General features: G+C 28.6%; 13 protein-coding genes and 1 long non-coding RNA gene across 35 annotated transcripts in view; 7 read left to right on the top strand and 7 right to left on the bottom strand.

Moving 5' to 3' along the window:
• Positions 1-9,435, top strand: part of Mgtor (nuclear basket protein megator) — an 11,494-nt gene extending 2,059 nt beyond the window's left edge. The window contains exons 4-12 of the mRNA XM_089073379.1: positions 504-1,063; positions 1,231-1,622; positions 2,843-4,600; positions 4,748-7,186; positions 7,321-7,725; positions 7,825-8,184; positions 8,300-8,471; positions 8,567-8,890; positions 9,204-9,435. Coding sequence (XP_088929505.1) covers positions 504-1,063; positions 1,231-1,622; positions 2,843-4,600; positions 4,748-7,186; positions 7,321-7,725; positions 7,825-8,184; positions 8,300-8,471; positions 8,567-8,890; positions 9,204-9,319 — 6,526 coding nt within the window. The 3' untranslated portion in view covers positions 9,320-9,435. The remainder of the gene's footprint in view (positions 1-503; positions 1,064-1,230; positions 1,623-2,842; positions 4,601-4,747; positions 7,187-7,320; positions 7,726-7,824; positions 8,185-8,299; positions 8,472-8,566; positions 8,891-9,203) is intronic.
• A 2,620-nt stretch (positions 9,436-12,055) lies between these two features.
• LOC105425446 (uncharacterized) lies at positions 12,056-15,231 on the bottom strand. Its single transcript, XM_089073380.1, has one exon. The coding sequence runs from the start codon at positions 14,617-14,619 to the stop codon at positions 14,122-14,124; it is 498 nt and encodes a 165-aa protein (XP_088929506.1). The 5' UTR covers positions 14,620-15,231; the 3' UTR covers positions 12,056-14,121.
• A 6,523-nt stretch (positions 15,232-21,754) lies between these two features.
• On the top strand, positions 21,755-23,558 carry LOC105425447 (uncharacterized). 3 transcript variants are annotated; one of them, XM_089073480.1, is made up of 3 exons: positions 21,755-22,115; positions 22,256-22,544; positions 22,804-23,558. In XM_089073480.1, the coding sequence occupies exons 2-3, from the start codon at positions 22,477-22,479 to the stop codon at positions 23,168-23,170; spliced, it is 435 nt and encodes a 144-aa protein (XP_088929606.1). In that variant the 5' UTR covers positions 21,755-22,115; positions 22,256-22,476; the 3' UTR covers positions 23,171-23,558. The 3 variants fall into 3 exon arrangements, 2 of the variants coding, with proteins under 2 accessions (XP_088929606.1, XP_011634525.2); XR_003096648.2 differs by having other exon boundaries at positions 21,755-22,544; positions 22,784-22,946; XM_011636223.3 differs by having other exon boundaries at positions 21,755-22,544.
• Positions 23,559-24,398: 840 nt separating this feature from the next.
• On the bottom strand, positions 24,399-29,646 carry LOC105425485 (uncharacterized; the record flags this gene model as incomplete). The annotated part of the gene is made up of 6 exons (XM_025217853.2): positions 24,399-24,725; positions 26,393-26,546; positions 26,628-26,728; positions 27,696-28,419; positions 28,814-29,012; positions 29,364-29,646. Coding segments are annotated over 6 exons (1,668 nt in total), but the record flags the coding sequence as incomplete, so codon positions are not given.
• Positions 29,647-30,534: 888 nt separating this feature from the next.
• Spn (protein phosphatase 1 regulatory subunit spinophilin) lies at positions 30,535-55,928 on the bottom strand. Of its 8 annotated transcripts, none has more exons than XM_089073333.1 (20): positions 55,716-55,927; positions 55,301-55,671; positions 52,565-52,670; positions 52,171-52,435; positions 48,564-50,374; positions 46,075-47,167; positions 45,669-45,689; positions 44,282-44,506; positions 43,702-43,885; positions 42,634-42,897; positions 41,938-42,296; positions 40,576-40,825; positions 40,173-40,226; positions 38,140-38,445; positions 37,695-38,081; positions 37,270-37,531; positions 36,711-36,917; positions 36,446-36,598; positions 35,885-35,991; positions 30,535-35,628 (listed from the first exon to the last, which is right to left on the bottom strand). In XM_089073333.1, exons 4-20 carry the CDS (start codon positions 52,431-52,433, stop codon positions 35,377-35,379), a joined length of 6,198 nt encoding a protein of 2,065 aa, XP_088929459.1. In that variant the 5' UTR covers positions 52,434-52,435; positions 52,565-52,670; positions 55,301-55,671; positions 55,716-55,927; the 3' UTR covers positions 30,535-35,376. The 8 variants fall into 8 exon arrangements, with proteins under 8 accessions (XP_088929459.1, XP_088929458.1, XP_088929464.1 ...); XM_089073332.1 differs by having other exon boundaries at positions 55,301-55,651; XM_089073338.1 differs by having other exon boundaries at positions 37,842-38,081; positions 55,301-55,928.
• A 2,057-nt stretch (positions 55,929-57,985) lies between these two features.
• LOC105425449 (uncharacterized) lies at positions 57,986-59,454 on the bottom strand. The gene is made up of 5 exons (XM_011636225.3): positions 59,297-59,454; positions 59,060-59,157; positions 58,709-58,837; positions 58,459-58,592; positions 57,986-58,373 (listed from the first exon to the last, which is right to left on the bottom strand). Exons 1-5 carry the CDS (start codon positions 59,388-59,390, stop codon positions 58,157-58,159), a joined length of 672 nt encoding a protein of 223 aa, XP_011634527.2. The 5' UTR covers positions 59,391-59,454; the 3' UTR covers positions 57,986-58,156.
• A 1,379-nt stretch (positions 59,455-60,833) lies between these two features.
• Nse4 (SMC5-SMC6 complex kleisin component Non-SMC element 1) lies at positions 60,834-63,928 on the top strand. Its single transcript, XM_011636227.3, has 7 exons — positions 60,834-61,177; positions 61,249-61,341; positions 61,843-61,973; positions 62,206-62,308; positions 62,455-62,760; positions 62,834-62,949; positions 63,269-63,928. Exons 1-7 carry the CDS (start codon positions 61,066-61,068, stop codon positions 63,329-63,331), a joined length of 924 nt encoding a protein of 307 aa, XP_011634529.2. The 5' UTR covers positions 60,834-61,065; the 3' UTR covers positions 63,332-63,928.
• ATPsynbeta (ATP synthase, beta subunit) lies at positions 63,472-69,527 on the bottom strand. Its single transcript, XM_011636226.3, has 7 exons — positions 69,339-69,527; positions 67,478-67,690; positions 67,039-67,302; positions 65,935-66,278; positions 65,023-65,248; positions 64,722-64,951; positions 63,472-64,124 (listed from the first exon to the last, which is right to left on the bottom strand). Exons 1-7 carry the CDS (start codon positions 69,445-69,447, stop codon positions 63,951-63,953), a joined length of 1,560 nt encoding a protein of 519 aa, XP_011634528.1. The 5' UTR covers positions 69,448-69,527; the 3' UTR covers positions 63,472-63,950.
• Positions 69,528-70,042: 515 nt separating this feature from the next.
• Positions 70,043-77,576, top strand: lt (vacuolar protein sorting-associated protein light). 5 transcript variants are annotated; one of them, XM_011636229.3, is made up of 13 exons: positions 70,043-70,542; positions 70,889-71,029; positions 71,147-71,426; positions 72,027-72,225; positions 72,468-72,622; positions 73,544-73,784; positions 74,039-74,303; positions 74,499-74,990; positions 75,213-75,549; positions 76,202-76,438; positions 76,775-76,812; positions 76,906-76,979; positions 77,058-77,576. In XM_011636229.3, exons 1-12 carry the CDS (start codon positions 70,522-70,524, stop codon positions 76,975-76,977), a joined length of 2,478 nt encoding a protein of 825 aa, XP_011634531.2. In that variant the 5' UTR covers positions 70,043-70,521; the 3' UTR covers positions 76,978-76,979; positions 77,058-77,576. The 5 variants fall into 5 exon arrangements, with proteins under 5 accessions (XP_011634531.2, XP_011634534.2, XP_088929493.1 ...); XM_011636228.3 differs by having other exon boundaries at positions 70,044-70,542; positions 76,775-76,819; XM_011636232.3 differs by lacking the exon at positions 77,058-77,576 and having other exon boundaries at positions 76,761-76,819.
• Positions 77,577-79,683: 2,107 nt separating this feature from the next.
• Positions 79,684-98,736, top strand: LOC105425454 (uncharacterized). Of its 3 annotated transcripts, XM_089073343.1 has the most exons (9): positions 79,684-80,021; positions 81,371-81,526; positions 81,759-82,219; positions 82,810-83,056; positions 84,320-84,532; positions 84,623-84,872; positions 85,444-85,640; positions 85,847-86,003; positions 86,081-98,736. In XM_089073343.1, exons 1-8 carry the CDS (start codon positions 79,887-79,889, stop codon positions 85,976-85,978), a joined length of 1,791 nt encoding a protein of 596 aa, XP_088929469.1. In that variant the 5' UTR covers positions 79,684-79,886; the 3' UTR covers positions 85,979-86,003; positions 86,081-98,736. The 3 variants fall into 3 exon arrangements, with proteins under 3 accessions (XP_088929469.1, XP_011634536.1, XP_088929470.1); XM_011636234.3 differs by having other exon boundaries at positions 85,847-98,736; XM_089073344.1 differs by lacking the exon at positions 79,684-80,021 and adding an exon at positions 80,246-80,659 and having other exon boundaries at positions 85,847-98,736.
• A 2,426-nt stretch (positions 98,737-101,162) lies between these two features.
• On the bottom strand, positions 101,163-119,102 carry sas (stranded at second). 5 transcript variants are annotated; one of them, XM_089073341.1, is made up of 14 exons: positions 118,411-119,102; positions 115,758-115,990; positions 115,095-115,631; positions 113,903-114,187; positions 113,239-113,431; positions 112,341-112,555; positions 111,622-111,977; positions 110,843-111,104; positions 107,172-108,455; positions 105,860-106,058; positions 103,240-103,738; positions 102,651-103,011; positions 102,138-102,331; positions 101,163-101,873 (listed from the first exon to the last, which is right to left on the bottom strand). In XM_089073341.1, exons 3-14 carry the CDS (start codon positions 115,498-115,500, stop codon positions 101,775-101,777), a joined length of 4,353 nt encoding a protein of 1,450 aa, XP_088929467.1. In that variant the 5' UTR covers positions 115,501-115,631; positions 115,758-115,990; positions 118,411-119,102; the 3' UTR covers positions 101,163-101,774. The 5 variants fall into 5 exon arrangements, with proteins under 5 accessions (XP_088929467.1, XP_088929468.1, XP_088929465.1 ...); XM_089073342.1 differs by lacking the exon at positions 115,758-115,990 and having other exon boundaries at positions 107,172-107,538; positions 108,073-108,455; positions 118,411-119,095; XM_089073339.1 differs by lacking the exon at positions 115,758-115,990 and having other exon boundaries at positions 113,239-113,419.
• A 1,452-nt stretch (positions 119,103-120,554) lies between these two features.
• Positions 120,555-128,822, top strand: Argl (Argininosuccinate lyase). Of its 3 annotated transcripts, XM_089073766.1 has the most exons (11): positions 120,555-120,655; positions 122,548-122,658; positions 123,336-123,422; positions 123,670-123,753; positions 123,996-124,127; positions 125,044-125,144; positions 125,614-125,807; positions 126,344-126,543; positions 127,122-127,346; positions 128,191-128,297; positions 128,371-128,822. In XM_089073766.1, exons 1-11 carry the CDS (start codon positions 120,635-120,637, stop codon positions 128,519-128,521), a joined length of 1,413 nt encoding a protein of 470 aa, XP_088929892.1. In that variant the 5' UTR covers positions 120,555-120,634; the 3' UTR covers positions 128,522-128,822. The 3 variants fall into 3 exon arrangements, with proteins under 3 accessions (XP_088929892.1, XP_088929893.1, XP_088929894.1); XM_089073767.1 differs by lacking the exon at positions 123,336-123,422; XM_089073768.1 differs by lacking the exon at positions 123,996-124,127.
• A 508-nt stretch (positions 128,823-129,330) lies between these two features.
• Positions 129,331-135,510, top strand: LOC148937221 (uncharacterized). The gene is made up of 2 exons (XR_016138580.1): positions 129,331-129,618; positions 134,090-135,510. It is a non-coding gene; the product is annotated as an uncharacterized LOC148937221 (long non-coding RNA).
• LOC105425456 (uncharacterized) overlaps positions 133,439-144,179 on the bottom strand; it is an 11,247-nt gene continuing 506 nt past the window's right edge. Inside the window, exons 1-7 of the mRNA XM_011636236.2 lie at positions 143,759-144,179; positions 141,742-141,996; positions 141,284-141,476; positions 140,246-140,459; positions 140,029-140,168; positions 137,192-138,613; positions 133,439-135,220 (exon numbers count right to left, since the gene is read on the bottom strand). The exon at positions 143,759-144,179 is cut by the window's right edge and continues 506 nt beyond it. Coding sequence (XP_011634538.2) covers positions 134,105-135,220; positions 137,192-138,613; positions 140,029-140,168; positions 140,246-140,459; positions 141,284-141,476; positions 141,742-141,996; positions 143,759-144,179 — 3,761 coding nt within the window. The 3' untranslated portion in view covers positions 133,439-134,104. The remainder of the gene's footprint in view (positions 135,221-137,191; positions 138,614-140,028; positions 140,169-140,245; positions 140,460-141,283; positions 141,477-141,741; positions 141,997-143,758) is intronic.

Here is a 144,179-nt window from a genome sequence, read left to right as displayed (position 1 = left end):
ACATTATAAATATAAAAATATATTTAGTGAAAATATCAGATGCAACAGAAAGTTAGTGTCTGCTTGAACATAATTCGAGTTAGCTTCTTCCACTTGACGATATATCATGTCTATACTTATATGTAAACGTTCCATTGTGTCTAAGATATTTTCATTATTAAATAAAATTCTATATTTTCTATCTAAATCACAGTATATTATTGATTCATGGCAACCTGTCTTTTGAATGACTAGGATGCCGCATGTTTTGCTATTTAACTTCAATTTTTGTGTTATGTAGTTTTAACTAGTACCATTCATTTCTCGTTAGAAAAACTAAAATAAATAATGTTTGTTTTAATTTCCTTATGCACAGTAAAAACAGGTCTTTTTGTAACATCGTTCTTTATTTGAACATATAAATTGTTATTTAGATTTATTAGTATATTCTACATGATTTGTAACAGTGAATAAATTATTAATTTTAATAATACTTATTTTTAATTTAAATCACATATGCATAGAGAGAAACGATTAGAGCAAGAGCGAGTGCTTCTTTCTCAACAAATGGCGAGCCTTGAAGAAGAATTGGCCAAGAGGACCTCTGAACTTCAGACGGCAAGATCCGAAGCCTCTGCCAGAGCTCTTTTAATTGACACCAAGTTATCACAACGTGAAGAAGAACTGAGAATAGCTAATGAAACCAATTCTCAATTACGAGAATCTATTTCTTCTCTTCAAAAACAATGTGATGAACTAGCTCAGAAAGTGGAACAACAGAGAACCCATGAAATTGCTATAAATGATTCTTATCAAAAAGAAATTAATGCACAAAAGAATCTAACTAATTTATATGAATCGATGAAGGATGATGCTAATGCCAAGGCTGAGGAAATTTCTAATGCAGCGAGCGAGCTACAAAAACTTGTAGACAGCACCGCAGAAGAATATGGCACTTTAGAGACAAAGTACAATCAACTATTACTTCAGCACAAGCAAGATATTGATAACAAGGAACAAAGTATCCAGGAATTGACGAAAGAGTTGGAACATGCTAATGAATTACTAAAGAATATTCAACAAGGTAGAATGCATATTTGTATGTCGTATTAGTCCGTTAATGTATAGCATATATCTGATCCCTTAAGTTGTGTCATTATGTTACATTTTTAAATTATTTCTCTTATTTTTCTATATATATTTACGATAATATTAATTTATAATGATAATAACATTTATAAACTTATGCAGAGAAATTGAACCAAGCTGTAGAACAGTTGGCACCTACAGCAGCTATAACCAGTCGAGTGTTACGAAGAGGTTTAAGTCTCACGCAAATTTATACTCAACTAGTTGAAGTCACTAATGAATTGACTTTGGAAAGAGAAGAAAATGAACGTTTGAAATCTCAAATGGATGTAATTCTTCATGAGTTGGAGCAGAAAGCGCCGTTAGTACAACAACAACGTCAAGATTATGAAGTGGCTATGGCGAATATCGCAACGCTGACAAGCAGATTGGACGAACTTCTCGTAGAGAATCAACGACTTCACGAAAATTCTGACGAAACTAACCATCTTATCAAGCATCATAGTACAGAAAATCAAAGGCTGAAAACTGAATTGGCTGACTTGGCTAGACAAGTGAGTTAAATCTTATATACAGAATACCTCATTTTAATTAAAACAGTTAATTTCTGGATATCACAACAGAAAATCACGAGATTTTAGAAAAAAATATTACAAAAGTTTTATGACTTCAAAGGGAACATAAAATGCTATTGGTTTGACTTTGGATTGTTTTTTTTTTTTCTCTTTTCCTCCGGTTGGAGGATGTCGGATTAATTCCGACTATGTGTCTTCAACCCTAGGGTTATATAACACAGGTTTATCTAAATCCTTTATAAGTTTCTCTGTATTCTGTGATATTCTAGTTCAACTTTCTCTTTATCCACGTTTAGCTTTCTCTTTATCCTTAACAAATTGCATGACGCAACACAAAAATTCATGTGAGGACAAAAGACGTCCCACTCACTCGATGGCTAAAGACCAACTTTTCTCTTTGGATTGTTTGTCACTTGAAGGTTATGTGGAAGATCATCTTTAATTTTTTAAATAGAACTTCTATTTTTTATTGCATATTTTTGTCACTTAGCTGGAGACCTTTTCACTACATTTAAGCATTTTTTCATTATGTATTTTCTAAATTATGAATTATTCTAATACTTTCATGCACATAATAATGAGATGAGTCAATTAATGTAAAAAAAATACTACTGTTAAAAAAAAAATGGAGAATTGCAGTTTGCAATAATGTATCTTTTTTTAAAAAAACAACTATGTATTTTTCTTACTATTTTTTACTATTTTACTAATTCATCTCACTCTAATTCTATGCATAAAAGTATTAAAATATAATTGCCAAAAAATAAATAGTTTACAAGATATTTTATGTGCTTTATATCAAATATATCATATGCCAATTCAAGTCTCATAACTCAGAAAATATTTCATGAAAAAATACTTTATTATAGTATGTAATATTATTGTATGTAATGAGTTACAATAATATGTAATAAAAAATGGAAGTTTCTATAACAACCTTCATATGATGGCAAATACACTCAAGATTAAATTAATGGCATCATCTTATGTTTTTCTTGAAGTCATAAAAAACTTTTGTAAGAAACTTTTTTTTTTCTAAAATCTCGTGATTTCTAAAAATTGGCTGTTTTAATTAAAATTGGACATTTTGTATATTTTGTATATTTTTTACACACTATAATAGAGTAAGAATGTAAAAATAATATAGATCCATTGTTATATATATATATGATTATGAAATTTTTTTTATGTTCTTGTAGGTCTGTTATTTGCTTAAAGAAGTTCAAGAAAGTCGTACTGGTATTCGTGTAGAAACCAGAGATTTATCTTCTTCTATAGACACTGATGACATTTTGTCATCGCAGATTATCAGCAAGAAATTAGTGACTTTTAAAGACATTGAGGAATTGCAGGAGAACAATCAAAAACTCTTAGCAGTTGTTCGCGCATTGTCATCCAAACAAGAGGAAATTGAACGAGCTACTGATGAAATAAATTCAGGCGAAATGAAAGAGAAGCTTGATCGTTATATGGAACAGTTGACAGAAATGCAAGCTGCGCAAGAAAGACAATCAAAGATGTTGGATGGTCTTTTGAAGCAGAGAGACATGTACAAGAATATGTATCAACAAATAAAAAATTCCAATGAAAAGAGAAAGGAGGAAATAGGAAAGGATATCGAAGCGTCCAAACTAGAAGAGGAATCCAAAATAGTGAAAAATGATGATGAAAAGCAAGATTTATCCAAAAAGTTAAAAGAGACTGAGGATAAATGTAAACATATTTCAGATGAATATGAAATATATCGAAAAGAACGAACCGCGCATGAAAAGATGTTGAGTGAAGAAGTTGAAAGACTCAGGAAAGAGGCAGAAGCAAATTCAGCGAGATGTTGTAGATTGAGAGCGCAGTTGGATTCGGCAAACGAAAGATTCACGCTTTTACAAGGAAATGTTGCTTCTTACAAGTCCCAAATCAAAACACTTGAAGAGAAATGCACTAATTACAGTGTCACCATTAGCAAACATGAACAAAGTATTATGATTTTAAAAGATGAAACACTTGCAGCTCAAACTCGTTTATCACGAGCGGAAGTTCAACTAGAGAACCTTCGTCAAGAACGCCAACTTCTGCGAGATTCTGAGGGACGTCTTCTAAAAGAACGAGAGATTTATCAAAGAGAAAGACAAACTCAAGCTTTACTTAAAGCAGATATGGAGTCTATTAAGGCTAGTTTAGAGCGAGTCCAGGCTGAAGGACAACTAAGAGCCGAGCACAGACTCGATGACGCCAATAGAGAGTGTGCGGCTCTTCGACGCCGTCTTCAGGAAGAACAAGATCGTTTCAGAGAATTGGCAGGTCATTTAGAGAGACAGTTAGCAACCGTTCAGGAGAGATTAAAAGAGGAACGTGAGTTGAATGAAAGATTAAAAACGGAGCTGGATCAAGCAAGAGAAATTGAAGCTCAAAGCAGTCAAAAAATTGATCAATTAAACAATAAACTGAGACAAGTAGCCGCCCATTCCATTGCTAAGCCCTTGACGGGTGATGAAGGTCTCGTGAAGAAAGTAAAGGAATTGGAGATGCAACTGAGCGCCTCTGAAGTCGAAGCAAAGTCACTCTCCGAACAATTAAAGGCAGCTAGACAACAGAGTCAACAGTATTGCGACATTGCTGAAAGCGCTGAAACACAACTAAGAGAATTAACAGCCGAATATAACAAGTGTAAAGAAGAACTAGAGAACGCCCTGAAAGAATCGCGAGTAGAGGTTATTTCATTACAGAAAAGGGTGAAGGAACTGGGTGATGATTTGGCGAAGATGTCAAATGGTAAACAAGAAACCGATTCAGAATTAAGAGATAGATTGGCTGAGGCCAATAGAAAGCTCGAAGAATTGGATGAATTAAAAGTTGAATTGGAATTGTTGAGAAACGATCTAAAATCTGTCTCTGTCACGGCCAAAGAAGCAGAAGACAAATATACTAAAGAAATGATGCAACATTCATCTGATTTACAGGTAAATTTAGTGATAAAAAAAGGATATATTTATTAATTTTTATAATTAATATTAACTGATTATTATTTATTTATTAATTTTATAATTATTTATAATTAATAGTTATTATAAATTTATAATCTATTTTTTACATAAATATTTTTGTAGATTTTGGCAAAACTGAAAGAAGAAGCTCAGCAAGTTCAACAGCGACTTGACATTCTGACTCAAGAACGAAATGCAGCAGTAGAAGCTCTCGAAATTGAGAAATCAGCCTCGAAACAAAGAGAACAGAAATTCATGAACGAGCTCAATGAAGCCCAAACAAGAATCACAGATCTGGATACTCAAAATGTACTTTTACACAATCAGATTCAGGAATTGGGTGATCGAATAGCCATCATGCAGAGTCAACAAACCAAGATAAGTGGAAGAGATAGTCCTGATACGAGTCTGGAAATTCTAAATAAGAGTTTCTCTTCTTTGGAAGAAAATTCTAATTCAATTGAACAGTTGTTGAAAGTTATGAAGTATTTAAGAAGAGAGAAGGACTTAGCTTTAGCCAAATCTGATGTTCTTCGAGCTGAAAATCTTAGATTGAAATCACAAATCGAAGTAATGGGGAAACGGTTAAAAGAAACCGAAATTTTGCTCAATTCTGAGCGAGAGAAAGCTGAGATTGATATAAGGACTACATCCAAGCATGCAGAATTATTGCGCAAAGTAGAGACCTTAAATGCCATCACAGATTCTAATCGAATTCTCAGAGAAGAAAGAGATAATCTGAGTATGAAAGTTAACGAACTAACAGCTAAAGTAAATGCTTTATCAGAAGAAGTAATACCTCTTCGAGACATATCCAGAGATTTAACAGCTAAAACTGAAGCTTTAACAGAAGAAAACAATAGTTTGAAAGGCGAGGCAACCAGATGGAGACAAAGAGCGAATACATTACTGGAACGAGCGAATAAAGCCAGTCCTGAAGACTGGCGACGACTTCAAACTGAAAGAGAAAACCTGAGCAAGTTATTAACATCCGAAAGAGAAACTTATGCAAAAAAAATTGAAGAATTTAATCAGATGAAAACAGAGAAAGTAAAACTCGAGGAACAGCTGACGCAATTACAAAAACAGATACAAACCCAAGATGAACAAATGTCACGAGCATCAGAAGAAGCTCGCAAATTAGGTCAAGATCTTAATGAGGCATTAGCTGATTCTTCTTCAAAGGCAAAGGATTTGATATCCCTTAAAAAGGAACTTGGTGAAAAAGAGGTCATTCTTAATGATATTAGAAATAAGGAAATTCAGATACGCAAAATAGCTAAGAAATATAAAACACAATTTGAGGAACTTGCGAGAACCGTCGAGGAAGAAAAAAATCGCAGTGAAGAAACTAGAAACGAGGGCACTTCTGGTATAACAACGCAGGAACGAGAAGATCAATTGCGAGAAGAAGGTCGCCAAGAGCTCCGTCAAGCGAATACAGAACTCATAACGAAAATAGATGACTTAACTCGTCAAATGACAGCGGCTCAAAGTGAGACCGATAATTTGAGAAAGGAAATTGAGGCTATGAACCGTAATAGTGTAGAGAAGGAGGAGAGGGCAAAACAAGTTCTTAAGGGAGCCAGAACGAAAATTATGCAGCTGACCGAATCGAAGAAAGTATGCGAAAAAGAATTATTAGATTTAAAATCCAGAATAGAGTCCGTAGGAAGCAATACAGGAGTTCAAGGAGATTCTGATACTGAACATGACGCGCGATTAGTAGCACTGAAATCACAGATGGAAGGTCGTATTTCTAGATTGGAACATGAGAAATCAGAGATACAGGCTGAGAAAGAAGCGCTTTTGCTGCGAGTTACTCAACTCCAGAGGCAATTGTCAGGAGTGAGTGCTATAAGCGCGACTACGGAACCACCGACAGCAAATATTAAACCGATGTCAGCCAGGGCAGAAACACCACTGGCCAGTATCAGACCAATGAGCGTGGTAGTTCAATCACGAACGGCTGCCGTTTTACCGACTACAGCTGGTGCACCAGTTATGGTTGCTCCACATCAAATGCAGCAACAGGTAGTGCATACTACAGAGACGAGTTCACCGACTAGCAGTCTTACCGACTTCCAACCGGCTAGTACTAGTAGTTCTTCGCAAAGTGCACAAACTAGCAGTCTACGCCAGTTGGTGGTACAACCTCAACTAAGTGAATCAGCGGAATCGACGCAGAGAGAAGATCCAGAAAGTGCGGAAACACTTAATTTGCAGCCGCAACAGCAACAATGTCAGCAACAACAACAACAGCAGCAACAGACTGTTGCATTAGTAAGCCCAAGAGTGGAACAGCAACAACAACAGCAACAGATCACTATCAGTGATCAACAGCAGACTGTAGCAAGCAGCTCTACACAATCAGTCAGTACTTCTCAAGCTTCCACAGGACTTAAAAGATCCCGAGGCTTAGACTCAACTGCTTCCGGCTCGGGAATAATTGAAGGATTGGATCACGGACGTCAGGAGCAAGCGCAGAGTCCAAAAACTAAAAGAAGTAGACAGGACATTAGTGCAACCGCAAGTGCCAGCGCTTCGGAAGTGGAGTATCAAGTAAGAATGATAAAAAGAAAAAAAAAAGAATGAATTATTTATAATTTTCTGTTTTTTATCTAATTTTATTTAATTTTCTGTTTTCATATAATTTCAAGAGTAGTGTTTTAACTCCAATATTAATAATGGCTCAGGTACCCACATCAAGTCAGAGAGATCAAGATGAAGAAGTAGAAGAAGGTTGTGTAGTAGTAGTAGACTGTGATGAGGGTGAAGGTGGAGGCAATCATCAAACCCAGGAAGAAGAAGAATTTGACAATGATCCGTACGAAGAAATGGAGGAAGAAGAAGAAATGCCCTATGAAGTGGAAGTTGAAGTTGAACGAGACAACAACGAGGTAGAAATTATCATGGAGGAGGATTCTACCAGTGTTGAAATCCCTAGACAAGGTCAAGCCACTATTCCTGCCAATCAGCAACAATCTGAAGCCATTAGCAGCGCTGGACCAACAGGCGAGCCTCCCACGTCTTTTACAGCAAGATCATCTAGAGGCATTGCACCTATGCCTAGACAACAGCAACAGCAACATCTTCTTTTGGTTGATATTTAAAACATTTATGACACATATTTTATTTATCAAACTTTATGAAATTTATATCATAATGTAACTTATCGTTATTTTTTTTTTTTTCAAAAGCCACAACAAGGTTACGAGGATGGTGGCGACGATTGCATCGTACCAAGCACACCTACTCTCTTCGTTCCTCGTCGCGACGGTTTTGGTGAAGCTGTTAGCTCTCCGCAGGTGCCACAAGGTCGTTTCACTTTTGGAGATTCTTCGACACCTACAACCGCTTCTTCAACGCCATCCTTGACAACACCTACAGGCTGTACTACTAGAATCTTTGGTTCAACTGCTTCTGCCGTGGTTCAGGTTGTCCAAGAAAGCCTAGAGGACAACAGAATTGATTTGACACAACTGGAAGATGGTGGAACTGGTCGTAGTGTTCCTACCACGCCGCTTCAAGTTTCTCCAGCTGCAGATTTGCCTCCTTCGGTAAAAAGGAAAATTTCTATTCTTTACTATAATTCCTATAAAAACTTAATATTATTATTTAATTATGTTATTATTTGATGTTCTACAATTTTTTTTCTAATTCTCATTGTAACAGACCAGTAGCCAATCTGAAGAACAAGAGACAACTGTGACACCTGTTGCTGTAACAGCCACTTCCGGAGATAATTCCGAAGAAACTAACATTCCCAGTATTCGCATTGTCGGTGCAGATGACCAACAACATGGTCATCTAACTGAAGCCACAGAATCTACAACTCCAAGCGAAGGTCTTATTAAATCTAATTAAATTTATCAAAAAAGTTTAGTTTATAAGAAAATAAGTACGAATAAAAATCTTATCGTTTTTTTTTTCTTTTTATAGGTGTGAGTTTGGAAAGTGAGAAACGAGGGGAAGAATCGGTTGCTTTGGCATCCGGGGAAGATGACACCGTAGACACGGTAGAAGCGACAGAAGAAGCAGGAAGCGAACTTGCTGAAGACGAAGTTGAAGAGGAAAACCGCGAAGCAGAGGCCTCGCCATCCAGTAATACTCGTCAAAGAACAATGGCAGCGAGTCTAGCAGCCGCAGGCGATTCTAATAGTGCCAGAGGAGTAACAGTGAGAAGATCACCGAGGTCACCCTTCAGGGCGGCAAGAGGCGCGAGGCCTACTCCAATTGTGTGGGGAGAAACCCAGTCGGGTAGAGGTAGACATAACAATAGCGTGATTAAATAAGTTTTAATTTATTTCGACAACGAAATAAGTCTTGTCTCAGTTTTGTTGTCACTTGTGTGTTCGTTTTAGAGATAAATGATTTATTCTTAGTAACTTTCAACATATTACAACTTATTCAACATAAGTGTAACATACGATTAATATATTTCATCACTTTCATATAAATGAAATATGTATCTACTATGTATCTACTTTCTCTATCAATGTTTTCTGTATAAATAATAAATATATATTTAATATATAAATATTATATATGTATGCGTATATGCTATCTCTGTTTGCAGGACAACCTGTGATGCGAGGACATGCAACTAGAGGGTCTACCAATGAAGGGGGACGAGGACGAGGGGCGCGAGGCCGACGAATGCGCTCGAAATACCCTTATGCTCGATATTCGTAATGTTGGACATCATCTTCTGTGTTTTGTGTATGTTTTTTATTCGTCAAATAGATTGTAATGTCGATTTATGTTAAACAAGAATAAAAGAAATTCTAATAAACTTATTTAATCATTTATGTCATATATGAATATTTTTTGATGTTTCTAATCATTTTTTTTAAAAAATGTGCAGAAATGTTTCAAAGTAGAGATGTTTATACTATTTTTTTATTTTTTTTCGAATAAATCTAGTTAAAAAAGATTGAAAATTTGATATTTTTGTAAAAAAGGATCGAAACGTTTCATTTTTTTTTTAAATCTTATAAAGAATTAATTAAATTTTATTTAAATTTTAGATTTTTAAGAAAATAAAGTTTTATATATATAATTTATTTATATATATATATATATATTATTATATATATTATTTATATATATATATATATATATATATAATTTTCCGTAAAAGATTTTAAGGAAATATATTTCCTTCTTGAATTTAATTGTTCATTTGAAAAACATTTTAACCGATAATCTCAAAGTCTTTTACGGACATATAAAAAGTTAAATACAACAACTATATAATTTAAATGGAATTTGATCTTTCATTTAGCATACGAACTAGCAACATTTTTTTGTGAGACTGATTTTGCAAAAAAGGTGTCCATGAGCATCGGCATTGACATAACAATAGTGTAATAACTTTCGTTTGGGCATCAGTCCAATTCTTCTCACATGTTTGCGTGTTAATTCGAAAATTTATATTGTTTTACTATTTCCGTCTTTTATATGTGTGTACGCATGCACGCGCGCGCGCGCGCGCGTGTGTGTGTGTGTGCATGATATGTAAAATATATATGTATGTATGTATGTATGTATGTGTATATATATATATATATATATATATATATATAGATTACGTTTCCAATTCACACTCATAGCGCTTATAGAATCATTTTATCCTTGTTGTTTGTAATATTAAACAAATATATAAAAAAATATTAAATAAGAACAAATGATGTTTACAAGCGCTGTAAGCGTGAATCAGAACGCAATCATAGAAAGAGAGAGAGAGAAAGAGAGAGAGAGAGAAATTAAAAAAAATTAACATTAATATTCTATAAAATTTTATTTGCCCTGATTATTAACAGCATTTAAGGTATTCTAAAGCTTGAAAGCTTTCATTATATACAAACAGCGCCTAGAGATGCCGAATAGCAGTGCCTTTAAGTATCTTAAATTAAGAAAATGATTCGAAGATGATGCGATTATCAAATTTTGGCATATATCATACACTTCGTTATTACATCATAGATAGATATGTCATGACTACTATTATTACTTATGTACCATATATAGCTTTTTATCTCTGAGTGGGTCTCTGTAAACAAAAGAGAATTAAATTTAAAATGGAAAATTTAAGACGGGATGCTAAAAAATTTAAGGTAATCATGGCTCAATTTATTTAAGCTCGTTTTAAGTTGGAATTTAAATGTTTGTAAGATTCCAAGTGATTAATAAAATGATTGTGTATCTGAAGATAATATTTAAGACAAGCTAAAATATAAAACCCGAATTTATGAATATGAATGCTATACTTACAATTAGTATTATAAGAATTATTTTTTTCTTTGTTGATAAGAGCTCTCAAATACGAGTAGCAATTATTATATAATATATTCATATTTCTTCTCTTTCTGATCGAAGAAAAAGAAAGCTGAATTTATAAATTTTTTTTAAGAAAAAGAATTCAATATTTCTTTGGCAAAAGTAAAGATCAGAGTAAGTCTGGCATAAGAGAAGACATGACAAAAGCGTGAACGAAACTTCCAAGAAGTATCAACTGAAATATCGAAATATGAAAGACACGGTTTACTTCTAAGACATTTCACATTTCGGTGTTTTATTATACGTCTTTTTATTATACGTCTTTTCTTTATTCACGTTTTTATCACTCTTCCTTTACACTTCAATCTTTTCAAGATTTTAATTTTTTGAATGTAATATTTTGTATTTTGTCTCAAATCTTTTACTTTTTCAAAAATATTAAATTTAAATATTGAATTAATATTATTCTTTAACAAAATAATTATAAATCTGAGAAAATTCAATAAAAATGATTAAAAATAAACAAATAATTTAATTGAAATTTTAAACGAGAATAGAATTAAACACAAAAAAGGATAAAATAAGCAAACAAATTTTACAAGTTATTATAAAAAATAGCCAAAGCAATTTATTTTTATATAAACAGTTTTGTTGTTTTACTTTATAAATTAAATATAAAATTAATTAAAATATAAAAAGTAAATAATATTTAAATTATTAGCTTCTAATTAAATACTACAGGAATACTGTTGAATCTTTACACAATACATTAGGTTATATTAATCACAATTTTCTTATTATTACTTATTCTTCTTATTTCTTATTAAAAAATTATTTAATAAATAAATTATAAATAAAATTACTAATAAAATAATTTTGTTTAAAATAGCATGAAATTTGAAATTAGTATCAAAATATTGTATTGTAAATTATAAAAAATTTGTTTTCGAAGCTAACACCAAATTATGCGCAATTTATAATTTGAGATTTATAATGCGTTATTCATATTCATTTCAGATTTGTAAATTCTGAATAGATGTCAAATTGATTAATTATTTATGTCAATTTTTCGATGAAATAGTTTTTATAACAATAATTATAGTATAATAATTTTTTAACGAAATCAAAGATCGCGAAACCATAAATAAATTTATAAGTTTAAATAATTCAATGTATATTATCCGTATTCTTTTTTATTTTATCATATGGATTTGTGTATAAAAATACATTATACAAATGATGAACCACAAATTGCAAATAATAATTTAGAAGATATATATTAACAATTTCTTCTTACTATATTTATTGCAAAAAGCAAATTATATATAATCTAGTGCTAGCTTTACATTGATCATGATACTCATCGAATTGTGGTTAACATTGAAATAAAAAAAATCATATTAAATAAATTATCATTATATATATATATATATATATATATATATATATATCTATATCATATTTATGTTATTAAATAAATTATCACAGATATAAATTATTTATATCTATGAAAGTTAATTCGTAAAAAATCGCTTACGACGCAAAGAAGTCTTTCTTTTATTTATAAGTTCTAAAGTATGCATCTCTATATCTAGTTGGCAGCTTCTATTTATCTACAAACGCAGCTATTTCCGCTGCTTCTAGACTTTGTTTAATATAAACTTTGCGTTCGACATACAAACAGTATATTGTATTTAGCAATCATATATTAAATATATTAAATATATTAAATCATATATTAATTATATTTAGCTGTTAGTTTCGTGGTATTATTAGTTTTATATATATATATATATATATATATATAAAGATCATGTTGAAAATCAAACGAATTCAATAGACTAAATGTACGAAGAGACTAGTTGACGTTATTTTACATACATTTTGTTTTGAAGCGTATTGTCATTATAAATTGACATAATCTTATCACAATGTCAGTTAAAAGTATCCTTAAGTTCCTTTAAAATATTCGCAGTCACATTTAATGAGGCAGATGAAATATAATAATTTTCACTAAATCTAGCTATAAATTATTTACAATAGAATATTTTGTACGTGTATACGATACACGTACAAAAAGAGGAGAAATATAATCTGTGTCATATTATAAGAGTGATAACGTCATATTTTTTTAGATACCCTGTGGGACATTTCTTTACATTTTTGTCTATAATATTAAAAAAGAACTTGGCACGATATAAAATCTACTAAATACATTGACATCAATAAAATCTACTAAATACATTGACATCAAAAAATATCTTCACATGAAATAAATATTCACAAAGATGTCTATGAAACGTTTCATATATATAAAACATATTTTTGTTGACTTAAAGATCAAAATTATATTTTTTTTAACCAAAAATGAGAATAGATTTCTAAAACATCACTAAATTTTTAAATAAATTTAATAATTATGTACTAAAAAAAAATTTGCTTCTATCTTTTATCAATTATCTAAGGATAATTTTTTATTTGCAAAGTATTCTTCATCTTTTATATCATAATCACAACTTAGTTATCGAACGTCTTTCCTTATGTCTTTGCTAATCATGTTTTCTAAATTGATTCTTCTTATAACTTTAGTTAAAATTTGTATAATATCAATAATATCAAAGTTTATATAATGTTTGCTAAATTTCACTTTATCACTACCTCTTTATCAAAATAATATTATTATAAATAAAGTAGATATATAATACACATCCGAATGAATATTAATTAAAATTTTAAGACTTTTTATTTTATTTAACTGAATTAAATCTATCTCAGTCTTAACTACAGTTAAATATCATTTATTAGTATTTTACGTCAATTTCTCTTATTAGATTGCATTAAAAATGTAAATATTAAAGTATTAAAAATGGTAAATAGATCAGTATTATTGGTATTGCATTCTTGTTCTTCATTCTTCTTCGATACGTGATTTTAAGAAGTCTTAAAAAAATTAAAATATAAATTAAAATTTTAATCTCAGTCTTGATTAATTAATTTTGGCACTTTGCATTCTCATTTCTTCATTTAACGTTATTTAGTGGAAAAATGCAAGTTGCTCAATCAATTGTCTAATGCACTTATAATGTATTGTTTCGATGCTGTGTGTGTGTGTGTGTGTGTGTGTGTGTGTGTGTGTGTGTGTGTGTGGTGTGTGTGAGAATGTGTGTGTGTGAAAGAGAAACTCAATGATCCAAAGATGATCCAAACTTCAGAAATCAAAGAAGTTGTATATTTGGTAGTTGATTGGCTTCTCTAAATCTCTCACTAGCACTACTAATTTCGCAGCTGCATCTGCCATGTTGCTCGATTCTAATCCATGTTCTCCTCGTGATATTCGTCCGCAAGCTCAAGACCTCAATCTCCATTTCCTCATAATAAATTGACGATTGCACCGGCGCACAACTGAGATCAGGACTGACGCAGCAGCCCGAATGACTGTCGCATCTTTTCAGTACAATGTATACCGGCTGATTCACATTTTCGCTAGACTGCAGATTTTGCATCACATCTCTGACATTATAAGCCCTTGATTGGGGTTCTCTGCAAAGAAACTTCTTAGTAGCTTCCATCGCGCGCGGCAAATTAATCCTTCTCGAAACTCGGTGATGATGACCATCGTGACGAGCCATCAAAACTACCGTAGTTTGATCCATCGTCGTTAAAATTAGAATTAAGAGCCTTAAGCATGATCCGCTCAGTCTGCTTTTCATCATTTTATTATTTTTTTTAGGCGGAAAGTGAAATCACATTGATTGAAAACTTGGATTTTCGAAAGTTCAACCGCACTTTGAACTTCGTTAATTTCTGGCTGACGATCAATCGTTATTGATCGTTATTTGATCTCTAAATTTACAAGAAACTTACAAGAACTTGATTTCATTGAATTTCTCAACAATTATCTTATCTTAGATCACTGGCTTAGAGATATAAAAATGCAGAAAAAAATAAAAAGAAATTCTTCCCGTTGCACCTTCGATGAGTTTTGGTCTTTTTGAAATGCACTATGTGTATTTTCGTGTATGTCACCACCCGTTCAAAAAAGATGAAAGATTTGTTCTTTTCTTTTTCTTCTTCTACTTGGATTTTTTCATTTTTCACACAACTGTATCTTCGTGCCACGTTTAAAAAGTCGAACCGCAATGAACCTGACGGATTTCCTTCGAGAGGAAGTTCTCTCTTCTTTTTTTTCTATTTTTGAAGCTTCACTTCTGTCCAGAGGCAATATGACAAAATCACGTGGTAAACTTCAGGTTTTTGGATAGAGATAGCTCGACAACGAGTTACAGGCTCTAAGTATCGGTCGACTGAGATTTTCCCGCTGACACACGAGTATTTATATATGGAAGAGCTTATACGCATGCCTCACGCCAGAACATACGTAAAGTCCAGATTGCACGAACCTTCCGCGATAATTCCGGTTTATTGTGCAATCGTTTTTCACTTATGTACTATTTAACCCTTTACGCTTGAAAGAATAATTTTCATTATCAGCAATTAAATAAAATTAAGTATCAATATTTATATTATTAATTTTATTTCTACCTAAGTCTTATTTCGCTCCTAATATGATGTAAAACCAAATTTAAATCGGTGAAAATCTGTCCAGCTAAGCTCAATCCACTCTTATTTCAACTCACGGACTTATTCCTATTTCGATCGAGGTAAAAAAATGTAGAAATAGGTAATTTTCTTTCTCTCTCCAATCTCTATTCTTTATTATTTATAAAAATTATTGCTTATTAGTTCTTGAAAAATAAACGTGATATATCAATTAATATTCATTTTATTTTTATTCAACTGAGCTGTACTTTTCAAAGATTATTTATTTATATCCGATTTATATCCAATTATATTTGTATACATTTTACAAATGAAAATTTTAAGGGACTTTTTTAAAGTATTACTAATTTTGATACATTTTGCCATAATTTTTTTTATTTTTAATCTACTTTGAGTGGAAACATTAAATTCGATCTGCACTGAAGTAAACTGAAGGCTTTGATAGATTCTAGATATTATTGACATATGAAGTAATAGAACAATAAAATAATAACAAATGTCAATATCTAGAAATAATATTTTTATATCAGTATGCCTTACATTATATTATTATAATTAATTTATTTCGAAACCATCAACATTTTTATTCAAGATTTTTCAGTTTAGAGTTGATTTGTCGTAAAAAATTTAGGAAAAATGCTAAAAATTACTTATTTATTCGATTTATATATATAATTATATTTTAAAAAGATAAAATCCGTTGTAAATTAGCTGAAAAATATGTTTCTCATTGATTCTTAAAATTCGGTTTGTGAATAAATCTTTGTTTTCAATCTTATATAATAGTATAACGTAAAAACGATATATTTCAACGATAATATTTCAGTATACTTGATAGAGTAAATTCTCTCTAAAAATTTCTTATTAAATAAATGAATATTTATTTATATTTATTTGAAGCATTATTTGTACGTGAGATTTCTCGTGATTTTTTAAAAACTAATTATACATTCTAAACTTGTTCTATGAGAAAGATATAAATTCTTAAGAAATTAATATATGAAGATATAACGATTACATGTATAAAATGAATTGAAAAATGAATTACAGAGAAATCAATATTAATCACATTATTTTCTCAGTAATGATGAAACTAATATGTATATCAACTATACGTGATACATTTGCATTTCCAAGGCTTTTTTACGCGAATCGCAGATGGCCATGTAGCTATCAATATGTACAATAAAATAGTTATTTGTGATACGGTTTTTATCCGCTAGATTCTGTCAAGGTTGCAATAGAGAAACAGTCTGAACTGCATTAATAAATAAATATTATACTTCTTACATAATATGTTTATATCACATAAGTTACATAAGTGACTACAATAAATCTTTTTAAATTGTTATTAAGTCTTATTTATATAGATATTTGCAACATACACAATTTAGTGAACAGTATAAGTTTTCTTTATAATATATTATATTATAAAATAAAGATTAATTTTCTTGTGTTTGTGCTAATATCTCTAATGTATTTCGAAATTTATATTAATATAAAATAAGGAACTTTTTTCTTCCTCTTCTTTTTCTTCGAAACGAATCTGAATAAATGAGTAAACAGAATAAATATTTTTTTAATATATCTCTAATATTTCTGTTTTTGTGTATTAAGTTATTTTTAGAATTTATATTGCTTGCTTAATTATATAGTTACATATATCATACATTTCTACATACATAATTATTATTATTAAATAAAATTCATCGAAAGTTTAAAAGAGACAATTTTTAAGAAAAGAGAAAAAAAGGAAAAACAAGGAAAAGAAGCGAAAAGAGGAGATAGATAACAATATAAATAATATTTTTAAATTGTTACATACAAATTGATAAATTTAATATAGTTGCAACACAAATTAATGGAATTTAATAATTAATTGAATTTTATGTTTAATTGAAAAATATATAATATCAGAAAAAATAGCACGCGCTTGCAATATCTAGTAATTATAAATTTTTATTATTAAAGTACATTATTATTTTCTGTATTTTCTGTATTTTATTTATTATAAAATTAGCATCTTCAATATTTAATTGATTATAAAATACTTCAAAGTAAATAATACATAATAAAATAATACAGTATAATAAAATATTTTCACAAAACTTATAATCTTCTTATCCGCGATGACAGTTATATACAACATGTATGTGATAGATACATAAATTATCAAAATGCATTATCTCTGCAAAGCCTCTCATAAAGTAATAAAGGAATTAACCAGCATAGAAAAACAATATCAATTTCAATACATTTGAATATCGATTTAATATATCCTTTTTAAAAGCGATGATTATTTATATCTTCTATTTATATCTTTATATCTTTTATTTATATCTTTTTATAAGTGAATGATATTAATTTTATAAATAATGATAATTACAAAATATTTTTAATAATGATTAAAAACATAATTAAAAACATTTTTTTATTTTAATATATATTTTATTTATTTATAGCTATAATGTGTGTTTTTAAATATATATTTCTGTAAATATTTTTAAAAACAACTAAATATTTTCTTTACATCTTATTATTTTCTACATATACTGAAATAAGATAATCGAAAAATTAATATTTTATGACATATTTAATATGTCAAAATATATCAGAATAAAATATAAAATAATTTTAAAAATTAAAAATTTTTTAATATAAATTTATAATAACTTTTTGTACAGAAAATAAAGCTGCATCAATTATACAGTTTTCCATTTTAATTTAGAATTTTTATAATGTATGTTTTTGCTTCTAACATTTTAATTTGATGTGATTTCATCATAAAAATTTCATGAAAGGTACTGAATAGCACTATAACAATAGTGTTTTTAATACTGAAAATAAGTAAGTTTTAGTATTATATTTCATATTATATTGGTCAGTATTAAGTTGAATTTGAAGAGTTAATTGAATTGTAGAGTTCTATAAAGATAATTTTAACTTGTGAATATAAAATTATATATTTATTCGTTCTCACGCACTAAAATAAAACATATATTTTAAATAAAATAATATAAAAGAATATTTCTTTCCTAAGAAATTTTTTTTAAATAAGTCACTAAGTGCAAATCAAAATAGTAAAATGGTTTTGCCAACTAATTTTCTATGTTATGAAAGATTTATTCGTTGTAAAGCTGATTCTCGTATTGTGACATAGATGAGATCAGCTAATTAAAGACATCTTTTTTCTTCGGGAGTTTCCTTACTATTGGGAGTTCCCTGTTACTATTATATTTTTTCGTCATTCATAACGTGTTATTATCTTGTACATCAATTTATTTGCTTATAAAAAGTAAGCACTTTTCTTTCAACTCATTTTTCAATATAGTAGAATATTAGAAACGCATATTGGTATTATATACTAAATATTAGAACAATTCTTTTTAATTACTTTTTACTAAGTTATTCATAAAGGTATCACAAGAATATGCTTAAAAAGCATCTTAATTCTTGAAACATTTTGTAAATGTTTTTACCGATAATCTATAAAATTGAATTTTGTGACTCTATTTTTGATTAGGCACAATTCATTTCTGCATATATAATTACTCATTACGTTAAAGGATATTTTTTACAAATTTGTCCTATTGATCATATATTAAGAAAAATAAAGTCATTTTATCAAAAAATATTTCTATTTTAATATATTTTGCAAGAAATTTTATCATGTATTTTCTCATTTCTAATGTCATCAATCTAGATATAGATATATACAGTGAGTTGGCAGAAACCACCTTAAGTCATTCATTCCTTCGTAAGAATGACGTAGTATAAACGTAATTACTCAAATATTTCGTCAGTATACTCTTCGCAGACGGAATTTCCTTTCTTATTCGAGCTTATGCAACTCATTGAAGTTCTTGTTTCAAAAATAAAATGTGATATCTACTTTATAAATATACATGATAAATGATTACACGAAACAATTTATGTTTCAATAAACCTGCACTGTAAAGTTCCTATTTTAATTTTTTATAGCATTAAAAATGGATTCGCGCAGATATATTAATTGAATAACTATCGTTAATAATAATCTATTCCTATATTATATTTATCGTCTGCGATTTAATTTCCAATTATATATTTAACGCAAATTATCAACTTGCATTAGCATTAATTTATATTTTTATTCGCAATTTTTGAATCATTAATACTTTTATCTTCTCTTAATTGTAACTTATAAATTACATGATTTAAAATATTTCGAAAAATTTTAAAATTATTGTTAGTTCCAATTCTTCTATAATGTTACGGATTAATCTCAGGAATCATTGGATAAAAGTGATTTTATAAAAAAATTTTTTGTTATAAAAGATCCTTTTAAATTACAAATGAATTTTAGCAATTCTTTCGAGGAGATGACAACTTTGAAATTTCAAATAATATTCTATAAAAAAATAATATAATTAGATTTTATATTAAAGATAAAACAATTTTTAATTAATAATATTTAATTATTTAATTAAGTAATAAAGATATTTTTTCTAACATTACAATATCAAAATTAAGAGTTATAAAATGTAAAGATCTATTGTATTAATTTATAAATTCAAAAATTAAATTTTCTTTTTCAAAATTATTTTATTAAATATTTAAAAAGATATTCATTACATTTTAAACAAATGCTAAACAAATGTCTTATTATTAACAAGAAAGCTTATTAGTAACAAGAATATCGCCATAAAAATCATCAATAATTTTTTTATTCAGATTTCTAAGATATTGAGTTTGTAACACTATTTAAACTATCCTGTATATTGTAAAGATATTATATATGAAACTAACACTATATGACTCACTCAATGATGACTCAATCTTTGAAACATAGGACCACCAAAGTAGTGCGGATTCCAACATGACTTCCGATGATCCAGTCATGCGAAATTTGCGTAAGGTATTTTTATTTGCTTCTTCAATCTGAGTATTATACATGGTGATAAATAACTTATCTCATTGATTTTGTTAAATTTATAAGTTTCATATTTTATACATACAAATTACATGTATTTTACATACGTATACAAAATACAAACAAACGATTAACATGCTAATTTATATATTTTTAGAATGAAATATGTGGAGTAATTGTAATAGTAGATATAACAATAGGCCTGCTCTTTTTAGTTGAACTTCTTGCATATATCATCTTTTTTTTCTAACACAGAAAGAAAAAGAGGAAAGATGAGTCGTGAAAAAAAATTTAACTGTGTAAAAGATTTAGTAAAAGAACGAACTTATTATCGCGATATATTTAAATAAAACATAAAATTCTAATTATTTTTATCAAACATAATTTATACAAAATCTATAAATTAAGATCTACAATTAACTTTCAATCTGAAAACATAATTTCTTGGATTTATTTCATTATTCTTTTCAAATTTTTGTATTTAAAACTAGATAAGTAAATAAAAAAAAAAAAAGAAAAAGGAAGAAGAAAATACTTAGAAGATGAAGGAAGTGAAGCGGAAAGAAAAGATGAGCAAAGAAGCAACATCATATTCTGACGCTCCTAATAATTATGGTTATTTCGAAGAGTTTCTCAGAATAGTTAGATCGATCCCTTCTCAAATCTCTTTCTTTTACCGAGAATTCGAAGAAAGATCTGTAAAGAGGAATCGAAGAGCAAGTAATAATAAGAAAAAAGAAATTGGAAGATGAAGAAAGGTGAAGGAAAGCCTGGACACAATTATGTGAGCGCGCATGTGTGTATACACAGTGAGTTTCAAGAGCCTCTTTTATATCTAGAATAACTGGAGGAATTCACATTATGTAACAAAAAAATATATGATTTCATTAAAAAAAATGGTGATAATAAAATATCATGTGACAGTGACTTCCTCGAAACAACTTTTGTCCGAAACGTTTTTCTGTATCTTCCATATTTTTCAAAATCTTTACTTGGAATAATTAAAATGGAACACACTGTGTGTATATGTACACAGCATATCCAATAATAATCATATTATTCTCGTGAATAAATAAAGCAAGTTATATCGAATGGAAAAGTTTTTATTTTGCGATTTTTGCACTAATTAAAAAGTTATTAATTGATACAGATTCACAAATGAGGGAGCATTCACGCGAAGGGATAGCTCAGTTACGCACGTTTATGATTACTAAACGCGCAAGATATTTGAATATAATCTATAAATAATATCTACAAGATAATATCATATATAATATACAGTTTCCAACATTTTGCCGCGCACCCAACCCAAATAGGCATATATAATGCTATCTTTTTATGCAAATGTTCGCTTATTCGCAGATTTGTGATAAATATTAAATAACTCTTTAATTATCACGAGTAATAATTATCACAAAATGGTACAAGATTTTTCTACTCAATATAACTTGCTCTACTTGCCTACGAGAGACGTAATACAGTTATTATTGGACACCCAGTATATAGAATGAAAGAATTCTGATCGCAGAGCTTGGTCGTAGTCGCGGCAAGCATCTTCAGTGCGAACATCGCAAAGATCAAAGAAAGGATCGAGTGAAATTGACTTTTCGAAAAGTCGACTGGATACTAAATTTATCAGAATAAATAACTAAAATATTTCTGAAGAAAAGAAGTGTTATCTGTGAAAATGATACGTGAAGTTGAAAGTCAAAACCGATTGAAGAAATTGATGAAAATGTAATGTAATTTTCCGAGATTAATGTATTTGAAATTATCTGGAAGAAAAATTAAATGTCTTTAAGCTTAGTTTGAAAAAAACTTGAATTTTTTATTTTATTTTTTTTTTTGTTTAATTCTTCTTTCTCTTTAATTTAAAGTGAAAATTATTAATGAAACAAATTGAAACACATTCGGAAATTTCTATTCGAGAAACTGGATTTAATTTTCTTGATCAATACGGTTATTTAATTCAACAAAAGTGTGCTCTACTTTACAAATACATTACATAATCACTGGTCATTTTAGTGATTATTGCTATTATAAAATAATAGTGATATAACAATTTGTGACAGTATATCTCAAGAATTACATCTCGAAAATGAAGAAACTTTTACTTTTGGTAATCTGCATTCAATTTGCATTAATTGTTATCGGCAGACATCATAGGTGAGAAAACATAGTCAATTAATTTTCTGAATCGCTATTTCTTTTTCTGTTTTCTTTTTTTTTTAAGTTAGATTCTATATTAGACTCTTCTCTTTATTTTTTTATCTTTTTACATTGTATTTTTTCATTGTATGTTTGATTTCTTCTTCTTTCTTTGTTTTTCATTTCTCTATTTTTGTTAAATTGTTTTCATTGTTTTCATTTACTTTCCGTTTCTTCGTTTTTATAATTATCTGTAGATTATTTTTGTTTAATATAGGGATAGTGATTTTCTAAGCCACGTGCAATTGGTACATCAATTTCAATGTTTGTCGCCTCAACCAAGGGCAATCTCAGTAGAGGATCTCTTGACTGTGGGCCTCGGATCTGATGAAGTTTTTTATCCCGCCTTCACGGTATTAACACGCTGTGTTGGATCGGGATGTTGTCCTGATTCTAATCAGATCTGTGCTCCGATTGAAACTAGAAATGTCAGTCTTGTCTTCATGGTAAGGCATCGCATTGATCAACAACGAGATCGTCACCATGAAGTGATTCATGCTTTGGAGCATGTCAAGTGTGCCTGCATGAATAAAATCTACGAAGACTTGCAAGTTTCGGAAGAAAAAGGCTTGAAGAAACAATAACTATTCCTATATATAAATTACTTCCTAAGTAATCAAAGAATTAAAAATATATAATGATAATTTTATTTTAAAAAATTAAAATTTCATTTTTTTAAAGAATGTTCTTTTTCGACATTTTGAAAAAGAAATAATATTTTTATTTAATTCATTAAGTTTCAACAAAAATGTCAAAGAATAATAATATTTATAATAAGTTCAAATCTTCATTCTAAGTATATTAAATAATAAATATCATTTTGAGATATTGAATTTTAATCCTTCATTAATGTCTAATACTACACTTATGACACGCATAATTAAAATATTTTTTTTTATAAACAAATATAAACTATAATTTTCACTGATAGAATAGTATAATACTTTCTATTATTTAATAGAAAAACAGAAAGCATGAAAGAAAAAGTCAATGTATTAATAATATATTTATTTAAGTTAAAAAATAATAATTATAACATAGTTAAATATATCGATATGTAACATCGAAAAAATGAAGTATTACAGTACAAAATCTTAAAATGATTTACATATAATTGTTATCTTTTGATAATTTAATGTCATTAGTATTAATTATATTCGATGTTAATATGATGTGTATTTATTACCTAAATTGGAACGTATCAAAGAATTCGTTTTAAAAATTGAATTATTTTTTTTATCTTAAAAAATATATATATTTAAGATTAATTAAATTAGAGTAAATTATATTATAATATATTAGTAAATAAAACTAATATTGTACTAACTAACTATTGTTCACATTTGTGTATATATACGTTACATATTCATTCATTCAATATTAATGAAGAGAAATTTGGACTATAATAAAAACGAAGTAACAAATATATTCAAAAGAATTTATAAAATTATAATATTGAAAGCTTTGCGCCAATATATTTATCATTTTATATTTTATATTTTTAAGAAATAAACATGAAACAAATCTATTGCTTAGAATATAGTAGAAAATATTAACATGATAAAAAATAATACTTTTATATGAAGATCTTTAGAAAAGTACTTCTTATTATATTTTAATATACTTATATTTATACTTATATTTATTAAGATATGATAAATAAATGAAAATAAAATTGTTCTTAAGATATATATAAGATATATATATATATATATATATATATATATATATCTTAAGAACAATTTTAAATATAAATTTTCTAAACTTAAAATATATATATATATATATATATATATTAAGTTTAGAAAAATATCTGAGCTTAAGTTATTAAAATTTTTCTTAATAATAATAATAATAATAATAATAATAATAATAATTTGTTGTTGTTGTTAAGAGAAGTTTTAATAATTTAATCTCAGATATTTTTCTTTCTTATTCCTTTATATTAAAATATTGCTTAGTGGCATAAAGATCATATCTAATGCTATTGTTATTTGGATCTAACTTTAAGGCAGCTTCTAGTTCGGGAATTCCATGCTGTGGTGCCGATAATTTGCAAAGTGCAGCACCTCGACGAGCATGACACTTTGCTCGTGACATTCTGTTACTTTCACACTTTGGTTCCATCAACTCCAATACCTAGAAAAACAATTTCTTTCTTAATAATTGCAATTTTGCTGTTTTCTTACAGTACGAGTCAAAATATTTATAAAAAGACACATTTTTTATTTGATTCTCAAACAATTTCTTCCTTTTGCAAAAAAAAATTCATCTTGCAATATACAATTGTACTTTTTTAAGCAACTATATATTTTTTTTACATTTATGGATTTATCTCATTACTATATTTATGAAGTAAGCTAAAGTATATATTAAAATAAAATAAATAAAAAATATTTTACGAGATATTTATTATTATATCTTATGACAAAATGTGTCAGAATGAAATATAAAATAATTTCTAAACTAACAATTTCTAAGCATAACTTTATAATAGTTTTTTACAAAGGATTAAAAATTGCAATGATTAATGCAGTGAAAAAAAATTTTATTTATTATAATGTTTCGATTTCGGCTTTATTTTTACTGCATGATTTTTGTATGATTGGTTACAAGTACATATGAAATTATTTTTTTCATATTGCGCGAATTAATTTTCTTTGCAGAAAAAATTTCCGAATTCTGAAGAGATTGTTTCAAGCGAATCTAAAGAACATCAACAAAATTATTGAATCATTTTAAAACATCTTGGATTTCTATTGAAATGATTTTTTTTTTTTATAAAGATTTGCCCGTGCTTTTTGACTGTCATTTTTCTGTAAAACTCAGAGCAAAGACAGGATTTAGAGAATCATTTTCGAGAGACGATGAGTCCATGAAAGTTTCCCTTCATATGTCTACAGATTCAGCGGATTCAAAAAGATTCAGATATCTACAAAAAAAAAAGAGAGAAAAAAAACAACTTCCACCGTTATCATTAAGGAGAAAGAAAACTCAAGAATTTCGTCTGCTTGTCATCAAAGAAGGTAGAAGATCAAGAGATGTATAATAGGTATTCCAAAGAGAACTGGGGGATGTCTTGAAATCGACATTGGGGAAACTAACTATCCCCTTTGAAGAATGCTATTCTGTCCTGTAAAAACAATACCAAATTTTCCAATGAAAATAGATTAAATTCCAGAAAGGAACGGAGCCCGGTAATTGCGATAGCAACCTGAAGAACAACAAGAAATCATCTTGGTGCTCTGGAATCTATTCCGGAAGAAAAAAGAAAATCTTATTGGAGTATTGGTATTCCCCTGGATGGATTAACGAGACAACAATCTTGGAGAGGGAGAATAATGTTGCATCTTTGTCTTCTTATTTCAGAGTGTCAGCTGAATTATGATCATAACCGATCGTGTTGATAAGTAAAGGAGAATGTTTAACAATAAATGTTTTATTGACGAAGCAAAGATAACTATCACTGACAAAAGAGAGATTTATGGTTGGATTTTTCGTGAGCAAATAAAATGTTTTGAGCTCTTTACTAAAGAAAGTGTTACTCTCTTCCCTGCGTACTGTCATTTATTTTCTGTAATTAATTTATGTATATATAGAGTGTCTCATTTTAAATAACGATCTCAAATATATCTTGAATAGTGCGTTTTAAACAAAAATGTTTCGCAATGTTTGACAAATCTCTTTTTTGAAGTGTTGAGTGCAACAATATGTTTTTCTTTGTCCTTTTAATTTTTAAAAAAACATGGAAAATATTACTAAAAAGAATATTTTGTATATAAGAGTATTACTGTAATTTCTATTACCTTAGAACAATCATCAATGCATCTATAATAATTTCCAAGAGCATAATGAGCAGCAGATCTGTTCATATAAAGTGCCACCATTTTATCATTGATTTTTATTCCATATGTATATGCACTGATAGCAGCTAAATAATTTCCCACTTTAAAGAAATCACTATAATATAAAATAATTAAGATTCATAATTCATTTTAACAATTAGAAAATATGCGATAAAGCATGCTTTCCTCAACATACTCGCCCTTGTCTTTTAACCACTGAGGATCCTGTTCTTCAGGACGAAGATTTTCGACAACAAATCCTGTTTTTCTTCTAGTTTCCGCTTGTTTGGAAAGCCACTGAAGCAAACTGTATTTGAAACATAAACACACACGCACACACCACATGCAAAAAATTGGCCATATTTAGTACAATTTTGTAACATCTTTTAATAACAAAGAATCGTATCGAGAACGTAAATCAAACGTAATCAGAACGTAAATCAAATTAAAGCTTAAATATTTTTGTTGTTAATTAAAAGAATTAAAATTGAGGTAAAAAAATTTTATAAAATGACAATCGTAGACAAATCTTGAAAAATGGGAAAAAAATGGTACACTACTTAGCTATCAGAAATCACCAGATCACTAGATTTAGTCGTTTCTAATAGTTGAGCAGTGATCATTATTTCAAGAATTATTTTACACTTTTACGTGATTTATTGGACAGATATCTTACTTTTCAGTATTTTTTACAAGTTTTAAGAATACTAAAATATCATGTTTTTAAGAGAAAAGTACAAAATAAAGCTATACGATGCAAGAAACTTTTTACATGTCATTTCTTTGACGTCACACAACTCATGTCGCGCCCCGAAAGAACCGAACTTTAATGTTCGCCATTTTCTAAAATGTTTTATAATCCAATTTTGGTTTTTGTTGATTATCTAAAAGAATATTCAAATTTTAATTTCACCTCAATTTCAGCTTTGATTCATCTCAATACGATTTTTTTCTGAGTTATTGCTATTGAGAAATTATGTTAGAAAATTATGTTAAAAACTTATGTTAAAATTTGGTGGCTGATTTTTTGCAGATTAGTGTATATGTGCACGTACGCACACAATTTTTTTATCTTAAGACTTTGCTAATTGCATTTTATATAATTTTTTCTAAGAAAAAAATAGATAAAAAGATAAAAAGAAAAATAAATTCTCGCTGAAAAAAGGTTATTTTTATCAAACTTTTTGTGTCTTTCACAAAAACAAAAATTTTATAATTTTCTAAGAAAATATTTAGTCTACAATTTGCAATTAAAGATACATACTTCTTGTTCTTCAACGAAAGAACTTTCCCTAGCCGGAGTGGGAAAAGCCCGATCAGAAAAAATTACATTAATTATTCCACATTTTCTAGGGAGTGGAATTGTTTTCGCAGGATCATTGAATATTTCATTTATTTTTGAATATCGATTCTTGAATATTCTATTAATCAAGTTTTGGCTTGATTTGTGCTTATTCATTTTCATATTAAATTTTTGTGAAAGTTTCTGATACATTTCTTTATTCAAAGAATGCGTTGAAGATTTAAAAGATATAATTTCATTATTTAATTCGGAATCTTCAGAAGAGCTAGAATATTCTTCAAGATTAATATTCTTGCTCACAGATGTTACTGTTGTATTTATCTTTATATCTATTTCTTCTTTGGTATTCTTGTTGAGAATTGCGTTTCCTTTTAAATTTGTTTGATTGTTTATTTCTGTCTTTAAATTTTCTTTGATTCTTAATTCTTTCTCTAAATCTTTTTCAATATTTAATTTATTCTTTAGTTTTTCTTCAATCGCTAATTCTTTTCTTATTTCTCCCTCAACGATCGAATCGTTCTTATAATTCCTTTCAACAATATGTTTTTTCTTTATTTGTTCTGCAGCCATTAATTCATTTTGTTGCTTTTTTTCTATTTCAATTTCTTTAATCATTTCTTCTTTTTTGTCAGTTTCCAGAGATTGCATAATATCGAGATCATCCTTAAACCACTTAAGAGGATACCTTAGAAAAATTTTTAATTAAATATCCTTGTGTATGTACTCTTAATCAATATTACGATCTTTATGGAACATCCTGAGCGCGCACACACATACACACACATATATACACACACAAGATATCCCATGAAGACCGTAATATGTGTAAGGGTAGATTCTTCAGATTATTTTATATACATATATATATATATATATATATATATATATATATTAAAGTTTAATTATTACATATATTTTATATATATATATATATATATATATATATATAAAAACTTTTCTATAGAATTATATATTTTTCAATATTATTTTTTTATAACATTCTAAAAATATGTCTATCACTAAATATTCCTGATTATTATAACGTTTTGGGAAGCTAATGTTTTTTTTTTAAACAATACCTATATGTTTTCCTATTCTTTTGCACTTTGCCAGAAATGTCCTGAAATATCGGTATTTCTGTATTTGATCGCCATTCTTCAAAATCTTGCATCGCAATTTTTCGATGTGAATCTTTCAGTGCTTCTATTCTATTCAGCATATCGGTATCTAAATTAACTTGTATTTTTACCGCTTCTTTTTGCAAATGTTGAAAATTTTCTGTGGAATAGTGGCACGTATATAAACATAATGAATAATATTAATTTATAAATAATTTATTAATAATAAAACAATAAAATAAAAGATAAAGATATATTTTCTTTTTCCATGTTTTTAGAAATTCAACATATGTTTATTCAAAAACTATTTTTATTTCTCACTTTTATGTATCAACTTCATTTTTCAACCGAATTATTTTAAGAGGTTCAATTTCAATAGCTTTTTTTATAATGGTTTCAAACTATCATGTACGCATGTATATTTTATATTTTGTTATCAATTTTATCCATAATTTACAAATGGGATTTTTATGGGATTTTTTTATTTATTTGTATTATTAATAATTCTTACCTTTTCTAAATTTAATATGATGTACTAAAACAGTTTGCACTTTTTCTGAAATTCGATTTCTAATATGACGTTTTTGACTCTTGCTAATATCTTCCGCTTCAAGTCTTGGCCAATCAATGATTTTATTTGCTTTTTGCAAAGAGAAAATAATTTCAGTATCCGTTAAAGTACATTCACTTTCCTCTTCAAGCACATTTTCCCATAGAAATAATTCCAAAATAAAAGGTAGAAAACTAATCTTCAATAAAAGTTGATTGTTATTTCGAGTATTGTTTTGAAGTACTCATACAAAATATTTTAATTTATCACACTCAACTAAAAATTGTGTATTATTTTGAAAGTATTAAAATTGTTATTAATTTAACATTAATTTTTTTATATATACATGTATATATATATATATATATATATATATATATATGAGTGTATGTGTATGTGTAATACATATTCATAAAAAATTTTCTTCAGATATGTTAAAAATATTGTATTTTAAATATATTAAAATATAATAAAAAAAATAATTTAAAATTATATCTAAAGGAAAATCGATAACGAAAAGAAGGAAAATATATATCTAAATTCAAAAATATTCAAACAATATCTAATAAGTAGCATTATCCGACAAAAAAGATATTAGGTGCCTAATTTCGTTTTTGAAGATATATATATATATATATAAAATAATTGCTTATATTGCCAATCATGTTTTTAAATGTTTTTAACTTATTTTGTTATTTGGATATATTCTTATTACATTAATTTGTTTAAAGATATTATTTTAAATATTAGAAAATAAATACCTTTACGTAATTGTCCATAATAAGTAAATCCACATTTTTAGGGCGACTTTTTATAGGCACATAAACTATTATATTTTTCTTTGTTTGTCGCCATTGATAATTTTTTATAACTATTACCGGCATAATTCGAATTTAAGCTGTTTTAAATAAACGTTTGTTTGAGTCGATACAACTTTATTCTTGTTCGTTATTATGCTATATGTGGCACTATAAAGTATCGATCAAACAAATATATCTAAGCAACCACTAAAGAACATGTAAATTGACTTACTTTAATAACAGTAACGATATATCTTTAAGCAAAACAAAAATTGTTATATTATTTGTGTTATTCTTACATTAAATATTAAAAATAAAAAATAAAATTCATATAGTGTACGAATTACTTTTAATTAAAACGTTCAAGAGTATTTGTTTGACAATACTTTTCGTACATATTAAAAAGCTGCCGTTTCGCATGTATACCTCCATTATCATCTTCATTTATATCATTTCAATATTTCAATATTTCTTCCTCGTGAATCAACAATCACTAATCAATGAGAACATGTACATGATTCAATGGAAACATGTTCATGACTCAAATCACACACAATCTGACAAAAAAAGAAAAGATGCATAATAACATTTCTGGAAAAAAATATTATCTTTTTATCTTTTAAAACTCTTGTTTTAATCGGTGTGTGTGTGTGTGTGTGTGTGTGTACACACACACACACACACACACACACACACATACATACATACATGTACATTCTTGTATATAAAATCATAAAGACTTGCCATTTCTAACTAATTATGCTAATTGTGTTTATTGCTAGCAAAATATGTAAATTTAAATACATTTCTCAAAATGGAATCACATAATGGCATAGCAAATTTAATAAAATACAAATTTATATATCCATACAAAAATTGTCGTAAAGAATATGTAAAGAAACATTTTAAAATTTATAATCTTAATTTCTCAAATCCAAGTTTTTTCGTTAGCGATAATTTGGTTTTGAATAGCTATTTTGACAATAAAATTGACAGTAAAAGATCTTTCGACAAGAAAATCTCAACCTTAAAATTATAGATGAAGTTGAAAAAAACTATTTTGTAACTTTTTTGCAAACTTTTTGTACAATTAAAAAATCTCCTGAAGATTTATTTTCTAGAAATTGATTTATAATCTTCTTTTATCTTTTAAGTTATTGCTACTCGAAATAATTAGTGCATTTTTAATTATTATAATATAATTACATAGAATTAATGCTGTCAATATTAATAATATTTAAGATAATTTAAAAAAAAATTGTATTATACTTAAATTTTTTTATGAAGCATTATTCTTCTGCAAAATATTATTTTTTTGATTTTTCAATTGCTAAAAACTGTCGAATATAAGGCCAGTTTTTAAAAATTTTTACTAAATTTTAGTCAGATCGTGTGTGAAGCGCTTCTCGTAGATACATAGTTAAGTGATTTGTTGAAAATTATATAACTTATATAACTTATGATTCAGTCCGTTTTGTGAAAGGTCTTTAAGGAACAAAAACATTTAAAACTTGAGGATTCAAAAAAAAAAACAAAAAGCAAAAGAATGTAACGATTTGATATAACATACTTAAAGAATTAACTGATCTAATAAATTAAGAATTGAATAGTAATTAATTAATCGCTTAATTAAAACATTCAGATATTTAAAAATCCTAAAAATAAAAGAATTCAAGAGTCTAGATGTTTCAAGGTAAAATATTTCGTTTTAAAGTTATAAATAAAATATAAATTTATAATTTTTAGAGTTTTAAGATTAAAGAATTCAAAAATTCAATGTTTGAAGAATCCCAAATTTTAGAAATGCAAAGTTCCAAGGAGCTAACAATATAAAAAAAGAATACAGAATATAGAATTTCAACATTCCATCCTATGAGATCAAAATTCAACTTCAAAAGCATTCAAAAATCTAAAAATGAGAAGATTAGATTCTTTTAATTTCAAAAATCAGTCCAGCATGTATTACACTAAGAAATCCTCAAATTTTAAGATCTAAAAGATCCTTAATAAATATTATAAATTATAGAAAATATCAAAGGAAGAAAAGACAAAACTTCACTACGAATAATGTCGAAGTGCAGGAGGATTGTTCCATTTGACATTTCACCAATAGTAATTGATATCATGTTACGATTCTTATAAGAACGGACGACGGATTCATTTCCGCAATTCGTTGTAAATGTGACAACAAAAACAAGTGCGCATCGCAGTCGCTGAATAACGCAACCAATGGAGGACTTGTATAAGGATTTACGATTATAAAAATTCAGAATTATGCCTTGTAGAATAACATTATGACACAGGTAATCGCTTTTTATCATTCTGCGACTCATATGACTCGCGTACATATGCACACACACACATACCACACACCACACACCACACACACACACACACACCACACACACACACACACACACACACACACACACACACACACACACACACACATTAATCATCTCATCGGTATAGTTGTCTTCTCGTCTTATCGTTATTAATCATATTTCAATACATATGTATATTTACATTCTACGCCCCGAAATTCAACATTTTCGATTATTCGCAACAAACCGTTGAAATGTCCAAAATGGAGCGTGAAAAAGTTCAACGTTACTATAAATAAGTACGCTCATCCTCATTCATAACGTCACTCTATACGTCGGTTTCACAGAGTGTCCATTTCGCGTTTTCATGCTCGAGATTTCTTTTATGTAGGAGCACAGATTGGTTTTTGTTCTATCCGATATGGAATGTTCATTGGATGTCGCAGAATTTACAGCGACTCGATTCGAGTCGAATTGCCATAGCTCAACAATGAAGGACTTATCCTTCAATCTTTTGCGAGCGTTTAACAATTCTGTGAGAAATAAGGGAGCGAAGAATGCAAGTCTGCTAACATCTGATTCAATGCGAAAAAGATATTGCTTTGAGCAAATTTTAAGTAAATAAGTATAAATTATGAAGAAGTATATCTTAATTATAGAAAGTAACAGGTCTATGTGTGTAAGTATATCTCTGATCAATACTATATTTTTTTTTTAAAAAGGATTTCTTTAAATTGATACAATGATTGGTTCATCACGATTAAATATCTATTATAGACAATCTTAATCGCAGACAATATATTGAACGTAAGAGAAATTGTTTATTGTTATTTGTTATGAAAAGTCTATTATTAATATATTATATTTTTTATATTCACTTTAAGAATATTAATCATACTTTTAAGAATATTAATCATATATTATTCAATACTTTTTATTATTCAATATTAAAACATTCTTAATATTTAAATTTATATTGTACATCAATTGTAATATTTATTTTAAAAAAACATCGATTAAATGATATATTCTAATATTTAAGATATATTATTAAAAAATATCAATATAGATAGATTTTATGAATAAATTGTATATGTATTAATTATTATTGATATAAAGTACATGGAATATAAAAATTCGATGTTTTAAAGATTTTTAAATGTTCCAGATTCTTTTATTTTTTATAAATTCTTATAGAATTTATTCTATTTTCTAATCGCAACATAAAGTTCCATGTAATTATTCAACAAAAAAATTTATTTGTAACTGTTAGATGATTAGCAATTATAGGAAGTTTTAATAGAATAATTTTAAACAATCTAGAAATCCACCATAATTGATCAAAGACATACTTTGAATAAGTTATTAATTAATAATTAACGACGCATTTTAAAGTTGAAGAAGACGAATAAACAAAAGGTTTAAACGTCTACTTGACAGTTAGATTCTTAATTGTAGAAAAAGCGCTGTTAAACGCAATAGTAGAAATAAATATCGGAATCCTTACATGTGTGTGGCTATAATATATACTATATGTACGTACATATACAATTATAAAAGAGTGTATTTAAATAACACATTGTCTTATTACACATTTTCCGCGTTCTAGATAGTCCATCTAGAATTAAGAGCGACTCGTGATTTTATTCACTCTGCAAAAGAACGTTTATTAAAGCAATAATCGAACGGTCACTAACTTGCACGTATAACTAGAACGCGACTATTCAACTAAATAGCTAGAGTTTTTACACACACTTGCATACATGTTCAAATATACGTAGCGCATACATACTCATACATACAAAACACAACATACATAGATATACATACATTTTTAAATAATATTAATAACTGAGAAAAAAATACTTAATAGGGACAATGTAAATATGGCGACAATAAGTAAATGCAGAGGCATAATACATAGCCTTCATTCATGGAAACAGATTATGATTGAACGGAAGCGGAGAATCAATTGAAATACTAGAATATACTGGGTGTCCCGAAGAGGCGCAATTTTAGTTAAAATTTAATTATAATTTCGAATATTATAAGAATTTTAAATTATTACATAGTCTCATTTATTATTAGAAAATAATTAAAATTAATGATAAAATTAATAGTTATCAAAGTCAATTTAAAGTTATAAAAAATTAAAAATTATTAAAACAATAATTCTTTCAAATAAGATTGATTCTTAATAGTTAACATTAAAATACTTCCTTTACAAGAAATTGCAATACAATCATTATTATCAGTATATAAAAAAATTTATATAATTATAATATTAAATATGTACAGATAATATACTTTCATTAATACTATATAGAGGTTTAATATTATAATTTCAAATATTATCAAGAATTATTTGAAATAATTGTAATATCAATTTCAAATTTAGAAATTATTTAATGTAATTATAATATTAATTACATCGTCTGAAAATAACTAAATATGTTAAAGAATAAAAATAAAAAAAGAACAAACAGGCAATGTATGTAAAAGAAGCACAATTCTAAAGCTATGCTTATGTAAAATTTTTATTACTTGATAAATATGATATTCTTCTTTTAAAAAGAAAAGTGTGTAATATTTTAGATGACACCCTGTATGAAATGGACGGCGTCATTTCTAGTGTGATAGTAATTTCTTTGGTAACCTTCTTTCAATGGAAGATTTATTTTGCAATGTTTTTCGATAAATAATTTTGATGACTTTTCGGTAGAAAGCCCAATAAAATTCTTATTATTAAATTCTCCTCTTTCGAGATACCCTGTACACTTCGCGCTTAAAAAAATATCCATTAACCTAATGAATTTAATTGATACTGAACGCATTTAATTCACTTGCAAGCTACTTTTTCCTTGCAGCTTTTTCCGCTTTCCGTCGCATTCGCTCGATTTCCTTACGCTCTTTACGCTCACGATCGGCTTGCGCTCTTAATTCTTTCAACTTGCGCTTCAGATGGGCTTTAGCTTCGCCGTAAACTCCTAAAGCCTTCAATTCTCTTGATTCCAAACGTAGCAAGTTATTTCCATTAATGCCATTGTCCAAAAATTGAGGCGAATAGTGTTCTAAACCAATTCCCGTTAGCCATTGACAAACCTGAAAAGGCAGTTTTATTTTTAAAGAAATATGAGTTATTAAAAACAAAAAGGTAAAATTATTTGCATTAAACTTTTTATTACAGTTATGGTAATAAATAAAAAATGAAAAAGAAACAATATTACATTTTAGAAAAATTTTTTTACATAATTCTCATTTTTAAGTTATATATTTAGAAAGATTCATGTGAAAAAAGTAAATTCTTTAACTGTAAATTTATTTTTTTAATCAATTAATTAAAATTAATTATACTTACTTGTTCTTTGGACCAATCAGCAACTGGCGCGTTCTGCCAGAAATGGGACTTCTTGTCACCTAAACCAAAGTCGCTTAGGTGAGCGGGCAACCAAACTGTGCTCGAATCTATTGATAATGCATGCAGGGTGGAAAGTAAATATAAGGTATGGTAAGATCTTATTGTACTATTAGTAATCACTATCAATTGTTATTTGGATTCTAAACATTAGCATACTTCATGTTTTAATAATTGTTTTGTTATGTGCCAAATATTCTCATAAAAAAGATGTCAATGAAAGATTGTGCATTAAAAGTTTAAGAAAATTTAAATAAATAAAACATTGTCCAAAAATAAAAAAAAAATTATTTGCAGAAACTAATTAAAAGGAATTTTTTTCTAATCCTTAATTTTAATTTAAATCTAAATCTAAATTCCTAAGTGATTAAGGTGTTAGTGCTGACACTGTGTTAATGCACGTACATATACGCGCACAACACACATACATACGCACACGCACGCACGCACGCACACACGCACGCGCCTCCACACACACACACCACATAAATTTTTTTCAAGTACCTGTGACATTACCGACTTTTAAAGGACTAGGATCAACAGCAGGAGGACTCACAGAACCGCCGGAAGACAAGCTTGAAGGAGAACTTCCTGGATGATGCCAAGGCGCATTCCCACTACCGATTAAATTTGATGGTGGAATCGATACCTTTTTCACTGGAAACATAACAAATTTAATTTAAAATAAAATCGCAATATTACCGTTGCAATTGATAAATTAATAGACTTTTGATTCCATTTCTATTCAATTTATAACATTTTTATATACCTCTTTGATTAGCCTCATTAACAGCCTGTCGTATCTCTTCTACAAGATGATGTGTGACCATGGTTGGATCATTATTATGAGGATTGTTGAGATCACTATAATCTCTAGAATTTTCCCTTGAGAAATCGTTTCCACCAAGTCGTTTTTCTCGCTCGGCCAAAACTTGCTTCAATTGTTCTGCTAATGACGCAGGAGGTCCAGTCAAAGCTATCAAGATAAATTTTCTTTTTTCTTAATGTATTAAAAATTGAATTTTAGGCCGATATTTATAGTCAGCCTTTATATTTAAAATTCTTAAATAATTTTTATGGCATAAATATTAATGCTCAAAATTAACTGTCCTTTTTGGCCGATTTCGGAAACTTTGAGACAATTCTGAGCATTGACCTAAACCAATCACTGAACTGTATCAGCATTAGATATCACTTAAAATAATCTTGAAATAAAAACAGACTATGAATATGTTCTTACAATATATATAACAATAATCGTATGTGTATTATAATAAAATTTTGATAATTTAATTAAATTTTGACATATAAAATGCATCGAAACATACTTTTTTGCGATTGAGGCCAACTTTGCTCGGTCATCGCTCTAACTTGTGAACTAATGGTGCTGTGCTGTCGAATCGTAGTGGGATGTATAGGATCCATATGCGATTTTCCTTTGAGCGAACTGATGGACGAAGTACTGGAATAGGAACTCAAATTGGACTGTTTGGATGTCAAATCGTTGGGTGACCTGCTGCTATCCTGCGAAGTGATTTTAGAAGATGAATCGTCATCTGTGTTGTCACCTGACTCGTCCAATCCATAATCCTAAAAGAAAAACTTATTTATGCTTTTTTCATCATTGAAAGAAAAACAATCTTAATTTTGTATTCCTAAAATTTGTGTTAAATTTTGGAATTTTAGTCTTCAAACGAGCAACATGTATTATAATTGCGGCTCCTAATGGATTAATGCTAGACCAATGACATACAGAACTACTGTTGCTGAGGCCCCCGGATCGTCGGGGCAACTGACGATTGGCTAGGCCGCCTCTGCTGGCCAGCTCTGCCTTGCTTTTGCCGGCAGAGTTGTCCAGCAGACGATGGGCTGGTACAGCGCGATCTAATTCTTCCTTCACCGGTAATGGCAGAGGTAGCTTCCTCTCCACAGTCGCAGTCTTATCACCATCATCTGGGCTACTCAGATCAGAGGTCTCCGTATCGGAAAGCTGGCAGCTAGTTGACGAAGGCGGCGGCGGTAGTTGTCTGCGAGAGAGCTGCGGCGTTACTATCCTAGCAGTGGCATTATCGTAGGGTAACCGTATAGGTAAACCAAATCGCCTTTGAGTTTCCGTTAACTCTACTTCTAGTGTGATCACCTGAAATAATTTTTTCAAAAATACTTGTTCTCTCCAAGATCAAATCTTCAATACTTACTCTATCCTTGAGACTTTTGACCAATGCATTGTATTCTGTATCCTTTTCCTGTAACAGTTGTTGATAAAACTCATCCCTGGCTGCAATGTCCGTACGTAGTTCCCTGGCAGCTCTCCTGGCTCTAGCGTACTTCTGTTGTAAAGCTGCATTTTGCGTCGTTGCCTGTGATAGCATCTCTCTGGCTGTCAATAAATCCTGACGGGCCGTACCCAATGCCCTTTCCGATTCGTGAAGACGTAATCCTGATTCCCGTAACTTGGCTGCATATTCTTCGCTGCCTGCTCCGCTATTTTCTAATTCTACTAACTATTCAAAACATACAAAAAAATTATAATTAAAATTAAAAAATACATCATATATAACGTTATATATAAAATATATTAAAATAAGTGATAAATATTTGGGATTTTAAACGTAAATGTAATTTTAAAAAATTCTAATAAATATATTCATTTATTTCTTTTGAAGCACAAGAATATCCTATTTCTCAAATGTAATATTATCTATTGTACAATTTAATCAAATATTTATGTTTAATAAAATTAAAAAAATAAACTTATTCAATCAATTAGCATAAGAGAAAAATTGGTTATAAAAATAATGGAAGCATGCAATCATATGAAGAAAAAAACTCTAAGAATTCTATAATATCATTGATTTAGTAATAACAAATAATAACATAGTATACAAAATACTTTCAAAATATAAAAAGATTATCTAAAAACTTTTTAAATAACTTTCATAATAAATTAATATTGTTGGAAGTGAAAAAAGAGTATTTGTAAGTTTTATTTATTACAATTTCTTTCAAATTCCGAGCTAACATCTTTTCATTTAGCAAAAATTTATTATTAAAAAAAAATACAAAGAATAAGATATGTACAATATTTAAGCTTTTTTGGGAGACAACTTTGGCTCTTTAAAATAAAAAAGTGGTTTTTAAAATCTTTCTTAATAAGAGATATCGAAAAAATAGTAAAAAATTCTATTTGTTACGAAGTCCATGATTGTTCTGTTTCATATAGGTTTTCAATTTTCCATGCAAAGCGAGGTCCACTCCACATCCTCCCTTGCTTATGGGATTGATAGACAAAAGACGCATTATTTGTAAAAGATCTTAAAACTTCTTCGCATATAGAAGACACATTGATGATATATTGCCATCAAAAATGTTCTCGTGACGAAATATTTGATTTTGGCAGTGGTGATAATTCTGATAACGATTCAAGCTTCGATAATATATGTTTATGTATATATGATTTAATATAATCTATTATAAAGTATATGATTCATAATACATGTTATTAGAGTGTATTTTTCATGCATTCGCTTTTCGATTATGGACTGAAATTTTTTTCCGTTTGTAATTTATTTTTTTCTGTTTTTAATTATTTTGATATCTGTTGATTGGAGAATTTTTTTCTATTTTTCTATTTTTTTCATGTTTTTCGCTAAAAATGCTTCTGCAAATTATTTTCATTTTGAAGGGTCAAAGTTATTGTGATTGTGCCTCTTTTTGTAAATAGTGCAATATAAAAAAATTAATTACTGTAAGTTATTATAAATATAGAGAAACAAAAAAATTTTATTCCTTATGTACATTACACATAAATATTAATATATAGTTATATATTTTTATACACACACACACACACACACACGCTCACACATATATACATGCACATATGCACATAAGTATATACACAAATTATATACACAAGCTATGAATAGTATAGAATTAATATTTCATGCATTTTGATACATTGCAAGCAGAGAGAAAAGCATCAGAAAAGTATGAAAAATTAAAAAAAAGCATGCTAAAGTCTAAGCACAGATAAATGAAGTAAATAAAATAAGTTTTCAGTTTTTGTAAAATAGTTTGTGTACAATAATTTTCCATGTTATGTTAATATTATTGATATTAAAGATTATTTATGTTAATATAACTTTTATTAATTCAATTATAATTATTTAAATTATTCTGATTTAATTATGATTAATTAGTTAATATTTAAGTAACCATGTTACATTACCTTCGCCTTGAGCTTTTCCACTTCCTCGTCCGCTAATGAGAGTTTATATTGACTCTGTAAGCAACCAACGACACGCATAGCGCATAAACGAAACAAAAACAAAGAAAATCAATAAATGTATACTGTGCAATTGTAATTACATATGTGATATATGCGCACGCATTTTTAATTTACACACATACGCATATGGAAATAAACTATATGCGCTATGTATTATGGAAATATCATTATAGGATAATGCATTATCAATTTGCGACTATTTACAAAAAGATAAAACTAACACCACACATACACACATAAATAAACAAGTGCAAAAGATTTCGCTGAATAAAGACTTTCAAATAAATGGATGAAAGAAGATACATTCAAATGATATAAGCACAAATATGAAAATATGAAATACCTCTTGTAAGAGTAATCTTAGACTGTCCACATCGCTCTGCGTGGTAGTGGCATGTTGTATGGATGAACCGAGTATCGGAGATCGACTGCGACCAGGTGACAAATAATTTTCAATGGGACTGTGTGCCGTCTCTCCCTCTGAGCAAGAGGACATCGTAGGTGAACCTGGAATCCCGCTCACCCCACTGCCAACAGAAATATCCTCGCTTCCTCGTTGTCCATCAGGCGAAGCATCAGAGAAGTTGAGTTTTCTAATAAAAAATGAATATTTTTTTAACGCCAGCTAAAGTTTGTATAACACAAGAAATTACGCTTGTTATAAAAAATGTCTAGTTCCCTCAGCACTCCAAGATGCCTCAGGCACTCATTGGAGTGGCCATAAGATATCGTCACAGAACTTTTGCGAGCAAGGATAAATCATCATTGGGAACACAACAAGAAATGTTTCGATTAAAAAGAGATGAAGATTTTAAATTAAATCAAGTATTTGAATAAATAAATATATGAATTTCTAGAATGAATTATTATTCATCATAACTAGAGACACATAAAATATTCAAATTTAAATTTAATTTTATCTGATTTCATTTGATTCAAATCAAAATCTCTATATTCCAAATTTAAATTATTTGAAAATTTTGAATCGAAGAGATTCAAATGCAAATCGCATATATGACATAAATTTTATAAAATCATACCTCATCATTTTTGCTAAAATCACTTCATAGTAATTATATTGATTAAAAGTGATATTTCAACAATTTCATTGTTTAATTTTATTCAGATTAAAAACCAAAAAAATAATTTAATTCGGTATCAAAAATTCTTAATTTTTATCTATTACTCATAATTCTTTCATTAGCAACTTTCAAATTTTCTAAATCAATAGCTATAAAAAATAAAGTCAAAATATAAATAAGATGAAACTGATGAAAGTCAAGATTAAACCTAGAATTTAACAACTGTGAATCGATCACTTTCACATAAAGTTATTTCTTTTACATTGAAACATAATACAAAAGTTCATAATAATTTCATGAAATTGCTTTAAATTTTGATATATAATACATCAACTATCTTAACATATATGATTATATGAATGTATGTCAATTATTATTAAATTAATATATTAAATTGAATTTTTATCATAAAAATATTAAATTATTATATGCAGAAAAATATCTAATTTAAAAAAAAAATAAATTTTAATAAGTTTATTTCATATTACAATGATACTTATCAATATTAAAATAGCTTATAATTGTAAATAGTAAGCTTACGATAATTATTCAAGAATCAATTCAAGTAAATATACTATTAATAAATATACTGTTATATTATAATAATAAATATACTGTTTTACCTATTGGCAGCGTTCGCCAATTCTCTCTCTTTATCTGCCTGGAGACTTTGTCTAATCAACATCGCTACTTCCGAGTTCTTTGGATCTCTTTCTCTGCCAATAACAAATCGTACGAGACCAGACGTGTTCCTTAGCACGCTAGCGGCGTAAGCCTGCGTCACACCGACCAAACTCTTGCCGTCAACTTCAACAATCTGATCATTCACTTGAATCCGGCCTTCGCGCGCGGCTGCACCTTTCTCTGTAATAGTCTTTACAAAGATGCCCAATTTCTCCAGACCCGCGTCGGCGCCCACACCCATCCCGATTATACTGAGACCTAGACCTTCCGGGCCTTTCATCAGTTCAACAGGAAATACCTGGGATTTTTTTATAATATTAATATTATAATACAGGATTCTTTTAAATAAAAATAATTTAAAATAAAAGATTGAGTTTTTTATAGAAACTCTCAGTTTTAGATTCTGCAGGCTCTCTTAAAGCGGAGTGCCATCACGAAATAAAATTATTTAGAAATAAAATTAAATTATCATTGAGAACATAATATAAATAAAATATTCAAAAATTTTAAGTGAAATCACTAGAAAATCAGCAAAATATTACTCTTTCAATATTATTCTTAAGACTTCCAAGCTGCTATTATTTTTATTTTATGAGAATAAAGAAATACTAAAAAGAAGTATTTTTTAGAATTACCTCCATTTTTTCGACCCGTTTTTCCAACTCGTATTCCGCACTGGCTGCCACAGGGTCGACATCTTCATTACGACGATCGTATTCATTGACAGAATGTGTAGAATAAACTCGCATAGGACCGGTGTCAAAAGATACTTTAGAAGTTTTCTTGATGGGTACAGTGGACGGATAATCTTCGTCATCCTCGTCAGACTCGGGAATTCCTGCCACTTCCATCCAAAAGTGACCATCCTCGAAATAATGTACGCCATTCTCCACAAGTATCTGATTAATTAAATATCTACATTAATTTAACTATAAAAGTGCTTAAAGAACGATTCCAATTAACATGCAATAATATGTAAAACAAAATCACAAAATAATACAAATAAAAATAAGTAAAAATAATAAAAATTATACAAAAAAATTACCATATTGTTTTCTAATGAATCTGTATTATTATATCTTTTATGTGTCTGTATATTGTATCTTCTTTATCATGTTAGCAATTTTGATTTAGTTCAATCAAGAAAAAGTTAATATATAGAATTATAGGATGCCATTATATTCTATCATCTTATTTATTATTCTTATTATTACAAATTCTTTAATGTAATCAAAATGCAGTATGTCCTAGTTTAATTCTTCCAGATGAATTATTTAAAAACTAAGAGAGAAAAAAAAACAATTTTTCAAACCAAAGTTATTTAGTTTCAAGAGGGAAAAGAAACCTTGATTTTTTAAAAGATTAAATTGAAAATTTTACAATTAATTTCATTTTCTTAAAGTATGAGTATAAAAACTCCTTTTTCTTGTTAAATAAATCAAAATAAATCTTTTCTTTTTAATATTTATCCTAACATCTCGCATGACTTTCGAGATATTTTACTTGAAAGATTAAACTTACTTATTTTATAATAAGTAATGTTAATCCTTCATCTGCAATTTCTATTTTTCGATATAAACAAAATTTCTCAAATTTCTCAAAAATCTAAAAAGGTTGGATAGACAAGACAAAAAGAAAAGATTGCAGATAGAGGGAGTAAAAATGTGATTACAAACGGAAAATTAATATAATATTTATATTACAATTTTTCCTGGAGTTGGAATATAGTCGTCCTGATGCTCAGTTTCGGTATCATCGTTAGCTTCATGAGTGTCGTTTAAGCTGCTGACAGAACCTAGCAATCCACTCTCACTTCCTGTCACCGATCCTATTTGGCTTTCCGTCAATGAATCTATTGTCAAATCACTACGAGACCTATGAGACAAACTAAAATAAATATAGATTTAATACAAGCTTGATAGAGAAACTAGATAGAGAAGAATATGTAAATTTCTAAAAGTTTCAGCAAGAATTCCAAAGTCTGAGGACCTTAAGAAACCAGTTGTCCAAGAAATGATAAGTTAAATATATATTATCCCAGATTACAAAATCAAGAAACATTTTTTTAAATAAGTTAAAAATTAAAAAATTTTTATTTCTCCGGAAATTCAAAAAGCAAACTTTAAAAATGCTATAATTCAGAAATTTAATTCACTATATAAAACCAATATAAATTCAAAAATTGGTTTAAAATTATTAAAATAAAAATAGCACATAGAAACAAAAGTACGAAAAAATGCAAGAAAAAATATACAACTGAAAAGACGAAATAAGCTCGTTCACCTATAATCATGAGTGGCACTATTGATAAGACTGGAATCAGGAGCAGACAGGACATCGGACAGCCAGTCGGGCGTGTTGTCCTGGTCGTCTCTATCCCTGTCCTGTCCTTCCTTATCCTTGTCATTAGAAATCCCATCACCTATTATTGCATCATTGGCACTGGTGGGAGACAACAACCTCGCTATCTCCTGCGCTTCTTCGTCTGATAGCAACGCCGAACCTTGTCTAATTTATGTTTACGAATCATTCACTTTGCAAACAAATTATATGATCGCTGAGATCGAATTCTGCAGTTAAATAACAAAAGCAGTTATATCTCTTCATCCTCGAGGCTATTAATTAAATTTAAAATTTTTATTCGTCGAAGAGAGAAAAATAGTTTCCATCTTGAACATCTCATTATATATCTAATTGTAATGATTAATTTAAAAAATAAATTTTATCTGTCTTCATTTTTTTCCACATATTATTCCATATATTATTCTCTTCTGAATACTAAAACACGGATAATTAAAATATATTTTCTTTCATCTTCATTACAAACTGATAAAAAAAATATCTTAATGAAACATATCGCAATGTAAATTTTTTAATTACAATAATGCTAATAAAAGTTAATACCAGATGTAGATGTGTAAATTGTAAAATATATTATAAATATTTAAATATAATACAGTACAATACAATAACATAGATATTTCAATCTTTGTTTGGAGCCTTCTCAATACAAAATCAAAATTACAAATCGGTAAGAATTAAAGAACACAATAAATTAAAAAAAAAAAAAGTAAATACTCTAAATCTCTAAATTAAATAGTCATTTTAACAAAATATTGTAAAGTTCCTCACAAAATCCTTACTTGTATCGAAGAACTATTATGAGTTTTTAATTCTAATCACAAATAATTTTTGACTTTATATAATGAATTTGGCTAATAAATTATATATATATTAGACAATTTTCGCCATTTACCTTCAGTACATTCCATATTTCCCCTTTGACTATTTTACACTATTTTATTATTATTTGTATTAAAGAGGATCTAAATAAGAATCAAAATATCTATTTTACATTATTGTTATTAAATATGTATACAATTTATACATGTACATCTAATATTGATTTTATTGTATATTCTATATTATTATTATAATTATTGATTTTATCTGTAGAACTTTGAATCATTCTTTTGATAAACTTTCAAAAAAATTTCTTTTTTTTTTAAACGGTTTCCGTAAGATAATCAATCTTTTTATTGAATCATTTAAATAAATGATAAAATCTATTAAAACATATTTATTAAAATATATATATATATATAATATTTTGTAATTATAACATATATCTGCTTTTGTTATTAAATTACAGAATTGCAAATGTACTCACCTAATCTTCTTTTCTAATATGCTGCACAGACCAGGACAATCAGCAGATTTGCATTCAAGTAAACATGAACGTATTAGAATGGAAGTAAAAAAAAAGTTATTAATATTAAATCAAATTATTTAAGTTGCAGGATTGTAGCAAAAGAAATATATTATTAAATTATTAAATATGCTATAAAAAATATAACTGCTATATTAAAATGCAAAACATATTATACATTAAAAGCAGCTCATAAGGACAATATTTTCAAAGAATCTTTCATCTGTATGCATTTTTAATAAAACTAAATATTCTGGAAATAATGGTAATTTTCTCTTTCTCTCTAAAATTCTTGGTTCTGCATATACTTTCAAAATAATCTAACACTGACTACAAAAATATCTTTTCTTAATTGTTATATATTTACCGAGAGCTCAATAGATTTTCAGCTTCGTCCGGAGTCATAGTATCTGGCGTCACGGGAGTGATATGATTAATACTAGTTTTTGATGATGTTTCTGTAATTCCAGTAGAGTTATTCTGCATTTCTTTTTCCGTACATTCTATGTTTGTAACAGTCTTTGTGTCACTAGAATCACTATCGTCGAACTGACCACTCTCCGAAACAAATTGCTCGTTGAACTTTTTGCTGGAATGTCTTTGCGAAAACGTACTAGATGCCAGCGAAGAGCCCTGATTATTGTTTTCCGATAACCGAAGTTTCGCTAGCTCAGCCTTCTGTTTCTCTTGTTCCCAAGTTGTTTGAGGCTGATCCACTTCCTTCTCTAGTTTCTTGCTTAAGACACTATTCACTGTTGTAATACATTCTTTTTTGCTGCTAACTTCCGATTTCGCCATCTCTGTTATATATTTCTCCTCGTCTTTGCTTTCTTTCGAGATAAGCCCAAAATTATTCACTTCCTGGTTACGAATGGTTGTTTTGTCTACACTATTAGCTTTGCTTTCTGTCTCGACAAAACTAGAGCGCTTGCCAGAAACTTCTTCTTTATTCTTTGCAATTTTTTCTCTTACGCTGATTTTGATCTGATCATTTTTTGCATTCGAGACTGTTTTTTGACATAGTCCATCATTACTAGATTTTGTTTTTGTCTCCAACATAGTTTCTACAGATGTGGTATTAATTTTCATCGCTTCTACAGTACTGTTGTGATTCTTTGCCTCTGCATTTGATTTCAATTGAGTTTTACATTCAACATTACTTTGCAAAACAATCTCTTCATTCTGCTGTAACTTTTTGGCATATGGGGAAGGCACAGGAATGTCCTTATGTTCTAATGGCGGATACTCCTGGTCAGAACTAATGACAGAAGGTGGACGTGGGCCGAGACCTGCAGCTTGGAGATCAAGACGTACATGAGAACGTCGAATGACCGTGGTAGTATCTGTCTCATTAAACTTGAACTGATCTTTTTCGGTAAAATTCTCCGTGCTTGTCATACAGCTCTGATATGTAGCTGACTTATCCTGATCTTCTGTTTCCAAGTCATAACTACTACGACCTAAAATTGAAAACAAATTAACAATAATAACAAATAAACAATATTGAACTTAATGCTAAAATGCTGAAATAGCTTATCGATTAAAGTACCTCCACAATCGATGCAAAGTAATCGCAGGCACATAATTTTATGTTTTGCTAGAGCAAAGTTCTGATATAGATATAAAAATATTGGTACAAAATATGGTGCAGCGTTTCATATATGAATACTAAACTTTTATATTCTATTACAAGATCACGTACTCAGCAAGAGTATAGCTTTTAATTAATCAAATTGTAATTGACAAACTCAGGAAGTTTTACATTGAAATCTGATATATTTAATATCATTTAGCATTTAATTTTATTTTAAGATAATTTATCTTATTCGTTAATTGCACGTATTTAAATAGTAAATAATATTCAGATTATTAAAACGTTTATATGTTTATATATAGTTTCTATAAAAAATTTTTGTAGAGATTATTTCTTTAATTTAAATTAATTTATAATATAAAGAAATATCCAAATTATAAAAATTTAATATTATTTCATATTATTTTATGATAATTTATTTACACATTTTATTTTTTCAATTTAACTCTAATGTAAATATGTACAGCTTCCTTTTCTATCAAATTAATAATATTCAAAAATATTCCTTGTGTATATTTATTAACAAATTAATATATTTTGTCTTCAATTTTGAAATTAATATATTCACACAAAATGTTTTACAAATTTACTCTTCGTATTTTTATGGAGTATAATTGAAGTTTAATGAAGTCATAATTTATTCTGTCTTCAAGTAAGTCACTGTTTGAACAAAACTGTTTGGAACACAACATCGATAATTTTCAAATTTCAAAATTCTGTAAAGAGCTCCAGAGATACTTTTGCATAGTAAACGCGATAAAGCACGAGCGTTTGGCTGCTAGACAGTGATTTCTATAAATAATACTGTGGCACACTAGTAAAAGAAGAGGTGGTAGGGGTAAAGGAAGTAGAAAAGGGAAAGATGGAGGGGTGTGCTGCATTTTGTACTTTTACTTTTTGGCACATTGGCACACTGCCATCCTAGTCTACATCAGAAATCACCTGACTTTACCGATGCTTCTCAAAAATGTAAAACTTTATTTTTAATATAAATTATTTATATTTAACAAGTTAAATAAATATATATGTATTTTTTTATATTCTTTTAAAAAATATTTTACTAAAATTCTCCAGTAATTTTTTGTTTTATTTAAACTAAAGCAAAGGCAAAGAAAATTTTAAAATAATATTACAAAGCAATTTTTATCAATTATAATAATCATTTCAATATGTAAAGAATTTCAATATATTTTTCTTATAAAATCTTTCATTATAAAATTTTTTGGTCTCACAAAATTTTTTTCGTAAATATAATAGCTTACTTGTCTGATATTTCTCCGACATCTCCTTCTCTGCTTTTTCTTCTTTGCTATCCTTGGAAGGTGAACTTGGTGAACTCATGCTGGAAGAAGCACTGTCAGTGCCTACGGAAGGTAGACCCAATTCAGATTCCGGTGAACGCAGTTCTGTTCTCTTGTCATCTATTGCGATTTCTTTTCTTTTTGCGTTTGCACTCGGTCTGGCCCAATCAGGTCTTGGATCCGGCCTGATTACTTCGTTACGCAATTCTGCTTCTATAGCCTCTCTCGATGAAGTCTTCAAATCTCTCAAGTCCACAGTTCTCTTTAGAATCTCATCATTTTTCGCCAGCCATTCATTTCTCCATTCAGAGGTTTTTGCTGGAGAATGAATCGGACTTGGAGGACAATTGAAATATTCTGGTGCCTCCAACAGATCACTCTCTCTTCTTGTTAGGACATTATCCGTCAAAGTGCTTCGAGTTGGACTAGAAGCTTCGCATGATACTTTCGTTTGTTCATGAAAATCGCTATATTCATTCGCAGTGGCAGTTTTAGATTCTGGAGCTATTGACTTTTTTGTAAATTCTTTTGGTTCCTCTATAGCCTCTATTGGTCCAGAAATTATAGCTTTAAACGCTGGTGTTTCTTCCACAGTTGTGGAATTTTTCGATATTTCTGTCGAGTTTTCTATTGTTTTTGAAACTGTATCTTTACATTCTGAAATTCCTTCTATAACTGGATTTTTTGGAGTATGTACAGTGGTCATTGAAACTTCCTTAGCATCTTCCACTGGTATTGAAGTTATAGTTTCACTATTGGAAATTGATTCTGTAGTTGAGTTTACCGAATTCTGTACAGTAGATTTAGAAATATCTTTTACAACTTCTGTCAATCTTGAAGTCACACTTTTGTTTCCTGCAGTTGCCTCTGTAGCTGCTATGCATTTCTGTGTGATGGCTTTAGAAGCCTCCTTAGAATTCTCCACTGGTTTCGAAGCTGCTTTCGACAAGTTATTCTTTTGCACAACAGCATATTCTGGCAATGCGGCGTCCTGAATTTTATCGGTACCGCCATTTTTACTTTCTTTTGAACCATTCTGAGATTTCTTTTTCTGCACAACAGCATATTCCGGAATTGTCGGCGAAACATCGTCGAATCCTTCTATCATTGCATACTCTGGACTCTTCGGTAGTTCAGGTGGACTGACGGCGGCGATACTTGCTGGTCGTTCCCTTCTATTGGCTGCAGATGAATTTCTGATAGGTGGAGGTGGTGGTGGAGGTGAGCGTGCCGAGCAAAAGCTTGCTGATCTCGTAGCTGGATTAGCAAAGTCACTGACTGCGCTTGCCGAGCTCTGACATGTATCAACGAATGATGATGAATGCTGGACCTGACTCTGGGCATTCTGCGAATTCAGGGAAGTTTGAACTAGCGAGTGATTTGGATCGGAATTGTAACGATTTGGTCTAGTCTTGGAGAAGTGGCTAGTCCAATTTCGTTGTTTCTCAATAAGCTCCTTTGAATTTGGCCGGCGCTCCGGTTTTTCCGGTCGCTCCGGACAATCATTTTCCTTGCCTAATGTCCGTTCGACTTTACCCAAACCTACGCCAGAACGTCGTTCCGCGGCGCAGTGACCGTTCTCGAAATGCCGCTCCGCATTCAAAGTCGGTACACTGGCGCTCCATGTGCTTAAATGTTCGCGGCTGCCCGGAGGAGAAGGTGAATGAGGACGAGGTGATCTTGCAGGCGAAGTACATCCGGAACCCGAGTTTGCAGAGCTCGAACGAGACCGGAGACCGTGCAAATTATTCGGTTTTGTGATCCGCTCTACCCTGTAAATTAAACATGCAATTAAATAATATTAAAGTAATTCTATAATACAATATTACAATGCCACTAAATCTTTGTACTTATAAATTATATTTTAGACTTTTTATGTACGAGGAAATTTGAAGTAGAATCTGTCTCCTTAGATTTGATGTATGTATAGTATTTTTTCCCATTAATTAAAGTCACTTGATGCCATTTTCAGACATTTGTGAAAAAAATAAATTTTTAAATTTTGTATAATTTATAAAAATAAATTAGCTAACGATTGTTAGCTAACGATTGTAGCCAAAAATGAAAGATAAGCGATTATTAGAGTAAAATACTATGTGATGCAGATTTGAATCTTGTTTCTTTCTTTGTTCAAAATTTACATTTATATGGATATGATTGTAACATTTTTTAACAAGAAAATTATAACTTTACAATAATATATTCGCCATATACAGAAGCCAAATAAATTTTACAAATACTTGTAAAATAGACTAATAGATTATAATGTCCTTATAGACAATTTTATTAGCTAAAAATAAACTTTTACGTGAGTTAAATTTTATTTTTTGAAATCTCCTTAAAGGACAAAAATAATATATAAAATTTGCAATACGTATAATTATAATTATTACTGTATAACAAATATATTTATTATAAAATTATAATTTTTGTAGGTTAACTTTATTTATTTTCTTAAACAAATTTCCTTAGCCTAATTGATATAAAATTTTTTTTTAATGCAATTTCTATTCTAACACGTAGAAAAAGATTATATTTTAAATTTAAAAGAATTTAAAGATCAGAGATATTTTTTCTAATGTCATAAGTTTTTGGAATTGGATCGTAATAACATCAAATTGATTTCTTTAATATACTTTCAAAATATTTGACAGCAAAATAAGTAAAATAAAATATAGAAAAATATTTAATTTTATTAAAATCATATACAAATTTAAAAAATTACAAATGTAATATATGCAAAGAAATCTTTTCATAATATTTTATAATTCACGTAATATATATACAATGCCTCGTATTGAATTTTTTTACAAATAATTAAAGATATTAATGCTGTTTAATTGTATAAAAATAGAAAAAAAAATTTATAATTTATTTAAAATATAATTTGTACTAATTATTCATTTATACTATGTATAGATTGTTGTATAGATTGTTATATGAATTTCATTTATTTATTATGCAATAAATTTCTTGTGTTATTTTTGAATTTTTTTCAATACCATATACTTCACAAATTTCAATGTAATTATTAATTTAATAATTGTATATTTATAATTTTTTAATTGTATTACACATTTATAATACAAAATAAATGTAAAATAAAAAGAATTATAAATTTATTAATCTATATTCTATATACTTTATTTTGTGTACTTTTATAATATACTTTTCATGTAGATCTAACAGGTTATGAGAAATGAAAAAAGATATTGTGCACTATTTAACTTATAAATCATTAGCATAATATGATCGATACACTTTTCATATATGTATCTGTCATAACTATCTTAAAACTCACATTCTTAAAGATAGTAAAAATTTTAAGTTTTAATCAAGTTTTATAGATTCATATACAGCTTTAAGATTTGTTAGAATATTTAATAATAGAATATAATTTCGTTATAAAAAGTTGTAAAATTAATTTATGTAATAAAATAATAAATAAAATTAAAGACAAATTTATATAAAAATAATGTAATTAAAAAAATTCGAGAAACTAATAAAATTATATAAATAATTTTAAGAAAAATAATATAAATTTCTATAATTCAAATTGCACACTTACGGTTTGCTCAATTTGTTTTCTTCGCCAAGTTTTTCAAAGAGGGCTCGCGCATTGTTGAAACGTGCTACATGACTTTCAGTCCTAACTACAGTTACTTGCGTTGGAGATTCCTTCAATGGAACAGCTGGTTCTTTAAAACCATCTGAGAGAATGTTATTCGTTCTGTGACTAAGATTATCCAGTTGTGGTTTGGATTGGAAGATGTTTGCGATGGCTGATACCTTGGAACCACCCACTCGCTTTTTCTCCTCTATCGCTGCCATGTCTAGCACAAAATTGCATAAAAAGATATATTTACATTTTGAACATTACATTTTATATATTTTTACGCACACACATGTATGTGTGTGTTATATTTATTAATATTTAATAAAATATAAGATTAATACTTTACCTATGGCTGACAATAAATGTATATGATATTTATATGTATGATGTAATCATTTAGCATTTCAGCCCATTGTCATTCATATGCACTTAATAAACTTCATTGTAGTAACCTATAAAATAAAAAAAAAGTCATTAAATTTATAATTTATTCATTAATTATTAAAGATAAACATCAACATATCTAAATATATTTGTGAGTACATTCAGATATATAGTAATTTATCTTACATATAAGATATATAAGTCATAAGTCAAATATAATCCATATTCAATTATTAATTAATTAATGCCCTTTTATATTTTATTCTTGTTTTGTTTATTCTGTTTATATTACTATTTTCAAATAAATTTTGAATTATCATTTATATTAATTAGAATATTTTTAATTTAAATTTCTAATAAATTTAAAAAATTACATTAAATTGTTAATAAAAAAATAATTATTTTAAAATAATCATGCAATAAATATATTATGAACGTAAAGTTCATTTCGATTTCATATTTTTATGGTACATCAAAGAACACACATTTTCTGCCATTGATGCCTATAGTTACTACATATTAACACAGTTGATTGGATTTTCTGACCTTTAAAGAATTTGAATATCTATCTACCTCTAAAGAATTAATATTGCACATTTTTTCCCCAATTATGCTATTATTATGATATATATTTAAAAAATGTATTTCATTTAAAAAATAACGATACTTATAATAAAAATATACAAGTATATAATTCTTTACAAATACATATTAAAATAAAAATTACAAAAACAAGAGAAATAGTTTCATCAGTGAAGAAAAATCATATCTCAAACAATATCAAATAATTTCGTAAAATAAATTGTCAATCAACATTGTATATTACATACACGCGCGTATGCGCGCACATTTAATAATGTATTTAATAATATAAATTACACATTTTGTGTATGTATGTATGTGTGTGTGTGTGTGTGTGTGTGTGTGTGTGTGTGTGTTGTATACATATTTTATATATATATATATATATATATATTGTATTTATATACATATATAATTAGTAAATAGAAAAATTATTCTGCAACTATTACAAGCACAGGATGGATAATACAACCAGACAAGAGATTATTCAACATAAAAATAAATTGGAAATATAAAATATTTTCATGTGATACTTAATTTCCAATATAATCAAATTTGTTGAATATGTGTACATATTTGTTTAACTTCTGCTTTAATGGATTTTATTATACACTTATAAGTATATGTACCAATTCATAAACACAAGAGAACCATTATGATTAATCATGTATAGCAAAAACAGTTCAAATCAAGAATTCGATAGACAAATTTTCAAATTCAATTATCTCGAAAACAAAATATCTTAGGAAGAAATTTTATTCTAAATCTCAATTTGTTTTTGCATATTGAATAAACTTTTGTCCTATTGCATCACTTATCCATTCCATATAAATTATTTAAAATAAATAAAAATTATGCAAATGTAATTAATGAATATCTTCTAAAATATTTATATTTTTAATAATAAATCATATAATTATATTTTTGTTTTATATTTATGTCTTGTTAAAAATATTGCTATGCATAATTGTTACTTATATCATTAAAAATGTTAATAGAAACAAAAGCTCAATGGCAGGTGTAAGATATAATAGGTGGGTGTCTGCCATGCCTGGTTTCAACCCTCCTCCCATAGCACACCATGTTGTAGCAATCAATACTTGAATGCTGTCTCTATAGTAGATAAATGTAAAAAAAATTTGCAATTTTGTATTATTTGTATAATCATGTCATCATTATTTATATAAACATTAAATCATATAGTATTATATGTTATAGTTGTATTTTGTTAAGTGATGTTTGTGTTATATATTCACTTACAATATTGCTATTTACATAGATGTATTCTAAATTTTTATAAATGCACCTAGATATTTAAATTTTACTAGAAATATAACTATATTTAGATATAAAGCTTCCTCTATATATTTATCAATTTTTAACTTAAAACATTTTATTTTTCCTTGTGTTCATTTTTCATATTAAATAACATATTAAATGACAATAAAAGGAAGCATGTTACATAATAAATTTATAAATAGTAGATATTCATCAACATTTTCAATAATATTTAGTACTCAATGTTTAGTACTAAATCAGTCTAATAAGTTTATAAAATAACACAATTGGATTCAATTACTATATAATTTACTTACAAATTTGATTTAACCACAGAATATTATATGTATATGTGAGTATGTGTAAAATTCAATATTCATAAATTGTTTTTATATATTCTATTTAATTAATATTTTCATAAAAACATAATAGAATTATAAATTCATAAAATTCATTAAATATAATCAAGAATTCTATGTAATTTTATTCTAGATATTCTATTACAAAATAACAAACATAATACTTTTATTGTATACTACAAAAAGTAATATTGTGTCATTATTAATGTCACCAAGAATAAAATAATCCTACATTGCTCTTTAAAATATATTAGTAAAATATTAATCTTTAAAATATATGTTAATTACCTTTAATTTACAAAATTAATAATTTTAAAGTTTAATTCTATTAATTAACCAGAATAGATTTCTAATCATCAAAGGACTACTCGCGAATCATTCAATGTAATCTCGTAGATTCAAAAATGTCAATATTAATACAACAAAACGCTAATTGGCAGAACTTGGCAAATTAATTAGATGTGACTCTTCGGACTTGCCTATTCCTTACAAATTCACAAAACTAAACATCCTCCCGTGCGCCATTACAGCCCTATAAGTTTCCTATGAAAGCACCGTCTCGCCGAGTTTATCAATGTTCCATGAGGATGTCGCGAGCGGCGGCGATGGCGACGGCGGCGGCCGGGAAGCGGCCAAGCCTCGTCGCAGCGTTGTGTCTATAACGCGAAGTTATCTTCGAATTGACCCCGAAAGACGATGTCAAGTCACCATGTGCGCGCACGCATCTCTGTGACGGATGGGCCGCTCGACTTTGGCATAAAAGTAGCTCTGCGGCGCCTTCGACAGTTTATGGTCGCGTCGTATTCTCACGATGTATACGACCGAAGGGACTACGACCGAAAGAGTAAAACTAGCTTGCAATGAAATATTTGCGTGTTGTTAACGTGCAGCTACCTTCACCATAACCACAGCGACGAGCTGGCGACGTAATGCCGATAGGAATCCGCGATGTCCTAACGATCACCGTTTCACGTCGCGCCATTCCATATCGCGACTTGCGCGAACTCGCCGAGCCTATTGACATCGACAGACACCATCCGACCGCACTGACAAATGTAGGATAATAGCACTTCTCATTGGGCAGAATCGAGTGCGCACCAAGAACCCGGACGGTGCAGAACGGTACTGCTCGAGCTACACCGCTGGTGCAAGTTTTTTGCACGCCCACTGAATACTCGCAGCTTGACATAACATGATTGCATAACATTAGCGCATTTTTCCGTTTCTTAGAGCCTGCGCACAATGAGGCAAATATTAGAGATAGAAATAAATATTAAATTTTGGAAATGAAAATTCGAAATAAAAATTAAATACAACGCACAATAAATATAAATAAGTATAACATATAGTTAGTCTGAAAATTACTTGTATTTATAATGTAAATTACTAATTCGGCTGAAAGGAACAAACTTAAGGTTAACTTCTTGCGCATGAAAATGAGGACCAATGAGAATGATGGAACGAGTAGCCGGTCATATTAGATGAGGTCCAATTGGACACATTGCCGATTGATCGATTAAATAAAAAAATTTTTGATAGGTGGCTCATTAGAAAATTCCTAGACATCGGCTGATGTGAGTGGTGTGTTCGATTGAAAATGTGCGCATCTGGAACGCTCCCGTCATATTAATATATCAGCCAATCAGCGTTTTTCTCGCGATATTCAAAATATAGAATAAATAAGGGAAGGACAATTAATGAATTTATTTAATTGAGAACTACTATTGTGACTTTTATTATTAATAATTATTAAATTCTCTATTATCAAATCACATGTCACGTAGTCACATATTTGTTTATTTTACTATTATTTTCCAATATGGAAGGTGACTTGTTCCAACGCCATATTTGCGTAGGATGGATCCAAATTAGATCTATCTGATAAGCACATCTTGTCTCCTCATACCATGAGTAGGGCATGGTTTGCGAAGAGAGATTTCGTGATCAAAACATCATGCTTCTACAGTGTTCCCATTTGCTTGCCATACATGAAATAATCTACCCAATCAATTTATTAAAATAAATAATTCCGATAATAGTGTTTTAACTATGTTTAAACGTTTAGACACACTGATTTATTACAATATATTGTTTTTAATATTAGGACACTTTATTACATTATTTCTAACAAAAAACAATATTGAAAGTGGTTGAAATGTTTGAAGCTATTCATGAAAAATTTCGATGATGTTTGTAAAGACAATGTTTATATCTCAAAAAGTTTCCGGACTTATGCTTAGATGATCCTTTTTCATCTTTAGGAAAAATAGAATACGCTATCATCAAAGTTAAAGTATCTACTTCAATACCATCCTTTATGTTTGATATTGTAATTTTTTTTATCAATTATATTTTTTATATTATTTATTACATTGTATTACAGGAACTGAAACAGCTATAAATAAATTTCTTTTTACACTCTTATATTTGTAGCAGAGAAGGAATTTCAAAATAGTTACGACAGTATATATCAATTATACATATCATCTTGGAAGCAACGATAGTAAAAAAAACAAAAATATCCATTACATCTAAGTATAGATAAGGGTATTTAGACAGCATTCATAATTTTCAAGAACATTTTCCAATTTAATTAAATTTATTAAAAAGTTACGCAGTCTGTTAATAAAAAAAATTAATTTAATAATTAATACATAAATACATATATGATACAATTTAAAAATTTATTTTTTATGAATTCTAAGGGTTAAGTATTATTTCAAAAATTGACTCAAACTGTGCATTTTAATGATGAATCTAATTGACATCGTGCTATGAGCATTAGTCTAAATACATAATATATAATATTGTTATATCATATTAGAAACAAATTAAACTTTGATAGAAATAAGATTTATAATACCAATATTCACGAGCATTTTTATCAAAGCAAACAAGATGACTTTAAAAGTATATTAGTTTGCAATTATTTATTCGTTTGAATTGAATCCACATTCATATAAAATACATAGCCACTTTTTGTTATTAACAATAAAATCACTTATGGCATATAAGTGCATATTCGCATCATCTTTATAATTTAACAAATTTTATATATAATTCATAAATAAAAAGGAATAGGTTTGGAAACAACTGTGATAAAATGGATTTTATCAATAAAATGATTTGTTTAGATTTGAGCAGATTAATTTAAAAAAATGAGATATTTATAAAGATTGCATTTAATTCACAATGTATTTATATAAACAATGATGTTAACATATCATAAAACACATATACGAACCGGTTTACCAAATTTCATTGAGATTAGAAAATCGAGTCGAATTTCCAGATATATTAATATTGCGGTTAGACATATTTAATTCTTGGAACTTCTAAGATTTTTTGCCGAGCGCTTTTTGTGTTAGCTCGGTTTTTCTTTGTTGCGCCATTTCTTTTTGTTTTTTCTCTTCTTCTCGTCGTTTTGCCGCCTCCTCTCGTTGTTGCTTAATTATAGCTAATCGTGCTAAATCTGCTCGAGCCTCATCTGTTTTCCCGGCTGCATGCAACTTTTGATAACTCATATAGGCTCTTTGTTTTTCCAGTTGTTCCCTGAAAAATTAAAATTATACAAATTTTATATAAATGATGACAAGACAAATTATAATTACAATTACAATAATAGTTTTACATGTACCGTTCTCTTCGAGACAATTCTGGTTTTTCAGTATCTAATGACTGATTTAACTGGGACAATTTTTTAGATTTCTTTTGTATCCTGTTTGGATTTTCTACTTCAATTAAATTCTCTACACCCTTTGCTTTTCCTCCCTGTAAAAACAAGACAAAAAATAATAAATAATTGAAACAAAAGACACACATGCTATGCCCACTGCACACATACACACACACACATACACACACATTATTTATATATATATATGTACCTCTGGTTCCGATTCTGATTCAGATTCACTATCGCTTTCTGTTGCACTATTTTTCGCCTTGTTAACTCCACTTGCTTTGGGTTCATCATCATCTTCATCTTCACTAGAACTTTCCTGTCCTTTATTTTTCTGTAAAAAAATATATTAAATTGTATCATCGAAGACAAAAGACATAACAATAACAAAAAATATAACTTTTTAAATCTCTAATTTAGTTAATGCATTCTAGACACGTTTTTTATGTGTTATTAGCCCAAATCCCAAACTTTTAGAGCTTTAATCAGTGATGATAACTTAACCTAAATTAAGTAAGCCTATTATTTCTGATTCTTATTATTTAAAGATACTGACTCTCCACTGTCGTTTCTTTTCCTCCAAACGCCGCTGCTTTTCCAACTCTTCCGGATTTGTAAAAAATCGATTTCTGCCTTTGTGATTTACAAATTTTCCTATATGACAAACGAGGTGATTAGTTGTCGATTGTACAAACAGAAATCATCTTCTTAGAAAATCGAGTAACAGAATAAATTGTTTATCTAAGAAAAGGAGAAAAAATGGATACGATTATTTACAAAAGAATAAACTGACCTCGCGGCATCGTAAATAGGTTAAAATTGTAGCTCAAATCGCAGCAATATGATCGAATAACGTGACAACACCGTAAACCACCATAAATTATCATAAGTATCTCTCACCAGAGTGCATCAGAGTCACTGAGCTAGAGTCCGTATAATGCTGAATTCAGTCCAGCGTGATGAGGGAGCGTCCCGTTTGACCACGTTGCAATTAGACACAGCCACTTACAGCGACCATTGCCTGGAGATTTTCTACTGGGTCAACCAATCAAATAATTTTATTTTAAATTAACCAATCGGCAACGTAGGCAATCGGGCGTCACCCGCGCGAGACGTGACACGCGATATCCAATGAGAGTGCAGTTTTTTCTCGGAAAAGGCCGGTTGCACACAGGACACGGGCAACAAAGGAAAGCGTCCCGTTTGACCAGTTGCGATTGACTCACAGATGCCTAGAGGTTTTCCTCTGTTCAAACTCTATGAGTGGCCGGTCAATTGCAAAAATGGTCAAACGAAACCTCACCTCGGCAAAGTGGCAACGCGGTAGCCAATCACCGTCTTGTTTTCTAATATGTAACAAATAGCATTAGTATAATAATAGAGAATTTATTTATTTTTATTAATTCATTAATTAAAAAATATTTTGAGGCATTTATAGCACGAGTGAATTGCATCCATAATCAATGATAGCATTGTTTATTTTGTCTATTCTAGGACTGTGTTCCGATATTCACTGCCAGTACTGGGAGTCAATCATTTTACGTGAAATTTTTCACTTTTCATTTTTCACTTTTTACTTTTCATTTTTCACACCTTGACATTTCACGTGAAACTTTTCACGTACAGCGATTATGTATGTAGCTTGGATGCTTGGAAAATGAAATCATGAAACATAGTTTCATAGATTTTATAGCTAATGAAAATTATTTTATTGGTACAGTATTATATACATCTTTATCTTATTAATAACAATTGTATATGTACTACGTACACTTAATCCTAACGCCCTAATCTTCTCTAATTCCGAAGCATATTTATTAATTCCCTAGATTTCTGCCTTTCCGCCACCAAGGTACATGACGAAAAATTTCACATTTTCACGTTTGAGAAAGTTACATGATCCCGCAAAATCGTACATAATCGTAAGTTCACATGAAACTTTTCATTTTTCATGTTTCCGCCCTAGGAGAAAAGTTATATAATCGACCCCTGATCTAAAATATACGAAAAAATCTATAATATACGTAGAAGTCTATAATATACGTGACCTGAACTATATATTTCAGTATATTTCTGCCCCTAGTGAATATCGGAACGCAGCTTAAGTCTGTTCTACAATGCGTGTGTGTTATGTTGCAAGTCGCAAGCCACAAGAATTGATCAATCACAGTATGGCCAAATCGAATGTAAAAAGAATACTTCATTGTGATTGGCCCCATTCTTACGGTCTATGATCACGACACCAATACACATTGTGAATAGATCTAAATATGTTGGGCTCGTTTGGAACGACTCAGCAGCTGAGAAACAGACAATACAAACAATAGCTGTTTTCAGCAGAGAAAGCAGATCAGCGTTCAGTGATTCTTTATTATGATTGATTTCTACACTTAGATCATGTTGAAAAATCACTGAGCGCTCACTGATCTGCTTTCTCTGCTAAACGCAGCCAATAATACTGATGTAATTCACGCATGCGTATAGAAGATCCTGTAAAAATGTATTCACTGCTCACTGGTTTGAAGAGGTTGAGAAAATACAGAGGCTAAGTGTTTTTTCAAAATGTTTAATAAGAGAAGTAATTTAGTAGAATCTATGAATTCTTCTAACACAAGATCTTCCAGAGAACGTAAAAGTTGTCTGAAGCATGCCTTGCAGAAAACATTGGTTTTACGTAAAAAGATTTTTTAATTTCCTCTTTTTATTTTGTATTTGATATATAATTAATTAATAAGTAATTTGCAGAGGATATGATTAATGATTCTACAATAAATAAGCTTGATGAAGCCATAAATGAAGTTGATCATGTTACTTATGAAACAAGTATACAAGAAAAAGGTAGAAAGCTATTAAGTATATTTCTATTTACATAATAACTTATATAAAATATACATTTGATTTGATATATTCATATGAGAGTAATCATTTGCTGTCTTAATCACTGACATATACAAATTAAAATTATAAAACATTAATATTTTTTGCATGATATTTTTATCAATATATATTGATCTTAACTAATGTTAGTTTTTATGTATATCACAAGATAAGAGAGAAAATATAAAACAAAATACATGATTAAATAGTGAAATATTTATCTTGAAAAAAAAATATTGAAAGTAATAAAATATAAATTTTTATATCTAAGGAATCATTTGATCATGTATGTATTGTATGTATTGCAAGTTGCATAGAAGCATACATATATATGCATACATATATATATATATATGTAATGAAATATATTTCATATCCAAAAGATATGAGTATATGAGTATATATAATTATTTAATTTATTTAATAATATTAATCATATTTTATTTTTATTTGTATTTTTAGTTTCTAATCAGCAGGAAGTGCTTATTGATTCACAAATGATGACATCTTCTTCCAAAGTTCTAAAAATCTGTACTAATTCATTAACAAAGAGAATGCGTGATTATGATTACATGGATTTTGCACAAAAGCTGGTAAATCTGCACAATAAAAGTACTAAAGCATAGAAGTAATGATTATGTATCTATGCATAGTTATCTATATTATAGTTACATTAAAGTAACTCACAAGATATACTATTATTTTGTGTATTATTATTAATATACAACTTATTATTAATATACAACTTTTATTTATTATTTTTATATTATTTTAATTTATTGTATGTGATGCACTCATTATTGCAATATCTATATTTTTATTTAGATAAAACATTTGCAAGAAACAGAAGAATCTCTGAATTGGTCAATTTTAGAAAGACAAGTAACAAAAGCATTCAAAAGGATTGCTAATACTAGCACGCTGTTAGGTTTGTTTATAATTATTGAAATTAAAAATAAAAAATATGACTTTATTGTAAATATTTTGTGTCAGAATTTGTGTCAGAGTGTACGCATCCACTTATCCAAAATTTGGACAAAAGTCTAATTAAATTTTTTATAATTTTTGTTTCAGGAACATTAGATCCTTTAGAAAAAAAGACTGTAATCAGAAAGAAACCTGAACAGAGAGTAGCATCGCAAGCTAAAGTAATAGTGCCTGATAAATTAGTGCCATGTGCACAAAATATAAAAGATGAAGACAGTGTGGAACGTACTGTGAGAAAAATTAAAAAGTTAATCACATGTTATTGTAAAGAAACAGGAAAACCACTTAATTTTTTTCAATTGATTCTACATCCTTATGATTTTGGAAAGACTATTAGAAACATGTTATACATATCACATCTCATAAAAGATGGAGTAATACAGTTAAAAAAAGGTAACTACTTATCTTTTCTTATCAGTTTCTTTCTATTCATTATTAGAATATTGATCGATCATTTTTACTTTAGATCATGGAAGTCTTGTTGTAGAACCATATCGCAAGGATCTCAGTTTACAAGAAAAACAATCTGGCAAAAAAGTAGGCATTCAAAATGTTATATCATTAAACATGAAACAATGGACAGTAAGTAATTGATTTCTTGATTGATTGAGTAACTTAATAAGTTAATTTCTCAATAGAGCCTTAACGTTCGAATTTCGAAACAAATCAAACATTTCAGTTTCAATGAATAAGATCTTTTTTTTTTTTAATTTCACGTATATAGAAACAATCTACTAAATATTTTTTTATTTATAATATTATTCATTTCAATTCATTAAATTTGTCCTAGAATATAAAAATATATATATAAATAATAAATTTGATTTACAAATCAATTTAAAATTTATAAAACAAATTGAAATTAAAATTATAAAATTGATAAAAATCTTTTTTTTTTTAGATATTAAAAGAGGCATATAATTTGACGAAACCAATGATTGATTTTGACGAAGATCAAGGATAATTAGTATTTAACACGCTCTCTTGCAAATAAAAGAATATGATTTTACTATATTTTCTATCGTAAGTTTCCGATTATATAGTATTAATCATTTTTCACAACTTATTAAAAATTATTAAAAAGAGATTGTTATGTAACAAGTATTGTTTTTTTGATAAAACTTTTATTAATATCTAACATATACATCATGATTCTGCGTATATGTTAATTAGTTATAACATGATTTGTACTGATTAAATCTATAGAAAAAATCCAGAAGCATATGCTAATGTAATAGAAAACATTCATATCTTCGAACTTTTCTACAATTTCCAATAAGTGCTTTTGTAACGAAAAAAGGTAAAGCATAAAGCAATTTTTCGAATTTGCAAAATTGTTTGATATTAATTTATTTCAATGGTAATTCATGTTACAGGAAAAATAATTCAACATTTTTATTCGTTTGTTCTTTTTTATTTAATAATATTTTTAATATTTGCTGAATTCAATTTCATCCAAGGAACTACATGATAAAAACAAATAATAATGAGAATGCAAGTTCCATCGAAAAGTTGCTTTCGCGGATAAATGGCAGTTGAATAAATTTTCAATTTTGACGTTTTTACGATGAGTGTAAGTTAATTTATTGTTTGGCCAACGATTCTGCTTTAGCTACTACTTCTTCAATCGGGCCAACCATATAAAACGCTACTTCTGGTAAATGATCTAATTCTCCGGCCAAAATTTTTTGGAATCCTTTGATGGTTTCCTGCAGTGGTACTAATTTTCCGGCGTGACCAGTGAACACCTCGGCGACCTAAAATAATCGATAATACAATCGATTTTTTAATATAATACATATTGTATAATATATTGATAATTTAATATTAAAGTAATCGTTCATCAAATGGAAAATTTGGCTTAGATTTTTGATTTTGTTATTCTATATATGACACAAAAAAGAATTTTAAGTTGAAAACTATCGATCCACTATCGGTCTACGGTATAGGATAATACGTTACTCCATAAGAGATCAATTTATAATCAAATCTGTTTTACACATAGTCTTGACTCTCATTCTATCGTATGTATCGGTATATGAGATTGATTGAAGAATTAAAAAAAATAGAAAAATATATGGAATCGTATGTAATCCATCTCAAGGAAAGTAAACTAATATGTATTATTCTATTGTAACAGAAAATAAAAACCAAAAATAATTTCTAATGTAATAGAATAATTATATAAATATAAATATTTTTTTAAAATAGATATTTAAATAAAAATAAGGAAAATTGTATAAATAATATTAACGTATGTGTTTTGAAAGAGAATTGATATTGAATTTTCAGAGCAAATATTGTGTGTGAACGCGCGTGCCTATTCGCATATATAATGTACTATATTTTCTCACCTGGAATGGTTGGGACAAGAACCTCTGGATTTTACGCGCACGTGCAACAGTTAACTTGTCTTCCTCCGACAATTCATCCATACCCAAGATTGCAATAATATCCTGAAGCGATTTATAATCTTGAAGAATCTTCTGTACACCACGAGCGATGTTATAATGCTCAGTGCCGATAATGTTGGGATCCATAATACGAGATGTAGAATCGAGAGGATCCACAGCCGGATAAATACCTGTATTGAAATATATGCTTGAAAAATTATAGATGTAATATCAAAGATATAATTTTCAGAGAAATACGTACCTAATTCAGCGATAGCACGTGACAATACAGTTGTAGCATCCAAGTGAGCAAAGGTGGTAGCAGGAGCGGGATCTGTCAAGTCATCAGCGGGTACATAGATAGCTTGAACAGATGTAATGGATCCCTTCGTCGTAGTGGTGATACGTTCCTGCATAGTACCCATATCAGTAGCCAAAGTGGGTTGATAACCTACGGCGGATGGGATACGACCCAATAAAGCAGATACCTGAAATAAACATATATGTATACATAAAATATCGAATATTCAAATAAACTTTAGAGATATATCAGTAATTATTAAAAAGAGTTTAAAAAATATTTAATCAATGAGATCAAATTTAATTTTTGTCAGAGATAGAAATAACTCTTTATTTTGATAAACGGGTAACCCGCTTATATTATTGTATGAAACTTTTTTTTCATTATGCTACGTGTATATATAAAACAAATTATTAAAGGCTAAATAGTTTACAAAATTAACAAGAGAAAATCCTCAAATCGAAAATTTAAAATATTTATGAAACTTTGGCAATATAGAGAATATCCAAATATATACAATGTTATTTTTGTCTACTATTTAATCTAAATTTATTCTAAAGGAATAAAAGTATGTTATCTTCAAAAATTGGTCTATTTTTTTGTTTTCATTTTATTATTCACTAATAAATGAAAATAGAAAAATAGAATAGAAATAGAAAAATATAACACACACATAAAAAAATCTATATTATTAAAACTAATAAAAATCTATCTCTGATCTATCTCAATTTTTCGATTATATTAATAAAGTTTATATCAAAATAACAAATAAATTTGTTTAAATTAATATATTCCAAATGCATTAAGATCACATAAATTTGTAAATATGTTTCTTTTCTGTTTCTACTTAAATGTGTAATAGATTATATTTACCTCGGAACCAGCCTGAGTAAACCTGAAGATGTTATCAATAAACAATAGTACATCTTGACCTTCTTGGTCACGGAAATATTCGGCGACGGTAAGTCCAGTGAGAGCTACACGGGCGCGAGCGCCTGGAGGCTCATTCATCTGTCCATATACTAGCGCTACTTTAGAAGTCTTGTCCTTGAGAGAAATGACTCCAGATTCGATCATTTCGTGATAAAGATCGTTACCCTCGCGTGTTCTTTCACCTACACCGGCGAATACCGAATAACCACCATGAGCCTTGGCTACGTTGTTAATCAGTTCCATGATAAGTACAGTTTTACCGACTCCAGCACCGCCGAATAGACCTGGCATATAATTATTTAATTTTTAATATACATACATACATTTAATATACATACAACATGAATAATAGGGATCAATAATAGGGATATCCAGACAATTTTTTATTTTAAAAAATTAGATTTTTTTGTATTTTTATTGCACTAAACCAGAATTGAGTAGTAACTAATTAAAAAGTTAAAAGTTAATTCATAAAGTTAAAAAGTTAACAATTTTTAACTTAACTTAGATAATTTTAAATGAATTAATTTATAACTTCAACTAATTATTAAACTAGTTATCAAATATATAAATTTTATTAACTTATTAACTTTTTTCCTTCAAAATTTCTACAAAAGAAAAAATTGTAAAAAAAAACACATTTGTATAAGAAAAAGAAGAAAGAAAAATATATATTATTTCATAATATCAAACTTAATTTACAAGTAAAATATTAAATTTATTTAATAATTCATATTATATATTCATATTGTTTTGTTAGATTATAATTTATAAAAGTATTTATAAAAAGTATGACGTTCCAATTTAATATAAATAATGCTTTTTAAAATAAAAAATAATAAATTTTTAATTTAACTTAATTTAATTTAATTAAATTAAATTAAAGATTCGTTTAATTTAATTTTATGTAATTTTTAATTGAGTTAGTTTTTTGTTCATGTAATTTTTAACATAAATTTTATGTCATTAACTTTACTTAATTTAGTTAAAAAATGTTGACTTACTCAACTCTGCACTAATCTTATCGCAATATGTAATGCTTACCAATTTTTCCACCTTTGGCATAGGGAGCCAGTAAGTCCACGACTTTGATACCCGTGACTAAAATTTCTTGTTCAACAGACATGTCTACAAATTCAGGAGCATCCGCGTGAATAGGAGCCAACTTATCTGTGGGAATGGGTCCACGCTCGTCAATAGGTTCACCAATGACGTTAATGATACGACCCAAGGTCTCGGCTCCCACAGGAATACGAATAGGATATCCAGAATCTAATACATTTTGACCACGTACTAATCCTTCCGTACCTGTAACGAAAATAATCTAAGTAATGTTACTGAATCCCTATAAAAACCTATTTATGTTTATGTAAAAATAAATAAACTTTTAATAAAGATTTAACTGAATTTTTCGAATAAGGAATCTATAATTAAAATTTGCGAATTTTACATATTTTATTTTATAATATTCGTAAATTATTACCATCCATAGCAATGGTGCGCACTGTATTTTCTCCGAGATGTTGGGCAACTTCGAGTACCAGCCTAGGTGTACGGTTTTGTACCTCCAAGGCATTAAGGATAGGTGGAAGAGCATCATCAAATTGTACATCAACAACAGCACCAATGACAGCAACTACTTTTCCTTGTACACCAGCTTTAGTTGCAGCTGCGGCTTTAGCTGCATAGTCTCTTCCTATTTAAAATAACAGTTAAGTATCAGAAAATTTGTACGTAATTAAAAAGCTGTGTAAAAATATATTTAAAAAATTAAAATATATCAAACTGTAAATTTTTTTATAACAAGTGTTAAAATTTTATTTAATTTTTTTAACAAACAAGAATATATTTCAGATCTTGTATTAAAACAATTAATGATAAATTCTTAAGATAATTTTAAAGTGAAAATTTTAATATCAAAATATCATAAAATTGATAAAATAATTATTTAATAAAGGGTGTTTAAAGATGACAAATCAAATTTTTCGAAACTTGCACGTTCAAACATAATGGCCATATTCTGAATTCTCTTTTATTGATAAAAGTGCCCTTAAAAATAGCTTGTAAGCTATCAGCCTTCTGATTGACTGTAAGTCACTTTTAGAGATACTTTTATTAATAAAAGAGAATTCAGAATATAGATCAATAGACACATTCAAAAGCACAATCACTCACTGAGTGCTTTTAAAGTGAGCTTTTGCATTCGATTGATATATATATATTTTTTTTACATCTAAAATATAAAAGAAATATAAAATATTCCAATAAGAATAAAATATTCAATGAGCACTCATTAAACAGTTATAGTATTGGATGCATTCGTAAAGGTATAAAATAACAAAAACTTCTTCAAACTTAATGTTTTCATAAATTCTTTTAAGGCTTCTGACTAATCGCCATGACTATATTAGAATTATGATGTCATAAGTAAGAAATGATATAATGGAATTTATTGCATGTAATTGCAAATAAAGAGATACTTAATTAAAGCAACACTTGAGATAGCTTTAAGACATTTGTGAAAATGGACAGCTACTATCCTTTCCCCGATAATCAATAAATAATTGTAAAAGGCACATGAAATGAAGCCTTATTTAGACAGAAAATGCACGATTTGACAGCTGTTGAAAGAACTAAAAAATATGCTTTTACATATAAAATTCAAAGGTAACTTTAGCTACTTAGGTGTCGTTTTTGCTTTAGTATAGCAAATTAAAAATTTTAAGTTTTCCTTAAAGCCAAAATACTGATATAATTAAATCTAAGTTGAGCAAATTTAAGAGTATGTTACATAACAAAATACAATATAACTACATACATATATATAACTATTTATATATCTTAATTCTTTTTAACATAATTTTATAACATTATCCAAAAGTGCTATCCAAAACATTTAAATAAAAGAAAATAACAGAAAGAAAAATGAATGATAACTGTTTCGAATCAATTATTAAATAAATTATAAATGCTCTATCGATATATTTATCATTTACTTTCAGTCAAGACATAAAATATTCAATTCTGCATATTTGTAATTGCACCGCATATTAATAGGATAAACATGACTTTAGACCGCCATATTAGCAAGTAGATGCACATATAAATCTTACTGCCGATTATGTAATCGATTATTAAATCTTTTCAATTTGTATAAAATTTGGAATTTATTGGGCGTGAATAAAGATAATAATTTCTCAGATCTCCTATATATTTCTATTTTTATAGACTACTATCGTCGAAATTTAAAATAAATTAAGTAGGAAAATGTGTCGGCAAGACTTCTGCTACCGCAAGAGGTGATTATTCTATAAGTGAAGTTAAGTATCAAAAAATATACTTACTGTTGATGGCGAGAATACTTGATACTTTTATCACTTCATGTTGTAGGAGAAAGGGCTTTGTGGCCCTTAATGCTCCAGCAGCAGCCTTTGACGCAACACTCAAAATCATGGTCGATCGATTGAGGAGAGACTGCTAGGATAGAACGTGGATTCCCTCGGTGATAATTCTTCACCGCTCTCATCAAGTGGAAGCTGCGCGCGCATGTAAAACCGTTTTTTTTCGCTAGATGGCATCTGAGTTCCGATCATAAAACTTTTTCTCTTAGTCCCGGTCTACAATAGGTGATTTAAGCCTTAAGTCATAAAAAATTGACCAATCATAGTCGATTATTCTCCTATTCTTCGACTATAATTCGTCCATTTCTTATGGCTTAAGGCTTAAATCACCTATTGTAGACTTAGGAATGAATTAAGGCATCGGTGGAAAGATCGCTGTGTTAGTGTCGATCCATAATAGCTGATTTAAGCTTTAAGAAATAAGAAATTGACTAATCATAATCGAAGCTGCGTTCCGATTATTCACTGCCAGTACTGAAAATGTATAGTTTAGGTCACGAATATTATAGATTTTCAGTTAGTGAATGTCGGAATGCAGCATGATTGGCTGTCTAATAGTGTATTTTCTGAAGCCCCTATAATTTCCCTAGTCAATAACCTATCATATGACATTGTTGTCAGAATATTTTTTATCAGCTCCCCACGTTTTTAAGATACTTATACTGTCAAAGATGGTTCTCATTTATACTGTGTTTTTAATGTAGCAAAATTGAGTGAAATGCAGTAATAAGGAATAGGTTTTGTACTTTTTTTTGTTGTGAAAAGTTTCCATGATTAAAGCCAATCGTACACTAAAAATTATATGATATACAAATAAAAAGTGTCGTCTGCTAGAATCTTGTTTCATGCCCGTGAAATAAGTGAAAAATATATTTATTACATGCATGTGTTGTTTCTTTGCTGTCGCGAAGATCATTATGGAATACACTTAACCTAACTTGATATTGTTCAATTTAACCTCATTGCAATTTAATCTTGTTTGATTTATATCGTATAACCTGAAAGGACGTTTGAAAGCATAAATGTCACTACCTGCTAACGCTCGACAACAAAATTTAATTTTGAAACAATTTTAATAGTTATACTTAATTACGTGTACTTTGCCCACAAAGATAAAAAATAAAAAATGGAATCTACTTCTAGCAAAGTGAAGTATCATTCGCTTTCCTTTTCTTAATTCTTATATTCTTCTAATTTTAATTCTTCTAATTTTTCATTATGGATTTTATTACATGTTAAATAGTTACTATATCACGTCTTTATTTGTATTTTTATATTTGATTATATTCTTTTTTAAAATTATTTAAAATTTTTTTAAATAATTTGTTTATTTCTCAATTTCTTAAAATTATGTATTCTTTAATGAAATCCAAAAATTTATGTTATTTATGTTTATTTTTTTCTAATAAAATAAAATAAATAGTAATAATAGAAGTGCATGCATATAGAATGAATTATATATATTGATTTATCAATAGAAAACTGATTTATAGGATGAACAGAATAATCAGGAAGATTCTGATTCTTCAGAAATGGATGAAATAGAACCTAGATTGAAATATGTGAGAATACGTAACGATCTTGAATATATTTTGCAAAATGATGCGGCTAGCTGTATTGCTGTACATCCAAAGGTAAAAATTATCTGTAAACAAAATTTGAATTTTAAAGATAGTTGTTATTTTGAATTATAAAGAATATAGATAGAAGCAGAAATGCAAAAAATTAATTTTCTTGTTTTTCTTCTTTAGTTTCTCTGTCTAGGATCACATTGGGGAATGATCCATCTTTTAGATCATCAAGGGAATAATGTAAAATCAAAAACGCTACAGGTACATACAGTGGCAGTAAATCAGATATCTATAGATAACAATGGAGATTTTATTGCCTCCTGCAGCGATGATGGAAAAGTTTTCATTTATGGATTGTACAGTACAGAAAATAATCATAATATGAGCATGGGTAGGCTAGTCAAGAGCATAGCAATTGATCCGAATTACAAGAATGGTAGTGGCAGAAGATTTATTACAGGTTTAACATTTAAAATTTTAATAATATACTTAAAGATTAGCAGGAGAGATTATGGAGATTTCTATGAAGTCTTCATTTAGATGGCTTCCTTCTCATCCATATCATAATCAAAATATTAAAAGAATAGTAATTGTGATATTTATAATTAGGAAAATTACTAACGTAAGTTGCTATAGATTAGTTGCTATAGATAGCAATTTTTGTCTAAAAAGAAATAATTTGTTTTAATATATTATCAGATTTGTATTGTTAATTGCAATGAAGTACAAATACTTTTATTTATTATAATTTTTTAAGAAAAGTAAATTTGTAAAACTCGGTTCTATAGCAAGCTTTGTAACTTTATAACAAAAGCATAAAAAAGTTTCATGTCCAAATATTGCTTTTGTGAGATGAAATATGGTTGAACTCAAACAAATAAATAGTTCCTATTTCATAGGAATAGATAATTTTATTGCAGTTTATTCCTGCCGATTCTTAAATTTTAGCATGCATATATGATATCCTTTATTAAAACTAAAATTAAGTAAAATTAATTAGAATTAATTTTTATAATAATAATCTTTGATTAATAACTTTAATTAATAATTTTATTCATAGGCGATGACAAACTAGTGCTTTATGAGAAGACTTTTCTTGCCAGAATGAAGCCAACAGTACTTTGTGAAGCAGAGGGTGGAGTTAGATCTGTTGCATGGTCTGGTCGCTTTGTGGCATGGGCTTCTGATACTGGTGTGAGAGTTTATGATCTCGATGCTAGATGTTCTTTGGGACTCATCAAATGGTCTTGCACTGCAGAGTAGGCATTGCTAAAAAATCATATATTGTGCATATTGCAGGATTAATCGAATTTCATTAAAAAACCGAATAACGAAAGAAAATTCTATTAAAACTACTGATTACTGTACTTGTTCATTATAAAAGAATTGTTATAATTATCTGAATTTCAATCTTTATTCAGAATTAAAATTGTTCTATCATACTTTGTTCTATCATACATATTTTATCTTGTATATTAATAATCTTGTATGTATTTTATAGGACATCACCAGAACACTATCGGTGTAATTTGCAGTGGTCAGATGATAAGACATTATTGATTGGATGGGTAGATATTGTACGTATTTGTCATATTAGGAAACGTACCATGCAAGAAATGGTCAATCGAGATTTGCCCGAGTTTGTAGTGGATCCAGGTAATTGATAAAATTATATTTATTTTCTTTCTTTTTAGAACACATTTGAGAATGTAAAAATGTTAAAATGGATATAGCTCAAATTAATAAGAAGAAATAATCACATGAATAAATATTTGAATGAACATATACATGTAATGTATATACATGTAAATATATATTGTGAGTTTTTCCTTGGACGAATTGAAATGTATTCATGAAGATCAATCAAATATAAATGAGACATAATAATAGGCCATTTTAACGTCATTAATATTTCACTAAGTAATCCATAAACATGTTTAGACTTGATCAACATTGTTTGATTATTCACATGATCATTTAGTTTAGTACTAAAAAAGTACACAATGAATGAGCAAAAAATATCTAATGAGGTTATATAACATATAATTATTAAATTTTTGACAAACGAAAATATTAAAACGATTGAAATTTTACATAGATTTTATATTTAATAATGACATATTAGGAATCTCAAGAATACATATGGCACAATTTGTTTTGTATCAGCTGTAAAATAAATACAAAAAAGAAAATGGAAGAATTTGTATGCAATAAGTTTCATATCCATTTTACTACTTTTTATATTGTCAATATGATGGCAAAAATGCATACATGTTAATGAAATGCATGCATGTAGTGAATGCTATGCAGAAAAATAACTTTAATGTAGTTTATAAGTATATTAACTGAATATTAATCGAACATTTTTGAAAAAAGCCTCGTTTGTATTTGATTAATTTTCATATTAATGAAATTTGAGCTTATTTATATTTATACAATATTTCTATTTATATATTTGTACATATTTGTAACAAATTTATTTATTTGCGTTGTTTGCTTAATTTATTTTTAAAATTGATTCGTGTTAAATTGTAATAGTAAATATCCAAAATAATTCAATTGTTTTTCATTTTTCAGTGTCAACATTCCAAGTAGATTTTTATATATCTGGTATAGCGCCATTGAAAAATCAACTGGTATTGTTAGGATGCTTAAAGGAATTGGATGAAGATGGAAAGAATCAACGACCAACTTTGCATGTAGTTGAACCGAAATATCAGGATTTCTCGGTGGTGTGTGCAAATTCGCTCACCTTACGCGGCTATAAGGAATATAGTTGCAATGATTATCATTTGGATTGTTTAAAAGAAGAAAACAGGTTGGTGATAAAATTAGTTTGATACATTAAAATTAGTATGTACTTAACAAAATTGAACAACAATATTGATAACAATAACTGGATTTACTGCTAATCACAATGCACACACACACACACACACACACACACACACACACAACACGCGCGCGCGCGCGCGGGCGTGTGTGTATCCTTAATTTAATTATGTTTTCTATTTTGGAGAATTCAAATTTTCTTGATGTTAACTGTTTCTTATGTAGAAAAATTTTTTACAGATTTTTCATTGTAAGTCCAAAAGACATCGTGGTAGCTAGTTTGTATGATACAGATGATAGAATCGAATGGTTATTGAGTCATAGAAAGTTTGAGCAAGCTCTAGAAGCTGTAACGATGAACAATGGCAAGGATTGCAAAAGGCATACCGTATTAGATATAGGACGTATTTATTTGGATCACTTACTAGCATGTGAAAAGTACGATGAAGCTGGAAAACTTTGCCTCAAAATTTTAGGACGAGATAAAAAATTGTGGGAGGAAGAGGTGATATAATAATTACTGTTGTAAAATTATATAAAATTTATTATATTTATATTTATATAACGTTATTATTGCATATTACATTATATTATCTATCTCCAATGATGTTTATTTTGCGAATAATAACTATTTGTAATTATATTTAAATTTGTGACTAAAACTTTTATGTGATAAAATTATTTTTTCTTGTCGAGACAGGTGTATAAATTTGCTAGAGTGCATCAACTACGTTCAATTTCGTCCTACTTGCCTAGAGGTGATATTATTCTTGATCCATTAATTTATGAAATGGTCCTATATGAATATTTAAAGATGGATCCTGATGGTTTCCTTCAACTGGTCAAGGAATGGTCTCCGGATTTATATACAGTGGCAGCAGTAGTTAATGGAGTATTGGAACATTTGCTAGTTCACAATCAACGACAGAATGTATTATTAGAAGCATTAGCTATTTTATATATCCACGATGGCAAATACGACAAAGCACTTGCTATGTACTTGAAGTTGCGGCACAAGGATGTCTTCCAATTAATTCAGAAATATCAGTTATATAATTCAGTATATGACATGATTGAAGGTCTGATGGATCTGGATACAGAACGTGCTATACAATTTTTTTTGGAGAAGGATAGAGTACCGTCTGATGTGGTTGTACAAAAACTGCAACATAATCATCGTTATTTATATTTGGTAATGAATTGATTAATGTCTACACATTCTTTATATAGATACATATGTGTTTATGAGATATCTTTAATATATTGCAATCTAATCCATATGCAATATTCGTAATTTTTCTAATTATTTTTTTTTTTTGAATTATTAAAATATTATAATGGAAACTACTAGAAACTAATAATAGAAACTTTCAGTTTTGAATATTAGGATTTAACTATTAATTCTACTCCTTAGTATTTAGATACTTTAGATAAAAAAGACACGAAAGATTCGAAGGGCAAGTATCATGGTCTACTGGTGCGATTGTATGCTGATTATTCAAGAGATAAATTATTACCACTTTTACGTCGCTCTGATAATTATCCGATACAACAGGCTCTGGATATTTGTAGTCAACGACGGTTTTATCCGGAAATGGTATATCTATTGGGTAGAATCGGAAATACATCAGAAGCATTGGCACTCATGACGAGAGAACTCAACGATATGGAAAGTGCAATTGCATTTTGTCAGGAACACAACGATGAAGAATTGTGGAATGATTTAGTTAATTATTCACTTGATAAACCTGGTATGAATCAAATCACACAAAAATGTTTTTATCAAATGTTTTGGAAATGTATGAGATGCTTAAAGCTCCTGGATACTCAGTTAAGAATTTGCGTTGACGGTAGCGACATCCTTGTTCATCTTATTCCTTGTTCTTGTTCATTTGTTTCCTTGTCTTTGTTTATCTTTATATAAATGATGTGTGACGAAATTTTTTTATTACATCTAATTTCGTTATTATGTGTTTAATTGTACAGATGTGACTTGTTTTGTATTTATCAAATTAGTAAAAATGGATGACAGTTAAAGTTACCTTTGACTTTTATATGCTTTTATAAAAGCATATTTTTCACGTCTTTTAATAACTATCAAACTGTATGTTTTCTGCCTGAACAGACTTCATTTTACGTGCTTTTTACGGTTATTTATTGATTATCGGGGAAAGAGTAGCAACTGTCATTTTCACAAGTGTTTTAAAACCATCTCAAGTATTGGTTTAATCAAATATCTATTTGCAAATAAGTAGCAATAAATTTTACTGTATCATTTCTCGCCTATGATGTTACAATTCCAATATGATCGCGGTGACTACCCAAGAGCCTTAAATCAAAGAATCTGTTGTGATAAATTTCATTTTAATAATTACATAAAAAAAGAATTTTTATATATTTTAGCGGCTATTACGTTTCTACTTCAAAAAATTGGTACTTATGTTGATCCTCGACTCATGGTACAAAGGATAGAACCTACTTTAGAAATTCCAGGCTTAAAGAAAGCGTTAGTCAAAATGATGTGTGACTACAATCTACAAATATCCGTGCAGGAAGGTTGCAAAAAAATATTATCTAACGATTATTTTAATTTACATGAACGACTTGTTCATTGTCATCAAAAGGGCATATTTATTGATGGTATATAATTTCATAAAATGATTGATTTTTTAATACAAGACTTAATATATGTGGATGCATGTGTGTATGGATGTGTGTGTGTGTGTGTGTGTGTATGTGTGTGTGTGTGTGTGTGAACGTGCTATGCATGCGCGTGTGCGTGTGAATATAAAAATTATAATTACTCATTTAAATAAAAAATTTCAAAAAAATTGAAAGGTTGTTAAATATATTTTTATATTGAACATTTAATAAATTTGATATCCATATACATAAGGATGTATATCAAATTAGTGAATTACCTTTTTTTATAAGATAATATGCCTTGTAAGACTATTATCAGATGTACTTTTGTAGATGATCAGATGTGTGGAGCTTGCCATAGAAAAATAATTGTAAGAGGTATTTATAAGTAATTATAGTTTGTAATTAATTATAATTCTAACTGTACGGTTATGTATAATTCGCACTTAAATCTTATTTTTCAGAGCCGCGGAACGTGGTTGTATTTTATTGTAAACATTGTTTTCATGAGGATTGTCTACCTAATTTTGAATTGATTGTATGTGTATTTTTTATATATTAATTTTATTTGTTTTTATTATAGATATATTTTGTAATAGTATTCTTTACTTTTCAGGAGAATTGTGTGATATGTAACTCACAAAAAGAGATGATACTTGGCAGAAAATGATAAAAAGATAAAGTTGTATTTCATGTGACATGTGCAATATCTAAAGCTTTAAATGGAGTAGTATCATTTTATCATGGTGTGATGCTGAAATTATATTGCACTAATGTATAAATTTTTACATAATAAATAGTTTAAAATTGTTTATAAAATAGATTTTAATTAAAAGTAATGTAAAAAAATTTAATTTATTTCAATATTGTATAATGCGAGTAAAGAACTCATAAAATTTCTCACTTTTGTTATAATTTAATACAATAGTGAGGAAATTAGCATCAAAAAGGATTTTTATGCACCAATTAAAAGTCCTTGTGATCTCATTGTTTGATAAAAATAATGACATTGCGTTTTATTTATAAATTATGCATATTTTAATTTTAGATATAACAGTTTTTTGTGAACTATAGCATAAAGATTTTTGTAAAAAAAGTAAAATTAATAAAAGGAAATTTTATATGGCTTAACTTATTTACATAGCTTAACTTATTGAGTGAATAGAGTGAAGTCAATATTTTTTTTATGGATTTGCTTTCTTTTATTATTCGAATAATTAATTGAATTTTACTTTACACATATCATCATCATTAGTGGCACGACAGGCCATTGTGGGTCAGAACCTACTCCAGCCTCTGTTTCCAAATCCTATTCATAGCCATATGTCAGTTTCTGACTCTGATAATGGTAGCGTCCCATTCAACTTCCGCCCAGCTAAGTCTTTGTACCTTTACATAGGTTACAATGTCATGGCAATTACAATTGATATAGCTTATTGTTACATCTTCGACGCCATGTACCATTGATGTTAACTCCTCCAAAGATCCTATGCAGTATTTTCCTTTCGAAGAGGCTTTCCCTTTTACACATTATCTATGTCTCACACATGTCGCGTACGTTAAAACTGGTTTTATCAGCATTCTATATATTTTGATTTTTGTTTTCCTGCTGAGTAAGTGACTGAGGTTGAGTGAAGATTCTTTGTTTTATTTCCGTGCTGACGTTATTATCAATGCTTGTGTCTATGTATGTAAAGACGTTAATCATTTCAAAGTTATAGCTTCTTACAGATTTTTATCAATTCTACGAGTTCTTGATGTCATTGATATGACTGAATTGAAGACTTTCGTCTTTTCCTCATTAATCTTCAGTCCAATTTCCTTTGCGATTTTCTCTATTTTGATGAAACTTTAGATCAACAATCGACTTCGCGACGATGTCAATATCATTCGCGTATGCTAATAGTTGGATTGACTTAAAAAAAAATCGTCCTTCCATTCTGCCCAATCAACAAAATGTTAGCAGAATGTCAGCAAACTGGCAACAGATTTAATAAAAAATGTTAGCAGATTGACTTCATCTGAGATCCCATTCTGCTTACATTCTGTTGACAGAACCTGTTGACATTCTGTGTCAGCAGACTGGCAGCAGAAATCGAGCAGATCCTGCCATTAAATTGTGTCGCGCAGATCCTGCTTGCCTTCTTTCGCCAATCTGACAGCAGGATCTGCTCGATTTCTGCTGCCAATCTGCTGGCACAGAATGTTAACAGATTTTGTCAGGTTTTTAGCAATAGTTTAAGTTTAACAGCAATAGTTAACATTGTCAGATACACGAAATCTGTTAGCAATCTGTTGCTTTTCTAGCATCAGAAATTTATAATAGACTTTGTGCATATAATCCGTCTTTTGAGGTTTAGCTATCGGTTCTTAGGCCTCGTCTGCAATGCGTCGTGTGTCGGTGTCGTGGGTCGTGAGTTGTAAGAACGGGTCAATCACAGACGAAGTGGAGAGAATATTTGATTGTTACTAACTACGATTGTTAAGCTGAATTAACGTCACCGTGTAAACGTAGTAATAGATTTTCAGTATTGCAGTGAATTTTAGAACATACACGTTTACATGACGACATTAAAGTGTCTACAGAGACACAATGAAAAGGTACAGGAAACAGGAACAGAGAATAGCAACAGATTTCGACTAATCAGAAGTTGTGACCAATATCAAAGATATTTCTGATTGGTCAAAATTTGTTGCTGTTCCCTATTCCCTATTTCTGTTACCATCCAGCTTAATTCGATTTAGGCTGCGTTCCGATATTCACTGACAGAAAATACTGAAAATATATAATTTGTGTCACTATATTTTTAGTACGAGCAGTGAATATTGGAAACGCAGCCTTAGTAAAAATCGTAGTTAGTGGAATCTTGCGTTCGATTGATAGATTGGTTTCTTTTAAATCTAATAATGTGCTTCAATCAAATGCAAAAAAATCACTACGTTGTTGCTAAATCGAATTAACGTCGCTGTATAAACGTAGGGTACGGTTAAAAGCTTACAAATGCTTTGAAGCATTTTTTGATTGGTGCATTAGTAAAATTCTTTGTTTTGATTGGACAATCAAACGCTTCGAAGCATTTATAGTGTTACATTGATCGTAGCCGCGGTCAGTCTTTTATAGTATCGTCCACTATATTATAAATGATTGCTGTCCAATCAGGACATCGGTCGCGTCTGTCTGGTTATCTAGGATTCTATGACTGATGTGCTACACGTTCCGTATGGTTTGCCTTCTTACGTGTCACGCAATTGATGGTGGTGCGTGTACTGTGCCGCTGACAATGAGCCGCGGCGGTGACTGTGATAAGTGATCTGTGTAAGCCCATTCTCATCGCTAAACGCGAACAGTGGCAGTGGAGAAAGATCGCACATCGGCCACTGTTAGAGCATACCTCTTGATGACTCGCGCTTTAAGTGGGCCTCAGGCAAGCCGGAGCTCGCAATTATGTTCGATGTACCGCAGAAATTCTACGATCTGTGTCGCCTTTGTTTATCCCGGGACGGTGTCAAGTTTTCCATATTCAAGGAGGGGGGCCAGCAAAATATTGCTGAAAAGATATCGACATGCCTGTCAATCACGGTGAGTGCGTCGCGATTCGCGATTATTCCCATTTTATTGGACGCAACCATCTGTGGTGGTTTCTAAGACAATCCTGTATGCGTCTCTCCGTCTGCGTTGTTCTCATCATCGCCGTACTTTCTTGCTCTCTCCCTTCCTCTCGCTCGCTCGCTCGCTCGCTCGCTCGCTCGCTCGGCTTTAGAGACATTCTCGCGCGCGCTCTACCGCGAGACTTGGAGTCGCTCCTATTCGCCGTCTCTTTCTAGCGCGCACACTTCTACATTTGCGCTCGCACTCGCGTTCGGGCGATCGGGCGACGCGTCATAGCGCGAGTGTATATGTGCGCGTGCCATGAGAGAAAGTTTGGCAAGAGATGTGTCCGCGAGATAAGCCGACGAACAGCAACGGCATTTAAAATGGCAGTGATAAGCTCCACATAAGCGTGGCAAGTGGAATTACGGCCACGCGGGTCGGAGAGAGAGAGAGAAAGAGAGAGGGGGAGACTGTGGCTCCTTATTTGGGTGGCCTGTTATCATGTTTCACACGCGAATTCCGTTGTCACACCTTGCGTTATCCGCGCTTCTAAGTGTTCCTTTAATTTACTCGAAGCGTCCATTCGTCAATTGCCGACGGCATTAAGAGACGGCACGATCTATATTGTATTTGCACACTTTTTTATTGTCAAACTATATAAGAAAATTAATCGTTTTCTTATTGGAAATTCTTATGTAAGAATTAGATTAGAAGATCTTGTATGCCGGAAACATTTCCCACTCGATGTTTTATTTGATAAAACATTGTTTTAAAAATTGTTATCGGATTTTCGCCATGTTTTGTAAATGTTAATAAAATTATATTAAATTGATTTCTTATTAAAACTTTAGCTTAAACGTTAATGAATCTTTATTGTAAAGATATCTCTGTAATAACATAATTTGTTTTATTACTTGTTTTTAGCTTTATCTTTGAAGTAAAAATTATTAGAGATTAATTTTGAAGGCATTACAATTAATCCTTAAATTGGATTGTCCTTTTGGTGCTCTAAACATATGATAACTGATGTTTGATGATAATTTTACAATTATATTACATGTTAGGATGAAAATTCAAAACTTTGAATAAAAATCTCGAAAAATTTATGCATGTTTTTTCAAGTGTTAATTGAGTTACAATATGATTGAAACATTTAAAAAGGAAAAGGAAAATCTCTTCTCTAAGATAATAAATTTTCTAAATGTTAAGTTTTGTAGGTTAAAAATTCTGAATAGTTCAAACATCAAATATGTAAATGTCTAGTTTGAGGATTAATATATTCTTTCAAAATGTAAATATTGCTTTTATCATCTGGTTTGTTAATGTATTCTTGACAGGTAAAAGATGATGATCCCTTACCACCGATTATCTGTCAGCAATGTGTATACAAGTTAAACATGTTGCATGATTTTCGTGAAGAGTCACAAAAATCTGACCTCTTACTTAAACAGTACCTGGATTATACCAAGCAACTGTCGTCTCATGACGAGCAGGTATTAGACTTGAATTGTTTGATTTATAATTATGATTTGACTTATGATTTAATGACAAATCAACTAATGCTATTTTATTAGATTGAATCTATGTTCAGAAAAGAGGAAATTTATATGTTTTATATATATAATATATATATATATATATATATATATATATATATATATTAAAATATATATATATGCACATATATATGTATGTATATATATATATTTTACTTTGTACTTTTAGAAAGAGTCTTTCTCCACTGCCAAAGTAGCGGGCAAGAGTCCCCTGCAATCGTTCTTCGAGTTGAATAGAATCTTGTTCAACGAGAAGCCTAACTCCGAGCCGGCCAGCATTAATCAAAACATAATACCTCAAACTCAAACGCATCATCTAGAGTTGCCGAACAGCAATATGCAAGAACATGATAATATTAAGTGTGAGCCAATTGATGACGATGACAGTTCTAACAGTTCCGACCCTGAACGATTAGAGATTGAGGATCGCGACGAACAGGAGATTGAAGGCGAGGAAAATGGTTACGATATGACTGTTAGTAAGAGGAGCAGAGTAGACAGCAATTATGATGGCTCTGAATCCAACACAGCGAATTGTAGTCCAGTTAATAGAATGGATACTCCAGAAAGTAACTGCTCTGATACTAACATTGATCAAGAAACGACAAAGTTATGGCAGGCTTTAGCCAAGTAAGACAAATTTATTTGTTTGGCAAATATTTTACTTGTTATTTGGTCAGTAGCTAAATTATACAAATGTACTGTATTAATGGCTCACAGATAAGATAAACAGAATATGTGTGTATTTAAGCCTTGGGTATTTAATAATGAAAGAATTGTTATACAAATTATACACATAATATATTATATTATGCATAAATATAGTTTCTCATATTATTGCATAAAATAACAAGTTATTTGAATATTTTAAATTAATAACAATTTAATTCACTTGTTTTTATTTATAAAATAGATACTATCATTATTATTTTTATATTAATAAGTTTATATTTGTTATATTTTATATTTGTTTATATTTGTTATATTTTAGTTTTGATTAATAAGATGTTTCAAATTTAATCAATACTGAGTTATTAAATTTAGAGATAGAATTGTATCAAGTATAGTTAATAATTATTTTACATAAAAATTGTTATTTACAGAAATTATAAATTAAGATGATGATAAATATTATAAATTATCAAATATTTTCAATCGATAAAATATTAAATTTACACAGTTAAATACATAATTTGTTCATTTATATTTTATTAACACAGCAATAGAAACTTGGAAATTACGCGAACAAATGGTGATAAGTTGAACAATGGATACACCGGCGAAGCAACCAATTTGTTGCGTTCTTTAATAAACAATAGACAGATTGGTATTACGGCTATTGAGTCGGATAAGATATCTCCGCAAATTAGATTTTATAGAGATACCCAAGGAACAACTACTGAGCATACGCTGGCCGAATTTCCTGTACTCGGTAATCGTACCAATGTAGGAACTTTAGAAAATAAGGTGAGTGAGTCCCAAGCATGAAGTCAATATTTTTATAAAAATATAAGTATACGTAGAGAAAAATAGATAAAGGAAAAGAGAAAAAGATGATTCTGCGAATTTGCTACGTTTGCGTTTTTCTGAATCATTTCTGTGATTCTTTCATGCGGTACTGGCTTGTCCTGCTTCATTCTAAATCGACAAAACATTTTTTGAAAATGTCTCGTCAAATGCGAACATCTGTACGACTAGTAAATAGAAAGAAAATGTTCGCAGGTATAGTGGCGGGAAAAACTCAGGTCATCAAGTTAAGCCATCGGTCGGCCCATCGGCCGATCGTGAAATTCTTTTAAGCCTATTCAGAACATATTCCAGGTAGAATTCCGTAAATCATGGATAATCGAGATTTTTTGGGAGTTCGCTTTTTGTTAACGGATATCAAGATATAAAATATATAGAAAAACCTATTTTATATTAATTATGAGGCAAATGTTAAAAAATATTTTTCTTTATTATTCTTTTTATATGTCTTATGAATAATTGTATAAAGTCTTTATAATTAAAATATAACTATTTTTTCTTAATCTTTTTCATAAATTATAAGTTTATAATGAATTTCAAAACAATTACATTATTTTCATAATAATTACATTGATATTAAGAACAAAAAAATAGTAAACAATTTTTTTATATTTATGAATAATTTAATTCCGATTCTTTTGTAATAATATTTTCAATCTTTAGATATTTGGTAATATATCATTTTGATAAACTTCAATGAACCAAGATCCCTTGTTATATATTTGTCTCTTCTCATAATATCGTTTCTTTGTCCTGATAACAGGTAGATCGTGCATTTGGTTTTATTTGTGTTCTTTTGTAAAGTAACTTGCGAACGAAAGGTATCTTTTTCTCGATTCTTTGTTCAGTGAAATAAAATGTATTTTTGTCTGAATTACTTGATTTATTTTTAAAAATCAACACACGGAATCAAACATTACTGAGATATAAATTTTAGAAAATATATGAAATTATTTGTATTTTTAATAACTATAATAATTACAAAATAATTATTGAATAATTGAAATAATGATTGAAATTATAAAATCGATTTTATTTCGAAACGATTTATTTTTTTTATATTATAATATGGTTGTTATATACCACAATTAACTAATATAAAGTAAAATAAAGTAAAACAAAAAATATGAAATATTTTTAATAAATCTAAATTTATAAATAAAAAATTTTGAAAAAATTTAATAAGTAAAATATTATATGCAGTCTGTACAGAGTGCTTCGATAGACAGTAACCCATCTAGCCCTGCTAGTGTCGGTCGTAAGGAGATGATGGCGACGACAAAAGGTCGCAGAAAACAGAGTTATCCTAGTAAGGCTCCAACGAGTCCAGATATTTTTGCGAATTATCAATATGAACATAACAATGAGGAGCAAGCGCATGATTTTACCACGTGGTCAAGCAAAATAAAAAATAAGGTAATTTCTCTCTAAACAATTTATTTTTTACTCATTTACAATATTATTATTATTGGTTTTTTTGTAACAATCATTGATTGATTGTTTCAGGTGGAGGATCAAAAGCAACAATTTGATCATCAAAGTGGCAACGTAGCGAAAAAGGTTGATATGTCTTGTACAAATTGTGGCACCATGACGACAACTATTTGGAGAAGAAATATGAAGGGCGAGATGGTATGCAATGCTTGTGGATTGTATTACAAACTGCATGGCGTTAATCGTCCGGTTACTATGCGAAGGGATACTATACATACACGCAGACGTAGACCCAAAGGCGAGAAACCAACAAGGCACAGAAGTAAGAGAAGTTAGCAATTAAACATTTAGCAAACGGAATATATATATTTCTTTTTTCAATAAGTGCATCGAAAGATATATGTATATATTGAATTATTTAACTTGTAATTAATTTCTTACTCAATATTGCAGAAAAGAAAATGTTTGTATTTTAATTTAACAAATTTTAGATTTTTACGGATTACGGATCTGTAGACTTTTCATAGTTTCATTAGATTCAATTTTAATTTAAACATATATTTATGATATTTTTTTTTAAAGAAAAAGTATATTTATTTCCATAAAAAATTACATTGAACAATAATACCACATAATTTCATCAAAAGTGCTGTATTAATTCTGAAAAGATATGCCGTTTTTATTCCATCGTTTAACTTACATACATTATATGAATATATATCAATTTCAATAATATTCTTATTTTTGTTGTAATCATTTATGATTCAAATAGCTTTGCATGATTTAAATATCATTATTACGAAATTATTAAGAAATCACAATAATTTTCTTGAAAAATGACGATCTCTTATATAATAAAAGAATGAAAATAACGGGTTTTATAACATTTTTAGAAAAAGGAGACACAGTCTTAGCATCTCAATCAACAAGAGAACAAATGGATGCCGAGAGTGCTGATATGTTGGAGGCTCTTCGACGACAAATTCATCCTCAGTTGATGATGGCAGCGTTAACGCCTACACACATACCTAGTGGTCATCCGCCTCCGCCAGCTACTTACCCAATACCTTTATCTAGTTACATGATTCATGTAAGTTAATCACATTTATACATTCAATTATCCAAGAAGTATTTTCATATTAACATATCTGGTAAGTTGATTAAAAAAAATTTATTGAATATTTTTCATCTTTAATAAAACTTTATCTTCGTAATTTATCTCTTTTTTTGCTAAACTTATTCTTAGTAAATACAGTTTGAACTTATAACATAACTTATAACATAATGAATTTATAGCAACATGTGAAAGCCGAGGAAGCGCAACGACGCTTGTCCATGGATGAGGAAGCGGACGAAGGTGACGAGGAAAACGTTTCCGATGTTCCCCTCAATCTGGTGGCGACTTCACTCTCGGAGGAGACACACTGAAAAATCGCCGTGCTGAGGCGTCTAGGTATGCTTTTTAAACGGTATAATCCGTTTGGTGACGTTCATCCTGGATGGATTTTTAACATCTCTTCAAACTCTCAGCATTTTTCCCCAAGAAGTCGTTTGTACGGAGATTGCAACGGCGTTACGTGGAAAGTTATCTGGTTTGCGTTATAACGTAGCGCGCACGATGGAACGAGATGATATTAATTACTCAGTATTAATTATTCAAGATGTAAACACATACATATACACACAGAATACAAATATATGTACGTAAAGTACATGTATAGAGATAAAAACACACACACACACACACACACACACACACACACACGAGAAAATATTTTTATACAAAATTTTATATGTGCTCGCCTGTTGTACATAGACATGTCGCGGATATCGTGGTGCCGTTTGGAGGTCCGTGTCGTTGTTGTCATTGTCTTGTTTCATATTGTACGTATCTTTTAATCGGTCGTCTTATGGTGATGACGACAGCGACAGCTTCTCTAACGGTGTACCTGCAACGTCGTTATGGCTTTTGACATTCGATTGTGTTACGCTCTAAATTTTAACGTCCTTTCAAAAACTTTTATATGTTGTGCGATGAATGTTGAATTTTTCATTTCATATAAAATTTAGATAATGGAATGAAAATAAAAGTAGTTTTTCCGCAGCATCAAATGGTACAAGCAAAATTTTTAAATTTTTACAAGTAAAATTTGGTAAACATGATCTTATAAAAAAAGGAACAATATCTAATTATATTGTTAATAATTATATTTTAACTTTATCATATTAACTTAAAAAATATCAGGGTAAAAAATAAATTAACAATTATTTCTTATTTAATATAATTAAATTAAAATTTTGTATTAAATGTTATAAAAAAATTTTTATTAATCCTAATTAGAATTTATTGTACTTGTGCTGATGAATCATATATTAATTTAAATAAGAAAGATTAAATAGAACTATAATAGAACTATAAAATTATTGATTAGAAAGATAAATATATGTTCATATATTTATATGAGTAAATTTTGAAAAAGAAAAAATAATTTTTTACATATTGATATAAGTTTTAAATAAAACTAATAAAATTTATATCAGTTTAGAAAAATTATGTATATTTAAATATATTTAAAATTCAATATTTTGAAATTGAAAGAAATCAGTCTTAAAATATAAAAAATTAATAAACATAAAATAAGTTGATAAATGTGAAATTAATAAAAAATATATTAAAATACTAATATTATAATTAATATATGTATACATATATGTATATATGCACATACACACACACACACAGTGTGCATAGTGTGCGTGCGTGTGCGTATATATGTGCATATATTAATTATATATTATGTATATAATTAACTGAATCTTATTCTAATTAAATATATATATATATATATATATAATTTAATATTATCAAATATAATTTAATAAAATAAAAACTCAGGAAGATAATTTATATTTTTTAATTCTGATATATTTGTTTACAATACAAATTTATGTTATATGAATGAATTTCTTTTGTTAGGAATTACAATCAAATATTGTCTATTTTACAGTAGAGGATTAGAAATTCAGTGAAAAATTCCACATTTCATACGCAACATTTTAATAAGTTCGTCGAATGACGAAAAATTTGAGCGATTGACAATAAGAGATATTATAAAAAGATTGGCGCAATAAGGGATACTTTGGGGCCTGAATAAAAAGCAGAATGTTAGCAATTAATTGTCACAATATGACGTGCCTCCTCTCATCTCCGTTGCTTAGAAGTGGCACTCGCGGAGCCTTAAATTAGAGATCTGTAGATGCTATCGTATTACGAGACTGCTGAAATTGTGCGCGAAAATTAATATTTCTAAATTTCCATCCTCTCGGAAAAAACTTGTACTTAATCTCGGACCGTACTCGCACGCAATTATCTAAGCTAAGATTCTGGAAGCAATAAGAAACACGACATGATATATATACCATCATTGTCGTCATCGTTATCACGGATACTCAGTTGCGCGCTCTCTCTTCTTCTTCTATCTTTCTCGACAATGAACGAGAAACAAGAACTTAAGAAAGTAATACTTAGATAATATATATTCATATGCCGGATATCTTAAAAATAAATTTTACGGCTCCACTGCTGCTGCTGATCATTTTAAAATCAGAATGGGAGAGGCTTCGCTTTAATAGAGTAACAGAAATTTAATAAGGTCCTATATCTACCTCCTATATACACATTTACATGTCATTTATAAGTGTAAATTTATCCATTTTTTTTAAATAGACGGAATTTGGATAAAAATTTGATTTAATCGTTAAGACTCCTGGCTTACTCTGCAATCTTGAGTTAATAATGTCAAAAATAAGAAAACACATTCTAAAAAATGCTTGCAAAATACATTACAGTAGAAATATTTTTTGATAAAATAACGTTTGCAATTAATAAAACAGATTTAAATATATTAAAAACTTTCCTTTTGTTTCGATAATTAATAAATAATCATATACTTGGAAATGGATTGTATCACTAGAAGAAAGAAATTTATTAATGGTTCCCAAATACTAATATTTAATATAAATTTTGACAGAATATTTTTAATTATCATAATATATTATGTATGATATGTTATATAATGCCAATGAAATATTTTTAATATATGAGTTATTAAAAATATATTTAAAATGTGTGAAATATTATGAAATATTTAATAACATTATTAAATAATATAATTGAATGAACGAAATATATATAATTAAAATATGTGTAATTAAAAATATATGTAATTAAAAAATCAGAATTTAATATATTTAATTATATATTTATTTCAATTTAACTAAATCTTGAACTATTATTTAAAAAAGATAAATAAATTATTTAGAACTATCATAATATATTATTCAATTATATTATTTAATCATGAAATTTGTTACTAAATTTTTTGTGTGTTTAATTAAAAATAAAACCACAATTCAGTTCTAGATATATTATATAATATGTTATTTATTGATTATTAAAGAAAATTTTTAATATATATTAATATATATTAATATAATTTTTAATATATATTTAATATATATTTAATATATATATTACAAATCTATCTTATTGATTGCGAACATTATTTTATTGAAAAATATTTCTATTTTACTGTATTGTGTAAAAATTTTCATTGTGTCTTTTTACTTGTAATATTATAATTCTTCTATAGATAATTGCAGTAAATCAGCAGGAGTCTCAATCAAGTAAACGGAAATAATTGCACGCAATATACAGAGGCTATGATTAAACAATTGAAAATTACATCTCTATCATATTTTTCAGGACACCGTAGGTTTTAATCACACACACACACACACACACACACACACACACACACACACACACACACACACTTTCTCTCTCTCTCTCTCTCTCTCTCTCTCTCTCTCTCTCTTTCAATTTTTTTATCCCAGTCCGTGCGCGTAGTGAAATAATAAAAGCGTGGGCCAGGGTCTCCGCCGTTTCTCCAGAATTGTACAGTTAGCGTCAAGGAACGGGTGTTAAGCGATCTTACATAGCGCATAATACTATGGCCAGTGCATCTATTCATGGTATCGTAATATTTAACGTGTCGTATACCTAATCAACATTGCCAAAAATAGATTTAGTCTACGTACGTAGGATAGTTAAGCACGTACACAAAAATTTAGCATTCTTATTCTATTCTCCCCTAGGTTCCTCACACGCTCTTATTTTTCTTTATTATTTTTCTTTTTATCTTTTATTCTTTTCCCTGTCTTTCTCTGTATACACACATATATTTCTCTTTCTTTTTTCTAAAATCATCTTTCTTTTTTCTAAAATCATAAAAACTTGTTTATTTATTTTTATACCCTTCCAGTCTTCCTTCTTTTATTGCGGAGACCCTTGGAAGATTTTCGTAAAAATTTCGAAAATAACTTGCAGCAGCCTGCGGAGTATCTTAGCATTAATCGTTAAAAAAGGAATCTTATGAACAAATAATTTTCCCGTTAGAAACACTGTTCTTTTGATTACGAATTGACTGTTCTGTTTTCTTTCTATTAAAATATCCGGATAATTTAGATGATAAGTGCAAAATTTAAACAATGAAATTTTAAAAATTTGATTTATATATCTATCTATTTAATATTTAATTAGATAGATGTTGAAAAACGAATTATTATTATTATGAGATTTCCTTATATTTTTCTTTTTTTCTTTTTTAACTTTCAAAATGAAAGAACGGGGTTAATGTCGGGAGATATTCTCTATATACATATGTTGAGAGAAGAAAGTTTGGAATTTTCCTAAATATTTTATAAAAATCGTTCTTAACAATGAATATTTTCGTACAATTTATGTTTTGTTTAATGTTAAACAATGATATTGTGCATATTAAACGTTATAAATTTAAAACAAAAATTTCATGTTGCTAATATAAGTTGGCTTTTTAGTTCAAAAATATTTTAAAATTATTTTAAATATTAATAAAAAATATTTAAAAAAATGTTATCTTTTGTGACTATATTTGAAAAAACAATTAAACTTATGCATAATGAAACTTTTGTAACATAACATGTAAAACATGATATGGATAAATTTCTAATTATGGAATATAAACCATCTTATGTATTAATTTTTTAAATTTTATTTTGATTGGACATTTAATGCATTCCGAAATCCATCATAATTTAAAGTGCAACTATTCTGTCCATTACTATACGTACAAGGAATAATGATCGAGCGGATTATCGCTCGATTGCAACAATATATAAAAAATATATAATATATTATATTTAATATCATATAAGATATCCCAGACTTACCGTAACACCCGTTAGTGATAGATTCCTCAGACCATTTTGAGATGAAAATTCTAATATTAAAATGTCAAGATTGCAATAGTTTTTAAATGAGAAGGATTTTAAGTTAATTAATTAAATTGTCCGATATTCACGCATTTAGTTATGCTACATTGTATAATAGTAAAGGTATTTTCTATTCTTTTTAAATTATTTTTTAAATTGATGTAATTCTGCATGCGATATTATTGTAATTATTTCTTATTTTTATTCTTTTATACGTGGGCTACTAATTAATTATGAAAATAATAATAGCATAATAGAAAATGATAACTATAAAATAAATACAAAAAATTATTTATAAGTTGTGATTAATTCGTACATTTTTACTACATTGTTATCCATTTTTGATATATTAAATGTGACAGCTGTGAAAGTTCGATGTATATCGCATTTCCTCCACATTTTTTATTATGTTATTATTTTCATAATTAACTAATAGCCTAAGCACAAAAGAATAGAAATAAGAAATAATTGCAACGACGATATATAGAATTACATTAATTTCGAAAATAAACTTGATATTTGAAAACATATTTACTATTATGCAATGTATCTTGTTTGAGCGAACGAATTTCAGATACTGTAATCAATCAACTTTAGATCCTTCTTATTTGAATTAGCCTCGACATTTTATATTAGGATTTTCCTCTCGAAATGATCTCAGAAATTTGTTATTAACGCATTGAAAGTAAGGTATGACGCCTTTATATAACAACTTTAGCGATTTGATTATATTATTGTACGAATTGTACGAGAACACACTCATTGTTAAGGTCAAACAAATTTTCAAACTTCGCTGCCAACATATGTATATAAATATATGTATACAACATTCATATGTATGTATACAATCATATGTATGTGTATATGCGCGCGCGTGTATGTGTGTGCATGCACGCGTGCGTGCGTACATACCTGCGATCTCAGGCTTAATTGACAGATTACTTCATCCAAATTCATTTTGAGGTAAAAATCTTAATGACAGAATAGATTATTTAGTTTTTTTAAAATTATAGTAATTTTTAAAGTTAAGAAAGGTTTGTAAAGTTGACTGATCAATATCCATTTCTACTAATATAGATTAATTATAATCTTATTTACTTTTTATCTTTTTCTAATTTTTAGAATTAAAAAAAGAAATAAAAAAAATTAAAGGTTGAAGTTAATTTACATTAGTAGACATGGATACAAATTGTTTAAAATTTGCGTGATCAAACATGCATTGCACATAATAGTGAAAAAAATCACCATTCAATTGTAATACAATTTTATGTTACAACTTTGACAGTTATATGATTTAGTATAACACATTGAGTTTTAGACAATTTGATTGACTGCCTTCAAACAGTTTTTATTTAAAAAACATAGCCTTGGCATTTTCGTATTTTAGAATTTTATCTCAAAAGAGGAGTCTATCATTAAAAAAAGTTATCATGAAAAATTTGGGATCTATATGCATGTACATATGCACATATAAATGACAGTAGTATCATTAAATCGTCGCGTCGCATTGTGATGAATTGACGACTGAGACGTACAAAATAAGTGCAGCGACACGAAGCTTCTGTCTCGTACACGTTAAATGGCCATCCTTCCATTTTGATACGTATTCAGTGTTCTCCTTCAAACGGAATACGCGTATGGAATACTTGTAATGGCGCAGTGGGTCGAAATAGATGAAACAAATTAGCATGTAGTTTTAGTATATCGTCGCGTTAATCAAAGCTGCCCATAGCATCCATTTTTTCTACCTTTTCTACGAGGCACTTACAAATCGTTTAAAAACGTGCCGTAGCATAACTTGATGTGAAAAGCTTGAGAGCTTTACACTCATTTATACTGTAAATATTATGAGAAAGAGAAATCCATACATCTATTGACGCTAAATTGATACGATAAAACACTTATGGAACTATAATTACAGCTTATACTCCAAAATAAAAGTGGTGTATGTACTGAGCATTATATATACAGGATGGATCATTTTAATTTATCCAGTCGATTTTTTTAAAATCTTCAAGTTTAAGACAAAAATGTTTCAGACAAAAATTTTATGGTTTCAAAGGGGAAAGAAAAGGTCACCAACTGTTTTTCAAAAACAGTTTGAAGGTTTGTAACTTGGTCGACTGAATAAATTAACCTGTAAGTTGTCAATGTCATGATTGTGAACAATATTCCAAAGATTTTAGCCATGAGTCTGACACCTTGGGTAATGCAAATGCTGGCGGCATACTGTAATTTTGAAGCCTCGTAATTTGGAAAATATTTAATAAAAAATAACATTATAGTATTTTGAAAAAGTCTTGAAGTCAGCTATAAGAATATGTAAAAAATGGAGGGTTCAATTTAAAAAATTTTAGATAATCTTGACTTGATCTTAAGGACATCTTGTCGAGGTCATTTTCTTTTCCCCTTGAAGCCGTAAAATTTTTGTCTGATACATTTTTGTTAAACTTGATGATTTTGAGAAAATCGATTAGATAAATTATAATAAAGTCTATATATAATGGTTGTGTGTCTGTGTGTGTGTGTGTGTGTGTGTGTGTGTGTGTGTGTGTGTGTGTGTGTGTGTGTGATGCTCGGTAAATTACTGAAACTCGAGAGGAAGAAAAGAAAAATATCTACATTTACAAATGGAATTACTAGCGGTCAGATGTTACAAATGTATATTTTGATTTCCAAATATTTGGGAATTTCTTTCGCCGGTTTGTGCCCATAAGAGATCACTATGCATCGCGTGGTAAATCTAGCGTCCGTCCAACGTTTCGCGAGAGAATAACACGCGAATTTAGTATTATCATATAGTATTATTTTATCCAGGTTCTCGGCTGACACCAGTTCTATCCTTTCAAATTTCGGAATAGACATGCGAGTTTGCCTGGTTCCAGAGATAGACGCGACATTGACGGACTAATCTCTCGCATTGATTCTCGAATGCATCAGTCGATTGTATAATACTACACTTTGTATAATAAAAGAGGAAACACGAATATTGTTCGCGGATATTAACGGATGAAAACGGTTATTTTGCTAAGTACTCTTCTCGATCGTGATTGGCATGTTTGTAGAGTTTTGATCATTAATCTTATATATACACATTTCATGTATACACATATTCGAATCTAGCAATTATTATTATTATTATTATTATTATTATTATTATTATTATTATTATTATTAATTAAATAATTATTTACATCATCACTAAAGCATAGACTAGGTTTGAGCTCTCTACTAAATGAGGAATTAGAGAATATTTTTTATAATCATTACGATCTGAGTATTGCTATTATTATTAATTATTATTAATTAATATTATTCTTAGTATTATTATTATCATTGTCAGTGACGTTGTTTGGGTATATTTGATCAATCAACGCTGCCCTCTTCTTGTCTTGTCTTCTGTTTTAACTCTCTTTTAAGATCTTTTTTTTTTCGAATATAGTTACTTTGCGAGTAAGCGCCATGAGTTTGTTTCGACAATGATAAGGCCGAGGCTTTTTATATACGTGTTTTTTTATGTATCAGTATTCTACGCGTTTGATTTTAGTAGATAAGCGATTGTTTAACCGATGCTACTTAAATCCCTGACACGCGATGGCGAGATTTACATACTTAATTATTAAATTATTGATACCTTATCCTCCTCTTTTTCTTGCCCATTCTCTCCCTTTCTCTGTTTTATACGTCTTTTGTTACGGTCTTTTTTCTTCTTTCTCCTCTCCCTTCCTGCATCTCCTTTGGAATATTATTTAAACGCTAATTTATTATATTTCATACGAATATTCATACGTAATATACATGCAAACGTACATACACACATAATACACACACACACACACACACACACACACACACACACACACACACAACACACACACATACACACACACACACAACACACAAATATATAGCATCTTTTATGCGAATTTTGGCGACGACTGGCTTAATAATTTATTATTATTACATTGTATGAACGTGAGATATGACCGCATATATAACACATAATGCAGCTTCGACGCCCTTCTTTTCTCATTGTAGGCATGCGTTTTAGCGTGTGTGATACGTGAAATAACTATTAATTTCGAATAGAAATGAAAGGATTAAGATTTTAGTTTTTTTTTTTGTAATAATTAGGCACTCGTTATATGCCTTTATGCTCGTTTATTCGCATCTACATACTTCTATCCGTCTTAATTCGCGTTGAAAGCATGTTGTCGGCGCTTTTAGGTGCCTTTGTCAGCTTTGTGAATTCACGTGATGTCGAATAGCCTCTCTCACTCTCGACTGAAACGTAAATTTGATTGTTGACATGATATGAAATTTTTGTAAAAAATGTAATTTTACACATAGAAAGGAAGAGCTTGTAAAATTATTACAGAGTTAAGCCGATTCGAAATAGATAGATGATGGATTGATGTTCTACGATCGATAAAATTGAGAAAGCTTTAAATCTTTATAAAAAAATCTTCAGAATATTTTGATTTAATATAATTATATGTAATACAAAGATTACTTTAAATTGTTGAATCGTAACGTTTAGGAAATGATCAATTTTCACATAGACAGAAATAGTAAAATGTAAAATGTAAAATTGATAATCATATATTATTAAGAAAATAGTCTCAAATAATAATTATTTATCTAAGAAGGTAAGAAGAAGAAAGTATATTCGATAAAACGAAATTTAATAAAAGTTATGTTAAAAAGAAATATGCAGTAAAATTGTTGACTTATTGTGATTGATGAATAATTATATCGTGTAATAATGATCACCATCATCCACTTTTTAACTCGGTTTAGCTTTGGCACTATCGTGCTTAATTACTTATCTTTGAATATCCGCTAAAAAGCTCTTTCTTTTTATTAAGCACGAGTATTAATCTCAACTGATTGACTGAATATTATTTTTTTATTGCGAGATATAATACGGTAAGACGATGCAACAGATGGCAATGAAATTGCATCAAGAACCGCGCGAATGTATATTTTATACAAGATGCTGCGGTAAATGAGACTTTGATCAGTTGAAAAGTAATTTAATCCTATTATAAACTATTATAAATCTATACTGCGATATTCTCGTGAATCCCACATTGCAAAGGAACAAATAAATATAGCTAGAATACGCGATTAGGCTCATACATGTGCCAAAAAGTAATGAGAAGAATTTATTTAACATACGTGACATTTCTTATTTCATTTGTGCATTTTTGAAATTATTAAATTTGTAAACGAGAATATAGAAGAAATTTCAATTCAATATATTTAATTTTACTTATCTTACGTTATATAACGGGATATTTTTTCTCTTTTGTCCTGAATTTCGAAAAGTATATTGTATATACGTTATTTGTGGTATAATTGTGAAACGAGTAATTTCCTTGTAAATAATACAATATTATTTCTTATATTTTGTTTTATTTTTGAAAAGAGAATTTTAAAATTGGAAAATTAATAATGGTTTTTCCTCGACATTTTTCCTCCATTGAATTCATAATTCAATTGTAATATTTTACAAATAATTTGTTTAACGATGTTTCAAATATTTTTAAATATTAAAAAATATAATAGTTGATTTTATTTGCTATTTATATTTGATAACATTAAACGATTTATACATAAATATATAATAAATAATAAATATTATTAATTTTCCGATTTTCGGTTTTTTTCAGTCAAAGAGTCAAAATAGATAAATTTTTTTCTATTCTTTTAACTTACTTTTTCGCATTAAATCACTCTTTCCCGATTGTATTGTTGATAACAAAACACTTTGTACATATTCGCACATTGTAAATATTCTATAGCACGCGTAATTTAATTTACATATTTTACATTGTATCAGTACGAAAAAAGGGTGGATGGAGGACTTTTCCACAGCAGTGATGGAAAAAAATAAGTGGGACACGCGAGGATTTTGCAGCACCAATTAAAAAATCAATCAAGAATGTTAAAATGAACGTGTGCGAAACATAGCAATAGCGAAAAATTACTTTTGTATTTATGATGTATGCGTAAGTTAATTCGGGCTAAGGCCAGCAGCTGTTGAGATTATTCAAGGTTGTGTGTATCATAAGTATTTTAAATTGTTGAATAGTAATAGTGTAAATGGACATTATAGGCGTTGCACGATGCGATCGCGCTGAGAAGAATGAACCATTCGCGAAAATGTTCTCATTATTCTTGGCACAGCTACTTCGTTTCCCGAATATTTGAATTAGACTCCTTTCTCTCATTATGGTATTCATCTTATTTTAATTTTTGATTTTACTCTATGTTTTGTAACGAATGTACGCAGATTTTACACAAATGTACGCGTCAGCCTTTAACACGTGGGTATACAAAATACATCCTGTAAAAGATATATCAGCGACGCTAATAGAAAGGATTCTCATTATCTCGTTAGCATATCTTTTAATTTTCAGAGCGTGTATAGGGCGAAGCTAACTTTTCTATCGATAATCGCAAAAGAATAAATTTCATATACAAAGCACAAGTGAAATCATAATAGATGAGAGCTATTTGTTTTGACATAAATCAAATAAACTTATGTAATTATTGGAATTGTAAATTTAAATAGTATCATGAAAATAGAAAATAATATTTAAAATTTTAAATAATGAGATAAACAAGAAAGACATACGAACATCCAAGAGCTCATCTGAAAGATCTAAAGGTAAAAAATAGAAAAAGTGAAGAACAAAAAATATGTTGATATTTGCAAATTTTGCATATTTTCTGCAAATATGTTGAAAAATTTAATAAGTATGTTCACATATATAATTTCACGAGATAATTCTACAGTAATAAAAAAGATAGAAAGATTGTCATTTAGAGTTGTAAATAACAAATTTTTATTTGAGCAATTGCTGGCAGTATGTCTCTTACAGAAATCTGCGAATCAATAAAAAATATTCGCTATTTATATTCTCTAAAAGTTTATCGCTTAACTTTAGCTTCACCATATATACGTACATACACGTATGTGTATATGTGTTTATATATATATATATATATATATATATATATATATATATGTATGTATGTATATGTATATGTATATGTATTTTAAATTGCATTGTAGACACTTGTTTAACTTATGATTATCAACAGCGCAATTTACGCGATCTCTCTTCCATGACATGTACCTAATTATTTACTTACGGGTTTAACAAATCATTTAATCGCGTTATTTTCTTGCTCCATTCTTTCCCCTTTTTCTTCCTTTATTATAATTAATTTACATTTAAATTAGCTCACATTTGGAGCACATAATAGATATTTCTCTTATCTTTCCCTCTCCTCCTCTACCTCTTTTCTTCCATCTTTTTTTCTTCCCGAGGTTTTATATATCGTAACGGTAGGCGATAACGCTGTTAGACATTTTAAGGTATATTTATTAGGCTGCTATGTGATTTTGTTGGAAATTATTTTGAGAGAACTTTTTTTTAATTCGGAGAATGGAAGTGCCCGGAGGTGCAGCTGCAACGCCGGCGGCCTTAGAAATAATGCAATGCGATGCGATGCGATACATAATTCGATGCGATGTTTGTTGTACATTCGCATTTGTATTTAACTCGACTATTTTGCGAGATTAGATTTGTATAAAAGCGTGTGGCAACAGACGGGAGCGATGGGCAAAGGACCAAAATGTATAATCCACATTCGCCAATCTAAAACTTTCTTCTTACGATTGGCGTATTCTCATCCATTTTTATATGCGATGCATTATAAGCATCAAAGAGTTCCCTTTATTCACAACGTGGACTCTTGAGGCATCTTGTACTTGCAAGGGCATTGTTGTGATACCACAGATGCAGCTTCATTGAAACTTGAATAAAAAAAAAAAAAAAAAAAATAATGCGTTAACCAAACGATGTTTATTTCTTGTCAATTATTGTTATTAAGCTTTCGCATTACCATCTAGCCGCGTGTTGACTTTCGTTTTTGTTGATTTATCATTTTAAAATTCAGTGACACTACTTAAAATAAAAATCATATGTTAATTAATTAATTTCAAACAGATTTCTATCCCAGAATATAGAGCAATTAGAAAAAAAATTTTTTTAATATTTCTTTCTACACGCTTTTGTTACACTTATAATTTCATTTTTCATATTTTCTCATTGATTTATATTATGTTTTATTTATAATAAATATTAATTTATGTCCCAACTGAATTCAAATAATCTTTTGTCACATTCTGTTTTGAACAGTTTTGAACAATTTTGCAATTTTTTGCATTGTTTTGGATTAAAATGGTAAAAAATTGTATATTTATAAATTGTATATTTTTCATAAGTTTTTATCACTCTTGAAGTTTTTTTAAGTATGACGGATCAAGCTAACCTCGTACCACTTCACTTCTAAGAAGGAGAAAACACATATAAAGAAAAAAATGTTGCCGAACCTCTGATACGAATCGGATTCGCTGGAGTAATTATCCAATTTTTCGAAATTTCAAAAATTTTTAACTTAAAAACAAAGCCGTATTATTAATACACGCCGCAATCCATAACTTTTTTTTTTACCTTAAAACCTAATAAAAAATTGGTATCGAAAAACTCGATAAATATTTCTGGGATTTTCGTCAGTTTTTTCGTATCGTGAATCGAAAAATTTCTATCACCCGAAGAGTGGAAAATTTTTTAAAGTTCCAACAGTTCTGGTAATCCTAGATAGCCTCAATAATTTTAATAATAGTTATTAAAGATAGAATTAAAATTGAGAGATTTTTCTGCATTTTTCGAATTGGAAAGTTTTTTACTTTCTGTTGAAAATTTTTGAAACATTTCGACAGGTTTGTTGAGAGTTCTGAGTAGCACCTCAGGAGTTCTAAGAAAAGTTCTTAACATTCTAAGCGCTGAAATCAAAATTAAAAGAGTTATAATTTTTATTACTGTATTTTGTGAAGTTGGCATCCTGAAAATGTATCAATGATTTTTTTCATTTAATCCACCAGAACTATTTTTAATTTTATGAAAGAAAACTTTTAGGGGTGCATTCAGAACTCTAACAAAAAATTCATTTTTTAGAAGATGAGGTAAGCTTCACAGACGTGACGACGCATTAATATGGAGTAATCTTTTTTTCTCTATATAGGAGACAACGACGAGCGGATCAATCATACTGCCCTCTTCCTCTTCAAAATTGTCATCCCGACAGTCTTTAGGAAGTCTCTCCGTAGAGAAAGACCTCTTTTTTTTGACGTCATTTACTTTTCACTCGACTAATCTTCAAAATACGAACTTGCACGTTCATGTTCTTTTTGCCATCATTATCCTTATTAACCACTTCTGTCTTATTTCGTTCAGTCGAAATTACATAATTATGCCGAAAACGATTAAAATAAAACTCGATGATCGGTCCCCTAGTATTTTACTTGGAAAAAATCAGGTAAGATATCGTTCGAATCTCAAGCTTACACATGATTGCATTTTTTTTTTTAGAAAAATACTGGCCTTAGATCTCAATTATCCACCATTTTCCTTTCCATATATCATATTGTTGATTTTCTTCGCCTTGTATCTTTTTCTATTTTCTCTCCTCGCTGATTTTCCTAATTCGATCAATTACTCGAATAATCATGGACACAGATAAATATTTATGTGAAAAATCATGGACACAACTAATTAAAACGTCTTATTTAATCATTTAATTATCATTTGCCATGCCCACTAATTAATTAGAACACACCATTTAATTATCTAATTACCTAATTATCTAATTATTTACTATGTCCACTGACCAGTTAGAACATTCCCATGTGGCAGACTATTTGACAACCGATAATTGCTCCTAGCGCCATTTGCTTTGATGGCGCTATGGTTACTCATTTACTACTTACGCGAGAGTACAAATAAAAAGATTGAACAATTTCAAAAGTTTTATTTATTGTAAATTTCCTATCTACACTAATATAAGATTACTATGAGTATAACTATGATGCACCACAAACATACACAGATACATTCATACACAGACACAATCATGACATGAAAATTTTAATGCGTTGATTTCAGTTACGTACAATTTCAATTTTATATATTAATAAAATATTTTTAATATCGAATAAATATATATATATATATATATATCTGCTGTATATATACGAAAAATGTTTATCACAATTTTCTTTTATTTTATATTTTTAGTATTAAATATTCCGATAGTTAAATTTCTGCAATTATTTAAGCTTTCATTTTGAAAATCTGAGTAAAATCTGAGTTACTCATTAATTATTTCAAAAATATTTATTAAAAATACTTATTAAATTTAGTTCTTTATGTAAAATTATAACTTTTAAAAGTAAGTTATTTATTGTAAATGTTTAACAGTGCAAATGTTTTTATGTATATAAACTGTACAAAAGTAAATAAAATTTATCTGGAGTAATCTAATAAGCAAACTGTCCACAGTATGCCAGAATATAGGCAATAAATTCAATCAATTGCTAGCAAATTGACATTAACTGAGTCTACATTAAATTTGTGTTTTTTTTGTGAAGATCTAATAACAGATTGTCGGCAGGAATTATGCAAAATCTGTATTTAACTGATACAGCTCGAAGTTTGCCGCCAATCTGCCATCATATTCCATTAATAAATTTTGGTTGTATTTCTCTAGCATTCTGTTTACAGTATTATATATATCTAAATTTTGTATCAAATCTGTAATTCTTTTGCTAATAAAATTTAAAATAGACACTTTGCACAAGGAAAGTTCAATATTAGATTATTTCAAAATTTAAGTGAATAAGTTCTCAATCAACCAAATCTGTTTTCAATAGACTGAAAATCTATTCTACTTAAGTTTTGAGATAGTCATTACGTATAAATGGATTTAATAGATATATTTAATAGAGACTTTAGTATAAATAAATATAGACATAATAAATTATATATATAGAATTTCAGGCAGTTTCTTTAACATTCGAATTGATGGTAGCCATTTCATGATCTGCTGTAATTTTGTTCCTTCCATTGGATATTGTAATTGTATCCTCACAGGTCTAAAAGGATATAATATTTAATGTGTAATTTATTCCTAAATTTTGATGAAAAGAATATTCGTTATTCAAAGAATATAAATACTTTTTTCTTAAAATTGGAAGAATTTGTCACAAAATTAACGCTTCAATGGCCGTGTCTCTAAACATAAATGCTAAAATAGCACTCAATAATTAAAATGCTAATATTTCGGCCATACTAAACACCTTACGTTATAAAGAAAACAATAATAGTGAATTACCCATAGTTTCTTGTTGTAATTCTACCTTGTAGGAAGGATTGTCGTATGCTGATGTCGTTTTACGAGGTGATATATCAGCCTTACTGCTTGTCCGTTTTTTCATCAGCATCATTAATAAAATCAAAGTTGATAATATCGCCAAGGAGGCTACGATGGCTACTATTACTAATGGACCATAATAATTTCCTTCGTGAAGGGGAAGTGATGCAAATTTTCCAGCTAAAAGAAATCTTATCATTAATTTTATAATAAAATTATGAAAAAGATTTACGAAATTATTTAAAAAAATCATGCTTTTAAAAAACAGGAATAGAGAGAAGAATTTTATAACTATGAATTAATAATGACTTTATATGTTTTTTTATTTTTATAAGATTAAAGGGAAACATCTTGAAGTGACATAACAAATTTTGATATTATGCATACTTTTCTTTTTGAATTTTTATAAGAAATTATAAAAATATCTAAAAGATTCAATAATAACTTTATTATAAGGTCATAGTAAAAGAATAATATTTAAGAATACGAGTATCGTTACCTTGTTGAGATACTGTAGCCGATAAAAGGACACCTGGTTTAGTAACAAAATCCTGTACATTACTTTTTTTTATTCTGCCATTTGTCAAATATATTTCAAGCCACAATCGGTATCTAGTGCCAGGTTTTAGATCATTGATTATGGTTCTGGCATGAGAGTCTCTCTTGGCAATCTTGAAGGTACTAGTATCTTCTGTACCAGTGTCGCTTTGGTAAATCGCACGATAAATGTTTACGTATTTGTCCTCCGGATAAGGCACGCCACTCCAGGATACCTCTACGTCCGTTGACTTTATAGTCTTTATTTCAACTTTTACATCAAAAGAGTAAGGATCTGGCTCTACAAACGTAGCTATCTGAATCTGCAACAATGGATTACAATCTTGTAACGGTATATGAGTATAAGTTAAAATTGCAATTTAATTATCCATTGAGAAAATGGCTCTAAGAAGAGAAACATTCGAATATATTTTTTGTAATAAATTTATAATTAATAATGTCACAATAATATAATATTATATAATATTAAACAACATGAAAATTTTAGTTCAATAAAAAGAACTTGAATATTAAAATATATAATATCTTACTGTTTTTTCGCTTATTAACTCCGTTAATTGTCCTGGGAATGGTATGAAGTAAATACCAACTTCATATGTAGTTGATGGTCTCAGATTTTCGATTACATAGTTCGTTACAGCACGATGGATTAATGGTGTTGCTGCATAAACTTTACTATCATACTCTTTATATCTTAATTGAACGCCATCTATGAATTGCAATTCATTTTCGTTGAATTTCTTCCACATAACATTAATCCAGGTTGAATTCGTCTCTGCTATTCTAAGTTCAGCGTCAATTGGTATTTGCGGAGGTAAAGTCGTCATTTCCGCACGTTTTTCTAATGTACGCACATTGTAAATTTTGCTAGTTGGACTATTAGCCAAATCCTTCAATTTAACTGTAATCTTCACTTTGTATTCGGTCATCGGCTTCAGATCGCCTAATTCAAATTCAAGCTGGGGCGTTGCAATTAAGTCGTTAGGGGGAGCAAACACCTGTACTTTCCACGTGGATAAGTCGAAATTTCTATAAAATTAAAAATTTTATTATTTTAAAGATTGTAAATCATATCAAGAATGAATATTTCATATTGTCAAAACATTGGAAAAGACAAAGATAAAAACATCGCAAACACAATTGATCATTTCCTCTTTTATATTTTGAAGTAGAACTTTTTCAATTCTGTTTCTTTTCTTTCGTTTCCTCCCTCTCTTTTTTTCTTTCTTTTTCTCTAACATGTAATTAATTTAACACTTGACTTATAATTGTCAAACCGTTATAGATATTTGATTATGAAAATAAGTATAAAAATAATACTGTAACTACTTCTTAGTTTGAGACATATATTCATGAAAAGAAAGACTAGTATATGTAGTATTGTTATTTTTAGACTTAGAATTGAGATTATTTTAGACATTGTTTTGAATAACACTCCACATGAGATAGTTTGTGGAGGTGGTGAGGTGATATATATCGATGAAGTTTGTGAAGTGGATCCAGGGAATGCCAGATTGCATCTAACATCAACAGGAGCGGGGAATTGAAGACTAGATGAAGAAAAGCTGCTCGCAAAGATTAGTCCTTTCTTTATTTTTTTTAGTGCTTTTAGTAGCCAATAGACTACTAAGAAAGCTTTAATGACAGGGAATTTTACACAACAGGCTATATCGATGACTTAGCAATTCTTATTAGATGCTTTTCTAGAAACACTTCTAAAATTCATACCAGGAGCTCAGGAGAAACAATGGAATGGTATCGGGAAATCGATCTTTTTGTAATTTTTTCATAAAGTCTCCAATGTGTGTTTATTAATTTTTTTTCAAAGCCGTATAAATCATTCATAATTGAGCCATACAACCTTCATAAAACATCTACGTAGATCTAGTAGAGGTCTAATGGAAGTTAGAAATGTGCAATTATGGATCTCTAACAGAGGTCTACTGGAGAGTTCATGGACGTCTAATGGAAGTTATAAATCTCCATGGTGGACAAATGGAAAAATGTTGACCCACATGGAATAAAAACCTCTAATGGACATCCATTAGAGGTTTTTATTCCATGTGGGTCAACATTTTTCCTTATCTATATAAACATAATTATTAATTTCTTACACAATATCTAATGCAAGCAGATTAAGACTGTGCTAAGGGATTCAATCCAATATGGATTCTTGCCAAGAGCATAAACATCTTTGAAGAGAAGGGAAGTGCTGGAGATATAGATATACACAGGCACTATCGACTATTCTAAATACAAGATAGACTTATGTGACAATATACTGATGAAGAGACTAGTTTTCACATGTTCAGTCAATGTCTAGCGTATAGTCTGAACAGGTTGGGTTAAACTTTTGCAGGTTGAACAATTCCTTCTCTCTTGAAAATAGAAACAAATCTTAACTATCGCTGGAATTCAGGATGACACGATGGATTATGTGTGAGTGTCGTTCTTGGCGGATCTTCTGGAGAGAACGATCGCCTAAAGCTACTACTATTATTATTATTATTATTATTATTATTATTATTATTATTATTATTATTATTATTATTATTATTATTATTATTATTATTATTATTATTATAGTATCATAAATGTTTGATCTTGTCTCATTTGTTAACAGATTCTAAATTTCTAAATAAATTAGTAAAAAAAAAAATTTTCACGTTTTATTGATAGTTCAAGATATAGATCCATAGGTTCATAGTCTGAATTCAGTTTTAACTAAAAATTAAATAAAAATAATCTAAAAATTATTTAAAAATGGCTTAAAAACTACCAAATTAGTTGAGAAATTATATTTTTTTATCTTAAATATAATTTCTCAACTAATTTGGTAGTTTTTATCGATAAAAGTTTAAAATATAGATCCATAATCTTTATCTTCCATTGTCACAAATCAGGAAAGAGTTAAAAGTAATGATTTGCATAAAAGATTTTTTTGAATTGGGAGGAAATAATGCATCGTACAATTATATATAATAATAAATGTTGCATTACTTACATTAATTAGATAATTTATAATTTACATAAATAATATTTACATTTTTTTCTAAATTTTCTTGTTTGTTTACGTCTAAACATTTTTCGCAGATCTACAAAATTCGAAATCTTTTTCTGCAATTTAATCATTAATATTTTATTACATACGTTTTATCGCTGGTGTAACGTAACTCCACTCTTCCATGTAATCCCACTAGGACTTGAGGTACAGTAAACACTAATCGAATTGTATGTTCATCTAGTGCTTCCAATATTTGCATTGTAACTTCATTTGAAGAAGATGTGGCTGGGAACCCACCTATACCTCCAGATAGTGAAAAGCCTGGAGGTACAATATTATCCAAACCTATATTGGAATAAATATATTATTACGCTGTAATAATAAAAACTTTATCCATATTTAGCTCTTTTTATCTCTATTAAAGTTCAAAGATATATAAAACATATAATAATCATATGATAAGTCTTTTTAATAACAGTAATATATGCCAAAATCAGTTCCTTGGCCAATCTAATTAATAATAAATTTCTCAAAATTAGATATATTAATTTAATTTAGTAAATTTTTCAACAGAAAAATCGTTAGCAAATTTAAAACGTAAAAAGAACTGAAATACATTTGAAGAAAAATAAGAAATTGAATAATATTTTATAATTTATTTATTTATATCTTTCAATTATTTTTTATATTTTAATATAAATTTTATACTATTGTTTACGAAAAACTATTTTTTTCTCTGCGTTATCTGATTTATTTTAAAAAATGGATTAATTTGTATAAAATTATTTTTTCAATACTCTTTAGTTTGAAACTAATTTCACTATTGAATTAATTTCACCATATGTTTTTATAAAATTTATAAAGTTGACTTTTATCACTCCTAAAGTTCACTTTTATCATTTATACATTCTATAATTTTTTCATGATCATAAGTAGATGTCTTTTATAATAAAAGTCTTCTGCAAAATTATATATCTTCTAAGAATATTAATGTTATTTAATTATAATTAAATAATAATTATAATTAAATTTAATTATAATTAATTAAACGACATATTTTTTTATATAATTATACATAATTTTTTAGAAGAAGCATATATATATATATATATATATATATATATATATATATATGGCATACATGACAATATGTTTTGTTAAAAAATAAAATAACTTTTCGTTATTGTTTTGTAAATTGCATGTTAAGGATACAATCAGATAATAAAATTTTATTCCTTGATTTTACTAATTGTGAGAGAATTTTAACAGAAGTGAATGATTTGAATTTTAGAATATAATTGCAATGATATTTAGTAATAGAGTTTTATAAATTATGGAAACAATAAATTGGAAAAAATTATTTTATTTTTTAACAAGAAATATATTGATATTCATTTATCAAGTACGATTGTTAACGAAAATTCTGTATACTATTTTTTCTGATGATCAGGAACGAACCTGACTGATTGGGCGTTTGTGCTGCGAGCGGATGGTTCAAGTGCGTAAGTCCTGAATGTGGTATGTGAGCGTCTATATGAGATGGCAGAGTTGGCAGCGGGCCGTTCAATATATTATGAGGTATAACTGGTTGTTCAGGATAATGTTGGAAAGGTCCAAGATTGGGATCATGTTCATTAATATGTGCTAATAATTCCTCGATTTGCTGTGGTGTATTTGGAATATCGGGCGTATGAATATGATAAGCAGTCTGCCCATTTTCATTCTTTTGTGTAAAAATATGGGGTTTTGTCGTCTTCTTTGGTGCAGCAGATGGTAATCCGAAATAAGTGGATTGCATCCCATTATTAGATGATTGACCGGAAATCTGTTGATGAAGATCATATAGACTTGGATAACTTTGAGAAGAGGTATGGTCGGCTTGGATTAGGCCAGGATGTTGTGAATTTATCAGGTGATACAATTGTTCCGGCAGAATTTCATGATTGGGATTTTTCTGACCGTGTTTCTGTCGTTCAGGCAATGTCAGAGATGATTTTGATTTTTCTGCATCAAAAGGATTATTAGATGTAATCTTTTTTTTTGAAATCACAGAAACTACATTCGGGTCTATTGATTCGGGTTTGGGAAGAATTAAATCCTGATGAGGAAGTCTAACCATTGAGTTATTATACTGATTATTGATCAAAGCATCAGGATGAGAATGTAATGGGACGAACTGAATTTGATCAGTTGGACGACCTTTTTGTGTAGGAATTACTTTGTTTAAACTTAATGAACCTTGTACATGTTGATTTTCATTAATGGGATATGGAGATATCGAAACGGCCTTACTGTTAAGTTTATCAGGTGCTAACGGACCAGGGAAATATTGATCGTTCATTTCTTTATGAAGTTTTACCAGTTCTACGGGTTTTTTTGAATCAGACTTTGATTTTGACTTTTCCTTTGAATTCGATGTCTGCTTGTCAGAGTGAACGGGTAGATGGAAGGTATCTTCTATATTAAGATGAGTGGATAGGAAATCAGGACTGTAAGGTCCATTATAAGGTACTGTGGGATGTCCTGGATCCATAGGATAATGAGGAAATCCGTGAGTAATAGTGTCCGTTTGTATTTTATCGATTTTCGGGTTTTCCGAGAAGGAAGAAGTACTGTGCTCCGATTCCTGGTTGGGCTTGAGCATTTCCGACTTGTTATTCGGTCTTTTGATATTGTCAATCGTTTGCTGATCGAACGTATGTGTGGCTAAAGGGCCGGGATACGCGGATGTCACGTTCATTCCTGCAATAAGTAAAGTCCATTGTCACAGAGATTGTCAGTGATCAGTGATCAGTCAAGGATTTCCGGAGTCCATGCATATTTACAGTGGGATCCAACTTAAACATTTCCAAGCTCAGCCATGGCTATATGAAGCATGCATTTACAGCTTTCAGTTATTGCATTTTCAATGTAAAGTATATACAAGGAAATAAAGGCACCTTAGAGAAGGAAGCCTTTTTTGCAGAGAAGTTTTCTGAGGATTGTCGGAATGGTAATTTTAAAGAGAAAGGAAACAGTGTTACAAGCGAGCGTAGATTCGCTCGTCGTCGTATAAACGAAAAAAATCACTCTCTGCCAACGCATTAAGAATAACTTAAAGTTAAGTCGCGCTATTTAGCGTGAGAAATTATCATCCAGTTTCGTTCTGTTTATTAAAATCTGTTCCTTTTCCTAATAATGTTTCTTTATTTCCGCGAATTACGCGAGTGACGTATGAGTGTTCGCCGGAAGTGCATATAATTTTCGAAAATGTTTGCAAGATTTTGTAGAATTTTCGATACGTCGTGTAACCACTCGTAAATATTGTTCAAACAGGAGAGGATTTCGTCGCCGATCATCGCCTTAAATTTTATAATTTTTGAATTAAAAAAATTTTTTAACTGTCTTGAAGGACAACCATATCATACACCTGTACACCTCATTACTGAATTGAACGTAATTTATTGTTTTTTTAGTATCTTTTATCTGGATTGAGCAGCAAAAATTTCCTTTTCCTGAACAATCGCTAAGCAACATTATTAATTGCAGCTAGCCTTTTGACATTCAACTAAGGAATTGGTAAGTTCAACTAGAAGATCAGCTCTTGAATTTTTTTTCCTGATACTTTGTGCTTTTCATATTTATAATTTTTAATACATTTTTAAATTCATTCTGTTAAAATGAATATAAGAGTATAAGAATGTCAAATAATTTTTCTTCGTTTCTTGAATTAATATATATAAATTCGACCTTGTCCGTTAATTAATGTAAATGTAAATTCAAGGCAAATGCTTATATCGCGAACCACATATTGTTATAATTATTGAACTTGAATAGCTCAAACTATAACACTAGATTCCTCCCCTTTTCAATAAATCGATTCCCCACTCACGATTATTGTTTATTGTTTATTTTTATTTTATTTTTATTTTTCTTTCTCTTTCCCACTCTTTACTTAACTTTACTTTACTGTCTGTTTTAATATACATACTTTCGTAAATTTATTTTATTTCTTATTTTTCTATTAATTGACTCGATTTCTTTATATTATTAAATTTGGATTTTCTCATGATATGTACAATTTTTCAATTTTTGTATTAGTTCGTATTTATTACTATTTTTCATTTCTCTTAATATATATTTAATTTAATTTATTTTAATATAGTCTAGTTATTAGTTTGTACCGTTTAATAACTTAATAGTCTAATTATTCATAGATTACTTCAATTTATCTGTTTTTTTCTCTTTAATTTTCCTCTTACTTAGTTTCTACACTTAGAACTTTTTGTTATTTCTTCCGTTAACAAACATTTGCTTAAATCATATTTGTTGTTGCTTATATTATTTAAAACTTTTGTGCTTCTTAAGTTAAATATTTAGTATTAATGTTAATTAATTTTTAAGTAATATATCATTTGTTGAACAATTTTTATACAAATTATGTGACTAATATCAACGCGAATATGTAATATTTAATAAATCATTAAAATCGTAACTTTTCTTCTCTAAACTAGTAATGGGTATTGAAATAAGAATTTTAGCATTAGTAACAGTACCCGTATTGCAAGTTTCGTATAGTGAAACATATTTGATGCTCATTTTTATATAATTATATTTTTCACAGATAGCTATAAGAAATTCAGATACATCTCGTCTATAACTGGAAAATTTGTCTCCTAATTCTCGTATCGCGTACGCATCAAATCAGCTCCATTCCATTTTCATATCGATAATTTATAAATATACCTAAGATATTTATCACAATTAAAGGTCTGTTTTCTAATAGCATTTAAATGCAAAAGATATTGCAATATCTGCATTTGCATGAAATGAATCTTCGTCTTTATTTTAGAAACCATGTATAACCCAAAACAATATTTTCAAGTTTGTGTTTATGTATTCAAAGTTTTATTTTTAGCCTTTGTTTAAAAAATATTGTCCAAAAACAAAATGGTATGTCGGTTTTGACAATTTTTCTCTATTATATAATATTTAATAAAAAAAAAGTTTATAATTTAATTTTCTTAATTAATAAAATATATAATATCTCCCATCCCAAATACTCTACGTGCATTATTAAGAATTGAAAGAATCACTTAATTGCCTAAACTATTAGAGAATACATTGTTTCCACCTGAATTGTTATTTACCTGATAATGAAGAATAACTGCAGGTCCATTGCATGCAACACGGATTGGTAGGTACTTGTGTCAATGTTGCTTGATTAGAAGGACATGGTAAATTCGTAGGCGGCAACGCTGGTACAACTTTGCAAGCAGCCTGACAGGATATATTGCCCATCTCGCAATAACAACGTCTCTCGCAGCCAGTGACATTTGAAGGTAATTCGCTCCAATTGTCATACATGACTCCTTCATAATAACAAGATCCATTGTTTCTACAGCGTACCTCCTAAAAGTTGTTCATTGCGATTGTTACAAAAATAGAATCTTATTGAGAAAAATAATCTTAAGTGTCTCTTAGAAAATAGTCCAGAATTATTATCCAGAAATGATTATTACATATATAATATCTATTAAAGTTATTATCTAATCAATTTTTAGAAAGTTATTAAATATCAATTTTTAGAAACAAGAAATTACGTATATATCTGAATTTTCTTCTATTATTTTGAATTTTTTAAAGAATATTTTTGATTATGTACAAGATGTTCAGTGCAACAATTCGCAAGCTTTTTGGAATGTTTTCGATAGTCTAAAAGAAAGGTTGAATATTCATCTATTTCATGTAACCTACAACTTATGATAAGAAAATTAAAAGAAAATTTTTTTTAATAAAAAATCAACGTCACTATAAATTTTTTTAAATAGTACCTTAAATCTCAATAAATAATAAAAAAAGAGTACAAGGATATACATACTAATAAAATTTTAATTTCAAAAAGAAACTTTAATACTCATGATCATACCTGAGGGCAACATTGTGGTGCTTTTGGGACAAAATTTGCTGGGACTGTCTCCCAATCCAGGCAATGCGGATCCAATAAATCCAATCCAAAATCTGTGGGACACTCTATCGTGGCACATTCAGTTTTGCCACCTTCTGTGCAAGTGCAGAAGAAGATACATTCATCATACCATTCTGCACTAATCTTATATGATTTTCCTCTATAATTGCAGGTATTCTTATCAGATGTTTTCTCCGAAATATTTGTCTTTATTACTTCAGCTGGTAAGAACACTTGTATGGCTGGCCCTGTGCGACTTCCTTCTGCTACGCGAAAGTAGTATGTATGCGCAGGTTCCAAGTTTGCAATTATACCATCTAAAAAATATATAACTTTGCCTTTTTTGTGTTTTATCCAGAAATCGTAATTACAAACTTATTCAAATTTGATTCTGTTTATGTTTTATAATGAAATAATTTATATCTATATAAAAGTCTCAATCAAAATCCAAAATATCAAATATCAAATTAAAGTCCAGTCTTTTATATTAAATCTTTCACATGATTTTTTTGTACAACGTAACGTGCATGTATTTAGCATTCTTTTTTATCTTTTTAAAGAAAGATAAATCTCGAGAAGAGAGTGACGTTCTGAGATCGATTCTAATTATCCGCATCTCATATTTCTTTGGCTTACATAACTTATGTGGCATTAACAATTTCTTTATGTAATTTTTTTACCTTTATCGGATTTCTGCTGTCTCCATATATGATTGTTCTGCGAGATCTCTATAGTGACGTCTTGAGGATTCTTTGCGGATAATTTTAATTTGATTGCTGTTGAGTTTAATACCTTTACGTCCATCAAATGCACACTCAAATCGGTAGAATTCTCCGGTTTAACTTCATAATCGCCCAAAGTAACATCGCAAAGTGTAATTGTACAGCAGGGATCTCTAAAGATCAATATTAGCTATTATTTTTTTTATTATTTTTTTATTTAAAATTATTTAATTTCGCAATTTAATTTATAACAGCAAACTGAGGGAATTAAGGGCCAAATTTGATGGAAACATATAATGATAAATAAATTAGTCACATATTTTAAGATGGACTTAGTTTTAAACTTTACTTAGTTTTCATCAGCATCAATAAAAAATTGAGAAAAAAATTATAGAACATACAAAGTAGAAATAATAAAATATAACGTTCTAATTTATGATATATCACTATAAACAAAAAAATGAATGGATAACAATGATATGTAGATAATCTAATAACATTTTTAGATATTAATGTAAGTGATGTAAAAATGTGTTGTAACAAAGGCAGAAAGGCTGTGTCAAAGATAAGCGGACAATAATAAATAAAAAAAGAACAAACTTCGTACGATTTAACTCTCCACTTCGGATTAAAATAATACGATCCATAACTTAAAATTCTTTTTATAACCAACTCTTTGGTCGGAGGAGAGAATTACGTTAAGTCCAACAATGAATGTCATCCTTAGTAATTAACAGGAGTACAAGGCTATTGACATTTCACTAAACAAATAAATTCTTTCCTCGATTCTAGCCTATAATTTTCTTTTTTATTTAATTCATAATAATTAATTTTATATCTTTCTAAAAAATCATACCTGGGATCGGGTAATGCAACGCAGCGATCATGTTGATTGGCTATAGAGATGGTTTCATTCGGTGGACACCTGGGATGACATTTCAAATGACCACCAGCTTCGCAGATACACATCCTGGAACAGCCGTCTTCAATATTTTGTCCTCTAGTCACTGTCTTGTTGCCGAGCACACATGTCTCATCTGGTTCAATAGCTGTATTAAATATGTATAAATATATATATATATATAAATATATATAATATGAAAAAATATATATATATTTAATATAAAAAAAATATATATATACTATATATTTTTTTTATATTTATTATACAAATAGATCCTTAATAAGAAAATAAATTATTTATTGTTTATAAATCATATGTAGAATAGAGTTTCAAAGAATAACAACCGATTTCTTTGTTCTATCTGTGACAACAGATAGTATGCCGATCTAAGAATTAATTAGCATCAATGAATAAATTAATGAAATATCTAGAGCAATAAGAAAAGTCAAGAAATTTAATGCAAGAATGTGGTTTTGTAAATTTATAAATTGCAAGATCCTTTCGTACATTTATATTTGAAATGGACGAACATGGAAAAACAGATATATAAATCATCGACTTACATATTCGTTAGTAACTGAAAATTTAAATTCTGTAAACATAAAAAGATATATACCTGAATCCGGACAGACAATACGGGCGCAACATGGTTCTTCTGTAATTAGTTCTTCATGACACAAAGGATCCTTAAATTCTTTGCTTGTTCTAACATAAGGAGAAACACATAATGGTTGACAATCTGTAATTCCACTTTCAGTACATATGCATTTCCTCTCGCAGTCTTCGACAATTTTTTCACCCACCGAATAAGTGCGATTTCTATAGATGCATGATGTTTTCGGAAATAATGTCGAGGTAATATTTATGGCAGTTCCATTACGTGGCGCGATATATTCTCCGCCTGGCGATAATGGATAATGGATAATGGATTATTTCTATTAGTTTTTAATTTTCTTGCAAATTCATGAAGGTACTGTCCATTTTTGAAAATAACTTCTGGACTGTCTCTTACAAAAATAGCAACAAAAATAGAATACAATTTTGGAATTAGCAAGTTTTAAATATGTACACGTACAATCAAACATTATTTTTGATTAATTCTTTTGAATTAATGAAAAAAGAATCTAATATTTTTAAATTTCTTTAGCAATTTTACATTAATAATTTTACATTAAATTCTATTTTAGTGCAATAATTGTTTTAGTAGTCATTGTAACAATGATAATTCTTAACTAAGTTTTAAGTAAATTTTTTTTTCGACATAAATTATGTAATATTATCTGTGAAGTATTTTAAATTTATTGTAATTCACACACACACACACACACACACACACACACACACACACACACACACACACACACACAAAATAAAAATACAAAATTATTTTTACTTTGGACTTGTAAATTCATCTAATGAAATAATGTTTTAGTTTTGTTAATCAGCATTTTATTTATAAATATTTGTTATAAAAAATAATAATCTTTCTTAATGTTAGTTGTTTTTTGCATAATTACATATTTAAATGAAGTATTTTTGTGAATTAAATATGCTAATAATAATAAAGTAAAGCTAAAAATAGAAATTTTCACATTATCTGTTATATAATGTAAAACATGATAATAACTGTTTTTTTATATTTTACATATACGAAATATATTTTAACGAAATATATATTAACATGTATATTGAAATTAATTTTTAAAAATACATTTTATATATACAAAACAAACTAATAATTTTCCCCGTCTTCTCGACGTGAACATTAATAAATGAAAAAAATCGATATCTTATATTTTTTAAAATACCTTCAACTTCTTTGTCATCTTCATCCATGCTAATATCACTAAGATCTGTGATATTAGCGTGCAATGAATTCGTTGGCTCCGAAGCGGTAACGTTTAAAGCTCTGCCTTTCAACGATGCTGTTGCCTCCATTGTGTTGTTTGTTATATCCTGGTGAACAAACCCCATTGGCATTGTTTTCGTTACACCAGCTATAGTTTTCGGTACACCATGAAGAAGAAATGGAATTACTACATTTGTAGCATTCATTACAGATTTCACTGTTGTTGAAGACTGATCTACTTTTGTTGAAGCTGTCATAGATGAAATCGATGACGTCAAAGCATCAGAATCTGCAATCCTTTTTGAATCATCATCTTTGACAATGGATTTTTGGTATTTCTGATCGCCTTTGATCTTCAAGTCCATTACAGACTTTTTCTTTGCTTCGGTTGTAGTCTTAATGTTGGCTTCTTTTGTTGGATATACTCTCAACTCTGTTGTGTCATTCTGCCATTCTGTATAAGGCTGTACTCCCAAAGTATCTTTGTTATTGATACCTACAAACAATTAAAATATGATGTTTATGTTAGGACATCAGTTCGTATTTCACGCCTTTACGACTGTAGTGCTACACCATATTGGCTCAACCAATTATTTTTATAAATTTAATTTTCAAAAATCACCTTGGAACGGACATTCACATTATAATATTCCTTTAAGTAGAAATATAAATTATTTAAAATAATTTCTACACGCATGACTGAAATCCGCATTCGAATTAGAATTCAATTCCATTTTCTTTTTATTGGATTGAAGTTTTGTTGACAAGATACTATCCATTTCCATAATTAACTTTAGATTCTTTATTTGAAAAATTCTCTTGAATAAAAGGATCCAAAATAGCCTCTTGATAACACTGTCCAACAAATAGTAATTAATTGATTAAAAGAATTATTGGCCAGTTGATTCAACATTGGCTAAACTGTATTTAACAAATAATTAGCATCATCAATTAATTAATAATTTATACACTAAAATGATTAAAAGTACAGATTACCGCTAAACAATTAACAAAGTTTATAAAAAAGATAACAATGCCTTTAATTTTTAATTTTTTTTAATAAAAAAGAAATCCGAAAAAGATGTCTAAACATTATCAATCGAACTGTAGCATATTAACAATATTGGACTAACATTGCCTTTCTATCTACGAAACGTTTCCAATTAAAAGCTAAGTTCGGTCGTCGATCAATATTTGCTATTTGGATAGCATCATTCAAACCCGCGATTTGCTAATAAATGAGAATGTAATGGAATAAGATCGATATACGGACGATTTGTTTTATCTTTGTACAGAGGTGTAATGTTAATGAATAAAATAAAACAAGTCACGTATGATTGCGTTATATTAATTTGATATTTGATTTGATTGTTTTAATATTGCATGAAGATCTCTTTTTTTATAAGTACGTGTACATGTATGCATTTAATTTGCTATTATCATAAAAATGAACATATCTGATTATATTTTTGGTAAAATTTTCGATAATTTTCGTCGAACTAGAAATGGTGAATTGTAACGGTTTAAATCAATCCGTACAAATGTGATATTCATTACGAAGAAGATACACCTGACGTGTTCGACTAACTGATTTTTACCTTGTAAGAATGTCATAAGTAGGTAATGGTCTCCTTTCTACGATTAATCCCTCTTTTTAACTACATATTGTTTTATCAGTGTATATATTATTTTCATAATAAAAACATCGAACAAATAAATTTATTATACTGAGTTAATTTTTATATTGCATATTTTTTGTGTATACAATTTTCGAATTATAGTTGTATTAAAATCATATTAAAGTTAAATAAAAAATATAATTTTAAAACTTACATTTGCTCTGAATATTCTTTTTTTTTTAACAGAAAATTTACAAATAATGCACTCTAAATATGTTGTAAAAGTAAAAAATTTATAGTAAAAAAATCATTTGATAATTTTTGACTGTATTATATAAATATCAATATATAATATTTATAAAAATGTTGAATATACATCTATATATGTATATTGAAATATACTTATATATAAAAGAGAAAAACACAGTTTGATTAAATATTTCATTCAATGTTTATATAGATAATAAATAAAATTTAATACTTTTAGTTTATTTAACATTATATTATATTAACATATATATATATATATATATATATATATATATATATATATATAGTAAGTAATGAGTACAGAACTCTATGAAAGTTAATACTTCTTTCGTTTTGTATTATTATTTGGCCAATTGATTCATTAGTACTTATTGCATGCATGTTTTATTTTATCAGTTTTGCAAAGAGAAGAAAGAGAAATAAATATAATAATTAGTATTGTAATGATTGATATTTGATATAAGAATTCATCAAATAAATTAAATATTCATTAAACAGATTTTAATAAATATCGAATATGTTCAGTTATCTTATTATTTTTTATATTTTAATGGGATATAGGGAATAATCAAGTCAAATAATTAAAATTATTACTTTAATTATTATTACTTAATTAATTTTCAGCGAATAATATGCTATATGTAATTCGAATTGACATTATACAAATATAAATAATATTGAGTGACTCATATAAATATAAATAAATGAGATCGAAAAACATATTCCGTCGTTAACACAAAACACAGAAAAATCGCAAATATTCCCAGAATCGACTTTCTGGCGCGAATGCTGCAAGAGAACCTGGAAAATCCATGCATCTCTCATACATACAGTCGTTGAAATCTCTGACTGCGTCACGCAATCCTACGCAATTCATTCACTGTTTTAATTTTCACACGCTATTATTACGTAACCAAATTTCGGTGAATGTAATTGTTTAAAGATTAAAAAGTGAACTGTAAGAAAATTTAAAAAATCTTCTTGCCAATACTTATTTTTACATATCATGCAAATATTTGAAACATAATATAAAAATATCATTTAAGAGAAAAATTCTTTTAGAACTCGTCTATATTTTTATTTGAAATGTTTAAAGATTTTTATATAATTATCGTTTTATGAATATTAATCATAAAAACAAGGAAAATATTTTCTGATATACCTCCATATTTATAATTTTCATTCTTTACTTATATAATCTTTTCTTTATTACAAATGATTACTTTCTAATGCATAAATAATTAGCACACTTCTGATTTAGGAAATGTAGTTGGTTTTTTAAAATATTTTTTCATATTAAAATATATTATTCTTTATCATTTTTTTTTAATAATAAACAATTCAACGCTTTTTACAATTAAAACGGGATCCATAAGGAAATCTTACCGGATGGCGTGGTGATCCGCGTTTCAACATTGGCGGTTGTCAAAGATAAGACGACCCCGCCTAGGAGGCACAGAACCAACAGGAAACATCTTTCCTGGATACGCATCCTACCGCATTCTTCTGCACAGACGTATACACATAAACACTCGCTCGTTCACGCGCACTCACTGATTCTTCGAGGAAAAGATCAGAAACGCATCAAGAAGAGAAGATTTAAATCCACGTCTTCTTCGTCGACGACTGCGATCAAGGCATGAACCAACGCGGGAACAACGGAAAGCCCGTAGCTGACTGGAACGGGTTTCAGAGTCCTAGATGACGAGGAGAGAAAGACAGAAAGAGAGAACGGTCTACTTAGTATATGTGTGTGTGTGTGTGTGTGTGTGTGTGTGTGTGTGTGTGTGTGTGTGTGTGTGTGTGTGTGTGTGTGTGTGTGTGTGTGTGTGTGTGTGTAATATATATATATATATACATATATATATATATGTGTGTGTATGTATATATGTATGTATGTATATATGTGTAATATGTATGTGATGAGAGCAAGGAGAGAGAAAGAATTTGTAGAGCTCGCAGTTCTCGAAACCACTGTCGGAGACACCGCTGAAAGCACCCATGCACGGTGACCGATCGACTGGCCACTCTTTCTCGTTTCGTTGGCAATCCGTGCCGAGGCTGGAGATGTACAGCGGTGAACGGGATTTGCCTTCGCCTCACATTTGGTTACCTTTCCTTCGTGTGCGTTCTCTGCTGTGTGACCATGCTAACCTTGCTACAGGTCATAGACACTTGCACTAGGCACATATAAATGCTTCTTCCTTTACTAAATATATTTTTTGAAAATATTTTTAAAAGCATTATATTACATTATATTACATTAGCATTATATTTTTAAAAGCATTATTTGGAAATCGGAAATTGTGGCCGTTAATCTAAAGGGAATCACAGGATTTCTTTTCTTAAATTATTAAAATTATTTCCTAGAAAAATATACGTATATATGTTTAACATATATTATAAGCAAAATATAAATAAATATACACTGTGAAATAATATATCATCTCGCGATCTTCTATAAATAGGATTGTTTTCGTTGAATCATGTATAAGTAGTATATGTATAAGTAGTATAAGTTTATAGGTTTATAGTATATTTTTTGTAATCATTGATTACGAATTTGAAAAGAATTACGAAATGTAATCTATTGATATAATATATATAATAAAAACTATTTTCAAATTGTTATATATTTCGAAAAATTATACTGAAACAAACCAAAATATATTTTTAAGCTAAAAGTTGATACTTTCGGAGAACATTAATAACATTAAAAAAAAAATTTGCTGTCGATATTATAATGTCACGGAAATCCTTTTTAAAATCATTTTTGGCGTTATTTTCTTCAAATTCTGTCTTAATAACCAAATTTAGACGAATCGTATTCAGCAAGCAAAAATATATTGAAAATAATTGTTGACAAAAAAAGATCAAATTTTCGTGAACAATAATTAAACTTCCTTCTTAATTTAACAGTACTAAATCCTGCCTCTTTCCCTCTGAATTGTAATTGGAAGAATAAACTCTTTTTGTTTTTGAACAAAAAAAACGATTTTATCATTTTTGAGAAAATTAAGTTAAAAAATGGTTGTACAATACAAATCCAAAGGTCTAAATTAGATCTAAATATGTATATATATAAATTGTAAAAGTTATGTTTGATAAAATACAAATTTGGGCATTTCGCATATACTTATATAATTTATTTTATCTTTTAATATTTTATTAAATGATTATCAATTATGATAATTAAAACTTTTTAAATATTATTTTTAAATATTATTTAATCCTGATCCTGATTTTAACAGTATTTCTTAAAATCAAAATCATTGGCAACATATCCTCTTTTATAAATAATTAAATAAGATTTTTGTTTTTGTAGAAAATAATTTCAAGATTTTTTAATTTTTTAAAATTAGCTCTCTACATATGAATTTAGTTTTCTAACATATAAATTTAGTTTTACGGAAAGAACATATTTATAATCAGAAACCAAGAAACCAAGTATGTATCGTAATTTACATGTGATAGCATATAATCTAAAATGATAAAGACATCATATTTTTGTCCATAAATGTGTGAACTTTTGCAGATAAGATTCATATAGTTCTAGACATTCTAGACATCAGTGAAGTTGTAAAGCATCATACATGTCATATGAGTTATAATGAATGCAAAGATAAAACAGGTAAGCTGAAAAATTTGAATCAATCACGATAATCCATTAATATTATAAATTCTATACGATTATATTTATTCATATGTATTGGTATGTAAACAGATGATAATTGTTGAAATTTTTCAATGTCTTAAAACTTCTTTCATGTCTTTGTACTAATGCGGGGGGATCTTGTTTATCTACAAAACATTTGCTAACGTGGCATTTGCCTACAATACATATACACACATTACATGCATACAATCTGTAATTCTATATAAAATAATTTGCAACAAGTATTACTGCCCGCGCATTATTATTGTACATATAAGCACATTTTGTATGTGATCATATTGTACACATACGTATTCTATATATTGACACCATATTGCACACTGATATCGCATATGACGGCTATATATTGCATAAATAAAATAAGAAATACAATGTATATATCATCCGATGCTTTTTCAAAAATGAGGTCTATAATTGTATCTTTCGGTGCTTTCTCAGTGCAAAACCCGAGGTTTATATACATTGGATCCAAACCTTCTATATGTAAATAAAAATTTATTCCCCATCCAGTCACAAATTCTAATACTTTTTTTTATTTCAATTTTATGTACGGTTTTCTTATTTTATATGTATAATTTGGTTATATCTGTAATGTGTTTGACATGATGTGTATCAATATGTTTGTATATACATAATAGGATCATGTATGCAATATGTGTATACATATATGGTCACATATACAATGTGTATATATATACAGGAAAGTATGCAAAATTTATGTTTTAATTGCAAGTGTGCAAAATAACAAATGTGTACAATGATATTTAGTAGACAATCGCTTCGTATGTAATTAAAATTGTATGCAACTAAAAAGTAAGAAGAGTAGAAAATTATAATGCTTTTTGGCATTACACTAAGAAATTAAACTGTGTTCCGACAAATATTTTATAATACAATGTAACACAGCTTGCTTTTCTGCTGCGTTTCTGCTGACATTCAATTTTTCTTCAAAAAATTTTAACTCGAAAAACAAAACCGCATGTTGATAAACGCCACGATAACTTCTTTTTCTCCATGAAAACCACTAAAAATATTGACATCGAAAAATTTGATGAACTTCTGAGATTCTTGTAAGACACGTTCGTTACAAGAATACACCACGTATACGAACAACACACGAAACTTACATTTATATGTATATACACTGTAAAACGTCATAGTTTCTAAAATTAAGTAAAATTAAATTAAAAAAATCAAGTTATTTTAAATAATAAAACAATTACAAAATAAGATAAAAACTCAGAAATAATAAATTTTAACTCAGAATTTAAACTCAGAAATATTAAAAATTAAAATGAATACATTTTAATAAATAAGTTATAATTAAAAAATAACTTATTTCAAATTAAATTAAATTATTAGCTTCAACTTATAATTAATTAGATAGTTACTATCGCAGTTTAAAAGAACTTTCTGTCTGTAAGAACTTGTGTCTTGTGTCTGGTATTTTTGCTATCATATATACTGTTTATATAAAATATATTCTACAATATATTTTTTATATCCTCCCATATTATGTTACACTTATATTATCAAAATATGTAACATAGTGATTAGTCTTTCGAATGTGACATTGCGATATTACATTTTTTCCCATTTTAAACTTAATTCTTTACACATTTCCATCACATAATTTTGACTAGCACTCGGATTGCTCGACTTCAAAATTATAGGAAATGATGACTTCCTACTTTTCATGAACAAAACAAACTTTTTTGCGTATAACATCTTTCTCTATTCTAAGATATTTATTTATTTTATTTCACGTATTGCATTATTAAAATCATTACGTTAACTGAAAAAACAGAGTGTAATTTTAATTTCTTTTTTCATATGATGATACAAAGACATGCCAGAAACTATGGGGAGGTCGATTTGATGAAGATGTTGACTCTGATTTTCATAATTTAAATTTATCGATCAACATTGACAAGCGAATGTATGCTGAAGATATACAGGTAATTTAATAATTAATATCTTGATTATTATTGCAAATATATGGGACTTTTATGTTCATCTCGGTCCCATCTATTTTTTTGCCACAAACAGTGGCAGAAGTCTCGCGGAATACCTTGTGTATATATATATATATATATATATATATATATATTTATATATATTTATTATTAAATTATTATTATATATTAAATATATATATATACACACACACACACACACACACACACACACACACACACACACACACACACACACACACACACACACACACAAGGTATTTCGTGAGACTTCTGCCACCGTTTGTAAAAAAATAGATGGGACCGAAATGAACATAAAAGTCTCATATATTTGCAATAATAATCAAGATATTAATTATTAAAAGTCACCATATTAGCTCGGTCCACCGACAAACGCAAGCACGTGATAAGATATTCCTCGCGCATTGATGGCACGTGAGGAATTGTTTATTTCAAGCGGCTCGTGCGTAATTATTGCCGTTTGAAGTAAACAATTTCTCACGCGCCTATCAATGATCGCCGGGCGAGAGTATTTTACTGCGTGCTCGCATTTGCTGGTGAGCCGAGGAAATACGAGGTAGTGTCAAAAAATGTATGTAAGTCTAACTCGAAATTTATCTTATAAATCATACTAACAAAACCTATTTTTAACTTTTTAGGGAAGCATAACTTACGCACGTGCTCTCTGTAAGATAAATCTTCTCTCTCAGGAGGAGATGCAAGCTATAAATATCGCTTTTAAACAGGTACAAATTTATTATTTATTTTATATAAACTAAATATTTTTAGTTTATTATTTTTGTAAATTATTTTTTTTTATATTATTTATTTTTGTTTCATTGTTTCTTATTTTACTTTTCTTATATTTTTGCTGTATGACTTTAATGATTCCATCTGTGTCTATAGTATCGTTTAATGAAAAGTTTTTATATAATTCTTTGATGCTGGGATAATACTATAAAATTAAAATAAAAAATTTTGTCTTTTAATTAGATACAAAACGAATGGGATAATGGCAAATTTCTTATAAATTACGAAGATGAGGATGTACATAGTGCTAATGAACGAAGACTTTCGGTACGTTGTATATAAATTATTATGTACCATTATTATTTATTTATATCAATGTATTTTATAATTTATTTTTATAAGTTTTAACATAAATCTTTGAAAATGAAATTTATATCATTTTGTTTTTAATATCCAAAATCTTATACAAAACAATAATAAACTTGTTCAAAATTTTTTTATAGATTAATATAAAATATAATTATTCTCACTATAATTTGTTTGATAATGTGATAATTGTAAATATGTAGGAATTAATTGGTGATATTGCGAAAAAATTACATACTGGGAGGAGTCGCAATGATCAGACTGTAACTGATACCAAATTATGGCTTAGAAATTCCATTGATAAACTTATAGTGAGGATGAAAAAATTTATCAAGGTAAGTGAAAAAACAAAATTATCTTTTTATAAAAAAGTAAAAGACGGTCGCAAAATGTACGCGCAATGTGTATGTGAAATATTGTTATATAAAAGTATTATTTTTTAATTGAAGGAAGATATTTGTAAAATAATATTACCTTGATGGTTGCAAAAAATTATTAATAAATCTTAATAAACTAATAAAAATCATTTTAATCATCTATAATATTGGATGATTAAAATGATTTTTATTAGAAGATGCGGAATGTTGGTACCTCATATTTTCAATGTGCTATTTTCTTTTAATTATTATTCTAACTTATCAGAAACTGTAGAATTTGCATTAAAACTTGTGATGTAAAAAATGAAGTGTCAATTTCACAGATATATTTATGTTTCTAAAACTCGACTTTTGTTTAAGAAGTATATTACAAAACGAAATGGTATGACAGCGACTTTTGTTTATTATTTCGTAGAACAGTTTTTCATAAATTATCAATTTTTATCATGTTTAGTATTTAATATTGTTTCACAATATAATTTTTTTTCAACAAATGCGTGAATTTAACATTTTTTTAAATCTTTTTTGGAAAAATAATATTTTAATATCGTAGATTATATTTTATATTATACAGCAAAAAATGGTTACCAATGTGAAATGATTATTAATGTTTCATGTACTTCTATTGGAAACATTATATAATGGAAAAAAATGTTAAGTTTATATGAAATTATTTAGTATTTACATGTTTATTTTTAAAATTACATAATTTTATTACATTACATAATTTTTTGCCTTGAAAATAAAAATTAGAAAATTTTTTTACAAGAAAATTTACAAGAAAATTATTATTTCAAAACAATTTATAATTATATAAAACAAACAATTTATAATTATATAAACTATTAATGTGTTGTATGAATTTTAAAAACAGGTCCTCATAATTCGAGCAGAACAAGATATAGATGTCCTTATGCCTGGATATACGCATATGCAACGAGCACAGCCTGTTCGATGGAGTCAATGGTTACTTAGGTAACTTAGATTTATTAATTTTATAAATTATTAATTTTATAGATAAGACGTGAAATAAAAATATTTGTTTTTAAAAAATTATTTTATAAATTAGTTATTTTATGTTAAACAACATTTTAATATATTTTATGTTTGTATTTAATATACTTTATATTCAGATTTAATATTTTAATAATAATATATATTTAGTATAATATATATTTTGTCGCATAATAAATTGTGATATTCGACATCTTATGTTATTATTTTCTTTAAAATTTTTCTCAAATTTATTCACATTTGACAATACCTTACTCCTTTCACCATACCTTGTCATATTGCGATATTTTATTCGAGTTAAATTTCTATATACAATTGCGCCTTATATTTACTTTCAATTATTAACTATTAATAAGCTTAAACAATTTATTTATTTATCATTCAATATTGAAACCTAATTTTGTTATTAATTTCTTAAATTTCAAATTAGTTACGCCTGGTATATAAAACAAGATTTGGAAAGACTGTTAGAGGTACGTAAACATATAAACATTTTACCGCTTGGTAGTGGTGCAATAGCTGGAAATCCTTTTCCGATTGATCGTCAGTTCTTGGCTATGGATCTTGGATTCAATGATATAACACAAAATAGTATGTATGCTGTTGGGGATCGAGACTTTGTTGGTAAGTTTTATAATCATATCTATTTCAGAAAAAAATTGATAAATAGTGATAAATGAAATAATTATTACTTCATGTTACTATATTATTACACATAATTATGTTATTAAATACATTATTATATTGTTATATTGAGATACACTGATCAACAAAGTTAAATATAATAGGCATAGATCAAATTCTATTTTTATTATGTGTAATTTTAAAAATAAATGTAAACTGTTTGTTTTTCACATGTTGTTTTAATCACGATTGAAGAAAAAAGTGCTGATTATTTATTCGCATTTATTTACAATTTATGTTTGTATCTCAATCAATATAATAATGCAAGAAACAGAATAAAAAAAACCGATATCAATCAATAGTTATCAATAGTTCCATTTAAATGAGAGAGATTTTCTTTCATACAATTCAATCGTTTCTCCAACATTCTCAAAATCGCAAATTTACATATTTAATATTTAATATATTAAAATATTATTGTATGAATTATTGTTATTATATGAATTACTCTCATTTTGATTTTATTCTTTGCAAAGCTGAATTCTTATTTTGGTCATCATTATCATCAGTGCATTTGAGCCGTTTTTGCGAGGATTTGATTATCTACAATACCCAAGAATTTAATTTCGTCAAATTTGCCGATAAATATTCTACTGGTAGCAGTCTGATGCCTCAGAAGCGTAATCCAGATTGTATGGAATTAATACGTGGAAAAACTGGCACCATATTAGGAAAGGTTTGTTTAAATTATTCTTAATTAACTTCAATTGATTTTTATAAAACTGTAATTTTAATTCAAGGTCAATACAAACATGAATATACAAATGATAAATTAATAATTTTTTAAATCTTTAAAATAATTCTTTTTAATTGCATTTTATAATATTTTACAATATATCTCTCAAAATCATTTTGGATCTTTAGTAAATTATTCCTTTAGTTTAGTGTAGATGTGATTTTAAGGATTAAGTCTGCAAGTGCATAAGGTCCTGGGATCATTAGCGCTGAAATTCTAGATGCATGATCTTTCTAACTAGTGTATGTTTTAATACTGTCGATTAGTCTGCATTCGAGCCTATGTATAACTTTGTATTTGTTTACTAAACACATTTTTAATTTAATTGAAAATGGAAATTGAAAGGTGTATATCCGACCTTTATTGAACACCCTGTACATTATGCCTTGTATATAATTACAAATATTGTGTATCACATATTGTATATGATGATATATGATTCCATATATTAAGATTATCCTAGAGATAAAAAAATATTTCGATAAAATGTATTCATTCATTTAATATTATAATTTTAGTGTATCGGCTTCATGATAACGTTGAAAGGAATTCCATCAACGTATAATAAGGATCTTCAAGAAGATAAAGAAGTACTGTTTCATACATATGATATGTTATACCAAATATATCATATTATCAAGAAATCATTAAAAACTTTGAAAATAAATAAAGAAACTTGCAAAAATGCTTTAACATCTGACATGCTCGCAACTGATATGGCATATTATCTTGTTAGCAAAGGTGTAAGTATTTTTTTCTTTTTTTCTTACAACTATAATTTTTCTTAAGTAACTTTTGTATAATTAATATTATTAAAATGCATAAAAGAAAAATAATATTGGCAACCACAAATAAAAAAAACTGCAACTTCAATTTACTTTTAAAATATATTACAGTTCACTCAATAGATAATCCATTTTTATTCATAAATTTTAGAAAATTTTCAATTTCATAATTTACATCTTTTTATATTACATGTAATTATACTTTCAAAATTTACATTCGTTATACACTATAAAATATTATGATCACTATAAAATATTATGTGCCTCGTCGGTCAAATTCACGCGCAGCGTGAAATGAAGGCAAGTGAGTCTGATGCAAGATCTGACAAGAGAGCTTTCTTGCTTATCGATCAGGTATCTTATCCTTTTGATCACTGAATCATGTAATATTTATCGCAATAACCAGGTTTAGAACAAAAACGCTAAACACATCGCGAAAAAAGACGACAATAAATTTGATCTCGGTTTAGTATCTTCTCTTTAAGAATGAATACTCGATATCTTAAACATTTTCAGTTTCGAGAAGTAACACAAAAGTAATGTTCAGTAATGTTCAGTAATACCTCGTGATGTTTATTCCTAAAAAATATGTTTTATAAGGATCCAAGGATCTGTACATCGCAATACATTTTCATGATTTTAATGGTTTTCTTCTCAATATTAGATCAATTCTTAAATACATATTATAAATATTATTTCTAATACGATATTCAATAATATCGTATATATAATAATAAATATCCTTTATTTGGCACGTAAGGAGCTAACTGTTCATTGACAATAACATAAATTTAAAATATAGATTCCTTTCCGAGAAAGTCATCATCTTGTTGGAAAGGTTGTTGCTCTTGCTGAATCAAAAGGAATATCCTTATTAGAATTAACAATACAGGAATTAAAAACAATAAGGTATGATGAAAATGTTTAAAGATACATAAATTTCATTAGATCACAGATATCTAAGAATAAATATTTATTTTAGTGAAGCATTTGAAGATAATGTATCATGCATTTGGGATTTCATCTGCAGCGTGGATCAGTATCAAACTACTGGTGGAACTGGTTTAATGGCGATACGACAGCAGATTAATAATTTGAAATCTTGGCTACACGATTTTCCTTTTAAAAAATAATTATATTTGAGATAAATCATTTTAATAATAATATTAATGCCTAACTAATATATAATTATTATATATATTTTGTATATATATATATATATATTATATATATTTTGTTTTTAATAAGTAATGAATAAGGCGCCAATGTATGTATGATAAAGTATTGACTTTTTATTTTTTTCTTATGAAAAATTTAATTTTATATGCATGCAGTAGATTTCTTGGCTTTTGTTATATTTATGTAAAATACGTATGTAATATTTATATAAATAAGAATACAAAGTAAAAAATAAATATTTTGCTATATTGGAAATACACATTTCATACATATAAAATTGTTTGATATTAATAAGCATTAAATTTATAGTATATGTAAAAATTAAGATAACAAAATTATCTTTAAATTATCTTAAAACGGGATCGTAAAAATAAATATTGAAATCAAAATGTTTATACAACCAAATCAATCAATTATTTTAAGAAAATTTTAAGAAAATTTTTTACGCTATGCAAAAAGAACACAAACATATAGAAAATAATTTGAAAGAATGATTAAAAAAATGTGGACAATAAAAAAGCATTAACATTAAAATGGTTCCCGCGCAGATAATTGTCAATCGATCATCAAATGGGGAGTGAGATAAGATTGAGCGAGAGCATGAAGTCACAATATAACGATATAATTATTTTATTAAAATAATAAATTCTAAACAATGATAGTTCAACGAGTTGCAGCGAGCGTACGAAGCAATGATAGTTCAACAAATTGCTGCCAGTTAGTGCGGTGAAATAGTTCTTCGGTGGTGAATAGTTGCGAATAATACGAACATTTCATGTACAATGCGAATTATAATATTATCTCGATATGCAGTGTCGCTTATCGTGATTGTGTAACGATGCCTACTTTCTCCGCATCGTTCCGTCAACCGCCAACCGTCTAAGTTGCAGATCTGTCGGGCGTAAGGCGCGTTGCGCCAATTTTCATCTCTTTAACAATTCTCATGATTAATTGCGAAACGGCCTGCGTGGAATATATTCCACGTCGTGCCGCCGAATTCGACCGAATACAAGTGTACAAGAAACATTTATGAAAATTTTACCGCATCAAAGTACAATTCGTTCCTGGTATATCAATGTAGATAAAATAACTCTGGAATATGCAAACCTGCATTCCAAAATTTTTAAAAGAAAAATCTGAAACTGCGCGCAAAAGGAAAGAAATAAGCCTTAATTATGGATGATATGACGATTAGAAAAAAAGTGCAATGGAATAAAAATGAATATGTAGGATATATTAATTTTGGAAAACACATGAATGATCTTGACTTACCTGAAGCTTTCAGTGTTGTTGTATTTATGATTGTAGCAGTCAATGATCATTGGAAGATTCCAACTGCGTATTATTTTATAAACTCGTTGAATAGCACGGAACAAACGAATATACTAAACGATACGTTAACATTTCTACATGAAACAAGAATTTTAGTTACTTCCATCACTTTCGATGGACCACGAAGCCACTTTGTAATGGCCACACAATTAAGTGCGAAATTAAACATTAACGACAATTTGCAAGTTTATTTTTTGCATATTTCAGAAACACACACTTATTATATTTTTAAGGGAAAAATAAGAAATAAAACTATACGTCGCAAGAAAATTATTGCACGTCATCTTTTGCCTGATGTCATAAACCAATATGGCTGCAACGAAAGAGCCACGAATCTTAATAAATTATATTTCTAATACAATTAAATCTTTAATCATTATTTTTTCATAATACAGAGACATAAGAATTAATAATATTTGTTTATAAATAATATTAATTCAATCATACTAGCTTATATTAATTTAAAATATATAATGTGTTCCATAATTTTTATTTTTTTTATTCTATTTTATTTATTTCTAAATTTTAAAAACTAAGTAAGTTCTGAAAATAAAAAATAAAAGTTTCATTACATCAGAAATATTTATTCTTAGATCAACATTCAGTTTAATAATTAAAGCATTTAATTTTTACTCAATATTGAATTTAAAATTTAACAATTAAAAAATCACAATGGAGATACTATAAGTACAAATATAATGTAGATATTTTCAAAATGCAAGTTCCATATTATGCTAGTGATGTAAAAATAACCGTACAAAGACGACTAAGATGTTTCTTGGCAAATAAGAATTTATATATCGTAACTTTATATTAAAATCTCCGCCCCTAAGATTTAGAGAAAATATAGAAAGTTTTCTTATGTAGCATGTTTCAAAAGTGGAGGTTAATAACTCGGGAATTGGAAATTCAAGAAAAAAGTTAGTATGAACATAGGCCGGAAAATACGTTGTTCTCGAGTTTTTGTCATTTTTATTTTGAAATTTCAAATTGGTCTTGAATTTTGCTCTCGAATTTTTTTATCAAAATTGAAAAAAGAATGGATCTTTCTGAGCTTAATAACTGAGCTTAATTAAAGTCAAATAAAAGTTGCAGGCTTCAGCACCACTCAGGATGTAGGATCTTGATCTCTGCCAAGAGATGCTAAACGGGCTGTATCTCGACGTGGATACATTCCGGACGGTGCTAAAACAGCCCGCAATGTGTTTATTTAACTTTAATTGTTATAAAACTCATAAGGATCATGTTTTCTTTCGATTTTAATAAAAAAAATTCAAAAGCAAAGCAATTAAAAATTTCAGCCTGATAGAAATGAGAATGATTCGAAAACAATGGATTTCTGGATCTATGTTCATACTGACCTTTTTTCTTGTTTTTGGATCCCCAATCACTTCGCGAACGATTATTTTTAGAGATCACCAATCATTGCGCGAACGATTGATCTCCGCTTTTGAAACATCCATACAATGGATCAAACCAAAGCTATAGTTAAGCATAGAGATATAGAACTTGATCCATCCAATCATTTCTGAGATTCGATAATCTCAGAATTGGCCGGCTTGCATAAAGATTCACAGACTCATCTCGCGCGCATGAAACGCTACGTATATACTTGACGCGAGCTACGTCAAGTCAACGTGTCTCTTGATGTAACAAATATTTACGTTTTGTAACAAATATTTATTCAGGAAATGATCAGATGTCTACGTCAGTCTTCTTTCACTAATGAATGTTTTTCTTCAAAAGCAGTGAGTGCAAAGCATAATTTTTTTAAACATGCAGTATCGTGGATATAGCTACTTGACTTTGGATTTTAAATGTAAAGTTAAAATATATGGATCGACCCTTATACGATTATACCAAGATTAATCCTTATCTAAAATTATTTGTGCATTTAATAAATACATTGTATTCTAATGCGTGATTTGTTTTATAATTTGTTTTGTGTTATAACTGCCCGTAGCAAGTATTGATAAGGAGAGTTATTCATTCTGGTTTGTATTATCGCTTAATTTAATATCAAATAAATTTTAATCAAATATCTTTGCTCACTTCACATAATAACCGAAAAAAATTATCAAGGAAACATCATTACTGGCAGTGGCGTATTTAGTTTTGTTATTTTGATAAATAATTACATAAGTGGTTCTCAACCTTTTCAATACTTGGAAATCACATCAAATACCTACTATTTATTTCGTTAAATAAATTTTATCCGTACATGTTTGCAAGATTAAGAATTATATAAAATAATTAAGCATCATATAAAATTGGTCTTTTCTTCTTTTCTCTTGAAATATAAGATAAAAATGTTTGGAATACTTTTTAGATAGACTTTTTCCTAATTACTTTATCAGGCTTTATAGCTAGATATCTTATAGAATAACGAAAAAAAATTAAATAATTTGTCAATCAGATTAAAACAATGAAATAAAAATTAATAAATTTTATGTACAAAAAATACCGTTTCATAAAATATCGATAATTTAATTTAATTATGAAAATATATAGATATCCCAAAGAAATATATAATTACATATTGCAAATTGTATAATTTTTAAAGTAACTATGTATATTCTTCACATCAATTGATTTGTCACATTAATCTATAAAAAAATCATATTAGTCTATATAAAAGTATTAAGGTACAATTGAAAAAAAAAGTATAATTATATATCATATAACATATATTTATTTAATTAACTTGATTTATTAATAATTTTACCTTAATACCTTCATATCCCGAGTAAGAGAGAAATCATATTACGTAAAAAAAAATCATATAATTCAATTTTAAAAATACTAATGATCTTGACTTAAGGCTCCTGAGTAGCTATCGCGGCTATATTGGAATTATGATGTCATAGGAGAGAAATGACAATAAAATTTGTTGCACTTAATTTACAAATAATAATTGACTAAAACAACACTTGTGATGGCTTTAAGAATGAAAATGAACAATCCTTTTTCTTCTTGACAGTCAATAAATGAAAAGCATGTGAAATGAAGTCTAGGCAGAAAATATATGGTTGATGAGAAATAAAAGAAATGAAAAATATACTTTTACATATAACATTCAAAGGTAACTTTAGCTGTCGTTCATTTTTACGAATTTGATAAGTACAAGACAAGTCACATCTACACAATTAAGCACATAATAATAAAATTAAGTGTAACAAAAAATTTCGTTGCTGCACGTCATTTATACAAAGATGAACAAGGACAAGAATAAGAATAAACAAGAATGAATGACTTTCTATTTTTCACCGCAATGGTACATCGCTACCGTCAACGCAGAGTTCTTAACTGAGTACTCAGGAACCTCAAAACAACTATTCAATGTCAAATCAATAACATTAAAATACGTCCCTCTTAAAATCTTAAAACTTTTGTTTGAGCATATTTTTGATTTGATTCTATGAATATAAAATGAGTGATAAATAATTATAATAAAATTGAACATTTTATGTATACAAATATGTATATAAATATAAATTCAGTTTCACAGAGATATTTGAAATAATAGAACAGACAAAATATATAGTTAATTCAAATTATATTCTCATATGAAATGTTCAGTATATTCAGAATAAGACACAACTCGCATTTAAAATTTGTATATTCAATTTTCGCGTTGCAAAGGGGATCATAAGCTTTGTTAAGAATAAAACAGTTTCGTAGAAAAAAAAACAAACATTCCTCTTTATATGTATCATTTAACGATGTATAATTTTTAATAATTTAAAAACATTAAAAACACCTTTTAAAATCTAATGAATTTTTTAGACATTTTGACACTATTTTTTATTGCGATGAAGATTAAATAATCGTCGATAGAGCTTCAATCTTAGATAGTAAATTGCATGTCAAAATATAATTTACTAATCTGAAATAATGTTTCGTATAAGAAATCTATATACATAATTTGCAGTAAAAAATAATTAAAATATTTAAATTGTCGTATAATCAAATTACATTGTAATAGATACGCAAGATTTCGAAATATCCTACTATCTTAAAATTGAATAATATCCTAGTACTTATTAAAATTTACTTATACATCTTGTTTCTAACGCCGCTTTTCATTTATTCTAAAATGATCTATGAGATAATACGATTGAGAACCACCGGACCAAAACAGTCTATATTTTATCACCTTTCTCTATGCAAATGTGAAATTATGATTGCAGATCGAAAAGATGATCTCAACGATTAGGCTCCGTAACTTCGTTAAACAGCGGCGTCAACGAATCCATATCTTGCAGGCCGTCAAAACTACCAAGAGGATCCAGATCATCCGTCTCTGCATTGGTTTCTCCGAGAAAACTGGCCTCAAGAAGATCAGCAACATTTCTACAGAGACTATTGGAAGAAGCAGCTGTTGCAGCAACGTCAACGTCGGTGCTACTGGTAGCACCAGTTGCAGTAGCGACAGCAACGTTTGTTGCGTCACTCTGTAAAGTAAGAGGATGAGAATTAAGGATGGGATTGGACAATATCGGCTCGCCTGAATCCTGATACACGTCCTGAGATTGCATTGTGTGCAAAGGCGTTGATGGATATGATCTGGAACCATTACTGTCTTCTGTATATGATGGCATGTACGCAGATACTGGCACTGGCAATGGCGTGTTCGGATATGAACGCGATTGAATTATTTTTTGTAATGCCCCGCCAGCGTCGACGAGTATGTTTGACGGATCCAACATATCCTCTTCTGTTAAATTTAAATTGGTATTTGGCAAAGTATCAAGAACGATCGCATTGTTTAATGTCTCTTCCGTAGTTTGTTCAGATAACATTTGCAAATTTGACTGACGCTCCTCGTCCAAGATCGTAAGAATATTATTGATGTTTTCCGACGTAATCCCCTTGTCTGTCATCAAAAATTCCTGCTCATCTGACATAAAGTTTGCATCGTCTAATAGATACGTGCTCTCTTGTCCGATGGAAGAACCAAAATCATTGTATTCACTCGGTACTGGAGTAGGCGCAACTGAACTGCTCGTCGATGGATTAAAACTTTGACTCTGTACCGATGACAAATATTGTTGCGTAGAGCTCGGAGACATTAATGGTACAATAGGATTCACCATTCTGTGCAACGGCACTGATTGCGATCTATAAAATAATTGCTCGTTGCTTATATGTTTGCCAGCATGAAGAAGCTCTGTAATTTCCTGGTCTGGTGGAGGTGGTTGACCTTTCTGATACACATTCTTAATTTCTTGTAAATTCTCTTGACTCGGATAATTAATTAACAATTGTTTCTGAGATGTCAAGTCTAGAAATGCAGTGCATGGTGGTCCTTTCAAAACGACCTGTATTAAAGAAACATTTTATAAATATGTTTTATAACAATATGATACATTTTAATTTTCTGATACATTTTAATTTTAATATTCTTTTTTTGTAAAGAGAAGAATTCTCTTTCAATTATTTTCAACTTTTATATTAAACTTTGATAATGTGAATGTAGTTTTATTTTTATAAAAATTAAAATAAAATATTGATTATGATTTGAGTTAATAGCGCAAATATCCGAGTATTAAATTATAATTAATTTATATTCAAAGTATTCGCAATAAATGATGACATTAGTTTCAACCTATACTGTTTTTTTAATTGAATTAAGGGGATGTTAAACTCGTCTTACCGATAGAATGTGATAATTTTTATATTGATTTAATTTTGTTGTATTAATTTTATAGATTTGCAAATCCTTTTTCACAATTAAAATTTATTTAAAATTAACACGTGTCTAGCACATGAATTTTGTATCAAGAACGACGTAAAATCTGGTAAACATTAAAAATAATGGAAATTGGATTAGATATCTGTCAAGAGACAATTCGGCAAATACTCGAGCACAATTTGCAATAAAAGTTGAAATAAAAGTTTGCTTCAAATCTTCAAATTTGTTCACAAACCAATGTTTATTTAACTTATAAAATCCGTGACTTCCACGTTTATGGCCCATATTTTTCTACTGTCTTTCTTTAATATTTAATTAGAAATTTGCGCATATTAATATAACTTATGTTTTTGAGAAAGTATAAGTTATGTTAACTAATGCTTGTGTGCTAATCTAAATTAACATTTTTACCATTTTTGGGGTGACATGGTTTATCCTCGGTCTACAATAGGAAGTCTTAATTTTTGTTGTAATCCCTGGTGAAAAGCATTTTCTGCGCTGTTTTATGCTTCAAATTTTTAATTGAGATTTGGTCAATTCTTAAAGCTTAAGGACATAAAGTAACTCAAAAAATTTTTGCCGAAATTTATTTACAATTAGTTTAGAAAAGCTTAAGACTTATTACATATATTGTATGAGATTTCGGATTAAGATCTAAAGCAGATTCAAACTCGATTCTCACCCCATATTTACAAGACCGAAAATCTCTTAAATTTTGAAAGTTCAATCAGAACTATTCAAATATATCAAATAAAGGTAGAGACACACTGTACTCAGGTGACATGAGCTCACGTGATATCGCGTAATATTATGTTAGATGTAATAACGCATGGTATCATACTTAGGAGAGATATTTATCACTTGCGCAATTACTCTGCATACATAATTTTAAGAAAAGTGTAATAAACTAACAAACAGATAAAATTCAAAGAAAGATTACAGAATAATTAGTACATATATTATCAAATACGGTTTAATGAAATATATTATATATTTTTTCTAATCTGTAAAAATAAAACAAAAAACTCAATTATTTTAAAATATCGTCCATTTTCTTCCCAAGTCTTCCGATGCATCCTTTGATCCATATAATGATGTAATTTTATTTCATGCAACACGGGAATGTTTCCGTACACTTTTGATCAACAATTCTTCCATTCTTAAATATTATACTTTTACACACAATACGTATATCACATGAGTTGAAAAAGTGTGCGCTAGTACGAAATCATGAATGTGATAGTATATGTTAGCACACGTATGTAGCGTGAGAAAGCGTAACATGATAATAATGTGTTTCCAGTAAATTAAAATCTATAATAAAAACATCATCATTGTCAATTCACATTTTCGATTTATCACATGAGGTCACGTGATGCTCATGTGAGATCATGTCACGTAAGTATAGTATGTCTGTACCTTAACATACGGACTAATATCACATAAAAATCTTAAAAAAAAAAAAAAAAAAATTAGCATTTTATTCATTTAATATACTTTTAGGTGTAAATAAAATTAAAAAAAAATAAATTTTTGCAATTAATTACATTTTGATCTTATTGGTACTAAATTTATTGTATTTAATTTTGATTTTTACCTCAGACGATTTAGTCGTTGCCACTGTCAACACATGTCGCGTGTGTTCCGCTCCACTCGACGTTGGTACAATGAAGGTGTCTGTTGTCTTAATGGTATATGGTACGCTACACGAAATGGAGCGAGAAAGCATCTTCTGACTACGTGATCTGGAACTACCGGCTTGTAAGTTGCTGCGCGATCTCGGCACTGGTGTGTTACGCGGAGATACAAATGGGCTTGCGTTTGCCGAGTTCGATTTGGATGCGCGACCGTTAATAGGGGAATGCGGTCCGGGCGAGATCGGGGTGAAATTAAATATTCTGCGTCGCGTATTTGGACTCTGTGGCACAGTATTAGCTACACTTGACGTTGCTGCCTCTTGAACATGCTCAACAACATTCGTTTCGAAACTGACACGACGTCGCGTATTGCTCGGATTAGGATGATTTAGAAGTGTTGGGAGTATGAGATTATGTTTCTGTATAGGATCTCCTTTTTCCACAGCAATGCTCTGTTGAACGACAGTTACAGGTGTCAAATCGGCGGTGATAATGGGTGCTTTCAGGTTTTGTTGCAGTATCAATCGCAATTGTGACACCTTGTCCGACCGAGAGATCTGTTCGGCATCAGAACCGATGATACTAGTTTCTACATCGGAACTAGATGAGCTGCTTTGCTGAAAATACTGTAACAACTCTTCCTCCTGCTCTTGCGAATTGTTCCCGCCGTTTAAATAATCGTCCAAAGCATCCGAATCTATATCACGGACTTTTTCATCTTTGAAGACCGGTGGATCCTGCAAGAAACGGATCTGGTCCCTCGTAAGGAGTCCTGTGGACGTTTCCCTCGTGCTAGTGGAACAACTCTTTGACGAGTTAATATCACAGTTTTTAGCAAGTTGACTGTCCGCAGTTTCGACTGCTTTGCACTTGATAGATTTTGAATTGCTAGCTAGTATCACTGATATTTTACCGGCGCGTTGGATAGACGCTAATTTGGGTAACAAAGCGTTGGAATGCTCTGAATTTTTTTCTGTGAGCTTTGTCTGTTTTTCAGGACTGGGCTCTTGCTGTACTACAATTGGATTATTGGCACGTTTCCTGGAATTTTTACCTTTGACATCGCGCTGTGTTATACTCATTGTTACTCTAGGATTGCTATTACTTTGTCCATCTTCGCGCGATTGTACCACTAGATTATCACAGTAAGATTCTTGGGAGACATTGCAAGTTTGTCGCTGCTGTGGTTGCTGTTGATTATTAGTTTTCAATATTTTTTTTTGCCGATTATAAACTATAGCAGATAAGTTCACTTTTGCCAATGAGTTTTGTACGACCACTGTTGTTGCTGCTGCATTTGTACCTTGAGGTGATTGATTGGATTTGACTTTTTTATATCCTTTGTTGATATTTCCTTTATTGTCAATAATCTTTTCTTTGTTCTGTAAAAATCAATTATAATTCTAAATGCAAAAATATAATTTCAGTTAATTATAATCAAATTAAAAGAAAAAAAATGTTTTATATTTTTAAATATTATTTAAATAAATAAAATGACTAATAAGTGACGGAAAAATTGATAGAACTTCTTATTAATCTTTTCAATCTTATTCCTTTGCTTTTTATTTTTTATAAATTTATTTTAAATTATATTTATTTTGTTATATGAACGTTTATATTTATGTCACATGATAATTATTATATTAAATATCTTTTTTGTTTTTTCTTTATTGTTTCCATAAATATTAATCTATTTATAGTATTGTGTAAATTAACTATTTTCTTGATTTTCAATATATTATTTTATAAATATAAATATAATATAATTAAATATTATAATATTTAATTGTTGATTTATTTCTATATACTAATTATAATATCAAGAAAATACAAGTTTACATTTTATTTAATTTTCATTGGCTGCAAGCTAATTAGCATAAGATATGAATTAAATTATTCAATAATAAATCAAATCATGATAAACAAATGAAATGTTTAAAATTAAAAAAAGCTACATAAATAAAATATCTAAAGTTGAAAAGAATCATAAAGCATACGTAGTGGAAATAAATAAATATAACATAAACATACAGAAATTACATAAAATGGAATAAAAAATAAAAAATGTGTTATTATTGAATATAAAATATGATTATAATACAAAGATAATTATAAAGATAATTATTTCATCTTTGATAAAAAAAAATGAAAGAATAAGTCATGATGGCAGATTATAAAGTTTTAAATGTTTATATTTAGTCTCATCATAACTACATAAAAGTTAATTTAAAGCTCCTGACTACCATGACATATTAGAATTGTGTCTAGGCGAGAAATACAATGAAATTTGCAAATAAAGATATTTGACTAAAACGACACTTGAAATGGCTTTAAGACACTTGTGAAAATGGACGGCTACTAGCCTTTTCTCTGATAGTCAATAAATAACCGTAAAAAATACATCAAAGGAATCAAAGAAAAAAAATACATAAATACATTTGACAGCTGTTGAAAGAAGTAAAAAATGTATTTTTACATATAAAATTCAAAGATAACTTTAGCTGCCGTTTATTTTTATGAATTTGATAGGTACAAGGCGAATCACATCTGCACAATTAAGTACATAATAATGAAATCAAATGTAATAAAAAATTTCGATGTCAATACATCACTTAATATAAAAAAGAACAAGGATAAGATGAACAAAATGAATAAGCTTCTAATTTTTAATTTTTCGTATTGCTACCGTTAACGCGGAGTTCTTAGCTTTCTTCTAAGTAGTCGGGAGCCTTAATATTTATTTGTTTACACACTTCTATTTTTATTTTTACTAAAATTAAAATATTATACTACATACCTGTATAATGGAATCAGGACGATATTTCTGATCTTTTATATGTTCGCGTTGCTGAAGCTTGCGTTGTAACTGTAATTGAGCTTCACGAAGCTTAGCAGGCTTACCACTTACAGGTGTTGTTGATAGATCCGAGACAGTCTCTGAATTAAGAATTATGAATTAATGATTCAATTGCAAGAAGACAGAGTTTTATTTGTAAAATTCAAATGTCATTCACCTTTATTAGGCGAAGCATCACATTGATCTGAAACTGAAAGAATGCATACAGCAGCCAGAGATCGGGTATCGACACGAAAATTATCAACAAGATGTCGCGCTAAGGCACACAAATTTGAAAATTTCAGGCCCAAAACTTTTTCCGCCCATTCTCTTATCAGTGCAGATGCAGCGCCTAGCATTTCCTCAGTGATATTTTCCTCCGAATTTTCTTCCTAAATTTAATATTATAATATTATAATATTATATATTTTAATATTATAGTCACAAGTCATACATTAACATATTTATATATTAAGACTCAGCCTCCCGCTGCAGCCATATATATGAATTATAACGTCAGAGGCGAGAACATATAAAAAATTTCTTGAGTCATATAGTTTTTATTTTATACTTTTTCCTTAAAAACATGATATTTTCATTTTCTTAAAACTTGTAATACCAAAAAGTATTTGTCCAATAAATCATATAAAAGCAAAATAATTCTTGTAATAATGGTCACTACTCAGCTATTAGAAACAATTAGATCTAATGATCTGGTGATTTCTGATAGCTAAACTTTTATGTGATTTATTGAACAGATATCTTACTTTCTGACATTTTTTTACAAGTTTTAAGAATATGAGAATATCATGTTTTTAAGAGAAAAGTACAAAATGAAGCTATATAATACAAGAAACTTTTTACATGTCATTTCTCGCCTCTGATGTCATACAATCCATGTCGCGCCGCGAGAGAACCGAGCCTTAAATTTATAAATTTAAAAAATAGCAATAAAAATATACCCAATATAATAATTATAATAATATAATAATGTGATAATATTATATAATACTAATATAAGTGCAATGCTTAATATAAGAAATAATTTAAAAAAAAATGAATAAAAGATAAAAGAGAGAGAAAAAGATATATAAAGGAAATCTAAATAATTTTTTTTAAATAATGTAGCAGTTTTATTAACAAAATATATTAAATAGAACTATGGAAACTATGGAACTAATGGAAAATATATTGCATTTACTGGTTTGTTACTTACAGTTTGAGAACCAGATATCTTTGGCAGTGTTGGAGGATCCAATTTAATTCGCTTACGCATACCAGCATAACAGTAGCGAGAATTGCCTCGTGTACCCAACCTACGAGGACGCACTCGCGGATATACCTGTTTCATGACTTTTCCAAAATCAGCCGTTGATAATGGTTTCATAGAATTTCTTACACAATACATGCTAAAAATAAAAATTATATGTAATATCTTCAAAAAATGTTTAGGCAAAAAGTTGTTTGTTAGATTACGTAGATGTATTAGACATAATTAAATCAATATTTGCTTAAATAAAGCCATTCTTCTGTTTGAACTTATTTTAATTTTTAATGCAAATTCGATAAGAAACTATTAGTAGACAATAAATACATAAACAAATGAGTAAAATATTGTATAAAAAATACCAGTTGAGAAGTACAAATGTATTTTATATATTGAAAAAAATTTACTTGTATTCATCATATACTTCTTGCTTCGGTAGAGATACATCTGGGTCTTCTTCTAAATGTGTCTTAATCCACATGATAGTCTGATGAATTTCATAACGATTTCCTAATGGATTTAGTGGTTGTCTCAATGGATCGACGGTCCCACTTGGATTTGTCAGCAGTAATGGAAGTTTCAGGTACAATAATAACTTTTCCTCTATCTTAAGTTGTTCCACTTGTGAGAAAATCTCGTCTACATGTGCCTTAGATTCTTCACTATGAATTAAAAAGATAACACATATTATTAATTTTTATTAAAGCAAAATAATCTCTCAAATACAAAAGCATAAAGTATAAGATTTAGATGCTGATAAACTTTAAATACAGAATATCTAACACAAAATTTTTCATGAATCATATAAGAATATAAATAATTTATTAAATGATATCATTAGAACAATAAAATCTGTAAAAAGATATATCTAATGTTTTTCAAGCATTCTCTAAACATGAAGAAATTTATAAAGAACATAAATGTTTTTATATTTAAAAATCTACATATCCTTTATATCATGCTTTATATTGTATATTATTAAGAAAAAAGAATTTGCAATCTTTTCATTTACTAATAAATTTTTTATATAAATAATAAATTTCTCTTCTTACACACACACACACATGCGCACGCGCGCGCGCATACACACACACACACACACACACACACACACACACACACACATTCACAAAAATATTGGATAATTTAATGATAGAATAGTCAAGTAAAACATTTGGATTCCTACTACTATATATATATAAGACATAATTCCTGCTACTATATATAAGATATAACTGCTGTTACTATATATAAGATATAAATTTTGAGAAAGAATTTAAAGAAACATATTAGATGCAGCAAAATGTTCTCAAACCAATTTTGTGAAAATTCTCCTAAGTATTATTGGTAGAATGTCAAAAATATAATAAAATCTGATAGTAAGATATAATAACATATTATCAACTAAAACCAAAGAATCTGCCATCTTGTAACTATTTAATAATATATTCCAATTAAATAATTACTGTATGATATTATTTTATTTACCATGTTGATTACAATTGTAATCAACATATTCTAGATTTAAGGCTCTTGTTCATTTATCACTATTATCTGAAATTATGAAGTTAGAATTGAGAAAAACACAATAAAAATTCTCTATAAGATATATTAAAATAAAAGTATTCTTCAATAAAAAAATACTTATAAATGAAATACTTATAAATGAAGCAACTTGTAAAATATATCAAAAACTCTTTTCATTAATTGATAAATAATCATATATTTGAAAATGAATTTTATATTAACAAAAAATTAAAAAAATTAAAATCACAGCTATGACAAATTAATAATATATAAAGTATAACAATAATAGAAGTAAATGCAACTCAATTCCTCCTTGAAACAAAAAAAAGTTTTTAATATATCTTATAAGTCTATTCTATTTAATGCAATAATTGTCTATCAATTGTCTTGCAAATATTGTTTTATTGAAAAATATTTCTATTTAAATATATTTTGCAAGAATTTTTATTGTTTATCTTCTCACTTCTGACATCACACAATCTGAGAGTAAGATAAACAGAAGCCTTAATAAATTTCTCTATATATTTCTATGATTTTATAAGATTATCTAGAAAATTGAAAGTTGTGAATAAAAGAATGAGAAAAATAGTAATTAATCATATATTAATCATATAAATCCTTACAAGTCAAGATTCTGTTTTATTTTTGAAGTTTAATATGATATCAATGCCACAAAATTTCATTTAAATCTGCTGACAAACTACTAAGATATTGTTAACATTTTACTAGAGTTACATGACAAAAGTAAGTTAAGAAAAGTTAAGTTAGAAAAATAATAATAAATCCAAGAGAATGAAAGTATAACAATATAATCATAACTATAATATAATTTCAGAAAAAAATGGAAAATAAAAAGAAGCGATTATGCATTTCTTGAAAATTTAAAACCGACTTAACCTAATGCTATCCTCTATCATAATCCGAATCTTGTCTTGCTTAGAAGAGGCGCCATGGTTGTTCAAGGTCGCAAATTTAGTTGTGATAAGATCTTGCAGCTGATCGCCATCTCCGTGAAAACCATTCGAGGCAAATCTGCCAGCTGGTGGCTGTCGTTTCTCAAGAACGGTAGTAGCAGTGGTACTAGTAGTAGTAATAGCATTAGTAGTAATAGTTGCGGTAGTAGTGATGGTAGTGGTGGTGATAGTAGCAGCAGGAGTAGAAACAGCAGCAACAGAAGCGATGACCGTGGCGGCGGTTGAAGGGGTAGAGGTGGTGACGGTGGCGGTAACAGCAGCAACGTCGCCATTCTCCACACAAATGTCATTGCGCTCCTTCTTAATCCGTTTACCATCGAATGCGCTTTCCTCTTCGCTCTTCG

The sequence above is a fragment of the Pogonomyrmex barbatus genome, unplaced genomic scaffold, assembly GCF_055798465.1.
Source record: "Pogonomyrmex barbatus isolate J1 unplaced genomic scaffold, ASM5579846v1 scaffold15, whole genome shotgun sequence".
NCBI lineage: Eukaryota > Metazoa > Arthropoda > Insecta > Hymenoptera > Formicidae > Pogonomyrmex > Pogonomyrmex barbatus.
The sequence above is the reverse complement of the archived record's forward strand: the minus strand, read 5'-3'. Positions and strand labels throughout refer to the sequence as shown.

What these genes read in the sequence shown, in the direction of transcription:
- Spn (XM_089073333.1), bottom strand. Translation starts at nt 52,433, where the DNA reads ATGGCAGCGATAGAGGAGAAAAAGCGAGTGGGTGGTTCCAAGGTATCA. An exon ending in TTCCAACTCCAGGAAAAATT is followed by an intron (nt 42,898 to 43,701) that starts GTAATATAAATA and finishes TTAATTAATCAG; the next exon opens with ATACTTGTGGAGAATGGCGT. An exon ending in TTGGCCTCAATCGCAAAAAA is followed by an intron (nt 36,918 to 37,269) that starts GTATGTTTCGAT and finishes TTATCTTGATAG; the next exon opens with CTTTGACTGGACCTCCTGCG.
- sas (XM_011636235.3), bottom strand. Translation starts at nt 118,516, where the DNA reads ATGCGTATCCAGGAAAGATGTTTCCTGTTGGTTCTGTGCCTCCTAGGC. An exon ending in GTTGCATTACCCGATCCCAG is followed by an intron (nt 112,556 to 113,238) that starts GTATGATTTTTT and finishes ATTGATCTTTAG; the next exon opens with AGATCCCTGCTGTACAATTA. An exon ending in CAGTTATTCTTCATTATCAG is followed by an intron (nt 108,456 to 110,842) that starts GTAAATAACAAT and finishes TACTTATTGCAG; the next exon opens with GAATGAACGTGACATCCGCG.
- lt (XM_011636228.3), top strand. Translation starts at nt 70,522, where the DNA reads ATGGAATCTACTTCTAGCAAA. An exon ending in TGGAATCTACTTCTAGCAAA is followed by an intron (nt 70,543 to 70,888) that starts GTGAAGTATCAT and finishes ACTGATTTATAG; the next exon opens with GATGAACAGAATAATCAGGA. An exon ending in GTATTGCTGTACATCCAAAG is followed by an intron (nt 71,030 to 71,146) that starts GTAAAAATTATC and finishes TTTCTTCTTTAG; the next exon opens with TTTCTCTGTCTAGGATCACA.
- LOC105425454 (XM_089073343.1), top strand. Translation starts at nt 79,887, where the DNA reads ATGTTCGATGTACCGCAGAAATTCTACGATCTGTGTCGCCTTTGTTTA. An exon ending in CGACATGCCTGTCAATCACG is followed by an intron (nt 80,022 to 81,370) that starts GTGAGTGCGTCG and finishes TATTCTTGACAG; the next exon opens with GTAAAAGATGATGATCCCTT. An exon ending in TTATGGCAGGCTTTAGCCAA is followed by an intron (nt 82,220 to 82,809) that starts GTAAGACAAATT and finishes TTATTAACACAG; the next exon opens with CAATAGAAACTTGGAAATTA.
- LOC105425449 (XM_011636225.3), bottom strand. Translation starts at nt 59,390, where the DNA reads ATGATAATTTATGGTGGTTTACGGTGTTGTCACGTTATTCGATCATAT. An exon ending in AAAAGAAACGACAGTGGAGA is followed by an intron (nt 58,838 to 59,059) that starts GTCAGTATCTTT and finishes ATTTTTTTACAG; the next exon opens with AAAAATAAAGGACAGGAAAG. An exon ending in GAATTGTCTCGAAGAGAACG is followed by an intron (nt 58,374 to 58,458) that starts GTACATGTAAAA and finishes TTAATTTTTCAG; the next exon opens with GGAACAACTGGAAAAACAAA.
- ATPsynbeta (XM_011636226.3), bottom strand. Translation starts at nt 69,447, where the DNA reads ATGATTTTGAGTGTTGCGTCAAAGGCTGCTGCTGGAGCATTAAGGGCC. An exon ending in AAGTATTCTCGCCATCAACA is followed by an intron (nt 67,691 to 69,338) that starts GTAAGTATATTT and finishes TATTTTAAATAG; the next exon opens with GAAGAGACTATGCAGCTAAA. An exon ending in TCTTGTCCCAACCATTCCAG is followed by an intron (nt 64,125 to 64,721) that starts GTGAGAAAATAT and finishes CGATTATTTTAG; the next exon opens with GTCGCCGAGGTGTTCACTGG.
- LOC105425447 (XM_089073480.1), top strand. Translation starts at nt 22,477, where the DNA reads ATGAAGAAACTTTTACTTTTGGTAATCTGCATTCAATTTGCATTAATT. An exon ending in GTTATCGGCAGACATCATAG is followed by an intron (nt 22,545 to 22,803) that starts GTGAGAAAACAT and finishes TGTTTAATATAG; the next exon opens with GGATAGTGATTTTCTAAGCC.
- LOC105425446 (XM_089073380.1), bottom strand. Translation starts at nt 14,619, where the DNA reads ATGATGAAAAGCAGACTGAGCGGATCATGCTTAAGGCTCTTAATTCTA.
- Nse4 (XM_011636227.3), top strand. Translation starts at nt 61,066, where the DNA reads ATGTTTAATAAGAGAAGTAATTTAGTAGAATCTATGAATTCTTCTAAC. An exon ending in AACAAGTATACAAGAAAAAG is followed by an intron (nt 61,342 to 61,842) that starts GTAGAAAGCTAT and finishes TTGTATTTTTAG; the next exon opens with TTTCTAATCAGCAGGAAGTG. An exon ending in TGGATTTTGCACAAAAGCTG is followed by an intron (nt 61,974 to 62,205) that starts GTAAATCTGCAC and finishes ATTTTTATTTAG; the next exon opens with ATAAAACATTTGCAAGAAAC.
- Argl (XM_089073766.1), top strand. Translation starts at nt 120,635, where the DNA reads ATGAATGCAAAGATAAAACAG. An exon ending in TGTATGCTGAAGATATACAG is followed by an intron (nt 122,659 to 123,335) that starts GTAATTTAATAA and finishes TTAACTTTTTAG; the next exon opens with GGAAGCATAACTTACGCACG. An exon ending in CTGGCACCATATTAGGAAAG is followed by an intron (nt 126,544 to 127,121) that starts GTTTGTTTAAAT and finishes TTATAATTTTAG; the next exon opens with TGTATCGGCTTCATGATAAC.